The sequence below is a fragment of the Coregonus lavaretus genome (genome assembly GCF_964263955.1).
Source record: "Coregonus lavaretus genome assembly, chromosome: 2".
Lineage (NCBI taxonomy): Eukaryota > Metazoa > Chordata > Actinopteri > Salmoniformes > Salmonidae > Coregonus > Coregonus lavaretus.
In genome coordinates, this window is record NC_139989.1 from 45,520,628 (window position 1) to 45,645,793 (window position 125,166).

Below are 125,166 nucleotides of genomic sequence, written 5' to 3' on the forward strand. Positions count from 1 at the left end.
TAAAGAGGGAGATCGGTCTATTCGTGTGAACAATTGTCCTCGTTTCTTCACTCAAAGCACCAGGTAAATTACCAGCTCTTTTAGGAATCATTTTATTCTGCATGGTTACATTAGCAGCTTGAAGATTGTCGGACTGGATGGATTTAGGCTACATAGCGCAATGATGTCGCTATATTATGTTCAGGACTATTGATTACACAGATACGTTGAATTAAAATATGTTAAAGGCATATATTGCTTTATATTTATTGAAGATTTTAATTGAATGAAATTGAAATGATGACTTTAGAGATGTTGCTACACCAAAATTGACTCCCTTGACAAGTACAGCTCTCAGCATGATTTCAGATGGTTTCTGTTATTATCAAAGTGGTCGTAAATGTCAGATAACGTGCAGCTATCTGATATAGGTTGTTCATGGACTTGCTGATCTAATAAATACATGTTTTTTGTCTATGTTGACTGTAATGTGTGGCAAGGTTGCGTGCCATTCACAACACCGTTACACCAGCGCACGAGATGGCTCTAGTCGAGTCAGCGTAAGACGTGCGTTATTAAACGAGTCAACAATGTAGCCAGCCTGTCAGGCAAATAAACAAAACAAACAATTGGTTCTGTTTGGCACTTATTTTATTTTGACTAAACTTGTTCGACACGTTGAATACTCTACCTGAAGGTGAGGAATTGCTTTCCATGTTTGGCTGCAAACGTCTACTTGGATGAGGAACTTGTTCTGCTGTAAAAAGCAATGATGGTGTAGGCCTATTTTGGCGTGTACAGAAACAATGTAACAAACATCTGTGTCCTCTGTCCAATAACTGATACAATGTGGCATGAAACAATATAATTGACGGATACATAAGAAACACACTTTTGTCATACTGTTAGCTTTCAAAACGGTTAAAGTATAACCTCTGAGAAATAAAGAAATAATGAGGATGTTGGGTAACCTGTACTCTAACGTAGCAGGCGTAAAAAAGAGTCCCTGCATTTAGGTTGAAAATACTGTATCCCTGAAAACCGGAAACATCAGCTTTCTGGCAAGCCCGCAGAGAGTGGGGAACCTGCGAGAATTCTGGGCTGCTCTGGAAAGCACGTAGGCTTCCAAGCTACAATTCGTTATCCATTGCTAGTGCAGTGCAGCAGAGTAGACTCATCTCATCCATTTTTGTAAGCCTGTCATATTATGTAACTCTGCCTCCCTTCAAGCCTATAGTAAAACCTCTCTGTTTTCCTTCCCGAAAATAGGATACAGGTGAGTAAAAATTGCCCCACCTAGGTTAGCCAGCAAATTTGACCAGCTTGCTTACAGCTGCACTAGGGTCAGACAGCATTCCTATATAGATTAAGACAGGGTTTCCCAAACTCGGTTCTGGGACCTCCGTTTTGCTTTAGCACTACACAGCTGATTCAAATATCCAACTCATCATCAAGCTTTGATTATTTGAATCAACTGTGTAGTGCTATGGCAAAAAAACTAAACGTGCACACGGGGGTGGCCCAGGACCAAGTTTGGGAAACCCTGGATTAAGACTCTGCGGAGCCAGTGCGAGATACGTCTCAGGAAATACACCTTCCAAAATGGCTGCTGTGGTTCTTCTACCTAGCATGAGGACGAAAAGGACAGTTTTCTGTAAAAACTAGCAGTAGTTCAATTTTCTCGTTGTAACAGTTGGGATAATGGGACAATTCTCGGAGTACAACGCATTTCTCATCCCTGGATTGAGGTATGTTTTCTGAGCCATATTCGTGCCGGCTCCACGGTGTCTTAATCTACACATGAATGCTCTCCGACTCCAGTGCAGCTGTAAGCAATCGAGTCAGATCTGCTGGCTACACCTAGGCTTGAAAAGGGGGTAGCTTTATTGTCACAAAGGAATGCCACCTTGATAAGTGCCATGCCTGAGAGTGCTTAACATTTAATGACAAACATGTTGCTATACTGAGTCTCTGCCTGTCTCTGCCTCTTCCAGGTGGCACTCTTGCTCTGGTACCCCCAAAATGGCTCATCGAAGTGGGCAGGAGGACCCGGAGCGGTACCTGTTTGTGGACCGCGCTGTGGTCTACAACCCGGCCACGCAGGCCGACTGGACAGCCAAGAAGGTGGTGTGGATCCCTTCAGAGCGCCATGGCTTTGAGGCGGCCAGCATCAAGGAGGAGCGGGGAGAGGAGGTGGTGGTGGAACTGTCAGAGAACGGCAAGAAGGCCATGGTCAATAAGGACGACATTCAGAAGATGAACCCGCCCAAGTTCAGTAAGGTGGAAGACATGGCCGAGCTCACCTGCCTGAACGAGGCCTCAGTGCTGCACAACCTCAAGGACCGCTACTACTCTGGCCTCATCTACGTGAGTGGTTGTGTTGTTGTACACTGTTAGAAAAAAGGGTTGCAAAAGGGTTCTTCAGCTGTCCCGATAGGATAACCCTTTTTGGTTCCAGGTAGAACCCTACCTGGAACCCAAAAGTGTTCTACCTGGAACCAAAAGGGGTTCTACCTGGAACCAAAAAGGGTTCTACAAAGGGTTATTCTATGGGGCCAGCCGAAGAACCCTTTTAGGTTCTAGATAGAACCTTTTTTGTATCGTGTATCGTTATTATACATCTATTCACCTAGAAAGCAGATTTAACCATACGCACACATAGTGGACACAACAGACATCGCTCAATATTTCAATTTTTTGCTGTTTTTCAGCAACACTGGTGATGCATACTTTGAATGAGACCCAGACCACTGAATCCCATGTATTGGTCTCTTGAGAATGTTGAGACACGGTTGTTTGAGATTTTTCATTCTGTGTCCCTAACCCACTCCTTGCCAAACACCTCACCTACCCCACACACACTGACACAGGCACTGATGGAGCGGAAAAGCAAATATGTTTTATACATTACTCCTTCAAACTCCCTGTGTCTGTCTGCTCTGCACACATCAAATCATAAAGGCAGCGGATATAAAATATCCCCTGACCTGGCTCACCTACAGAACCTAACCTCTGGGGAACTCTGAGGAAACTGGGTCCGTGTCCGAATACCCATACTAGCGTACTACATACTTAAACTGCAAACTAATTTTGATGTTTGATCTAGTAGAATTCACTTGTCTTTTCCGACTCATGTGTCTGACAACAGCTGATAATCAGATACATTTACTCGCTGTACCATAATGAACGAATGGCGGGAGTCAACTCAATCACACATTAGATGACTCATTTAGAGTACTATTTTTGAAATGTTACATACTATAACACTTTCTTTTTTCACATGCTATTTACTACGCTAGTATGGGTGTTCGGATACGAACACTGTCTTGTGACTTGATTGAAGTTAGAAAACACACAAAGACTGATCATACTCTGTAACCATTTCCAGACTGTTCAGACCGACGGCAAGTTCTCTCTCTGTGTCTAGATCACCTGCCATCTTCTTTACTTTCACCTTTATAAGTGACATTTCTTCCATACAAACTGGCGGGTCAGTTTGTTTGTACGACCCCATTCCTCGTGGTTGCCCTGTTTGATCTTTGAGCTGTCTGTGGGGTTCTCTCATCTCAATGGGGGTCCCTGGGTGTTAAAGCAAACACATTTGGCCCTGTGTGTGGACTGTGGAGTCCCAGGGCAGGGTGGCAGACTGAGAGACCCCTCACTGCTGCTGCTGTGCTCTATGGCCCAGACTGGCTGCATTAGGTCTGGTTCATCTTTATGGTCGTGAGCCTTTGTCCTCTCACACATGAGCTGTCTGGAGAAAAGAGTTCCTACAATCCCAGAATTCCATTAGATGATAGTCAGTGTCAGTGATGTATATGATGTCCACGCTTTTAGGGAGTTTTTAAAGCTACCCCTTGCTGTTGGTAACCCATCAATGTTTTCCATTATGTTGTCCTTCAACTTTTCTTATCTAAGCACACATCCGAGTTTGCATTGGTTTAAATTGGGTTCTTTCACTGTGTGTTGTGTTATCTGCAGCTATGTTTCAGTGCAGATGGGTCTGGTTAATGATGTCCTATATACAGTGTATCGTCATGATCTTGACCCATTTAGTGACATGCATTCCAGGAATAGAATGTGGATTGGTTATCACCTGAAACACGGTGATGGGGATTCTGGAGGAACTGCCGTCTTTTTGATTTATCTTCTTTACCAGGCTTGATGACAAATTCCACTAAATAGTAGCTTGATGTTTCTCCATGTTTCTTGAAGGCTCTCTTTATCTGTGTGTTGCTGAATAATGGCCGTAGTGAAAATGAAACTATACTGAACAAGAATATAAATGCAACAATTTCAAAGATTTTACTGAGTTAAAGTTCATATAAGGAAATCCGTCAATTGAAATAAATAAATTAGGCCCTAATCTATGGATTTCACATGACTGGGAATACAGATATGCATCTGTTGGTCACAGATACCTTTAAAAAAAGGTAGGAGCGTGGATCAGAAAACCAGTCAGTATCGGATGTGACCACCATTTGCCTCATGCAGCGCGACACATCTCCTTCGCATAGATTTGATTAGGCTGTTGATTGTGGCCTGTGGAATGTTGTCCAACTCCTCTTCAATGGCTGTGCAAAGTTGCTGGATATTGGCGGGAACTAGAACACGCTGTCGTACACGTCGATTCAGAGCATCTCAAACATGCCCAATGGGTGACCTGTCTGGTGAGTATGCAGGCCATGGAAGAACTGGGACATTTTCAGCTTCCAGGAATTGTGTACAGATCCTTATGACATGGGGCCGTGCATTATCATGCTGAAACATGAGGTGATGGCGGCAGATGAATGGCACGATAATTGGCCTCAGGATCTTGTCACGGTATCTCTGTGCATTCAAATTGCCATCAATAAAATTCATTGTGTTCGTTGTCTGTAGCTTATGCCTGCCCATACCATAACCCCACCACCACCATGGGGCACTCTGTTCACAACGTTGACATCAGCAAACCGCTCGCCATATGCCCGGTACAGTTGAAACCGGTTTGTGCAGAAATTCTTCGGTTGTGCAAACCCACAGTTTCATCAGCTGTCTGGGTGGCTGGTCTCAGCTGATCCCGCAGGTGAAGAAGTCAGATGTGGAGGTCCTGGGCTGGTGTGGTTACACGTGGTCTCCGGTTGTGAGGCCATTTGGACGTACTGCCAAATTCTCTAAAATGACGTTGGAGGCGGCTTATGGTAGAGGAATTAAAATAAAATTATCTGGCAACAGCTCTGGTGGACATTCCTGCAGTTAGCGTGCCAATTGCATGCTCCCTCAAAACTTGAGACATCTGTGGCATTGTGTTGTGTGACAAAACTGCACATTTTAGAGTGACCTTTTATTGTTCCCATCACAATGTGCACCTGTGTAATGATCATGCTGTTTAATCAGCTTCTTGATATGCCACACCTGTCAGGTGGATGGATTATCTTGACAAATGAGAAATGCTCACTAACAGGGATGTAAACAAATGTGTGCACAGAATTTGAGAGGAACAAGGTTTTTGTGCGTATGGAACATTTCTGGGATCTTTTTATGTCAGCTCATAGAATTTGAAACCAACACTGTACATGTTGCATTTATATTTTTGTTCTGTGGACATACAGTAGATGGAAGGAAGAGTTAGGTTGTGAGTGCGTGGTCAAGGTCACGTTTGTTATCTCAGAACACGAGCAAAGGTTTTCAAACTGAAATGGTAAGGAAGTGTCTGATCTGATATTTCCAGACAGATAACCGACCATCATGTTTAGAAAACATTCCCCCCAGGAGTTGCTAAATGGTTCCTTTGGTTTTGTGATTCTGCTGTTTAATTTGACTAGTTTGGTGATTGGTATTTTCATCGTTCAAAAGTTTTTTATATCATGTTTTAATTTTCCCTCTTGTAATAAATGAAGAACATGTTTTTGTCAGTGGGAGAGTGCCCCAGCCCAAGGAGGTGACCTCCCCCCACAGTGGGGCCTAACCCATCCCTAGCTGAGCTGTATGCTGCTGCCCCAGGCTTTGTGTGTCTGAGCTGGGGTTGGTGTGCAGAGGGAGCCCCCTGGGTAATGTGGCTCTGTGCAGTGTGGTCAGTCCCTCAGTGAGGCCCCAGTACAGCACGGTGGCGTAGCCTGTGGCTCCCTGCCCATCTGACGGATACATGTGAAGTCAGTGAGTTGAGCCAGCCCTGCGCCCGCCCAGTGAGTAACAGGCTAACCGGAACGCTAGCTAGCGACGCTACAACCAGGCCTTTGTGTCAGCATATAAGCCCCAGCTGTCAGAAAGCCTCAGCATTCTTTCATGTAAAAAAGCGTCCGTCTGTCTCCTGCCCACTTCATTGCCATGTGTCAGACTGTCCTGTCTCCTTTCCCACACTCACTCTCTAACTTACGATTTCTCTATTTTCTCTGTCCTAATGCTCTGCCCAATGCCCACAGCCTTGTTCCTGCCCTTCTTTAGGTGTTTCAAATGTTTGAGTATTCAAACATTTTATAAATGTAATGCAGTCCTGGCTGTGCTTCTGTACTTGTGGAGGTCAGCTGCCTCTTGGTTGACAGGATGTAGGTGGTATCACTAATGGAAACCCCCCACTAATTAGCTCTCTTGTCATTCTTGTTTGGCAGATATGTTTCTTTATTGAGGTTAGAGAACAAGCTTTCACTCGCTATGTGCATGCATAAAAGGTACATTACCTCGCTCTCTCTCAAGAGTGGCATTGTGTTCAGGCCTCCCACATACTCATATCTTGAGTGCTTTGTTGTTGTCATGGCATTGCCATTGCTCCATGGAGAACTCTTTTCTCTTTTGCATGCAAACAACTCAGGTGTTACCGTAAACTTGGTGCACACACGCACACACACACGCGCACACACACACACACACACACACACACACACACACACACACACACACACACACACACACACACACACACACACACACACACACACACACACACACACACACACACACACACACACACACACACACACTCTCACACACACACACACACGCACACACACACACACACCATGGATAACAAACCAGCGCCAGGCTTTTCATTGATCATCATGCAGTTATCAGTGATTGTTTTTGAATTAAATTATCCAGAGAGAGTGAACAACAGTTTCTTTATTTGATAAAAAGGTCTGAGTTTGCAGCTTTGTGTTTAAGCTGGTGGTTAAGGTCATGGATTTAAAGCTATGTAACGTTAGTGCCTTGCATTTACAGTATATGCCAAAATTCCACTTAAGGCATAGCTATCTTTCTCTCAAGTTCACCAGGTATTATTCACATGATAATGCTAAAAGCCCATTGCATTATAAAATCAAGATAGTTGAACACCCTGCTATTGACTTGACACTCTTTTAGATTCATTAGCTCTGCGCAAGGAGTATTGATCATATTTCAAAGCATACTTTGAAGAGTTATTAGCTTTGTTATGAATATGCACTGTCACGGTCTTTCTCCACAGATCAATGGACTAGGCCGTCCTCACCTTGCTACAGTAGGGGTGCTATAGATTCCAAATGGCAGATGCAGGCGACTGTTATGTCTGCTGTTGCCTGTGTGTTTCTCAGCTGTTACTAAGCCACTGCATCCCTCCCCGGATCCGATTTCACAGTGGAAATATCCCCTTCCCTGGTGCATGGAGAGCAGGCTAACCTGACCCACTCCCTCCAGCAGCAGGCCTGGCCTACCACTCTGTCCACAGCTGAAGAGGCTGCAGCCTCCAACCACCCTGGGAGGGAAGGGGAGAGTGATTCAGATGTTGGTGAGAGGGAGAAAGAGAGGCCTCCTGAGTAGACTGGACTGCACAATGACCATTGTAGCTGAATTTGTGACTGCCGACAAATTATACATCCGTAAGGTATTGTAGGTCTACCCAGAGTAGTGGCAAAAACTGAAAGCGTAAACTCTCCTGCAATGTTGACAGTGTTAACTCACGATTAACACACACTCACATTTAACCTGAACGTAAGCATATTCAATATGATAGGAAAGTGTTCTTCTAACTCAATACTGTTGATTATGTTATTATACTGTTATTATCAGGAAAAACAAGATAAACATTGTTGTTTCATCCTGATCTGTTGTCTGACCATCTGTCTGGCCCTGCTGCAGTCTGGTGGGATGCTACACTAGGCCCTGAGACTATTGTTGTGGTTGCAGCCAGGTAGCTCTGCCTAGCCAGCTGCCTGGGTACTGCACGTCACAGAGGCACCGCCACACTATTAATAGCTCCTGCCTTCAGATCAAGGGAATTCATTTTTAATTAGCTACAAAATGGAGCTTCAAGTTAGAGTTACAGAGGGCTGGCTTTTCCTTTTCACCTCCCCTAAGATTTAGAAGGCGTGAGAGGAGGTTGATAGAATCATTATGCCCTGCCTCTCTACCAACAGGGATCCCTGTCAGCTCAGCTGCCTCACAGACCAGCTCTGATTAACTGAGACCACCTCTCTCTCCTTCCTTTCCCCTATCTCTGTCTTCTTACAGCCTACTCACTCTCTCTGTTTCTCTCTCTTCCTCTCCCTATGTCATTGTCAGTGTTTGGCAAGGCATTCCCCTAAAGGGCTGACTGGGCTCCTCTTACATCATGAGCATGCTCTCCAGGGCCGCTTGTCGTTGGCTGGGCTGCTGAGTCATTATCCTTCTGCCTTAATTGCTTGGCTGACTCCTGATTGTTAGACAGGGTTGCATCTTATGGCTCACAAATAGACAACCCATGGGCTTTACCCCCAAGGTTTAGAATAAGGTCTAGTATGCCATATATGTTGGTGGTGGTCTCATAAAAATAGAATGACTTATTATTATAATTCATTATATTTCTATTGTGGTCACCTCTGCCCATTGCCTTATCCAGACCCCTTGGAAGGGGTGAATGGAGCCACTGGGCCTCAGGCATGAAATTAGAGTTCTTGAAACAATTAAAAGCCTTTTAAACAGAGGCTCTGTCTGTCATGTTGGATGTGTAATACAGACTGCTGTGTTCTGTATGAACTCACTCTCTTGCAATTCAAAGGGCTTAATTGGCATGGGAAACATATGTTTACATTGCCAAAGCAAGTGAAATAGATAATAAACAATCAGAAATTATCAGTAAAAATAGTATAGCTATGTACAGTGTTGTAACAATGTGCAAATAGTTAAAGTACAAAAGGGAAAATAAATAAACATAAATGTTGGTTGTATTTACAATGGTGTTTGTTCTTCACTGGTTGCACTTTTCTTGTGGCAACAGGTCACAAATCTTGCTGCTGTGGTGGCACACTGTGGTATTTCACTTAATAGTTATGGGAGTTTATCAAAATTGGATTTGTTTTCAAATTCTTTGTGGGTCTGTGTAATCTGAGGGAAATATGTTTCTCTAATATGGTCATACATTTGGCAGCTCAGCTTCCACCTCAAATCAAATCAAATTGTATTTGTCACATGTGCCAAATACAACAGGTGTAGACCTTACAGTGAAATGCTAACTTACAAGCTAAGAAATATAAGAGTTAAGAAAATATTTACTAAATAAACTAAAGTAAAAAGAAAGTAACACAATAAAATAACAATAATGAGGCTATATACAGGGGGTACCGGTACCGAGTCAATGTGCGTGGGTACAGGTTAGTCGAGGTAATTGAGGTAATATGTACATCTAGGTAGGGGTAAAGTGACAAAAAAAATGAGGGGTCAATGCAAATAGTCCGGGTAGCCATTTTATTAACTGTTCAGCAGTCTTATGGCTTAGGGGTAGAAGCTGTTAAGGAGCCTTTTGGATCTAGACTTGGCTCTCCGGTACCGCTTGCCGTGTGGTAGCAGAGAGAACAGTCTATGACTAGGGTGTCTGGAGTCTTTGACCATTTTTAGGGCTTTCCTCTGACTCTGCCTGGTATAGCAGGAAGCTTGGCCCCAGTGATGTACTGGGCCGTACGCACTACACTCTGTAGAGAATTGCGGTCGGATGCCGAGCAGTTGCCATACCAGGCGGTGATGCAACCAGTCAGGATGCTCTTGATGGTGTAGCTGTAGATCTGAGGACCCATGCCAAATCTTTTCAGCCTCGTGTACAATAGGCATTGTCGTGCCCTCTTCATGACTGTCTTGGTGTGTTTGGACCATGATAGTTTGTTGGTGATGTGGACACCAAGGAACTTGAAGCTGCTCCACTACAGCCCCGTCGATGTGAATGGGGGCGTGCTCGGCCCTACTTTTCCTATAGTCCACGATCATCTCCTTTGTCTTGATCAAGTTGAGGAAGAGGTTGTTGTCCTGGCACCACACTGCCAGGTCTCTGACCTCCTCCCTGTAGGCTCTCTCATCGTTTCTTGTGTCCACGTTTTCAAAAACTCTGTTATATCTCTGCTCTAAATTAAGATTCAACAATGAATGCCGAAAGAATGGGGTGTCAGCTAGGACATGACACCTTGAGTTTGAAAAAATCTATTTTGGTAAGTGAAGTGAATTTACACCCTGGAACGGAGTTTCATCATGGGTCCCTGATACAGTATGTACTATACAGAAATGCATAAATATGGACATGAATGCCATTCTCTTCATGATGATGTATCCTAAATAGGTACACAATTATTCTAAACACTGGCCATTTATTTTAATGAGCCCCGCCCCCAAACAAGACCAAATTTGCTTGGTCCAGACCAGACCAAATCTGAACCAATCATAGACATCTATGTTTCCCAAGTTTGGCCATTAAAATACAGCACAGTAGAGCACAGTACAGCACAGCACAGTACAGTAGAGTTCAGTACAGAACAGTACAGTAGAGTTCAGTACAGTAGAGTTCAGTGCAGTATAGTACAGTAGAGTTCAGTGCAGTATAGTACAGTAGAGTTCAGTACAGTAGAGTTCAGTGCAGTATAGTACAGTAGAGTTCAGTGCAGTATAGTACAGTAGAGTTCAGTACAGTAGAGTTCAGTGCAGTATAGTACAGTAGAGTACAGTACATTATAGTGTACTCAACTCTACTGTGCTGTACTGTGCTGTCCAAACTGGTGAACCCAACTGTGGTTAGACTCTTTTAGCTTTCATTTGACACCCAATTTGATGTTCTCCTATGAACTTAGTATGTTGGTGCTCATGTGTCCTTTTCCATGGAAACGGCCTTGTGTTATTCTAGCACGGCAGTGGTGACTGTGTGTGTGAGGGGAGGGAGGGATCATTCCACTCTTTAGTGGGAATGTCAAGCCCCAGTCGCATGAGAATTAGCTAATGTCCCACCAAGGCCTCTGTCATTTCTCAGAACATTAGCCACAGGGCTTGATAAGAAGGCACTCACTATGGCCGTGCAGTTCAGATTGCTTAATGGGAAGACGTCGATGTAAGGAGCCGTCAGATCTTAGTCAACTGGAGAGTTAATGATAAGCTAGTCTACCATGTGTGCCATTCCCACAGCTATGTCTCTCACTTTATACATTTTCTCCTGTTGCCTTTATACAACTGCATGCTCAGTCTGCCCACTATGGTGACGGAAGGGACCAAACTGTAGCAGAATGATGACAGCTCAATTGCACTGACATTTTGCAGACCACTTCAGAGCCGCTCTAGAGTTAGAAAATGATAAAGGGTTTTCTTTTGAATTATGAATGATTGAGTTAAACCACATGGAGAGAGTTGATCACTTCTCAGACTAACAAGTGTTTATCCCCCTAGATCACAGTACAATGGAAACTCATCTTGAACAGCCTTCGGTCCCATATTCACTCTCTATGATCAAATCTGCATTCAGAACTTACTCTTATCTTGTTGATTTACTGTATTTGTGTGTTGTTTCTCTCTCCCCCATAGACTTACTCTGGGTTGTTCTGTGTGGTGATAAACCCCTACAAAAACCTGCCCATCTACTCCGAGAATATCATAGAGATGTACAGGGGGAAGAAGAGACACGAGATGCCACCACACATCTACGCCATCTCAGAGTCAGCATACCGCTGCATGCTACAAGGTAAGCCTCCTCTCTCACTCGGTTTTAGGCAGTGATTGGGAGGTATAGCTCCTTCCTCAGTGGTCTCTTTCCGTCTCTCTCTTTTGCTGTGACGCAACATGCATAAAGTGTGACTGGCCCCAGGTTTTTGAGGGGTTTTCATGTAGGTTTGTTTTGTTTAATGTAGTCTTAGACAAATAGTTTTGATAGGTTTTGATGTGTTTTGGTCTCTGCCTGGCATGTATCCTGCTGAGTTGTGGATTGCGTGGGTTTTGCTGCATAGTCCAGGAGATTAGTGTGTGAAGTGTGTGAAAGGTTCCGGGGTCAGGGAGGCATTGACATCATTAGTCATGGTTGATCTGCCTCTGCTAGCCATAGGGGTCCAACATACTACTTATTGATGTGGATCTACTAAGACAGACAGACAGATAGACAGACCATACTGTACCACTAATAGGCTACATAATGGTGAAAGCTCAACAATAGGCGGCTTGTAATTTCACAAACCACCAAGAGTACTGTCTATTATCTGTAAGTGCTGTACATTGGCTGCAAAGCATGAATGCCTCAATTTCAGAGCAATGCATGTATTTGTTTGCGTTAAGCCAAAAAACACCCAGGATCAAGACTTAGGATGCTATTAACTCAACCTGTGATCCTAGGGAAATGCACGAGTCACTGTTAATCTTCTTCCTACAGTAAGAAACCTCTATCCATCTCTGGCTCCTTGGAAAGGGACACTTTTCAATAGATAGTGTGTGTTCAGTTTCAATGAGTTCAGAGTAACATCAGCCTTCTGAACAGTACAGCCTTTCAGTGGGTCTGATTTTGCCTCCTCAGCTAAGTTAGATTTGATGGAGCCTGGAGCCTCTCTGTCATTACAGCTCCTCAGGCTGGCCTTAAACTGGATCTATCCAGAACTGTGGCTTGCTGCTCTGGCCGTTCTGGCTGTTAGTCCTCCACCCTACAGTACTGCTGTCACTATCACTGCTGCTGCTGCTGCAGGTCAGAGCCAGATGTGCTCACAGGAAGAGAAAATCTCAGGTATTTTCATCTTCAGGAAGAAGCTACGCTATTCTCTTTGTACCAGGAAGTGTGCTGGACACAGGCCCCCCTTGCAGCCACGTCCCTGTGTTAGAATCTAGACATGACTCTGCACATATGTGTCTGTAGTTGTTTTAGCCGGAGCTAGAAGCGATGAGCGGTAATCCTTCCTGCTTCTTAGTTCTAGTGAGCATTTGAGTAGTGATATTGGCCAGTGGCCACACGTATACAGTAGGTCAAGTGCTTTACTGGTTGGTCCAACTCCAACACCTCTCTTCCCCCACCTCACCCAACGTCTCATCACTCACTTCCTTTTGTGAGTCCCACCACCACTCTCATCCACACATACATTGTGGTATCTTAACCAGTGATAGCCATGAGACCCTTGTAACCAATCACCCCCTCCCTCATCATATTTTCCATGAACTAAATATAGGCTGAGTCCCTGCACAGAGCACTCACCCATTGTGGGCTTCCTGCCTTTCAGTTTCAACATGAGGGGTGTTTGAGTTGGGGCCCCATGTGAAATCTACCCCCCTGATATCCCCACTGCCCACAGTCCTGCCATATGTGGTCATTCTATGCACTCTCCAGGGGGTCTACTGTGGAATTAGGTCATCCCTTGTTTTAGCGATCCGCAGCATGCTAAGTCCTGAGTCATCGTGGTAGTGTCATGGCCGCCAGATCACTGCAGAGTGCAGACTGTCCGGTTGCCTGAAGAGGGATGCGTCACTATGGATATGAGTGTGACCAAAATAACATTCCCACACTGGCACTGGCACCTCACACAGAGGAGTTACAATGTGTCAGCTCACTTTCTGAGTAGCTGACCTTATATTGGCAGCACTGGTATCTTGCACAGTTTAATAACTATTGATCTGCTTAGTGCTTACAGTGTGTTATACAGATTCGTTCCTTTGGGAGTGGAAAGACTGCCTCTATTGATGTTTCAGAAGTCATGCCAGGCTGTTAGGGATCCCCACTGTTCTGGAATTGCTCTCTTTCTTCTCCTCTCAGGAACTGGACCAACCTACCTATCTCATTTCCACTCCTCTTTTCTTTCATTCCTGATTTGTCCGGTCTTTTTTCCCCTCTCACCAAAACGTTCTGGCTTGGAGGACGTTGAAGGAAAAATTCCCTTCATCCCGCCAGGGCTTTTCTGGGACCCTTTCACTTACGGCACTGTTAACTGAAAAATACGACCGGGCGGCTTTGTGCGGTCTCTTTCCCCCAACGTGGTTCCTTCCTTTTCCCCCGTTGTGAGGAGAACACAGGAGGACAAGTGTGTGGAATGTCCGTGTTCTGACTTCAGCCCAGAATATGTCTCTAGCATTACCATGGCAGGTTCACAGCCCATTCTACAGTCTCTCTCCTGCCTCAACCAATCACCCTCTCTCTCTCCAATCCCATTCTCGTCTCTGTCTCTGGCCCTCTGGCTTCAGTCAGGGGGATAGTCAACCGAACCGTACCGAGGCCTCACTGCACCTAAGCTGTCAGCAGGAGCAGAGCTTGAATGGTTCTAGTTGCTTATTATGGGCTGTAGCCATTTCCTCAGGTCGTTTGTTTGCGTTTGACACTCCCTCCCTCCGACACATGTTTGAGTCTCAGGAACGGCTACAGACGAGGCTTCCGCTCTCTGCTTTGACCCCCTCCTCCAGCTCCCGAGGCGAGGCATGCCATGCTGCTGACGTGTAGGTCTGGACGTGCTCCTGCACTCCAGAGCATAGGGGAGAGGGAGAGAAATGGGGCGGCCTGTATTGTGCCTCACAATGGGGGCTTTGTTTTGCCTTGAGAGGGTGCCAGGGTGCAGTATGGGGAGGCCTGGAACAACGGGGCTCTTCCCTGGGAAAAGGGGGTCTTGTGTTGGGGCAAAGAGGGGCGACTGCAGGGAAGAGGCCAGGTCTGAGTGACAGGACAGGTGTGAAGGGTCAGAGCCAGGCGGGATGGGGGTATGGAGGAAGGGGGCACCCCAGGGGAGATAGGGGTGTGTCTGTTAGGAACCCTCTCTCTGTAGTGAAAAGAACTCTCTGTGCTCCTCGGTGGATGTAATAGAGTTTCAGACAAATGTCAGTGTACACACACTCAGATAGACACATGTTGGCAGATGCTCCCCTAATGGCAGACAGCTGTGGGGTTCATGCAGTATAAAATTGTATTTCTGTTGGCGGGCTCTTGTCATAGATCTATGATCTCAGACAGCCATGCACTGGTGAGAATCTCTCCAATAGGGGGAAAGAATGCATCCTTAATAAACTAGAGCCATGAACATGTTGTCCTCAGTTTACTGGTTTTTGAAGGTTTCACTGGTGGGAGGGAGCAGAGTCTGGGGTTACAGACAGGGGTTGAATGGAGACCCCATGAAAGCCCTTGAAGATGTGGGGAGTTTGCTCAACATGCATGCATGGCTGTGAATGACAGTCCTGTTATGAAATACATTATTAGCATAGGTGCTTTATTACTGTAAATGTTAGAGGTTATCGGGCTGTTATAAGTACCCTTACAGAAAAAACACATGATTTCACATGTGGAAACATGTTCACGTAGACAAGATGGCGTATTGAATAAAAAGTGGTACAAACCACCTCAAGATAAAAACATAATATTACAAATCAGTAAGTTAGACTAAATATTAGCATTTCATATATTCGCAGTAAATAAAATTCAATCTGGATAATAACACAAAACAAATCATAAGGCTAGAGAAATATATCGACAAATATTACAACAACACGCAACACCCAAACATGGCGGAAGATAAACGAGGAGAACCAATCCCCAAGAGAAAACGCGACTCGTCGACTGATACAGATGATATATGCTTTTCACCACTGGGTCTGGTAAGTGTGGAAAGCGACCTGTTGAAGTCGATAAATGACAAATTGGGCATACTAGAATTGGTCAGTAAGGACGTAAAAGAGTTTAAAGCGAGTCTTGAAATGAGTGACGAAAAAGCAGCGATAATGGAAACAGAAACCAAAAAATTAAAAGTGACAGTAACTAAGATGGAAACGGACGTTAGGGAACTTAAAAAGGAGAACAACCTTCTGAGAGAAGCCTTACTAAACATCCAAACTAGATCGATGAGAGAAAATCTAGCACTTACGGGTATTCAGGAAAAGGAGGGAGAAATAACCGAGAATATTATGAAGGATTTCCTGCATACAGCGCTTCAAATCCCACTCGAGGCTGTCGATAAAATCCAACTCGAACGTGTACACCGTTTCGGACAAAGAGGACAGAAATATGATCGCCCAATCGTTGCCAAATTTGCATTTTTTAAGGATAAAGCTATGGTTAAAAGCCTAGGAAAAAGACTTGCTGGCACGAAAATAGGCATGAATGATCAGTTCCCGAGGGAGATTGCAGAAAGGCGCAAAGTTCTGTATCCAATCTTCAAGGAAAATAGATTAAAAGGGAAATGTGTGGCACTTGTGGTCGATAAACTATATATTGACAACCAAATGTTCAGAGACACAAAGACTACTCCATGACTATTCTAAAAGTTGTAATAGAGGAGTTGAATAATGGAACACCCAATACTAGCAATGATGGGGATTGGAATATTAAATAACATTTATAGTAAGTATAGTATTTAAAAAAGGATACAATGATATAACAAGAAAAGATAACAAGCAGGATAATACATCTTCAAATACAACTAATTAGAACATGGCTTTTTTGGCAGGCAATTGTTGTTTTGGCGGACGGTTGTTGGGGTTGGTCCTGTGTTCTCCCTGGCGTCCTTTCCCCCTTGTGGCAGGTGTGGGATGTGGGTGCGTTTGCACGCTCGGCCCATATCCTCTGCAGTCAACCATGTGGTGTGCATTTTTGAGTGAGAGGGGAAATGGTTGCATATCCTAGAGCCGACAGGTGTCTATGAGCAGGGGTAGTGAGAGAGAGCTTTCAATTTTGTGCAGATGAGGGATATACATTTTTAAATATAGTATACATCTAATCTAATTTTTTATTGTCCTATCATGATGGAAAGATCCCCAACCCTATATCCTGGACACCCACCTGAGTGACCCATACACCAAAGAGAAGTTCCCATCTCTTTTATGGACCTGCTGTGAGTATGCAGCCTAAACAGAGAAATAAATGCGGTCAGAGACCTACTTGAGCAGCACCGCCCCCTCAAGATTCTGAGCCTGCCTAGCAGGGTTGGTCCTACAAAGCCAGAGCCCCCTGATGGGAGAGCATTATATACAAGGAAATTCTCAAAGCTGCTAATGAGAACCTTGACGACCTTTTACCTAGCCGGTGGGGATTCCGGTGGGGTACCCCCACCCAGGTAGTGGCAGTGCTGGCAACACTGGCTGCAGTAACCCATGGGGAGGGGGTCACACTCGGACAATCAGAGATGGGGTTTATCATTGTGGCCCAGGTGGCACAAAATAATCAAAGGTCTGACTGCACGGAGATGCTTGGGAAAAAATGGTTACAACGGGGGACCAGAGTGTTTGTGTCTCAGGTGAAAAGGGTGGATCTGATCTCCATCACCTTGACATAGATTAACTAGATTAATCAAATCTGACATTGTTGTCAATTTCTACTCAATCTTGCATGCTTTCTCAATCAGCTGTAACTGTATGTGCACTCGTAAATCAGGTCCTTTCTTGAGTTGGGCTCTGTGATATAACAACCGTTGAGTATCTGATTTTATGGTGGATTGTGGAGGAGGGGGGTTGAGTGTGTTGGAGTATGTGAGTATGTGCGTGTGTGTTTGTCCGGCATCTGTTGTGGGGGGTATGGGATGGACCACAGTAATTATTTGCTAGGATAATAATTGCTTGTCAATAAATTAAATGTAATACAATGGCAATCCGGGTTATATGTTAAAATCCTACGTATGAACTGCCAACATTATTATGCATATTAATTGATAATGATGGAAAATAAGATATGCAAGATATTTGAATTGATATACAGTGGGGGAAAAAAGTATTTAGTCAGCCACCAATTGTGCAAGTTCTCCCACTTAAAAAGATGAGAGAGGCCTGTAATTTTCATCATAGGTACACGTCAACTATGACAGACAAATTGAGGAAAAAAAATCCAGAAAATCACATTGTAGGATTTTTAATGAATTTATTTGCAAATTATGGTGGAAAATAAGTATTTGGTCAATAACAAAAGTTTCTCAATACTTTGTTATATACCCTTTGTTGGCAATGACACAGGTGAAACGTTTTCTGTAAGTCTTCACAAGGTTTTCACACACTGTTGCTGGTATTTTGGCCCATTCCTCCATGCAGATCTCCTCTAGAGCAATGATGTTTTGGGGCTGTCGCTGGGCAACACGGACTTTCAACTCCCTCCAAAGATTTTCTATGGGGTTGAGATCTGGAGACTGGCTAGGCCACTCCAGGACCTTGAAATGCTTCTTACGAAGCCACTCCTTCGTTGCCCGGGCGGTGTGTTTGGGATCATTGTCATGCTGAAAGACCCAGCCACGTTTCATCTTCAATGCCCTTGCTGATGGAAGGAGGTTTTCATTCAAAATCTCACGATACATGGCCCCATTCATTCTTTCCTTTACACGGATCAGTCGTCCTGGTCCCTTTGCAGAAAAACAGCCCCAAAGCATGATGTTTCCACCCCCATGCTTCACAGTAGGTATGGTGTTCTTTGGATGCAACTCAGCATTCTTTGTCCTCCAAACACGACGAGTTGAGTTTTTACCAAAAAGTTATATTTTGGTTTCATCTGACCATATGACATTCTCCCAATCCTCTTCTGGATCATCCAAATGCACTCTAGCAAACTTCAGACGGGCCTGGACATGTACTGGCTTAAGCAGGGGGACACGTCTGGCACTGCAGGATTTGAGTCCCTGGCGGCGTAGTGTGTTACTGATGGTAGGCTTTGTTACTTTGGTCCCAGCTCTCTGCAGGTCATTCACTAGGTCCCCCCGTGTGGTTCTGGGATTTTTGCTCACCGTTCTTGTGATCATTTTGACCCCACGGGGTGAGATCTTGCGTGGAGCCCCAGATCGAGGGAGATTATCAGTGGTCTTGTATGTCTTCCATTTCCTAATAATTGCTCCCACAGTTGATTTCTTCAAACCAAGCTGCTTACCTATTGCAGATTCAGTCTTCCCAGCCTGGTGCAGGTCTACAATTTTGTTTCTGGTGTCCTTTGACAGCTCTTTGGTCTTGGCCATAGTGGAGTTTGGTGTGTGACTGTTTGAGGTTGTGGACAGGTGTCTTTTATACTGATAACAAGTTCAAACAGGTGCCATTAATACAGGTAACGAGTGGAGGTCAGAAGAGCCTCTTAAAGAAGAAGTTACAGGTCTGTGAGAGCCAGAAATCTTGCTTGTTTGTAGGTGACCAAATACTTATTTTCCACCATAATTTGCAAATAAATTCATTAAAAATCCAACAATGTGATTTTCTGGATTTTTTCTCTCAATTTGTCTGTCATAGTTGACGTGTACCTATGATGAAAATTACAGGCCTCTCTCATCTTTTTAAGTGGGAGAACTTGCACAATTGGTGGCTGACTAAATACTTTTTTCCCCACTGTATATTTAAATAGTTATATATAGAGGTGACAGCATTGGAAATGCTTTTGGCGGTTAATCTGCTTCTGTTTTGTGCGTGGCACTGTGTGCTGTTTTCGATGGATGGGTCCTGGCCTCTCGGGGCCCTAGGGATCCGGAGGGATGTGGGTGGGATGCCGATCACTGGGATGACGGCTCAACTTGGGATGGGAAGGGGCTTTAGCGGGGGAATTGGTGGAGAACAATTGAAGGGATACTTAGTAGCAATGCAAATATCATAGTACAGCTACAGTGGGGAAAAAAAGTATTTAGTCAGCCACCAATTGTGCAAGTTCTCCCACTTAAATAGATGAGAGAGGCCTGTAATTTTCATCATAGGTAAACGTCAACTATGACAGACAAATTGAGGAAAAAAAATCCAGAAAATCACATTGTAGGATTTTTTATGAATTTATTTGCAAATTATGGTGGAAAATAAGTATTTGGTCACCTACAAACAAGCAAGATTTCTGGCTCTCACTGACCTGTAACTTCTTCTTTAAGAGGCTCCTCTGTCCTCCACTCGTTACCTGTATTAATGGCACCTGTTTGAACTTGTTATCAGTATAAAAGACACCTGTCCACAACCTCAAACAGTCACACTCCAAACTCCACTATGGCCAAGACCAAAGAGCTGTCAAAGGACACCAGAAACAAAATTGTAGACCTGCACCAGGCTGGGAAGACTGAATCTGCAATAGGTATGCAGCTTGGTTTGAAGAAATCAACTGTGGGAGCAATTATTAGGAAATGGAAGACATACAAGACCACTGATAATCTCCCTCGATCTGGGGCTCCACGCAAGATCTCACCCCGTGGGGTCAAAATGATCACAAGAACGGTGAGCAAAAATCCCAGAACCACACGGGGGGACCTAGTGAATGACCTGCAGAGAGCTGGGACCAAAGTAACAAAGCCTACCATCAGTAACACACTACGCCGCCAGGGACTCAAATCCTGCAGTGCAAGACGTGTCCCCCTGCTTAAGCCAGTACATGTCCAGGCCCGTCTGAAGTTTGCTAGAGTGCATTTGGATGATCCAGAAGAGGATTGGGAGAATGTCATATGGTCAGATGAAACCAAAATATAACTTTTTGGTAAAAACTCAACTCGTCGTGTTTGGAGGACAAAGAATGCTGAGTTGCATCCAAAGAACACCATACCTACTGTGAAGCATGGGGGTGGAAACATCATGCTTTGGGGCTGTTTTTCTGCAAAGGGACCAGGACGACTGATCCGTGTAAAGGAAATAATTAATGGGGCCATGTATCGTGAGATTTTGAGTGAAAACCTCCTTCCATCAGCAAGGGCATTGAAGATGAAACGTGGCTGGGTCTTTCAGCATGACAATGATCCCAAACACACCGCCCGGGCAACGAAGGAGTGGCTTCGTAAGAAGCATTTCAAGGTCCTGGAGGGGCCTAGCCAGTCTCCAGATCTCAACCCCATAGAAAATCTTTGGAGGGAGTTGAAAGTCCGTGTTGCCCAGCGACAGCCCCAAAACATCACTGCTCTAGAGGAGATCTGCATGGAGGAATGGGCCAAAATACCAGCAACAGTGTGTGAAAACCTTGTGAAGACTTACAGAAAACGTGTCATTGCCAACAAAGGGTATATAACAAAGTATTGAGAAACTTTTGTTATTGACCAAATACTTATTTTCCACCATAATTTGCAAATAAATTCATAAAAAATCCTACAATGTGATTTTCTGGATTTCTTTTTCTCATTTTGTCTGTCATAGTTGACGTGTACCTATGATGAAAATTACAGGCCTCTCTCATCTTTTTAAGTGGGAGAACTTGCACAATTGGTGGTTGACTAAATACTTTTTTTCCCCACTGTATATGGACACTCAGTCATTACAGTATTTTTTATTGGTAAATTTACAAACATATATAATGATAAATAGACTTGAAACTTGTATCTCATTATGGTGTATGGTGAAATAAGTATAGCCAGTTATAATTGTAATGGCTTAGCTGATAATAACAAAAGAAGAACAATATTTACATGGCTCAAAGAGAAGGAATATAATATCTATTGTTTACAGGAAACTCATTCAACAATTCTAGATGAAGTTGCATGGTAAAAGGAATGGGGGGGCGAAATATACTTCTCCCATGGGCAAAGAAATTCAAAAGGGGTGATGATATTAATTAATAGTAATTTCGATCCGAATGTGCAAATTGTCCAAATAGATACGCAAGGTAGATGGATTATTTTTAATATGTTATTGGACAATAAACAGATATGGCTCATTAACTTTTACGGACCAAATAATGATGATCCACACTTCTTTGACAATATATATAATAAATTATCAACCCTGCAAGCAATTCAAGACAATATTATTATGGTGGGGGATTATAATACTGTTTTAAATAGCTCAATGGACCGTAAAGGAAATCACACCACAAACAATCACCCACATGCTCTTAAGGAAATTGTGAATGTCATGGATACATTAGAACTAGTAGATATATGGAGGCTTAAATATCCTGATCTAGTGACATACAGTATACATGGCGGAGACTCAATCAAGCTTGTCGTCTTGACTTCTTTCTTATCTCATTCTCGTTGGCACCAAAAATTAAAAAAGTATTGATAGGGGACAGAATGCGGTCGGACCATTATATATGCCATATAGTTGGCATATACATTACTCTTACTGAATTTCCACGTGGGCGAGGATATTGGAAATTTAATCAAAGCCTATTGGATGATAATTTATTTTTAACTAGGACAAAGGAATTTATAACTGACTTTTTCCGACATAACATAGGTACAGCAAATCCCCTTATTGTATGGGACACCTTTAAATGTGCCTTTAGAGGCCATGCAATTCAGTACTCATCTCGAAAACAAAAGCAATTTAGGTCAAAAGGAAATAGAAAGTCTAACAGAACAGATAGATGGCAATAAAAATTGTAACATAGAGGCTCAGAATAAATTAGAGGAAAAACAAAAAGAAATGGAGAAACTTATTCAAGAAAGATCAAGTGTAATATATTATTAAAATAAAGCAAACTGGATGGAATACGAGGAAAAATGCACCAAATTATTTTTAAATCTTCAACATAGAAATGCTACCAAAAATAATTTAATAAAACTGGTTACAATTGACGGAGTAACCCATGATTCACCAGATTATATTTTGAAGGAGGAAACAAGGTACTTTAAGCATATGTTTTCATTTCAGTCGCCTCCATCTCCTCTAACTGAAGCTAATTGTAGAGATGTTTTTTCTATTGATAATGTAAAATTAACAGCCAAACAGAAAGACTCATGTGAAGGTGAAATTACAGAGGAAGAACTTCTGGATGCAATTAAAGACTTTAAGTCCGGGAAAACTCCAGGGTTGGATGGCATACCAGTCGAAGTATACCAAACCTTTTTTGATATACTTAGAGGACCATTATTAGTATGTTTTAACCACTCCTATGTAAATGGTAGATTATCTGACACTCAAAAAGAAGGTCTGATCTCATTATTACTGAAACAGGATACAAGTGGAAAATATAAAGATCCAGTCCATTTAAAAAATTGGAGGCCCCTTACACATCAGTGTTGTGATGCAAAAATTCTAGCAAAATGTATAGCGCATAGAATTAAAAAGGTATTGTCGGATATTATTCATTCTAATCAGACAGGTTTTTTACATGGAAGATACATTGGAGATAATATAAGGCAAGTATTGGAAACAATACAACATTATGGAAAATCGGAGAAACCAGGCCTGCTATTCATAGCAGACTTCGAAAAGGCATTTGATAAAGTACGACTGGGGTTTATATATAAATGCCTGGAGCATTTCAATTTTGGTGAATCTCTTATAAAATGGGTCAAAATCATGTATAGTAACCCTAGGTGTAAAATAGTAAATAATGGCTATTTCTCAGAAAGTTTTAAACTGTTAAGAGGAGTGAAACAAGGTTGTCCACCATCGGCATATCTATTTATTGTGGCCATCAAGATGTTAACTATTAAAATCAGATCCAACAATAATATCAGGGGATTAGAAATCCAGGGCTTAAAAACAAAGGTGTCATTGTACGCTGATGATTCATGTTTTCTTTTAAATCCACAACTAGAATCACTCCACAGCCTCATAGAGGATCTAGATACATTTTCTAACCTCTCTGGATTACAACCAAATTATGACAAATGTACTATATTACGTATTGGATCAATAAAACATACAATTTTTACATTGTCATGTAGTTTACCAATAAAATGGTCTGATGGTGATGTGGATATACTCGGAATACATATCCCAAAGGAAATAAATGATCTCACTTCAATAAATTATAATAGAAAGTTAGCAAAAATAGAAAAGATCTTGCTACCATGGAAAGGTGGGTGCCTGTCAATTTGTGGAAAAATCACCCTGATTAACTCTTTAGTATTATCCCAGTTTACCTATTTGCTTATGGTCTTGCCTTCGCCTAGCGAACAGTTTTTAAAATTATATGAGAAAAAATATTCCATTTTATTTGGAACGGCAAGCCAGACAAAATTAAACGGGCCTATTTATATAATGAATATGAATTTGGAGGACAGAAATTATTAAATATTAAAGCATTAGACCTATCACTAAAAGCTTCAGTCATACAAAAGTTATACTTAAATCCGAACTGGTTCTCTAGCAAATTAGTAAGATTGTCTCACCCAATGTTCAAGAATGGCCTTTTTCCCTTTATTCAGATTACAACCACTCACTTTCAGTTATTTTAAAAGGAAATCATCTCCCAGTTATCACTATTTCTAAAACAAGCCATAGAAAGTTGGTTGCAATTTTAATTTAATCCTCCAGAAACGACAGAACAAATAATGCAACAAATATTGTGGTTAAACTCAAATATACTAATTGACAAAAAACCTTTTTTTTTTGACAAAATGTTTAAAATAGGTATAATCTTTGTAAATGATATCATCTTTAGGACTGGTGGAGTTATGTCACACATGCAGCTAACAAAAACATATGGAAATGTATGCTCTACCCAAAATTACAACCAAATAATTGCAGCCGTACTGCAAAAATGGAAGAGGAAAGTGGAAGGAGGAGAAAGTAAGGAACTTGTCTGTCGGCCTTGCATTAAAGAACATAATTGGTTAAGGAAAACTGTGATAAATAAAAAATTATATCAGTTTCATTTAAGGACCAAAGGATTGACAGCCGTCCCATATAGATTGCAAAATAGTTGGGAAGAGATTTTTGACATACCGATCCCATGGCATAGTGTTTATGAACTGATACGCAAAACGACACCGGATTCAAAACTTAGAATCTTTCAATTTAAATTATTATATACAATTCTTTGCTACCAATATAATGTTATTTATATGGGGGATACAATCTTCCCAGCTCTGCAGATTTTGCTGCGAAGAGACAGAATCATTAGATCTTTTGTTTTGGTACTGTCCATTTGTAGCTTGTTTTTGGACACAGGTCCAGGAATGGCTAAAGGATTGCAATATTTACCTGGAGCTAACCCTGCAGATAGCACTACTGGGTGATCTGAAAAGTTATAGTCAATCGATCAATAACATAATAATACTATTAGCAAAAATGTTTATTTTCAATTCACAATCTGTAGAAACAATGAGAATAGAAAGGTTCAGAACTTTTGTAAGACATCACAGTACAGTTGAAATATATATGGCAAATAGAAATCCTATATGGATGGTGTTAAAAGATAGATGGGAGGTGTTGAATGGAATTGAAGGATGGGACTAATAACAACTAACAACAAACAATAACAAGATAACTAATAATGTAGGCACGCTGTGTCCATAATAAGTGTATGGGTTGTAGGTTGGGAGCTTTTGTGAAGGAGCACAGTTAGAAAGATATGGCATATAGAAGCAAACCGGATGGACATCATGAAAATGATCGGAGAGGTTGAGAGTAGAAGAAGTTCAGGAGAAAGAACAAACAAAATGTAATTATTGTAAAATTGACTGTGTCCATAAAATGTAGATAGTGGGAATGGGCTGGAAGTAGAGGCCTAGGCATTGTTGTTCACTAGTTTACTCCAAGTGGGGAAAGGGTGGCGGGGTTGGAAAGTAATAAAGGGGAATATATATATATTTTTAAAGGATATGTATGTACAGTGGGGAATAAAAGTATTTAGTCAGCCACCAATAGTGCAAGTTCTCCCACTTAAAAAGATGAGAGAGGCCTGTAATTTTCATCATAGGTACACGTCAACTATGACAGACAAATTGAGAATTTTTTTCTCCAGAAAATCACATTGTAGGATTTTTAATGAATTTATTTGCAAATTATGGTGGAAAATAAGTATTTGGTCACCTACAAACAAGCAAGATTTCTGGCTCTCACAGACCTGTAACTTCTTATTTAAGAGGCTCCTCTGTCCTCCACTCGTTACCTGTATTAATGGCACCTGTTTGAACTTGTTATCAGTATAAAAGACACCTGTCCACAACCTCAAACAGTCACACTCCAAACTCCACTATGGCCAAGACCAAAGAGCTGTCAAAGGACACCAGAAACAAAATTGTAGACCTGCACCAGGCTGGGAAGACTGAATCTGCAATAGGTAAGCAGCTTGGTTTGAAGAAATCAACTGTGGGAGCAATTATTAGGAAATGGAAGACATACAAGACCACTGATAATCTCCCTCGATCTGGGGCTCCACGCAAGATCTCACCCCGTGGGGTCAAAATGATCACAAGAACGGTGAGCAAAAATCCCAGAACCACACGGGGGGACCTAGTGAATGACCTGCAGAGAGCTGGGACCAAAGTAACAAAGCCTACCATCAGTAACACACTATGCCACCAGGGACTCAAATCCTGCAGTGCCAGACGTGTCCCCCTGCTTAAGCCAGTACATGTCCAGGCCCGTCTGAAGTTTGCTAGAGTGCATTTGGATGATCCAGAAGAGGATTGGGAGAATGTCATATGGTCAGATGAAACCAAAATATAACTTTTTGGTAAAAACTCAACTCGTCGTGTTTGGAGGACAAAGAATGCTGAGTTGCATCCAAAGAACATCATACCTAGTGTGAAGCATGGGGGTGGAAACATCATGCTTTGGGGCTGTTTTTCTGCAAAGGGACCAGGACGACTGATCCGTGTAAAGGAAAGAATGAATGGGGCCATGTATCGTGAGATTTTGAGTGAAAACCTCCTTCCATCAGCAAGGGCATTGAAGATGAAACGTGGCTGGGTCTTTCAGCATGACAATGATCCCAAACACACCGCCCGGGCAACGAAGGAGTGGCTTCATAAGAAGCATTTCAAGGTCCTGGAGTGGCCTAGCCAGTCTCCAGATCTCAACCCCATAGACAATCTTTGGAGGGAGTTGAAAGTCCATGTTGCCCAGCGACAGCCCCAAAACATCACTGCTCTAGAGGAGATCTGCATGGAGGAATGGGCCAAAATACCAGCAACAGTGTGTGAAAACCTTGTGAAGACTTACAGAAAACGTTTGACCTGTGTCATTGCCAACAAAGGGTATATAACAAAGTATTGAGAAACTTTTGTTATTGACCAAATACTTATTTTCAACCATAATTTGCAAATAAATTCATTAAAAATCCTACAATGTGATTTTCAGGATTTTTTTTCCTCAATTTGTCTGTCATAGTTGACGTGTACCTATGATGAAAATGACAGGCCTCTCTCATCTTTTTAAGTGGGAGAACTTGCACAATTGTTGGCTGACTAAATACTTTTTTTCCCCACTGTATGTATGTATGTATGTATGTATGTGGGTGTGTACAGTGAGGGGGGAAAAATAATTTAATCCCCTGCTGATTTTGTATGTTTGCCCACTGACAAAGACATGATCAGTCTATAATTTTAATGGTAGGTTTATTTGAACAGTGAGAGACAGAATAACAACAAAAAAATCCAGAAAAACAAATGTTATAAATTGATTTGCCTTTTAATGAGGGAAATAAGTATTTGACTTAGTACTTGGTGGCAAAACCCTTGTTGGCAATCACAGAGGTCAGACGTTTCTTGTAGTTGGCCACCAGGTTTGCACACATCTCAGGAGGGATTTTGTCCCACTCCTCTTTGCAGATATTCTCCAAGTCATTAAGGTTTCGAGGCTGATGTTTGGCAACTCGAACCTTCAGCTCCCTCCACAGATTTTCTATGGGATTAAGGTCGGGAGACTGGCTAGGCCACTCCAGGACCTTAATGTGCTTCTTCTTGAGCCACTCCTTTGTTGCCTTGGCCGTGTGTTTTGGGTCATTGTCATGCTGGAATACCCATCCACAACCCATTTTTAATGCCCTGGCTGAGGGAAGGAGGTTCTCACCCAAGATTTGACGGTACATGGCCCCGTCCATCGTCCCTTTGATGCAGTGAAGTTGTCCTGTCCCCTTAGCAGAAAAACACCCCCAAAGCATAATGTTTCCACCTCCATGTTTGACGGTGGGGATGGTGTTCTTGGGGTCATAGGCAGCATTCCTCCTCCTCCAAACACGGCGAGTTGAGTTGATGCCAAAGAGCTCGATTTTGGTGTAATCTGACCACAACACTTTCACCCAGTTCTCCTCTGAATCATTCAGATGTTCATTGGCAAACTTCAGACGGGCCTGTATATGTGCTTTCTTGAGCAGGGGGACCTTGCGGGCGCTGCAGGATTTCAGTCCTTCACGGCGTAGTGTGTTACCAATTGTTTTCTTGGTGACTATGGTCCCAGCTGCCTTGAGATCATTGACAAGATCCTCCCGTGTAGTTCTGGGCTGATTCCTCACCGTTCTCATGATCATTGCAACTCCACGAGGTGAGATCTTGCATGGAGCCCCAGGCCGAGGGAGATTGACAGTTATTTTGTGTTTCTTCCATTTGCGAATAATCGCACCAACTGTTGTCACCTTCTCACCAAGCTGCTTGGCGATGGTCTTGTAGCCCATTCCAGCCTTGTGTAGGTCTACAATCTTGTCCATGACATCCTTGGAGAGCTCTTTGGTCTTGGCCATGGTGGAGAGTTTGGAATCTGATTGATTGATTGATTGCTTCTGTGGACAGGTGTCTTTTATACAGGCAACAAGCTGAGATTAGGAGCACTCCCTTTAAGAGTGTGCTCCTAATCTCAGCTCGTTACCTGTATAAAAGACACCTGGGAGCCAGAAATCTTTCTGATTGAGAGGGGGTCAAATACTTATTTCCCTCAATAAAATACGAATCAATTTATAACATTTTTGACATGCGTTTTTCTGGATTTTTTTGTTGTTATTCTGTCTCTCACTGTTCAAATAAACCTACCATTAAAATTATAGACTGATCATTTCTTTGTCACTGGGCAAACGTACAAAATCAGCAGGGGATCAAATACTTTTTTCCCTCACTGTATGTGTGTGTGTATGTGTGTATATGTACAGTGGGGAGAACAAGTATTTGATACACTGCCGATTTTGCAGGTTTTCCTACTTACAAAGCATGTAGAGGTCTGTAATTGTTATCATAGTTACACTTCAACTGTGAGAGACGGAATCTAAAACAAAATTCCAGAAAATCACATTGTATGATTTTTAAGTAATTAATTTGCATTTTATTGCATGACATAAGTATTTGATCACCTACCAACCAGTAAGAATTCCGGCTCTCACAGACCTGTTAGTTTTTCTATAAGAAGCCCTCCTGTTCTCCACTCATTACCTGTATTAACTGCACCTGTTTGAACTCGTTACCTGTATAAAAGACAACTGTCCACACACTCAATCAAACAGACTCCAACCTCTCCAAATGGCCAAGACCAGAGAGCTGTGTAAGGACATCTTGGATACAATTGTAGACCTGCACAAGGCTGGGATGGTCTACAGGACAATAGGCAAGCAGCTTGGTGAGAAGGCAACAACTGTTTGCGCAATTATTAGAAAATGGAAGAAGTTCAAGATGACGGTCAATCACCCTCGGTCTGGGGCTCCATGCAAGATCTCACCTCGTGGGGCATCAATGATCATGAGGAAGGTGAGGGATCAGCCCAGAAGTACACGGCAGGACCTGGTCAATGACCTGAAGAGAGCTAGGACCACAGTCTCAAAGAAAACCATTAGTAACACAGTACGCCGTCATGGATTAAAATCCTGCAGCGCATGCAAGGTCCCCCTGCTCAAGCCAGCGCATGCCCAGGCCCGTCTGAAGTTTGCCAATGACCATCTGGATGATCCAGAGGAGGAATGGGAGAAGGTAATGTGGTCTGATGAGACAAAAATATAGCTTTTTGGTCTAAACTCCACTCGCCGTGTTTGGAGGAAGAAGAAGGATGAGTACAACCCCAAGAACACCATCCCAACCATGAAGCATGGAGGTGGAAACATCATTCTTCGGGGATGCTTTTCTGCAAAGGGGACAGGACGACTGCACCGTATTGAGGGGAGGATGGATGGGGCCATGTATCGCAAGATCTTGGCCAACAACCTCCTTCCCTCAGTAAGAGCATTGAAGATGGGTCGTGGCTGGGTCTTCCAGCATGACAACGACCCGAAACACACAGCCAGGGCAACTAAGGAGTGGCTCCGTAAGAAGCATCTCAAGGTCCTGGAGTGGCCTAGCCAGTCTCCAGACCTGAACCCAATAGAAAATCTTTAGAGGGAGCTGAAAGTCCGTATTGCCCAGCGACAGCCCCGAAACCTGAAGGATCTGGAGAAGGTCTGTATGGAGGAGTGGGCTAAAATCCCTGCTGCAGTGTGTGCAAACCTGGTCAAGACCTACAGGAAACGTATGATCTCTGTAATTGCAAACAAAGGTTTCTGTACCAAATATTAAGTTCTGCTTTTCTGATGTATCAAATACTTATGTCATGCAATAAAATGCAAATTATTTACTTAAAAATCATACAATGTGATTTTCTGGATTTTTGTTTTAGATTCCGTCTCTCACAGTTGAAGTGTACCTATGAAATGTGTGTATACAGTGGGGAGAACAAGTATTTGATACACTGCCGATTTTGCAGGTTTTCCTACTTACAAAGCATGTAGAGGTCTGTAATTTTTTATCATAGGTACACTTCAACTGTGAGAGACGGAATCTAAAACAAAAATCCAGAAATTCCCATTGTATGATTTTTAAGTAATTAATTTGCATTTTATTGCATGACATAAGTATTTGATACATCAGAAAAGCAGAACTTAATATTTGGTACAGAAACCTTTGTATGCAATTACAGAGATCATACGATTCCTGTAGGTCTTGACCAGGTTTGCACACACTACAGCAGGGATTTTGGCCCACTCCTCCATACAGACCTTCTCCAGATCCTTCAGGTTTCGGGGCTGTTGCTGGGCAATACGGACTTTCAGCTCCCTCCAAAGATTTTCTATTGGGTTCAGGTCTGGAGACTGGCTAGGCCACTCCAGGACCTTGAGATGCTTCTTACGGAGTCACTCCTCAGTTGCCCTGGCTGTGTGTTTCGGGTCGTTGTCATGCTGGAAGACCCATCCACGACCCATCTTCAATGCTCTTACTGAGGGAAGGAGGTTGTTGGCCAAGATCTCGCGATACATGGCCCCATCCATCCTCCCCTCAATACGGTGCAGTCGTCCTGTCCCCTTTGCAGAAAAGCATCCCCAAAGAATGATGTTTCCACCTCCATGCTTCACGGTTGGGATGGTGTTCTTGGGGTTGTACTCATCCTTCTTCTTCCTCCAAACACGGCGAGTGGAGTTTAGACCAAAAAGCTCTATTTTTGTCTCATCAGACCACATGACCTTCCCCCATTCCTCCTCTGGATCATCCAGATGGTCATTGGCAAACTTCAGACGGGCCTGGACATGCGCTGGCTTGAGCAGGGGGACCTTGCGTGCGCTGCAGGATTTTAAGCCATGACTGCGTAGTGTGTTACTAATGGTTTTCTTTGAGACTGTGGTCCCAGCTCTCTTCAGGTCATTGACCAGGTCCTGCCGTGTAGTTCTGGGCTGATCCCTCACCTTCCTCATGATCATTGATGCCCCACGAGGTGAGATCTTGCATGGAGCCCCAGACCGAGGGTGATTGACCGTCATCTTGAACTTCTTCCATTTTCTAATAATTGCGCCAACAGTTGTTGCCTTCTCACCAAGCTGCTTGCCTATTGTCCTGTAGCCCATCCCAGCCTTGTGCAGGTCTACAATTGTATCCCTTGTGTCCTTACACAGCTCTCTGGTCTTGGCCATTGTGGAGAGGTTGGAGTCTGTTTGATTGAGTGTGTGGACAGGTGTCTTTTATACAGGTAACGAGTTCAAACAGGTGCAGTTAATACAGGTAATGATTGGAGAACAGGAGGGCTTCTTAAAGAAAAACTAACAGGTCTGTGAGAGACGGAATTCTTACTGGTTGGTAGGTGATCAAATACTTATGTCATGCAATAAAATGCAAATTCATTACTTAAAAATTATACAATGTGATTTTCTGGATTTTTATTTTAGTTTCCGTCTCTCACAGTTGAAGTGTACCTATGATAAAAATTACAGACCTCTACATGCTTTGTAAGTAGGAAAACCTGCAAAATCGGCAGTGTATCAAATACTTGTTCTCCCCACTGTATATGTATATATATATATACAGTGGGGAAAAAAAGTATTTAGTCAGCCACCAATTGTGCAAGTTCTCCCACTTAAAAAGATGAGAGAGGCCTGTAATTTTCATCATAGGTACACGTCAACTATGACAGACAAATTGAGAAAAGAAAATCCAGAAAATCACATTGTAGGATTTTTAATGAATTTATTTGCAAATTATGGTGGAAAATAAGTATTTGGTCAGCTACAAACAAGCAAGATTTCTGGCTCTCACAGACCTGTAACTTCTTCTTTGAGAGGCTCCTCTGTCCTCCACTCGTTACCTGTATTAATGGCACCTGTTTGAACTTGTTATCAGTATAAAAGACACCTGTCCACAACCTCAAACAGTCACACTCCAAACTCCACTATGGCCAAGACCAAAGAGCTGTCAAAGGACACCAGAAACAAAATTGTAGACCTGCACCAGGCTGGGAAGACTGAATCTGCAATAGGTAAGCAGCTTGGTTTGAAGAAATCAACTGTGGGAGCAATTATTAGGAAATGGAAGACATACAAGACCACTGATAATCTCCCTCGATCTGGGGCTCCACGCAAGATCTCACCCCGTGGGGTCAAAATGATAACAAGAACGGTGAGCAAAAATCCCAGAACCACACGGGGGGACCTAGTGAATGACCTGCAGAGAGCTGGGACCAAAGTAACAAAGCCTACCATCAGTAACACACTACGCCGCCAGGGACTCAAATCCTGCAGTGCTAGACGTGTCCCCCTGCTTAAGCCAGTACATGTCCAGGCCCGTCTGAAGTTTGCTAGAGTGCATCCAGAAGAGGATTGGGAGAATGTCATATGGTCAGATGAAACCAAAATAGAACTTTTTGGTAAAAACTCAACTCGTCGTGTTTGGAGGACAAAGAATGCTGAGTTGCATCCAAAGAACACCATACCTACTGTGAAGCATGGGAGTGAAAACATCATACTTTGGGGCTGTTTTTCTGCAAAGGGACCAGGACGACTGATCCGTGTAAAGGAAAGAATGAATGGGGCCATGTATCGTGAGATTTTGAGTGAAAACCTCCTTCCATCAGCAAGGGCATTGAAGATGAAACGTGGCTGGGTCTTTCAGCATGGCAATGATCCCAAACACACCGCCCGGGCAACGAAGGAGTGGCTTCGTAAGAAGCATTTCAAGGTCCTGGAGTCTCCAGATCTCAACCCCATAGAAAATCTTTGGAGGGAGTTGAAAGTCCGTGTTGCCCAGCGACAGCCCCAAAACATCACTGCTCTAGAGGAGATCTGCATGGAGGAATGGGCCAAAATACCAGCAACAGTGTGTGAAAACCTTGTGAAGACTTACAGAAAACGTTTGACCTGTGTCATTGCCAACAAAGGGTATATAACAAAGTACTGAGAAACTTTTGTTATTGACCAAATACTTATTTTCCACCATAATTTGCAAATAAATTCATTAAAAATCCTACAATGTGATTTTCTGGATTTTTTTTCTCTCATTTTGTCTGTCATAGTTGACGTGTACCTATGATGAAAATTACAGGCCTCTCTCATCTTTTTAAGTGGGAGAACTTGCACAATTGGTGGCTGACTAAATACTTTTTTTCCCCACTGTATATATATATATATACAGTGGGGGGAAAAAGTATTTAGTCAGCCACCAATTGTGCAAGTTCTCTCACTTAAAAAGATGAGAGAGGCCTGTAATTTTCATCATAGGTACACGTCAACTATGACAGACAAATTGAGAAGAAAAAAAATCCAGAAAATCACATTGTAGGATTTTTAATGAATTTATTTGCAAATTATGGTGGAAAATAAGTATTTGGTCACCTACAAACAAGCAAGATTTCTGGCTCTCACAGACCTGTAACTTCTTATTTAAGAGGCTCCTCTGTCCTCCACTCGTTACCTGTATTAATGGCACCTGTTTGAACTTGTTATCAGTATAAAAGACACCTGTCCACAACCTCAAACAGTCACACTCCAAACTCCACTATGGCCAAGACCAAAGAGCTGTCAAAGGACACCAGAAACAAAATTGTAGACCTGCACCAGGCTGGGAAGACTGAATCTGCAATAGGTAAGCAGCTTGGTTTGAAGAAATCAACTGTGGGAGCAATTATTAGGAAATGGAAGACATACAAGACCACTGATAATCTCCCTCGATCTGGGGCTCCACGCAAGATCTCACCCCGTGGGATCAAAATGATCACAAGAAGGGTGAGCAAAAATCCCAGAACCACACGGGGGGACCTAGTGAATGACCTGCAGAGAGCTGGGACCAAAGTAACAAAGCCTACCATCAGTAACACACTACGCCGCCAGGGACTCAAATCCTGCAGTGCAAGACGTGTCCCCCTGCTTAAGCCAGTACATGTCCAGGCCCGTCTGAAGTTTGCTAGAGTGCATTTGGATGATCCAGAAAAGGATTGGGAGAATGTCATATGGTCAGATGAAACCAAAATAGGGGCTGTTTTTCTGCAAAGGGACCAGGACGACTGATCCGTGTAAAGGAAAGAATGAATGGGGCCATGTATCGTGAGATTTTGAGTGAAAACCTCCTTCCATCAGCAAGGGCATTGAAGATGAAACGTGGCTGGGTCTTTCAGCATGACAATGATCCCAAACACACTGCCCGGGCAATGAAGGAGTGGCTTCGTAAGAAGCATTTCAAGGTCCTGGAGTGGCCTAGCCAGTCTCCAGATCTCAACCCCATAGAAAATCTTTGGAGGGAGTTGAAAGTCTGTGTTGCCCAGCGACAGCCCCAAAACATCACTGCTCTAGAGGAGATCTGCATGGAGGAATGGGCCAAAATACCAGCAACAGTGTGTGAAAACCTTGTGAAGACTTACAGAAAACGTTTGACCTGTGTCATTGCCAACAAAGGGTATATAACAAAGTATTGAGAAACTTTTGTTATTGACCAAATACTTATTTTCCACCATAATTTGCAAATAAATTCATTAAAAATCCTACAATGTGATTTTCTGGATTTTTTTTCCTCAATTTGTCTGTCATAGTTGACGTGTACCTATGATGAGAATTACAGGCCTCTCTCATCTTTTTAAGTGGGAGAACTTGCACAATTGGTGGCTGACTAAATACTTTTTTTCCCCACTGTATATATATATATATATACCATGGGGGATTGGAAGTGATGCTGACAATTACATTGATGGAAGTTACAATCTATCTGCAATATTAAGCTGAAAAAAAAGGAAAAAATAAAAACATGTTCACGTGATCACATGGAAGCGTGTTTTTGGAACACGTCACATGAAATTCATGTTGTTTTTCCATAAGGGTAGAGAGGGAAGCTCAACCACCTCAGGTAGAATGGCAGCTTCCCCAGCGCTGCAGGACTGTCCAATCTTTTACTGGGGCAAGTTTCTTCGTTGGCCACACAATGCCACTAATCCACCCACGATCTGGGCTCCTGTCCAGGGCATGGAGGGCAGCACTGAAGACATGGTGCTGGGTGGGTGAAGAGAGAGAGCCACCGTCATCTGTCTAGAAGTGTTTTTTCATTAGTCACACATAACTGGGATAGCTGCAGTCTGAGCCAGGGAGATGAGGTTACCTGAAGCTGCTGCCCCTCACTCACTCAGTGGAGTGAAGGGAGGGAAATGTAGGAGCGTATACATCTGTCAACTCTTTCTAGCAAACACACATTCAGTTATTCATTTACTTCACATAGCCTATGTATTTCAACTTCACAAGTGAAGTCTCCCGAGTGGCGCAGTGGTATAAGGCACTGCATCGCAGTGCTAGCTGTGCCACTAGAGATCCTGGTTCGAATCCAGGCTCTGTCGTAGCCGGCCGCGACCGGGAGACCCATGGGGCGGCGAACAATTGGCCCAGTGTCGTCCAGGGTAGGGGAGGGAATGGCTGGCAGGGATGTAGCTCAGTTGGTAGAGCATGGCGTTTGCCATGCCAGGGTTGTAGGTTTGTTTCCCACGGGGGGCCAGTATGAAAATATATATATATAATAATATATATATAATGTATGCACTCACTAACTGTAAGTCGCTCTGGATAAGAGTGTCTGCTAAAATGTAAATGGCTTTCCTCTCATCTCCTCCTCTTTCTATTTTATTTCCTGTTCACTCACACTGTCTTTATGTCTGGCTGCCTGGGATGCAGCAGAGCTTAGTGGTGTGACATGAGAGACAAGCGCAGCCAGGCTTACGCCAGGCCTAACACTCACACACACCACACCACACCACACACACTCGCAGCCCCAGCCATCACAAAGGGCAGCTGTGGACCAAACAACTCAACTAATGGCGTCCATCTACAATCGATTACATCACCAAATAGTTTGCACCATATCTCTCGGCTCTTTCTCGTTCCTTGCCTCCTATTGGCTGAGTGGCTAAACCCAATGGGGCGACACAAGGATAATTTGACCCTCTCTAGAAGCGCGCTGTCGTGGAACAAAACCATGTGTGTGTGTATAGAGGCCTGATGCGAGGACCAGTGTAGGAGCCTTATCTATGCTCAGGCATAGCAGCCAGCTGAAAACATCACTCTCACACACATTTAGTGGACCTCTGGGGAGAGGGGAAATGTGGAAAACTGCCTGGATTGTCTGGATAAGGTAGCAGCAGTGCCTGAATGTAAATATGCTCCAATAAATGAGAGCATAGGATATGTTTTGGGACTATTTGAAAGTGACATACATGGAAAGTGGGTAGATGAACACTGACAACCAGGTCACTTGGTAATGTGATACATTCTGACTTGGAGGATCTCTGTGGAGGACAGTAGTGTTTTTATTTTTTATTTTTTTATTTCACCTTTATTTAACCAGGTAAGCCAGTTGAGAACAAGTTCTCATTTACAACTGCGACCTGGCCAAGATAAAGCAAAGCAGTGCGATAAAAACAACAACACAGAGTTACATATGGGGTAAACAAAACATAAAGTCAAAAATACAACAGTAAATATATATACAGTGTGTGCGAATGTAGTAAATTATGGAGGTAAGGCAATAAATAGGCCATAGTGCAAAATAGTTACAATTTCGTATTAACACTGGAATGATAGATGTGCAAAAGATGATGTGCAAATAGAGATACTGGGGTGCAAATTAGCAAAATAAATAACAATATGGGGATGAGGTAGTTGGATGGGCTAATTTCAGAATGGCTGTGTGCAGGTGCAGTGATCGGTAAGCTGCTCTGACAACTGATGCTTAAAGTTAGTGAGGGAGATAAGAGTCTCCAGCTTCAGAGATTTTTGCAATTCGTTCCAGTCATTGGCAGCAGAGAACTGGAAGGAATGGCGGCAATAGGAGGTGTTGGCTTTGGGGATGACCAGTGAGATATACCTGCTGGAGCGCAGACTACGGGTGGGTGTTGCTATGGTGACCAGTGAGCTAAGATAAGACAGGGATTTGCCTAGCAGTGATTTATAGATGACCTGGAGCCAGTGGGTTTGGCGACGAATATGTAGTGAGGGCCAGCCAACAAGAGCGTACAGGTCACAGTGGTGGGTAGTATATGGGGCTTTGGTGACAAAACGGATGGCACTGTGATAGACTACATCCAATTTGCTGAGTAGAGTGTTGGAGGCTATTTTGTAAATGACATCGCCGAAGTCAAGGATCGGTAGGATAGTCAGTTTTACGAGGGCATGTTTGGCAGCATGAGTGAAGGAGGCTTTGTTGCGAAATAGGAAGTTGATTCTAGATCTAACTTTGGATTGGAGATTCTTAATGTGAGTCTGGAAGGAGAGTTTACAGTCTAACCAGACACCTAGGTATTGTAGTTGTCCACATACTCTAGGTCAGACCCACCAAGAGTAGTGATTCTAGTCGGGTGGGCGGGTGCAAGCAGCGTTCGGTTGAAGAGCATGCATTTAGTTTTACTAGTGTATAAGAGCAGTTGGAGGCTACGGAAGGAGTGTTGTATGGCGTTGAAGCTCGTTTGGAGGTTTGTTAACACAGTGTCCAATGAAGGGCCAGATGTATACAAAATGGTGTCGTCTGCGTAGAGGTGGATCTGAGCGTCACCAGCAGCAAGAGCGACATCATTGATATACACAGAGAATAGAGTCGGCCCGAGAATTGAACCCTGTGGCACCCCCATAGAGACTGCCCGAGGTCCAGACAACAGGCCCTCCGATTTGACACATTGAACTCTATCTGAGAAGTAGTTGGTGAACCAGGCGAGGCAGTCATTTGAGAAACCAAGGCTATTTAGTCTGCCAATAAGAATGCGGTGGTTGACAGAGTCGAAAGCCTTGGCCAGGTCGATGAAGACGGCTGCGCAGTACTGTCTTTTATCGATCGTGGTTATAATATCGTTTAGGACCTTGAGCGTGGCTGAGGTGCACCCATGACCAGCTCGGAAACCGGATTGCATAGCGGAGAAGGTACGGTGGGATTCGAAATGGTCGGTGATCTGTTTGTTAACTTGGCTTTCAAAAACGTTCGAAAGGCAGGGCAGGGCAGGATGGATATAGGTCTGTAACAGTTTGGATCTAGAGTGTCACCCCCTTTGAAGAGAGGGATGACCGCGGCAGCTTTCCAATCCAGTTTGGAACGCTGTCTGGAGAATGTAGCAGTGTCTACCCACTTAGAATGTAGATATGTACAGACAGTACTGGACTGCATGAATGCCTCATGGTACACTGTAATAGATCCCTTGGAATATCTGGAGCTGCAATTCAAGGAATGAAAATCAACAACCTGGGTGTGCAGTGTTACCCCTGATGGCAGCAGGTGTTCTATATGCAGTGACTCGACCTGCTTTCAGCATATTTGTGGAGACAAGTTTGAGTCATTCTTTAGTTCTCACAGTGATGACTGTAGGGTGGGGCTCTGTCAGACTGGGCTCTCTTTAGGCAAGAGCTTGGATGAATAACAGTTGATTAATAACAGTCTGTCTTACAGGCGACTGCATTCTAAACAACATGAAGCACATCCGTGTTTAAATCAGTGATGGCTTTCTGATGTGAGTTAGTGAATGGGTCCAAACAGGGATTAACTGTATCAGACGTAGGGATTGGGTCCAAAAGGGGACTGTCTATCAGGAGCAGGGCAGGGTGGATCCCCTATTGTGACTAGCCTAGCATTGAGAACATGAGTGTGTGTCTCCTGCTATTTTGGTGCTGCTGGATGTCTGGCAGGGCAATGGGCTTAGTGAACCAAAAGGAACATTGAGTCTCGCTGTTGTCCTGTCTGTTCTGTCTGTCCCACTGTGTTTATGTGTGTGTGTGTGTGTGTGTGTGTGTGTGTGTGCGTGTGTGTGCAACACTGCTCAGAAACATAATTTCTAACGCAGGTCCCTTGCATGGGTCTCTACTTTGTCCGACCCACCTTGAACCCCTTAACCCTCCAGTGAGTAATAATACGGCCCTACTCCCCCTTTGAAGTGAAACCATGACTTCTCACTCCACCCTCCTGTACCGTGCCTCTATACCTCCTCTCAGAGCAGCTCACAGTGAATTCAGTGAAATAGACACATTATATTCCAGAGTTTCCAATAAGCCCTAGAATGTTTTCACCAGCAGCAGGGCTACATTAGAAGCCCATGATGGGCCTCAGTTACTGCTGTAACACATTCACAGGTTTTTCTCATTTCACCCACGCGTCAGATGCATGTGGAAAATGTGCTTTGTGAGGTATGAGCAAAGGCTCCAAAAGGCTGCCTAGTGTCAATGGATTCTCTATAAAGGAATTAACAGCTACATACAGCCAGTGTAAATTAAAAGAGTGATCTTCCAGAGGGTAGTGAGTTGTGACAGTCTGTAGGTAATTGGTTAGCTGGTTGTATTATAATTTACGTTCATCCATTTGTTTGCATGTGAGTGTTGATATGAGAAACCTATGGGTGTTGAAACATACATTGAAGAGCTTTACCCTTCAGGCTCTGAGTTCTCCATCTAGAGCTATAGCTCTCAAAGTGAATAGATGGAGCATGATAGAACAGTTAAAGACAATCTGCCAGTCTTGATGTGGGTAGAAGTGTCACATTAGCTGCCTGTGTGTTTGACCATCTCTCTCCTCTCTAAACTCAGAGGAGATCCAGCCCAATGGGAACCACATGGCCACCATCACTCAGCCCTCTGTCTGCAATTTAAAGGTTCTGCGGTGTGAATAACACTCCCATGTAATGAAGAGAGCGCTGGATGAGAGAGAGGGTTAACCCAGAGCCCCTAGCTCCATAAATCACCAGTGTGTGTGTGGACTGGCTGGTCATGCTTTACACTGCCATTATTGTGTGCAGTTTGAGTGAGGGCCTGTGTATGATTCTGCCTGGATATCCTCTGATTAAAGGCAACACAAGTGGATGGTGTGTGTCTTCATAACTGTGTGTGTGTGTGTGTGTGTGTGTGTGTGTGTGACCACTGCGCCGTCTAAGGCACTGCATCGCAGTGCTAACTGTGCCACTAGAGATCCTGGTTCGAATCCAGGCTCTGTCGCCGCCGGCCGCGACCGGGAGACTCATGGGCGGCGCACAATTGGCCCAGCGTCGTCCAGGGTAGGGGAGGGAATGGCCGGCAGGGATGTAGCTCAGTTGATAGAGCATGGCGTTTGCAACGCCAGGGTTGTGGGTTCGATTCCCACGGGGGGCCAGTATAAAAAAAATATGTATTCACTAACTGTAAGTCGCTCTGGATAAGATCGTCTGCTAAATGACCAGAGGTGGGTAGAGTAGCCAAAAATTGTACTCAAGTAAAAGTACTGTTACTTCAGAATAATATGACTCAAGTAAAAGTAAAAAGTAGTCATCCAAATAATTACTTGAGTAAGAGTAAAAAAGTACTTGGTGAAAAAACTACTCAAGTACTGAGTAACTGTTGAGTAACGTCTGATTTATTTTTTAACACAAGACAACAATCAGACAGACAAAAATACAAAATAATCATCTTTAATGAATTACAAAATAGCTTAAATTAAAATAATTCAGGTAAATTCAAGTATTAAAAAATAAATAAGCACAAGTAACACAAATTTCCAAACCTTTATACTTTTTTTACCAGGTAGAACTAGAACGAGGCAGCCCATAAACTCTCATAAACTGTGTGTGTGTCTCCACAGTGACAGAACAACAGAAGGAAACACACAAACATTTCATACCAGGCATGCTGAACAGAAAACTGCACACCAGAAGGAAGCGGTCAACGTAAAATAATCAATAGGTGTTGATTAGGCCTACTCAGTACCTTTGTATTGCATGGCAAGCAACAGCCCTTTTTCTGTGTGCCTAGAAATGAATACTCTGATCTGTGATTAGGCCACACTGCACATCTCACTGAGCAGAGGAAAAGAGCAGCAGTACACATCAACTGAAAAAGCACCAGTCCATGATAGATGGCCAAATAAAACAATATTGCAGGCCTAGTATCCCAGAATACAAATTAAGCTGAATGCATGTTCTCTAAAAGGCATTAGAGGACAGTGATGTAGTTGTAGATCGGGCATTATGTTTACTTCCAGTTCCAATATCTAACAAGAAAAGTCAGCAAAAAAAAGTCACACTAACTATATTGCCACCCTGTGGTTTGTCACTGACACACTATAATCCTAAATGACAGTAACATTATACAGAGTTATATAGGTCAATGTCTACTGGTTCACATTTGAATTGATAAACAAGTATATTTACCAGCATTTAAGATGTTCTCCTCTGTGGTCCAGGATGTTCTGAATCTTGGTAGGAGTATTGCTGCTGCAATCAGCTCAGGCTCTTTCATGACGTCTCCAAAACGTTTCTGGATCCCTTGCTGCAGGGCGTGAACAAGAGGTGTACACATTTTGCAAGTTGACTCCAACTTCTTCAGCTTGTCCCGCAACTGGTAAAGTGTTGGCAGCAGGAGGCCCATATGCACAGATGATTCCCCTTGGATGATATTAAGGGCCATGGCAACAGGCTTCATCACAGCAGCATACTCGACCAAAAACCCATTTTCAGCTGGATTGAACCTATAAAATATGTAACGATAAAACAATTACTTATAGCTATTTCTGGTACAATGTCTTTATTATGCATTGTACATGTTAAATACAAAATATATATATATATACAGTGGGGAAAAAAAGTATTTAGTCAGCCACCAATTGTGCAAGTTCTCCCACTTAAAAAGAGGAGAGAGGCCTGTAATTTTCATCATAGGTACACGTCAACTATGACAGACAAATTGAGAAAAGAAAATCCAGAAAATCACATTGTAGGATTTTTTATGAATTGATTTGCAAATTATGGTGGAAAATAAGTATTTGGTCAATAACAAAAGTTTCTCAATACATTGTTATATACCCTTTGTTGGCAATGACACAGGTCAAACGTTTTCTGTAAGTCTTCACAAGGTTTTCACACACTGTTGCTGGTATTTTGGCCCATTCCTCCATGCAGATCTCCTCTAGTGCAGTGATGTTTTGGGGCTGTCGCTGGGCAACACGGACTTTCAACTCCCTCCAAAGATTTTCTATGGGGTTGAGATCTGGATACTGGCTAGGCCACTCCAGGACCTTGAAATGCTTCTTACGAAGCCACTCCTTCATTGCCTGGGCGGTGTGTTTGGGATCATTGTCATGCTGAAAGACCCAGCCACGTTTCATCTTCAATGCCCTTGCTGATGGAAGGAGGTTTTCACTCAAAATCTCACGATACATGGCCCCATTCATTCTTTCCTTTACACGGATCAGTCGTCATGGTCCCTTTGCAGAAAAACAGCCCCAAAGCATGATGTTTCCACCCCCATGCTTCACAGTAGGTATGGTGTTCTTTGAATGCAACTCAGCATTCTTTGTTCTCCAAACACGACGAGTTGAGTTTTTACCAAAAAGTTATATTTTGTTTTCATCTGACCATATGACATTCTCCCAATCCTCTTCTGGATCATCCAAATGCACTCTAGCAAACTTCAGACGGGCCTGGACATGTACTGGCTTATGCAGGGGGGACACGTCTGGCACTGCAGGATTTCAGTCCCTGGCGGCGTAGTGTTACTGATGGTAGGCTTTGTTACTTTGGTCCCAGCTCTCTGCAGGTCATTCACTAGGTCCCCCCGTGTGGTTCTGGGATTTTTGCTCACCGTTCTTGTGATCATTTTGACCCCACGGGGTGAGATCTTGCGTGGAGTCCCAGATCGAGGGAGATTATCAGTGGTCTTGTATGTCTTCCATTTCCTAATAATTGCTCCCACAGTTGATTTCTTAAAACCAAGCTGTTTACCTATTGCAGATTCAGTCTTCCCAGCCTGGTGCAGGTCTACAATTTTGTTTCTGGTGTCCTTTGACAGCTCTTTGGTCTTGGCCATAGTGGAGTTTGGAGTGTGACTGTTTGAGGTTGTGGACAGGTGTCTTTTATACTGATAACAAGTTCAAACAGGTGCCATTAATACAGGTAACGAGTGGAGGACAGAGGAGCATCTTAAAGAAGAAGTTACAGGTCTGTGAGAGCCAGAAATCTTGCTTGTTTGTAGGTGACCAAATACTTATTTTCCACCATAATTTGCAAATAAATTCATAAAAAATCCTACAATGTGATTTTCTGGAAAAAAAATTCTCAATTTGTCTGTCATAGTTGACGTGTACCTATGATGAAAATTACAGGCCTCTCTCATCTTTTTAAGTGAGAGAACTTGCACAATTGGTGGCTGACTAAATACTTTTTTTTCCCACTGTATATATATTTCATTCAAGTCATCCACAATTGTCACACCACCATGCAAAGAAAACTTAGTTACTTGAGACAAGTGGATTCACCCATTAATCAGCAAGGCTTATTTACTTTTATTATTCTTTAAAAACAAAATATACATTTTGTCAACTTACATCTTTATCTTTAATGCTGTGCAGACATTGCGAATTGCTTGTTCTCCTTGCTCTCGGTGAATGCGCACAATCCTTTCTACAGCGAGGAACAGGGAGCTCCAGCGTGTCTGATTGGGTCGGAGAAACTGCAGCTTGCATTCACGTTCCACTGTTTCATGAGCCATGGTTGACCTGCTGGTTTTATTCCAAAGAGCATGACATTTTGCAAAAGCAGACCGAGACAGCCTCTTGTAGGTTTCGTTTGCAGCACGTTCCACTGTTTCATGAGCCATGGTTGACCTGCTGGTTTTATTCCAAAGAGCATGACATTTTGCAAAAGCAGACCGAGACAGCCTCTTGTAGGTTTCGTTTGCAGCTCCTCCTGCAGCAGTGGCGTCAACTGTGGATATAAGATTGGGGAGATGGCATGCACACTTTTGGTGCCTTGGAAGTTGGTACTCAAGGCCTGTGTTGTCATCCAGAATTGCAGACATCTTGATACTCCACCTCTGACTCACTCTGATCTTCTGTTGCATCATCAAGGGTGGAGTCACTCTCCTCTTGTACATTGATGGCTTCCTCCTCTTTCTCCTCACCATATAATCGAAAGGAAGTTTGAGCCACTGTCTGTTGTCGTCCTGGTCACTTTTTCCCTGATGTGGTACTCAGAATGTATTTCCTCTAATGCAGCAGCAAGGACATCAAACGTGTGCGAGCCTTTGACAGGTCTACAAGCCAATGTGGAGTGCCTCTCCAGTGAGGTGTTGTCTATCCAGTGACAGGTGACACCTAAGTAGCTACGTTAGCAACATAGTTCACAGCACTCAGCTTTTTGATGATTATGCTCTTCTTGTGTTTTGCAGCTTCTTGTATTCTTGTGCATAACGTTTTCCTTGTCATTACTGTATGAGGTTGCAAGGTTTCTATCAAAGTATTGAAGGATGGCGTCTCAACCACAGAAAATGGTTGGTTGGCCTCACATACAAAATGTAGCATCAGCTTGTCAAGCGTTGCTTGTGTTACCCGCCCTGGGGCAGCAAAGGCTGTGATTTTTGCATTTTTCACAAGAGTATCACTGGAAGAGGAGGACTTACGCTTTCTGTGGTTCTCTAGTAAGTCTGTGTACTTTGCCAGTTTGTTGGGGTGAATCCTCTGTGGACAAAAAAAAAATCTGTGAGGCTACAGGGAGATCAAGACATTAAAAGAGACTTATTATCACATCAAATGTGGATATATATATATATATATATATATATATATATATATATATATATATATATATATATATATATATATATATATATATAGAGAGAGAAAATGTTTAAAACATATGTAACCTAAAAGTCAAACATTCGCCTATCCACAGCAAAAAAAAAACGAATTTAGGAAACTTACCGCTACATGTTTCCTCAAGTTAGATGTTGAGTTCTTGAATGCTGAAATGTCCGTTTGTTTTGGTAGACACAGAAGACACCGCATAATGTAGCTGTTCTTTCGCACTTTTACTAAGGTAAACATGCTTTCAATATGAGGCCAGGGGTGCGGGTGTTCCTCCTCGTCTGTGTCTGCATTGCCGACGGCTAATTCTGACATTTTTGTGTTGCTATGACTGTAAAGCCAACCCGTCCCGCCACTGAGATTGAGTATGGTAAAGTGACGAGACTGCACAACTACGTTTGATTGGTGAAACACAGTCACGTGGTAGAGCCTTAGCGGAAGTCTCTCTCTCTCTGTCAAAATAAAACATTAAAATAAGGCATATGCGGGGAGATAAAGACAATGACACGTAGAATACCAAAGAGATAAAAAGAAAAGTAACGACCTCATTGTAGCCTAATGTAGCGGAGTAAGAGTACAGTTTCTTCTTCACAAATCTACTCAAGTAAAAGTAAAAAGTATAGTGATTTAAAACTACTCCTAGAAGTATAATTTTTTCAAAAACTTACTCAAGTAAATGTAACGGAGTAAATGTAACTCGTTACTACCCACCTCTGTAAATGACTAAAATGTAAATGTAAAATGTAAGGCCGATGCCCTCTGTGGGGATCAACAGGCTTAGGTGTGGGAGGAAGGAAGCCTAGCTAGGTGTGAGGGATGACATCTCTCACCTCTCTCTTTCTCTCTCTCTCTCTAGTCCCACTGGTCACTTCACACACCCTCCCTCCCCTGTCATATCCACTAGATAGGGAACAGTCATCACCTTCTATCTGACCCTTATTCCGTTCCTGACAATGATCTCAATTTCCACTGTAATTGAGTAAAACCCAAAAAGTACCCTCTCTCATAGGATGGCAAGCTATTTATTTTAGCTACAGTAGTCACTGCAACACATTCCATTCCGGCCTACAATGTCACATCTAGAATGCCCTCATCTGTGTATCCGAGTTGACTGATGCCATCCTACCTTGCCCACTGCATGCCCTAGTCTGGCCCACCACGCGCTGGCTGCTCTACATGCATTACTGTCAGTGGGTTCCCATGGCCATGAAGGGTGCAGACTACAGCTCCCCTCCCCCCTCTGCCCCCTCACCTCCTCCCCTTTACCCCTACCAGCTGCTGTGAGCCAGGAAGCCTGGCCACCCTCTGTGACATCACAGCAATGTTCCTCGCCCCAGGGCCCCAGCGGTGGTGGTGAGGGGAACCATGGGCATCCGAATTTCAACAGTCATAACTGATTACTGACTACAGCCCACAAAGCACTGCTAGCAGGCAGAGCTGGTAAAATACGTAAAAAAGGCTTGGCTTGGCGAGCTCTTCATTACCACCAGGATATATGACCAGAATGCCCCTCTGACAAAGGAAGAGTCATGCTGTGTTGTGACTGCTTTAATGAATGGTGCATGTCTACCTCCCCCTCTGGCCCAGTCCTCTCAGGCAGCAGCACTCCACAGTGTTATTATGGGTTATCATAACAGCTCAGAAGCCCAGAGGTGACAGTTACACAGAGCAGGTACAGAGAGGACGGGCCAGATCTAATTGTGTGTTTACCGGTTCACCCGTCTGAGAATGCAGGCTGGCGGGTGTGTGTGTGTGGAGGGGGTATTGAGATTGGGCTAGGGTTCCCTGCGTCGCAGCATCGACAATACAGCAGTGAGAAACCCCAGACATGGGCTCCCGAGTGGCGCAGTTTGCCTAAGGCACTGCATCTCAGTGCTTGAAGCGTCACTACAGACCCCCTGGTTCGATTCCAGGCTGTATCACAACCGGCCGTGATTGGGAGTCCCATAGGGCGGTGCACAATTGGCCCAGCATCGTCCGGGTTTGGCCGGTGTAGGCCGTCATTGTAAATAATAATTTGTTCTTAACTGACTTGCCTAGTTAAATAAAGGTTTAAAAAAAAAAAATGGCAGGGACCTCTCACACACACACACTCAGGCTTTTGTTCCTCCGGCTTTAAGTACCCCTGGAATCCATCCCGACTGCTCTATATGAGGAAACAGGCCACAGCTCTTTCTGTTGCTACTGCTCTGATGACCTGCCCTAATAGATTCTCCATGCCTCTACTCTACTATGACTGATGTGTGTGTGTGTGTGTGTGTGTGTGTGTGTGTGTGTGTGTGTGTGTGTGTGTGTGTGTGTGTGTGTGTGTGTGTGTGTGTGCCACAGGGTGGTTAGGCATGGGTAGTGCTACACACTTACAGTGTTTATGGGGAACACTGGCCATCACTCAGGATTTCTGATGTGTGCAAAATGGTAACCATGGCTCTAGAATTTGCACTGCGTTTGTTGGGGTTTTATGACATTTTATTAAGCTAATTTAGAGAGCAGGAAGAAGGATGTGGAAAAAGAGCGTTATATCCAGTTGAAGTGATGGTGAGGCTGTTTTTGGGGGTCCTGTAAGGTCTGAAATCTCATTTTCATACCAGCTCTCACCCTGCCTCTCCTAGCCTGTGATCATATTTCACTAACTACAGACCCCATAAAGTCAGAATTAAACCATTATTTTCTCTGCCCCTTTGACTTGTTTGAATTGGAGAGGTGTGGTCCAGCAGGAAGAGTGCTATGGAGTAGGCTACACTCATACTGGGGCTCCACTGGACTCCTACAGTTCAAGATTAGGGAGGCTTGGACATATTTTGGGGAGTAGACAGGAATGTTGAGAGAACAGGGGGCTAGTTGAGGGAGGAGGGGGGAGGTTTAGAGGGGAAAAGGGGTGGCCCGGGGGGAAGTGGTCTGGAATGAGTGGATTAATCCGTCTGGGGAATAAATTATTAGTGGAAAACGGATCCCCAGTCTGTCTCCTGCCGCGTGGCCCATGGGGGAGACGAGGAGAGGAGAGGAGGGAGGAGAGGGTTGTTTGTCTGTGAAGGCCTAGATGCGTAATTGTGTTGTGTATGTGTGCCAACAAGGCTGCCCCCTCCCTTCCATTCCCGTAGTTGATGCATGCTGTGTGGAGGAACAGACAACAAGGCCAAGGACATGTTTGTGTCTGCCCAATCATTATCTGAACTGTTGGTAAGAGTATAGGCTACTCCCTTGGTTATAGTGAACTGTTCACTCTGAATTGATGGCAGGACACTGCCAGCTTGCAGCCTTCCCTGAGCCTTCAGAAAGTCTTTTTCAGTAGTCCTGTAATTACTTCACTCACAGCTTGATGAATGTATGGAGTGATTTGACCCTGTGGTCTTGTTAGGCCCAGGGTAATGGTGGCTTGTAACTTCATTGGGAGGAAACAAAAACTGTGCTGGAATTGCTGATGAATCGATCAAATCAAGGCCCTGTGGGTCGCAAAAGCGCTTTTATTTTCTTTCTGAAGAATCAGAGTAATACTTTGGCTCTGTGCCATGGCTGGAGAGGGAGAGAAGGACACTGTCAGAGGCCGGAGGGAATAAGAGATGAGAGAAACAGACAGGACAGAGGGAGAGAGACGAGCCAATAGAGTATGACATTGGCATTGGCATTGGCCCCGCCCAGGGTTTGTAAATCAGAGTGAAGCTGGTCATCTAGGAAACAGACAGCTGCCAGAGACAGTAGTGGGCCAGGAACAGAACGTATATGGGCAGAACAGATGGATACAGTCTCAATGGTTTGATCAATATGTGATGACTGGTCAGAATGGAGGAGCTACTTGCTCACTTCACCAGGCAATGGGTTCGGATCAGTTAGTTGATTGATATTATGTAGCCAATAGATTTCTCTGTTGTTTTATATAATAATATTTGGATAGTATCATTATTATCCCCATAATAACACAATGCATACAAAATTAATTCATTCATGGTAGGTATAAAGTATCTATCCTATGTAATAAAGCTAACTTTCCACATTCACATAATGGCCCTTTAGCCAGTGTGCTCTCTGAGAACGTGGAGATCATATGAGCCATAGAGAATCAGGGCTTTGATATGTATTACAGAATTACTTCAGTTTATTTGGGTGTCTGGCTCTGTGTTCTGCCTTTGATGAATCCTCAAGTTTCTGATTGTGAAGAGACGGGTAATTGAAGTCAAAATCCTCTTTATTTATTTATCTGGCTTTAGAAGAGAATTCAAGTTGATAAATGAGACAGATTGAAGGCCTAACCCTCTATCAGGGGAGAGATAGTAAGGCAAGTGTCAAGGAGAGAATATTAGAACAAGAGATATAGAGACCAGCATAACATGTTATATCAGTGACTGGATCGATGAATCAATGGCTGAGGTCTTCATTATCACTGACTACTGACAATCAGCTGCCAGTTTGAGAAAATGCGATTGGTCTCTGATGTGAATCATATTCTAATCATGTATTGCTGTAGCTCGGTGTTGCATGCTTAGATTCAAAGCGATCACAGCTACAAGATCTGGTGAAAATCAACATGAGGTGGCTGATAACCATCTGAGTTTCATAGAAGTTATTCTCATGAAAACACAGTGAAAAGCTCTGCCACAGAGAGGAAGAGTAATCAAACTTTGACTTGTGGAGCTCTGGAGTCTGGTGTGTAGTCCTACTCAGCAACCCATCGATCATCCCTCCTGTTTTGTTATTCTCATCAGAGGCATACAATTTGGAGAGCAATAGCTTTTGGGGTTGGCTGAGGCAGAGGAAAGGTTGTATGTAATAGAGCAATAATCAGGTATGAGTAGAAACAGACAATGTGTCTCTGGGAGGACAAAATAGTACCCTGTCTGTGACCGCACCACAGGCCAGAGAAATAGGAGCGCTGAACAATATGGTCATTTATCAGTGTCACACAGACTCTTGCCGCCAGCAGCAGTTCACACTATAGTGACATAACAAAAGGTCATGCCTATAACACCTCGTAGACATTCAGGTAGCGAGTCACTCCTCTGATGAAAGGTGACCGACATTAACTATTTACCATTCCAACCATAATTTGAGTTTAAAGATGATAATCCGTAGAGTTATATTTGTTCCTGGGACTCATTGTTCAAATCTGTCATGAGGTCACAGTCCCGGATCAGTGGGCTTAATAAAACTATGTAAGCTCTTTATCTTCTGATCAAACATGGGCTTGGGCTGGGGGGTAATGTAGCCATGACGCAGGGTCCAGCGCTGACAGCTGCCCTCTGACAGTCTGTTAGTCAGAGGGACATGGGGCTGGCTAGGTAAACACAGTGGCCTCAAAGGGCACCTATGGTGACCTTCAGTGTGGCTAAGTCACCCCCAGACCTCCACAGGCCACCTCACACTGACAACACCTCATACCATGGGCCACCAGGGTGTCTGAATGGAGCTGAGGCACAATGAGCTTTTAGGGAGTGAGGACAGAGCTATGACAGAGACACAGAATGGGAGGGGGTTGCTATAGGACCAGACTTGTAACCAACACATACACAGGAAGCTTTTGTCCCTCTGATCCCTTCGGAGAGTGCTCTGTCTGTTTAATCTATAACCATCCACTGTGGCTGTCATGTCAGTTTTCACCGTTTGCGACATGCCTTTCTCTTTTAAAAATTGCATTGGATTAATTAGCTATTCATGATGCACATGCACACAAAGAATCTGTGTGTCCTCACTTCACCCCTCTCCCACTCTCTCCCTGGCTCAAAGCGTCGTCCCCAGGGTGGGTAGATTTAGGGACGTCAGGCAGGCTGCTGGTTCAGCAGACAGAGGAGTGGATACGCTCTGCTGGAGACAGAGACCAATCACAGCGTCCTCTGTTCCCGGGGCTACACAGACATATTTTAATGTGACAAGCCAACTTTATCAGTGTAACCTACAGCAGTGGGGCTGTGAAATCAAACCCATTCAGAGATTGGGGAGCACAGCAATACTGGTTAGATATTGATGGAGGTGGGAAGAGGTGGTGGTATTAGTAGGGGGGGGTCATTCCTCCCAGTGATATTGATGTTTAGAAATCTAAGGTACGTTTGGAGGATTTCCACAGGAAATGAAACAACCTCTGTCTTTCTTCCACAGGAATGTTGAGGACTCCATCCTTACAGCGTCAGAATGTTGGCTGAATTTTAGGAGAAAAGGTTATCCAAACACAGAGGTGGCTGTGATGTTTGTCCACATTAAAAAATGTTTCCATCTGGACTCAATAGCTTCCTACCCAGAGACCCTCATGGTGTTGACTCTGTGTTACAGGGTTACAGGGTGCGGCAACCTCTACTCCCTCCGGATGATTTACCTTCTGGTGTTCATGCTCATGTGTCACTGTGTCATGTCAGCTATGTCACCTATCCTCAAATAACTTTGTGATTTAATTTCCCATATATTCAAGGGTTGGGAGAGTGCCTGCCACATCATTCTGACAGCTCCTGTTCCATTACATTATTTGGGCTGATATCCACTCAGATAAACTGGCATGCCTCCACAACACCCAGTAAAGAGCTTCATCAGAGTCAATCTATGGAGAAAAAAAGAGTTGAGTTACTGTGTGTCCAGTCCACAGAGCAAGTTCTTGTTAGAGGAGATGGTTAATAGGGCTGAATAATGAGAGGCAGAAGGAGAATCATGAGGACAGCAGCTGCAGCAGGTAGTTCTCTGGTAGAGCACTGCTCTATCTAACATCTGTCTCTATCTATGCTTCTAACCCAGGGGTCTCCGACCCTGTTCCTGGAGAGCTACCCTCCTGTAGGTTTTCACTATGCTGATTCAGCTTATCAACCAGCTAATTATTAGAATCAGGTGCGCTGGCTCTCAAGGAACAGGGTTGGAGAGCCCTGTTCTAGGCTATTTGAATGTTGATTTTTTTTAGGGGCTATATCAGCTTTAATATTGCAGATAGATTGTGGCTTCCATCAATGTAATTGTCTGCATAATTTCCAATCCCTCATATATAGATATTTTTTTAATGTGTGTGTGTGTGTGTGTGTGTGTGTGTGTGTGTGTGGTGTTGTGAGTGTGTGTGTATTTTTTTTAAATATATGTTCCTTTATTATTTTTCCCTAACCCTACCATCCCTCCCCTAATTGGAGTAAATGAATGGACAACAACACTTAGGCTTCTACTTCAAGCTTATACATACTATACATTTTACGGACACAGTATATTTTACAATAGTTATCTTTTGTTTGTTTTTAGTCCCATCCAATCCCAAACCCCTCCCATCTATCTGAAGACCATCCAGTTTTGATTTCTATTTGCCATATATTTTTAAACTGTGCTGTTTCACAAAAGTTCAGAACCTTTATACATTTTACGGACACAGTATATTTTACATTACTTATCTTGTTATTTTTAGTCCCACCCTTCAGCTCCACTCAACCCCTCCCATCTGTCTCTGAACACCATCCTGTTTTGATTTCTATTTGCCAAATATTTTTCAACCATGTTGTGGTGTTTCACAAAAACTCAGAACCTTTCTATTCTCATAGTTTCTACAGATTGTAAATTAAAGATAAACATTTTTTCTAAGAGTATTATTATATTATTGATAGATTGACTATGACTTTTTAAATCACCCAACAGTGCTATTTGCAGAGTTATCTCCAGGTAAATGTTGCAATTCTTCAGCCATTCCTGAACCTGCGACCAAAAACAAGCTACATACAGTGGGGGAAAAAAGTATTTAGTCAGCCACCAATTGTGCAAGTTCTCCCACTTAAAAAGATGAGAGAGGCCTGTAATTTTCATCATAGGTACACGTCAACTATGACAGACAAATTGAGAGAAAAAAATCCAGAAAATCACATTGTAGGATTTTTTATGAATTTATTTGCAAATTATGGTGGAAAATAAGTATTTGGTCACCTACAAACAAGCAAGATTTCTGGCTCTCACAGACCTGTAACTTCTTCTTTAAGAGGCTCCTCTGTCCTCCACTCGTTACCTGTATTAATGGCACCTGTTTGAACTTGTTATCAGTATAAAAGACACCTGTCCACAACCTCAAACAGTCACACTCCAAACTCCACTATGGCCAAGACCAAAGAGCTGTCAAAGGACACCAGAAACAAAATTGTAGACCTGCACCAGGCTGGGAAGACTGAATCTGCAATAGGTAAGCAGCTTGGTTTGAAGAAATCAACTGTGGGAGCAATTATTAGGAAATGGAAGACATACAAGACCACTGATAATCTCCCTCGATCTGGGGCTCCACGCAAGATCTCACCCCGTGGGGTCAAAATGATCACAAGAACGGTGAGCAAAAATCCCAGAACCACACGGGGGGACCTAGTGAATGACCTGCAGAGAGCTGGGACCAAAGTAACAAAGCCTACCATCAGTAACACACTACGCCGCCAGGAACTCAAATCCTGCAGTGCCAGACGTGTCCCCCTGCTTAAGCCAGTACATGTCCAGGCCCGTCTGAAGTTTGCTAGAGTGCATTTGGATGATCCAGAAGAGGATTGGGAGAATGTCATATGGTCAGATGAAACCAAAATATAACTTTTTGGTAAAAACTCAACTCGTCGTGTTTGGAGGACAAAGAATGCTGAGTTGCATCCAAAGAACACCATACCTACTGTGAAGCATGGGGGTGGAAACATAATGCTTTGGGGCTGTTTTTCTGCAAAGGGACCAGGACGACTGATCCGTGTAAAGGAAAGAATGAATGGGGCCATGTATCGTGAGATTTTGAGTGAAAACCTCCTTCCATCAGCAAGGGCATTGAAGATGAAACGTGGCTGGGTCTTTCAGCATGACAATGATCCCAAACACACCACCCGGGCAACGAAGGAGTGGCTTCGTAAGAAGCACTTCAAGGTCCTGGAGGGGCCTAGCCAGTCTCCAGATCTCAACCCCATAGAAAATCTTTGGAGGGAGTTGAAAGTCCGTGTTGCCCAGCGATAGCCCCAAAACATCATTGCTCTAGAGGAGATCTGCATGGAGGAATGGGCCAAAATACCAGCAACAGTGTGTGAAAACCTTGTGAAGACTTACAGAAAACGTTTTACCTGTGTCATTGCCAACAAAGGGTATATAACAAAGTATTGAGAAACTTTTGTTATTGACCAAATACTTATTTTCCACCATAATTTGCAAATAAATGCATTAAAAATCCTACAATGTGATTTTCTGGAGAAAAAAAATCTCCAGTTGACGTGTACCTATGATGAAAATTACAGGCCTCTCTCATCTTTTTAAGTGGGAGAACTTGCACAATTGGTGGCTGACTAAATACTTTTTTTCCCCACTGTATGGACAGTACCAAAACAAATGATCTAATGGTTCTGTCTCTTCGCAGCAAAATCTGCAGAGCTGGGATTGTTGTATCCCCCATATATATAACATTCTATTAGTTGCAAGAATTTTGGATAATAATTTAAATAGAAAAACTCTTAAGTTTTGAATCCAGTGTTGTTTTGTGTCTCAGTTCATAAACCATGTGCCATGGAATCGGTACATCGAAAATCTCTTCCCAACTATTTTGCAATCTATATGGGACAGCTGTCAAAAAATGTTTGGTCCTTAAATTAAACTGGTATACTTTTTATTCATCACAATTTTCTTTAACCAATTTTGGTATTTATTGCAGGGCCGACAGACAAGTTCCTTACTTTCTCCCCCTTCCACTTACCTCTTCCATTTTTGCGGTAATGCTGCAATTAGTTGGTTGTAATTTTGAGTAGAGCAGACATTTCCATATCTTTTTGTTAGCTGCATGTGTGACATAACTCCACCAGTCCTATTTATGATGTAATTTACAAAGATTATACTGTTTTTATTTTGTTTTCACCAAAAATATAGTTTTTTTTATCAATTAGTATATTTGAGTTTAACCATAATATTTGTTCTGTCTTTTCTGGTGGATTAAACTGAAATTGCAACCAACTTCCTATGGCTTGTTTTAAAAATAGCGATATTTTGGAGATTTCATTTTCAAATAACCGAAAGTGAAAGGTTGTAATCTGAATAAAGGGAAAAAGGCCATTCTTGAACAATCTGTTAGAGAACCAGTTTGGATTTAAGTATAACTTTTGTATGACTGAAGCCTTTAGTGAGAGGTCTAATGCTTTAATATTTAATCATTTCTGCCCTCTGAATTCATATTCATTATATAAATAGGCCCATTTAATTTTGTCTAGCTTGCCGTTCCAAATAAAATGGAATATTGATTTCATTTAGTAGCCCCCAATCGTAGCTAGCAAGGAATCTTATCATACCACCATTGGCAGAATAAAAAGTCATGGAAACATTATTATGCACTAGTTTCAGAGCACCTGTATACACTCAGTGATATCCAGCTACATCTGAGACTTAGGCCCAGTACTCTTTAACCTCATCCCTTGCTTGTGTTTACTGGATTAAACACTTGCCTTGCAGTGTGGAGGAAGACAGCTTGCCAAATTGGTAGCTTTCATCTGGGTTTCCCTGTGTCGCATTGAATATCTTGTTTTTCAATATATGGATGAAATTAGGGCATGATCTGATAATATCAAACACCTCCTCAACCACAGAGCCAGGGTATCAAACAGAGCAGTCCTCTGTGGATCCTAGTATTTGTAGTCTACATGGCTGTCCTCAGAGTTTAGGACTAGGCATGTCCAATTTGCTATGGATCTAAATCTATTTTGAAATGAAAGACGTGTTTAGATCTGACCCTGACACAGCATGACTGTCTCTCATACAGCCAGAGTCTTTATGAATGGGCTGTAAGGTTGATCTGATCACACTCCTCAGTGTGAAGAGATGGAGGGATTATCCAGCCCTGTGGTGAGGAGTCCTAGTGTCTGCTGGGGCAGAGCAGCACCCCACTGTCACTGCAGGCCAGAGGACTCCTGTTGACATAAACACTGCATGGAGGGTGTTCCTTCTTTCTTGTCTGGATGTCATGAAATAGCCTATGTGTGTGTGCACATTATCTGTAGTGGAATAGGCTGATTCAGACTCTGTCTTTTTGTTTTCTTCCCACAGATCGTGAAGACCAATCAATCCTTTGCACGTGAGTATCCCACTACTCTATTGGGATAATTTCTCTTGACAGAACATCCTTTTCACTCATATTTCACTGAAACATTTCACATTATTGAAATCTGCTTGCTTTTCAAATGGGGGTAATGACATTGACTTAATTTAACATATTAAACAAAATTGTTATAAGTGTATATTTCAGTGTTCCATATCAGAGCTGTATTATCAGCCCAATCCTTTATCTAACCATGCTAATGTACCTGATGATGTTCTCAGAGGCCTCTGCTCTGCTCCTTCAGTATTCTAGCTGTCCTGCTCCTGAAACATTACCTCATTAAACTGCCCAGTAAGGCAAACCGATCGCCTCAGCCTGCCAAGTCCTGCTCTGACACCATCTCTCAAGCAGGACTGAGAAGGTAGAGGTTGTTATTTTAAGGTGGGCCGAGTCCAGAGGAAACTCAGCAGCTTTATGAGCTGGAAAATGAACCTGTCTGGCACTGAGGCTGATGTGGCTGCACCTTTTAAGTAGGGTCTCAGTGATGTGCCCCCTCTCGTCAAGTTCACTTTTGGAGATTTCCTCCATGCAGAGCTGTACCCCAGTCACTCCTTTCTAGGGCTGTCCCCGACCCAAAAAAAGTTTTAGTCGACTGAAAGTCGTCTGTTCTTTCGACCAATCAATTGCTCAATTTTTGCTAACATTTCGAAAAAACCTGTTTTTGCTTTGTCATTATGGGGTGTTGTGTGTATATTGATGAGGGGAAAAAACAATTTAATCAATTTTAGAATAAGGCTGTAACATAACAAAATGTGGAAAAAGTGAAGGGGTCTGAGTACTTTCCGAATGCACTGTATATGCCTACATTTGCGCGCAGGCCAGGTAGCCTATAGGCCTATGCGTCCTTACTCAACATTGACAGGAGCGCTCCAAACAAAAGACAATGACTAAATTGACAGAACTCGTAAATTGAATTAAATAAACCAAAACTTGTTTCTCACAAATAAAATAAAATAAAATTGTATTTGTCACATGCGCCGAATACCGTGAAACGCTTACTTACAAGCCCTTAATCAACAATGGAGTTTTAAGAAAATAGAGTTAAGAAAATATTTAGTAAATAAACAAAAGTAAAAAAAAGTAGCACAATAAAATAACAATAATGAGGCTATATACAGGGGGTACCGGTACCGAATCAATGTGCGGGGGTACAGGTTAGTCGAGGTAATTTGTACATGTAGGTAAAGTGACTATGCATAGATAATAAACAGAGTGTGTGGGGGGGGGTCAATGCAAATAGTCCGGGTGGCCATTTGATTAATTGTTCAGCAGTCTTGGGGGTAGAAGCTGTTAAGGAGCCTTTTGGACCTAGACTTGGCGCTCCGGTACCGCTTGCCGTGCGGTAGCAGAGAGAACAGTCTATGACTTGGGTGACTGGAGTCTTTGACAATTTTTTGGGCCTTCCTCTGACACCGCCTAGTATATAGGTCCTGGATGGCAGGAAGTTTGGCCCCAGTGATGTACTTGGCCGTATACACTACCCTCTGTAGCGTCTTACGGTCGGATGCCGAGCAGTTGCCATACCAGGCGGTGTTGCAACCGGTCAGGATGCTCTCGATGGTGCAGCTGTATAACTTTTTGAGGATCTGGAGACCCATGCCAAATCTTTTCAGTGGGGGAAAAGGCATTGTCGTGCCCTCTTCACAACTTTTTGGGTGTGTTTGGACCATGATAGTTTGTTGGACACCAAGGAACTTGAAACTCTCGACCCGCTCCACTACAGCCCCATCGATGTGAATTGGGGCGTGCTCGGCCCTCCTTTTCCTGTAGTCCACAATCATCTCCTTTGTCTTGCTCACGTTCAGGTCCCTGACCTCCTCCCTATAGGCTGTCTCATCGTTGTCGGTGATCAGGCCTACCACTGTTGTGTCGTCAGCAAACGTAATGATGGTGTTGGAGTCGTGCTTGGCCTCGCAGTCGTGGATGAAGAGGGAGTACAGGAGGGGACTAAGCACGCACCCCTGAGGGGCCCCCGTGTTGAGCGTGGCAGATGTGTTGTTGCCTACCCTTACCACCTGGGGGCGGCCCGTCAGGAAGTCCAGGATCCAGTTGCAGAGGGAGGTGTTCAGTCCCAGGGTCCTTAGCTTAGTAATGAGCTTTGTGGGTACTATGGTGTTGAACGATGAACTGTAGTCAGTGAACAGCATTCTCACATACAGTGAGGGAAAAAAGTATTTGATCCCCTACTGATTTTGTACGTTTGCCCACTGACAAAGACATGATCGGTCTATAATTTTAATGGTAGGTTTATTTTAACAGTGAGAGACAGAATAACAACAAAGAATCCAGAAAAAAGCATGTCAAAAATTGTATCAATTGATTTGCATTTTAATGAGGGAAATAAGTATTTGACACCTCTGCAAAACATGACTTAGTAATTGGTGGCAAAACCCTTGTTGGCAATCACAGAGGTCAGACATTTCTTGTAGTTGGCCACCAGGTTTGCACACATCTCAGGAGGGATTTTGTTCCACTCCTCTTTGCAGATCTTCTCCAAGTCATTAAGGTTTCGAGGCTGACGTTTGGCAACTCGAACCTTCAGCTCCCTCCACAGATTTTCTATGGGATTAAGGTCTGGAGACTGGCTAGGCCACTCCAGGACCTTAATGTGTTTCTTCTTGAGCCACTCCTTTGTTGCCTTGGCCGTGTGTTTTGGGTCATTGTCATGCTGGAATACCCATCCACGACCCATTTTCAATGCCCTGGCTGAGGGAAGGAGGTTCTCACCCAAGATTTGACGGTACATGGCCCCGTCCATCGTCCCTTTGATGCGGTGAAGTTGTCCTGTCCCCTTAGCAGAAAAACACCCCCAAAGCATAATGTTTCCACCTCCATGTTTGACGGTGGAGATGGTGTTCTTGGGGTCATAGGCAGCATTCTTCTCCTCCAAAAACGGCGAGTTGAGTTGATGCCAAAGAGCTCGATTTGGTCTCATCTGACCACAACACTTTCACCCAGTTCTCCTCTGAATCATTCAGATGTTCATTGGCAAACTTCAGACGGCCCTGCATATGTGCTTTCTTGAGCAGGGGGACCTTGCGGGCGCTGCATGATTTCAGTCCTTCACGGCGTAGTGTGTTACCAATTGTTTTCTTGGTGACTATGGTCCCAGCTGCTTTGAGATCATTGACAAGATCCTCCCGTGTAGTTCTGGGCTGATTCCTCACCGTTCTCATGATCATTGCAACTCCACGAGGTGAGATCTTGCATGGAGCCCCAGGCCGAGGGAGATTGACAGTTATTTTGTGTTTCTTCCATTTGCGAATAATCGCACCAACTGTTGTCACCTTCTCACCAAGCTGTTGGCGATGGTCTTGTAGCCCATTCCAGCCTTGTGTAGGTCTACAATCTTGTCCCTGACATCCTTGGAGAGCTCTTTGGTCTTGGCCATAGTGGAGAGTTTGGAATCTGATTGATTGATTGCTTCTGTGGACAGGTGTCTTTTATACAGGTAACAAACTGAGATTAGGAGCACTCCCTTTAAGAGTGTGCTCCTAATCTCAGCTCGTTACCTGTATAAAAGACACCTGGGAGCCAGAAATCTTTCTGATTGAGAGGGGGTCAAATACTTATTTCCCTCATTAAAATGCAAATCAATTTATAACATTTTTGACATGCGTTTTTTCTGGATTTTTTTGTTGTTATTCTGTCTCTCACTGTTCAAATAAACCTACCATTAAAATTATAGACTGATCATTTGTTTGTCAGTGGGCAAACGTACAAAATCAACAGGGGATCAAATACATTTTTCCCTCACTGTAGGTGTTCCTTTTGTCCATGTGGGAAAGGGCAGTGTGGAGTGTGATTGAGATTGCGTCATCTGTGGATCTGTTGGGGCAGTATGTGAATTGGAATGGGTCTAAGGTTTCCAGGATGATGGTGTTGATGTGATCCATGACCAGCCTTTCAAAGCACTTCATGGCTACTGAGGTGAGTGCTACGGGGCGGTAGTCATTTGGCAGGTTACCTTCGCTTTCTTGGCACAGGGACTATGGTGGTCTGCTTGAAACATGTAGGTATTACAGACTCGGTCAGGGAGAGGTTGAAAATGTCAGTGAAGACACTTGCCAGTTGGTCCGCGCATGTTCTGAGTACACGTCGTGGTAATCTGTCTGGCTCGCGGCCTTTTGAATGTTGACTTGTTTAAAGGTCTTGCTCACGTCGGCTATGGAGAGCGTGATCACACAGTCGTCCGGAACAACTGGTGCTCTCATGCATGCTTCAGGGCTGCTTGCCTCGAAGCAAGCATAAAAGGCATTTAACCCGTCTGGTAGGCTCGCGTCACCGGGCAGCTTGTGGCTGGGTTTCCTTTTGTAGTCCATATTGGTTTGCAAGCTCTGCCACATCTGACGAGCGTCAGAGCCGGTGTAGTAGGATTCAATCTTAGTCCTGTATTGACGCTTTGCCTGTTTGATGGTTCGTCTGAGGGCATAGGGGATTTCTTATAAGCTTCCGGATTAGTGACCTGCTCCTTGAAAGCGGCAGCTCTAGCCTTTAGCTCGGTGCGGATGTTGCCTGTAATCCATGGCTTCTGGTTGGGATATGTACGTACGGTTACTGTGGGGACAACGTCGTTGATGCACTTATTGATGAAGCCGGTAACACTCTGCAAACAATGTGTCCACTCCAACAATGAGAACAGGAAGACTGGAATAATAATATTGAATGCATTAAAATAAATGACCATAACCAAAGTAACAAACATTGTAGATTAGAAATTATAGGAATTAACGATTCCTGGTTATATATATAATGGGGAATTGATATACACTAACAATCAAACATAAACAATTCACACAATGAAGTTATGAAACAATGAATGTACACAAATTGGCAGGAGAGAGCGCATTCTGAAGAGAGAAGTCCCAGGGCTGGCAGGCCATACTGCTGGTTTTCAATGATGGACTAGATCTAAAAAGCTTTATGATGTAGTTATGGAACTAAGTTGGCCTTTGAGGAACTTTGTGCAGAGTAGAGGGAGTTATGAGTGTGTTTTGGTACACAGCCGCCCTGAGTCTCCATCTCCAAAATGAACTGCCACTCAGACACTAGGTTTCCATTTAGTGGCCATTGCATATGCAGCACTGGATGTGAGAGTATTCAAATAATTACACCCCCTGTTGGCCAGGATGCTACCTGCCGAGTGCTTGTGGGCTATATGCCAATGATCTCATTTAGACCGACCCATTATCACAGCAATAAACACACCAATCTTACACCATCTTATAAAGTTTTCATGTCCGACCAGAAACCTACTCTGTTGTACTATCTGAGAGAGAATCCAGTCTCCCTGTCATTGAAAACCAGTGAGAACTGGTTTACATGCCAGTCCACATGATGAGTAAGTAATTTGGTTTACAGAACAGGGAGTGGTGCACTGGGTCACAGACCTGTGGAATCTCTCACCTTAAGAGTGTGACACATTGATGCAAGAGTCACAGGCCTCACACACTGATGACCTGGCTACCTTGTGCTTGAACAAGAAGATTGACTAATACAGAAAGCCAGTCTGCTTGGAATTAAGAAAAGTATGTCCCATGTCCAAATCTGATGTTGTCATTTCGACCTAAAACATCACACTGTTCTCACAATTGTAATGTGACATCAAAATAATCTGAAATGGCATTTGATGAACATATATTACACTATACCTCCACACCACCCATATACAAAGTGTAGAGGGGGAGACTCGCATTGAGTTGCACTCTGGCCATTTATCCATTAAGCCAGCATTCTGTGTGGAGAGCTAATAGCTGGCTATGGTAAAGCCACGGGTATGTGGCTGTGTGCTGGGTCTGGAGGGGAGTGAGAGTTGGGTCCTGGCGGAGCTGCGGACGCCCCTGTCATTAGAGCCGGGCCAAAAGCAGAGCCTAGAAACCCTGGAGACCTGCCCACCCAACCGCAGGACCCTGGAGTTAAAAACAGACAGAGCAGAGCAGGGAAAACAAACAACAGTATCAGACTCTCTCTAGTCTAGTCTATAGTATGTCCCAGGGCTGAGCAGAGCCATCCCATCTGACGTGATGAACCTATGGGCTGGGCTTTTTGACTGTCTTTGGTTGAGATTATATGTGGAAGTCTTCCAGGAAGCTTGGCTCTGTCTGGCAACCAAAGGCACATTTATAACAGTAGACAAAGGGTTATGCAAGTATTTGCTGGAAGTGTTCAGCAGTGCTGAAATGTTGATTATTTTATGAGGCCTGCTTGGGAGTAGATTAGACCTGTTTCTTTGCTCGCCCTCATCCCTCCACTCCCCCCTCCTCTCTCTCTCACCATCCTCTCTTCTTCCTCTGTTTAATCTTATGTGTATTGGTCCTGTCTGTCTCCTCCTCACACACAGAGGCGAGTCGGGCGCCGGCAAGACAGAAAACACCAAAAAGGTCATCCAGTACCTGGCCCATGTCGCCTCGTCACACAAAGGACGGAAAGACCACAACATTCCTGTGAGTGTTTCCATTCCCTCCTTCCCTGCTCCCTTACCCAACTCCTGTTAAACCCTCCAATGTGTCCATGCTGGACCCAAAGGCAGAGGCTTTATCACAGTGTGTACTCAACTGACTTCTAAACAAATGTGTTCTAGTTTAATGACCCCTGATGCTAATGGCTAACGTAGCTCCTCTAATAGAGTCTAATCAGTTTGTTGTTTAGTACCACCTTAACCTGAACGATCTCAGCTCTAGCTCCGTGGTGCTCAGTGCCATTCTGTCAGAGCCAAATGTTAGCAGGATAATGTTAGCCACCAGTAGGTTCACTGCTAATGGCTTGTGTTTGACATAAGCGCCTCCTCAGGTCTAACCCTTCCCTTTGTTTATTACCTGAAACAAACAGCCCGAATCTCCTAAAGCGTTGAACAAGCTCCAGGCAAGTGTTTCCCCACTTTCTAAAACAGTTGTGCTCAGTTTGGATGTTTTTGCATGCCCTTCCGAAATCAAACTGTACTGTCTTCTCCCATGAACTTATCTCTGCTGGCTACAGTATATGTGGTATTTGTTTGTGCTGGCAAAACGTATAAGTCTGTTATCAAACCGACAGACTCGTATTACATTGTGTTTTATCAGTTGTTTTAGGTTTATTTTAAGGAAATACCCATCAGTGTCAACATACAGTAAGCCTTAAAAAGCACAAGTGAAACAAATATTTGTCATTTGTAACACAGTGACTGTTTATTTTCTGTGACCTTAGAACAATAACTAACCCCATGTGCATGTGTTGTTTGTGGTTAGGTTCCAGTCATATTTATCTTTGTCGTTCCCATTTTGAATGTACATGGGAATGAGATGATTTGATGTGAACTGTGAAATCACATCAGACTTTGGCTCTCCAAACCCTCTGCCACGACAACCCTCTAATATCTCAACCATTATCCTTTATTGTCCCTAATCAATAAGCACATGGTGGGTCAGTGATGTGGGAATGCTTTGACCTTCCTATCTCCATCTTGATCCTCACTTGGACATCTTGGGGAATGAAATGAAGCTACTATTGTCTCTCTGCTGCATAACATGAGCGCGCTTCAGTAACATTGGAGGCTCACCTGGGACTAATACACTGCACTGCATGTTTCTGCTTGATTCATGATCCACTGTTCCCCCACATAGACTTCTAACATTACAGCAACTCAATACTCCGCTGTGGATACGTCTGAGTGTAAATTCGATATTTACTGGCCCTCATTGTTCCCCCACTCAGTTTGCCCAGGAGCTATTTTTCTTTCCCTTTTTTTTCTCTGTAAAGCTTTGCTAAAACAGATGCTGCTAAGATTAAACATCTATAGTCTATAGATACACACTCACCCAGGTTGTATATGTGTTGATGTGTGGCGTTATCCTGGCTATAACTCTGTACCTGGGTCCCTGTGCCAGAATACACCAGTCCACTACAGCCCACTGCCCTCTCACACCACGCTGCCTCTGTGTCCAATTAGGGTCCCTGTGAGCACAGGCCAGAGGAATGTGGCGCGAGGGGATGAAGGGAGGGCGGGGGGAGAGGGGAGGCTGGGGGCCAAGTAGCAGCTCTGATAGAGGAGAGAGTAGGCTGGGGGCCAGGTAGCAGCTCTGATAGAGGAGAGGGGAGGCTGGGGGCCAAGTAGCAGCTCTGATAGAGGAGAGGGGAGGCTGGGTGCCAAGTAGTAGCTCTGATAGAGGAGAGGGGAGGCTGGGGTCCAAGTAGCAGCTCTGATAGAGGAGAGGGTAGGCTGGGGGCCAAGTAGCAGCTCTGATAGAGGAGAGGGGAGGCTGGGGGCCAAGTAGCAGCTCTGATAGAGGAGAGGGGAGGCTGGGGGCCAAGTAGCAGCTCTGATAGAGGAGAGGGGAGGCTGGGTGCCAAGTAGCAGCTCTGATAGAGGAGAGGGGAGGCTGGGGGCCAAGTAGCAGCTCTGATAGAGGAGAGGGGAGGCTGGGTGCCAAGTAGCAGATCTGATAGAGGAGAGGGGAGGCTGGGTGCCAAGTAGTAGATCTGATAGAGGAGAGGGGAGGCTGGGGGCCAAGTAGCAGCTCTGATAGAGGAGAGGGTAGGCTGGGGGCCAAGTAGCAGTACTGATAGAGGAGAGGGGAGGCTGGGGGCCAAGTAGCAGATCTGATAGAGGAGTGGGCCCCAGACACCCGCTAGCCAGGAGCTTGGGGCTTTTTCAGTGGGGCAGAGCAGTGGAAGTATTGCATTGATCTGATACAATGTGTGTGCATTAGGGAGGTAGGGAGGTAGTGTGCAGTGTAGTAGGTAAAGGAGGAGAGAGGGAGTGAACATGTACACAGGACCCTTCCCTAGCCTCCATCCATCAGGAGAGAGAGGTTTGACTGGAGCAGCTCTCAGATTCTGATCCAGACAGTGGGAGGAGGAACTCATACCTCCATGTTATGTGATCTGTACAATTTAGATCTGATTTCCACTCTGAGTTGTGCTCCTGAAAGGAAAATAGTCCTCACGTTGTGTTCTACCCCGCCAGGCACCCCCGACTCCAGCTTCATTCCACTGGAAATGAGTTATGTGTTGAGTCATTGGGGCTAATTAAACACAAGCTACCCCAGTGATGCTCCCTTCTCTTACATTGACATGTTTAACTATTCAGACAACATTTTGTCAAGAATGTGTCTTGTCTGGAACCAGGGGTTTAGTGTATGTATTCTCTGTAGTGCTTTTCTCAAAAACTCTAGAAACCTGAGTTATATGATGTGCTTCAGGGTTGCCTAGGACACTGCTACACAGCAGAGGCTGCAGTAATGTTTAAGTGGGCCAGACCCCAGTCCTCCTGGCAGCAGCCCTACCTCTCTCTGCACCACTCTCTCACTCACCCGTATGTAGGCTGAGCCTGTCCCACATATCTGTGGTGGGGCTGGGCAGCGCTACCTAACAACCTCTAAAATCACAGAAAACTCTGTCCCACTGGGTCAACAAAAACCAGGCCCCAGTGTCCCATCCCCGAAGAGAAACCAGGGCGGTACAGGCAGGCTGGTTGCAGTGCTATTTATGTTGTGCCCACACAGGCAGCGCCCTGGTTAGAGCGGGTAAAGTGGGCGAGGTGCGGGATGGTGGAATGTCCCCACCGCTCAAGGATCTGGGAAGTAGCCACCGCCCCTGTCACAGCAGTGCCTCCCGGGAAGTGGAGGGTGCATCTGGGCATCATCACAACCACAGGAATGTGTGGGGCAAGGTTTGCTCTCATCACCCCAAAATGGCTCACTTTAGTTACTGCAGGCAGTGCTGCTTCTTACCCTCTATCCTCTCTGTTTGTGGGGAGGAAGTAGACTAGTGGCCTCTCAAACCCTGTGAGACAGTTGGCTGTGCCCTGTGGTTGGCTATGCCCTGTGGTTGGCTATGCCCTGTGGTTGGCTATGCCCTGTGGTTGGCTATGCCCTGTGGTTGGCTGTGCCTTGTGGTTGGCTATGCCCTGTGGTTGGCTATGCCCTGTGGTTGGCTTTGCCCTGTGGTTGGCTATGCCCTGTGGTTGGCTATGCCCTGTGGTTGGCTATGCCCTCCAACCTGTGATGTACATGACCAGCAGCAGCCTATAAACCTCTGTCTGCATGATTCATATAGTTGGCTTGTATTCGCTCTGCTCAATAGCTCGAATTGATCAGTTGGTGTATGTTTGGACATAGTCTGAGAATAATATTTAGTCCCAGATGTTAATATGAGCATAACACTACCACCACATCTGATTTAAGAGCATTATTATCAGGCCCTTTGAGGAGGATTCTAGTGCTTAATCATTTTGTGTTCAGCCAAACAAAAACAAAAATTCTCCCCAAAGACTGGTATTGATATTGAGGAATGTATTATTAAAGAGAGCCTCAGTCCAGATTGCACTGAATATTCTGTTTTGCTGATGAGCTGAACCATATGGTTTACATTTAGTGTTTCTCAACATTTTATGAAATAATTGGGTACAATGTCCTCTTACTGACATCATCTTACTTTTAATGGGTTATTCATTCGGTAAAAATATAGCAGATGCCTACTGCATAACAGAGGTTCCATTCTCACGCTCTTTTTACTTCCCATGTCCACCCTATGGTGAAAGCAATGGCACTTGTCCATACTAACTTTCATTAGTGGTTAGTGGCTGGTTTAGGTGGTGGTGGTGGTATTAACTGGCTCTGCATCACTCAGTTTCTCCCTCACTTTACAGGGTGAGCTGGAACGGCAGCTTCTGCAAGCCAACCCCATCCTGGAATCCTTCGGCAATGCCAAGACGGTGAAAAACGACAACTCGTCACGTTTCGTACGTTTAAACAGCTAGGATTAAAATAGTATTGAATGTGATAACTATACTGTATGTTTTATGTACACATTTGTAAACTGTCTATACACAGACCATCTGTGTAAATAGGCATTGTAGGACCTCCCTCTCCAGAATACAGTGATATGGTGTGTGAAGGAGAACACTATATCTGCTAAAGAGCACGACATGGCTTGAATAGAAATGGGCCATGTGCTTTCCATCTTCCATAATCCTGGCAGGCACACACACACACACACCAAGTCTCACCCCAACTTCTGACCAGACCTGACATTATACCTCACTGATGTCTGCAGAAGTGATACTGTTGACTCAGTGGGGACTGTGTTTTGGGCTCACAGAGGCCTACAGTATCACACAATGTTTATAACTGCTACCTTACACATGTTGTATCCCTCCCTACAGGGCAAGTTCATCAGAGTCAACTTTGACGTGACTGGATACATCGTTGGGGCCAACATCGAGACCTGTATCCTCAGAGATGGGAGACTGGGAAGTGAAGGGGGAGGGGATGCAGGAGTCTGCAGATGTACATATATAGTCGTGGTTTGGCTCAAGGGGCTCCGGGATTTGTGCCGCACTGCGAGATTGCACTTCAATGCTCACCAGATAGTGGATAGACTTAGGTTCTTAGAGTTAGATATATTCATACTCAGCCTTTGTTTATTCATGTTTAGGTTGACTTTGGAGAATACTGGCTTTCATTTTCTAAGATAGAATTATATCTGGTTGTTATGCATGTGAGAAAAGTTAAATTTGTGTCCCTCAAGAATAGCGTATTGTGCAAGATTTGGCGTTGCAGCAAGTATGATTTATAAAGCAGTGTAATGTGTACTTTACAGGCATTCCTCTTCCCGAGATGGTGGTAGTCAAGGTTTCTGTTAACACTGACTAAACAGCAACCCACTCAGTGGGCATTTCACTCTCCTGTAAAACTAAGGTCCAGTGACGTGCACAGTTGAGCTCTTGTCTGAAGCCCAAAATGGTCACTCTTTAGACAAAACACCCTGTACTCAGACACAAGGGATCAGAAACACATGACTTTACCATTTTAGGGCCAGCGAATTATGCCCAGTATATCTAGATTGGGACCATATTTAACATATTAAAGTCTATTGAGATTGGCATTAACAGAAATAAATACTTATTATTTTACAGTAGATCATACAAGTATAGCACGAAGCAGCAATTCATACCAATCCGTTGTTTGTTTGAGAAGATTCTGCTAGGCATGGCACAATAACCAGTAAGCCATTTACTAGCACAGGAATGATGGCATTGCTCCATTGGCCCTTGACTCCCTGACTACCAGACCTGCTGGAGAAGTCCAGGGCCGTTCGCCAGGCCAAAGACGAGAGGACCTTCCATGTCTTCTACCAGCTGCTGGCAGGAGCCGGGGAGCACCTCAAAAGTCACTATCTTATAAACCATTCCAATTATAATGATTGTCAGTAGTGTCTTCTGCAAGAAGAATCAAAACTATGTCTATTATTTTACGTTTTTCCGTTTTTTCTGTGCCAGAAATGGCTCGTTCAATATTTTATATACCATTCCATATTGATTGTTTTTCATTATTTCTCCTCATGTTATAAACCTTGGCTGTTCTGTTATAGTACTGGTTTATTGATGAGTCTCCCCGTACCCCTCTCCTCTCAGCTGACCTGCTCCTGGAGGGCTTCAACAACTACCGCTTCCTGTCCAACGGCAACATTACCATCCCTGGCCAGCAGGACAAGGACAACTTCCAGGAGACCATGGAGGCCATGCACATCATGAGCTTCTCCCATGAGGAGATCGTATGTGAGTACATACACGCTAGGCCATACATGTAGTATCAATGTCTTTCCTTGCCTCTTGTCTGATTCACTCTCCCTTGTGGCTGCAGGCATGCTGAAGGTGGTGTCTGCAGTACTACAGTTTGGTAACGTTGTCTTCAAGAAGGAGAGGAACACAGACCAGGCCTCCATGCCTGAGAACACAGGTAATCATATACCCTCAGAGGCCATACACAATCCAACCAACACTCCAACACTTTGAAATCAGACAGCCTAAGTTTGACAATTTCTCACCACACAGCTAAAAAGACATTGTCCCAGTTTACATTTGTACATTTTTAGTCATTTAGCAGACGCTCTTATCCAGAGTGCATACATTTTTTTTGGTTTGTTTACAGTGAGCTTACTCTCTGGGTTGCAAGTCTTCAACATTGATCATCCTCCCACAATATGCTGCTAAGCCTCAAAAACAGTCCACTCACTTGGTCCACATAACTTACTGCAGAGCTTCACAGAAATTCTGCTGAAATCAGTATTGGGCCTTAGTGTGAGTCAGCTGGAATCACAACACTAGCAGAGTAGAGTCATCCTTCACCGTTGTGGCTGAGACAAGGATAGCAAAGTGTCAGCAGCTCCAGATGTCTGTCCTTAGTACAGTATGAAGTCTGGCAGCTCAGAGACACTTCACTGAACAGAGGTCAGATTCTTCAGAACTCCTGCAGTGACAGTGTATGGGCTGGAGCTCTTTGTCCTGTTTATGTTAATATAAAGACATGCAGGCACACTGTAGAGGTCCATATCAGGTATGTTATACCCTGGGGCTCATGCTGCCTGTCTGTATTTTACTTCCATATGTGCACACATATACCTCCGAGATTACAGGGCTAGCAGAAGTTGATGGCTAGTAGGAATAAATGTGTAGTTTATCATTTCTTTCTGGCACGTTGCTCTGCATTAATGGTCAGTCTATAATGGTAAGCCATGCAGTTTGGTTGTCATTAGGAAAATGGATGTGTCTCTGCTTTAATAGAGATTTACATCAGACTGTGGCCATATCCTTGGGTAGCTGGGGTGAAATGAAGCGCTAGTGCTTTACTCAGGTCTTTCATTACATATTCCTCTGACATTTGCCCAACTGTTTTAAATTGAGACTGAAGGCTCTGATTGTGCCCATCTCCAGGTCGCAACACTAACAGGTCACTAGTAACCCGATGTCCTGTCTCTCCTCCCAGCGGCTCAGAAGCTGTGCCACCTGCTGGGGCTGAATGTGATGGAGTTTACCAGGGCCATTCTGTCCCCCCGCATCAAAGTGGGCCGAGACTACGTCCAGAAGGCCCAGACCAAAGAACAGGTAGAAGCTGCTCTCCAGTTCTCATCAGTTGTACACTCCTAACTGTTTCTGCATTCACTAACACCAATCTATGCAGGTCCATGAAGTTGGCCTAAGCAGAAACAGACTGGCACCCAGCCTGACTGTCGTCTATCTCTCTCGGGTTCTCTCCTCAGGCTGACTTTGCAGTGGAAGCCCTGGCCAAGGCCACATATGAACGTCTGTTCCGCTGGCTCGTCCACCGCATCAACAAGTCCCTGGACAGGACCAAGAGACAGGGAGCCTCCTTCATCGGCATCCTGGACATCGCTGGCTTTGAGATCTTTGAGGTAAACCTTTTTTCAAGATCCTTAATCTCTTGTTGCAGACATATAATCATGTCCAAGAGGGACTGTCTTATCTTATTGCTCTGTAATACTCATCTCTCACATCTCTTTCTCTCCCCATATCCCCCCTCTAGCTGAACTCGTTTGAGCAGATGTGTATCAACTACACCAACGAGAAACTGCAGCAGCTGTTCAACCACACCATGTTCGTCCTCGAGCAAGAGGAGTACCAGAGGGAGGGCATCGAGTGGAGCTTCATCGACTTTGGCCTGGACCTGCAGCCCTGCATCGACCTCATTGAGAGACCGGTCAGTTTTTCATCTTAACACATATAGGTGTATTTTGCTCAAGATGATGTCTGAGGAACTTCATCAAATTCTTCTTCTTTCTCTCTTTTCTGTCTGCAGACCAACCCTCCAGGAGTTCTGGCCCTGTTGGATGAGGAGTGCTGGTTCCCCAAGGCCACTGATAAGACATTTGTAGACAAGGTGCTCCAGGAGCAGGGCACCCACCCCAAGTTCCAGAAGCCCCGGCAGCTGAAGGACAAAGCCGATTTCTGCATCATTCACTACGCTGGCAGGGTACGTACACACAGAGCCTGGGTCTCAATACACTGAAATGACTTCCTCTCCTCAGGTCGTCCTCTCATATAGAATCATTGATTGGTGAAAACAAGGTAGTTCCGCCATATGAGCTCCCTGTTTCTGGTGAGGGCCTCATTTATTCGAAGAAACTGATTTGCCTTTGACCTTTCGGTTGCTTTGCCTGGTTAGGGGTTGGAGTGTTGGAAAGATGAAGCAGTGTTTTTGAAATGAGAATTATTGTTCAGCTCCATAATGTCTTGAGGAACATGTTTTCCACGTTTTCTTTCTGAACGACGCTGTAACCAGTCAGTGTTTAAGTTCTGCCTTTGAGGCAGCAGACATGCCTCTGCTAAAGCTCTAGTTAACAGGTAATTGCACAAAAGCCCAGTTGAGCTCCCAATCTCCACATCTGGTTCACATTGGTGTGAGACCGATTTTACACCGTTACGTAATCAAGGATTTTTAAACTTTCACCTCAGTGTGGTCTCCCATCTGGAGAGGGCCTGTGTACATTCCAGGCCAGACTCTCCACATGAAATAAAGTTGATATCATCTGCATCCATTTTCTTATTAGATTTGCCTCACAAAGTTCAGATTTACATTTTGTTCTGGTCTCAGCACCAGTAGTCCTCACACATATTAAGAATTAATAAATAGGTTTTGTTTACAGCTCATAACCTCATTTTCTCTTGACCAGGTAGCTATTTAATTTGATCAGACATGAAAGTCAGTGAGACAAGATAAAAGGAAGCTATTTAACACTATGTACCGGTACATATAGCCTGTTTAGCTTAAGTCTTTCTGTCTCTCCTCAGGTGGACTACAAGGCTGACGAGTGGCTGATGAAGAACATGGATCCTCTGAACGACAACGTGGCCACACTGCTCAACCAGTCCACTGACAAGTTTGTGGCTGAGCTCTGGAAGGACGGTGAGTCCCCCATACTCTCTTCCCGTTTGGACCATGTAGTAGTCACTTTGTTTGAGTCTTGGTTGTTCAGTGACAGTATTGAAGAATCCTCTTAAAACATGGAACTGAGGACAGTGGCTATGGTGGGAGTATTTGTATGTGCTCTCATCCATTAGACTTCTTGTCTGGTTCATATTCAACTGCTTGCTTCTCTGTGATGACTATCGCCAGCCAAAACATTGTGTGTTTGTGAGGTAACCTGAAATATCAGCTCGTAAATCTCCTCCCTCCTTTAATTTTCCCATTTGGCTCATCTACTTGTTTTAAAAAGGGATTGAGTTTCATTATGAGTCATTTGACATCTACAATGTATACAGACACAACTAATGGAAAGGAAATTACTGAATTGCTTTGTTTATGTGCATGGAATATTCCACTACACCAGTAACAGCAATATGTCTCTGTCCTTTACAATGTACACAACTAATCATTGTTTGTGTGAATGTGTATGCGATAATATAATAATATTTATGTTTACGAATAAATCTGTCCCTGCATGGATGTTTATGTGAGGCTGAGTTGTCCCTCACACCCTCCTCTCTCTCTGTTTCTGGGCTGTAGACATTCAGACCTTTCAGAGAGCCTCTTTCTATGACAAAGCCTCTGGTCTCCTTGAGCCTCCAGGTGAATGCACACGTTGATGCTGCTGCACTGTAGGGTTCTTCCTGCTCGCTCACGGCTGCACTCTGCACCCTTAGATGCACCCACCGCCTCTAAGCTTTGCATGAAGCGTAATGCACTGTTGCTAACCAAGATAGTACCTTTCGGCGATGTTGGTTTGTCTGGTGCCATTCTGTCTCAGTCAAATCTCAGCTCAGATTGTTTATTTGAGATACCTGAACAAGGAACCACCATGATTGTTATAATTTCATTGGAAGAGCCACCGTAGGTAGGACCATGCTTTATCTATGGAAGAATACTAGCATGGAGACATCTGCGGCCAAGCCGGTGTGAAGTAAATGTATGAGAAAAAGCCTGGACATTGTTAGGGCCATGGCTGTTTAATGACTTCAACACTCACCTGTAGTCCCCTGTAGCTCAGTTGGTAGAGCATGGCGCTTGCAACGCCAGGGTTGTGGGTTCGTTTCCCACGGGGGGGCAGTATGAAAATGTATGCACTCACTAACTGTAAGTCGCTCTGGATAAGAGCGTCTGCTAAATGACTAAAATGTAAAAAAAATGTAAAGTGACGTTAGTATGGCATGGAGCTGACAGGAGAGTGATAGATAGAGACTGACTTCCTCCACCACCTCTTTCTCAGGATATTTTAGCTACAGATCACACTGACTTTGCTGGAATTCATAATCCCTTTGGCATGGGCTAAGCCTGCTTTTTGAGGGTAAATTTTCTAGCAACCTGCATGCCAGATCACTGATCTGATTTCCATAATCTTATTTTATTTAAAAAGATAGATAAACAAACGTGAAATGAAGCTTCGCTAAAACATCACCCTGTAGATATCGGAGAAGTTGATGTGGAATCACAATGATTGAAGGAGAAAATATTAATTAGTCAGCTTCACTTAACCTTCGCCCACACTCCTTAAACTTCTGTCACCTTTGGTTATTGAAGTAAATCAGAGCAGTCACTAAGAGAGTTAAGGGGAGAATATGATTCAAAGAGTAGTAATGATTCAGCACTGTTCCAATCAGTTGTCAGTCTTGACCATTAACCTATGGTTAGAAGCCTGGTTCTGGTTCTCCAAACTGATCATGGCCCTTTTCATCCGATGACTTTACCCTTCGCACCATCTATGAAGAATGTGTATGCCTATGTCCAGATCCTTTTATATTAAGGCTAATGAAGCTTACCATGCCAATGAAGCTTACCATGCCAATGAAGCTTACCATGCCAATGAAGCTTACCATGCCACATTTAAGGACAGCTGACTGCACTGTCAAACCATGGTTTCCTAATAAGCCTCTAAAATCACATCACAGAGGCATGATGTGTCCCTGCCAAGGGAAATACTGACTAACCCCAACAGAGGATTTCTGAAAGATATTTCAGTACAGTAGATAGATGCAGTACTATAGCTCTGATTTATAGTCCAATGAAGCACTGTCTGTATGTGTTCACCCTCGTTCACCAAACAGGTCCATTTCAGCTCAGCTGTGCACCTCATGGCAGGAGAGATGGCAATTACATGTGTTCATAATTGAAATAATTAGAATTGGTTGATGAAAGAGATCACTTTTGGGTTTTGTTGTGCTCTTTGTGACATATCCTTCTCTCTGAATACGGAAAGTCATTTATCCCCCAATGTGTTTGCTCTAGAGTATGATAATTCACCCTGATCCTTTGGTAGCAGTATTTCTCCTTTTATGTTCTTGTTAAATCAAATGTTTTAGATTGTGTCATTTAAGAATATTGAGACACCCAGTTGGTGTTCCATTTCCATCTAGTTCTTGTTTAGAAAATGATATTGCTTCTTAACTATATTAGGAACACTCTGAGGAATGCCTTTTTAGCCTGGAGGTTGTTTTGTCTGTCCTAAATGGAGACAGCCAACTGGTTTCTAAAGGAAGGTGAGTTGCCACACACCACATTGAATAGTAACGTCTCTTCCCTTCAGTTCCCCTTGATCTCTGCAAAGAAAATTGACTCGGATATTGATGCTATCTGAATATGCAAAGATGATGGTGTTGTTGATCTTTTTTCTCTGTATTCCTTGGCAAGAACAACCACTGAATGGAGAAAGTTTTAGCTAGTCTAATTGCGTTAAGTTAAAACCAATTGACTGCAGTTTATGTAACGCTGGTGTTGGAAAGGTCAAATAAAATGGCTGTGCTGTTCTTGGAAAAACAGCAGAATGATGAACATGTTTCGAGTTAAGTTGGATTAGGTTTTGCAATAGCTTGGTTCAGTCTGGTTTCCTTTCTCTGCTTTTAATGAACATGTAGTGATGCTAGGGCCAACCGCCCATCCCACCCACTCTGGCTGTCAGTCATGTTGTTTACATGTTGTTACGCTTAGAAGCCCTCATCTGTCCTGGCCATGCCTCTAGTCCTTTGCTGCTTGATTATACAGTATATATGTTTAGTTCACGCACCAGTCACCCCTCTACCAGCATCTACCCATCTAACCCTGCCCTTCTCTCCTCTCCCTCTTTCTTCTGTCAGTGGACCGTATCGTGGGTCTGGACCAGGTAGCAGGGATGAACGAGACGGCCTTCGGTGCAGCCTATAAGACCAAGAAGGGCATGTTCCGTACGGTGGGCCAGCTCTACAAGGAGTCTCTCACCAAGCTCATGGCCACGCTGAGGAACACCAACCCCAACTTTGTCCGCTGCATCATCCCCAACCACGAGAAGAGGGTGAGCACTGAGCAGCACACTATCTTCCACCTTTCACTGACCATCAGTCCTTCCCCCCTCTGCCCACTGTAGCCCAGACTACAGCCCCCACACCACCCACCAGAACCACTGCAGCCCAGACTACAGCCCCCACACCACCCATCAGAATCCCTGTAGACACACACTCCTACCAGGCCTCAGTGGGCCCTCTGCCTCCATAAACAAAAGCTCAGATGGAAGGCTGGAAATCAAACAATAGCAGAGTGGAGAGTTATGGGCTATGTGGGCCTTTTAGTGATGGCTAATGTATTCCAGGGGATTTAGACTAGACAGGCTTGTTTCTGCAGCACAACCACAAATGACTGTCATAAAGGGATGGAGAAGAGGATATAGACACTGGTTGTTTTGCCGTGAATGTATTCTAGTAGTTAGTCTCTATGCAATCCCAATTGTAGAATGGCATTTTGCATAATATTACACAAATAGATTTGAAGTAACATTGTTTCCCTATAAAAACATTTTCTGGATGAAATTCTCAAAGCTGTATGAACAGTAACAGCATTTAGTTGCTATTAGTTCAGAATAATCTTCTTTGCATGAAGATTGGTACTGTACTGTACCTCTCCCTAACCTCTCACTTCAATGCCCCTCCCTCCCTCCCTATAGGCTGGTAAGTTAGACCCCCACCTGGTTCTGGACCAGCTGAGGTGTAATGGTGTTCTGGAGGGGATCCGTATCTGCAGACAGGGCTTCCCCAACCGTATCATCTTCCAGGAATTCAGACAGAGGTACTGTACTCACTGTACACACACCTCATACAGACTATTTATGTATTTCAACCCAATTGTTAAGTTCCTATATTTACTTTTGAGAGATAGATTACAGAGGGCAAAGTGTAATTGGTTTCCCATTGCCCTGGGTGTTGTGTTTTGACTATCTCATGGAGCTCTTCTATTTCTGAAGAGTGAGGCTTCTGCAAGATCTGAGGCCTCTCACGTCTCCACACCCTGGTGCTAGTCAACATGGAGGTGTGGTGTAATGACCCAGTGCCTTTACACACTCCTGTTCGCTCTATTGCCAGGTATGAGATCCTCACCCCCAACGCCATCCCCAAGGGCTTCATGGATGGCAAGCAGGCCTGTGAGAGAATGGTGAGGATTTGTGTGTCACTATTTTACTGTGTTTACGCATTGAAAACTCAGGAGAGGCTCTTAGTCCTTTTACAAGCTACAGTACAGTAAGAATGTTACATTTTATTTCTACTTCATAAACACCCATGACATGATTCTTCCTTAGTATTTATACGGCATCACTTAAATTACACTGTTTATTATATGATTTGGCCTCCCTTCCCTGAATTTAAATGAATGACCCATTTTCACTCCAGATCCGAGCCTTGGAGTTGGATCCTAACCTGTTCAGGATTGGTCAGAGTAAGATCTTCTTCAGGGCTGGAGTCTTGGCCCACCTGGAGGAGGAGAGAGACCTGAAGATCACTGACATCATCATCTACTTCCAGTCTGTCTGCCGGGGATACCTGGCCCGCAAGTGAGTTCTCTAGATGCAATGGCCTTACCTTTCCTAATTTCCTTTCTTTCATGACCACTACAACACAGAAAGATGCCACAGATATATGTTGTCTTTGACCATCTTGGTCAGTATGTCTGACCATGTGTCTCCCCTCTCTCTCCTGACAGGGCGTTTGCTAAGAAGCAGCAGCAACTGAATTGTCTGAAGGTGCTTCAGAGGAACTGTTCTGCCTACCTGAAGCTGAAGCATTGGCAGTGGTGGAGACTCTTTACTAAGGTAGGCATGTCTCCATTACATTACACTATATCTACTGTATATGGCTAATCAGTCTTTGTAACACCAGCATTGCATTGATAAGGCTCCTGATCATCTGCTTTTGAACATAACCACCTTTGTGAGTCTGCAGTGGCTGACCCCAGGTCTGTGTTCTGTCCTGCCCCCAGGTGAAGCCCCTGCTGCAGGTGACCAGGCAGGAGGAGGAGATGCAGGCCAAGGACGATGAGCTGGTCAAGGTGAAGGAGAAGCAGACCAAGGTGGAAGGAGAACTGGTGGAGATGGAGAGAAAGCACTCACAGGTCAGTATCCAGTCCACACCAACTACAGTAAGTACACTCTTAGAAAAAAGGTGCTATCTAGAACCTAAAAGGGCTATTCATCTGTTCACATAGGATAACCCTTTGAAGAACCCTTTTTGGTTCCAGGTAGAACTCTTTTGAGTTTCATGTAGAACCCTTTTCACAGAAGGTTCTACCTGGAACCCAAAATAGTTCTACCTGGAACCAAAAAGGGTTCTACCTGAAACCAAAAATGGTTATCCTATGGGGAAAGCCAAAGAGCCCTTTTGGAACATGTTTTTCTAAGAGAGTAGACCCTAAGGATCATCCCTTTATGAACTTAAATTCTGCATTGTACCATTAATTCCATTATTCCCATGTTTGCATTGTGTAGCTGACTGAGGAGAAGAACATCCTAGCGGAGCAGCTGCAGGCTGAGACAGAGCTGTTTGCCGAGGCGGAGGAGATGAGAGCCCGTCTGGCCGCTAAGAAGCAGGAGCTGGAGGAGATCCTTCATGACCTGGAGGCCAGAGTGGAGGAGGAGGAGGAGAGGAACCAGGGACTGCAAAGTGAAAAGAAAAAGATGCAGTCTCACATCCAGGTACTGATGAGACATGGAGACTGCAGAGTGGAAGCTTTAGAAGATTGAACATGGAAGTGGTTGCACGTGTTTTATGACAGAAAATAGATTTTCAGTGGACCCAAAACATTTCTACCTGTTACCTTCTTGATAGATGCTGTGATTTTGTCTTCCAGGACCTGGAGGAGCAGTTGGATGAGGAGGAGGCTGCCAGGCAGAAGCTGCAGCTGGAGAAGGTGACAGCCGAGGCCAAGATGAAGAAGTTTGAGGAGGACATCTTGCTCCTGGAGGACCAGAACTCCAAGTTCCTAAAGGTGGGTGGAGATGAAAGGCAGTCCAGGGTTGAGCAATATTGGACCTTACTAACATTATGTTGCTGGACTTCAATATTATTTAAAAACAACCTGACTTTCCCCCTTCAGGAGAAGAAGCTCCTGGATGACCGTGTGAATGAGATGATGTCCCAGCTGACTGAGGAGGAGGAGAAGGCCAAGAACCTGGGCAAGACAAAGAACAAGCAGGAGGTGATGATGGTGGACCTGGAAGGTAGGTGTCCTCTTACCTACAAGGTCTCACTAGTTAAAGGTAGTGAGTTCAGACACTTTAACTCCATCCGTCTCCTTCCCTTCTCCCTTCAGGGCGTTTAAAGAAGGAGGAGAAGACTCGCCAGGAGCTGGAGAAGGCCAAGAGGAAGCTGGATGGAGAGACCACAGACCTGCAGGACCAGATAGCTGAGCTGCAGGCCCAGATAGAGGAGCTCAAGGTGCAGCTGGCCAAGAAGGAGGAAGAGCTGCAGGCTATACAGGCCAGGTGAGAGACAGACAGACAGACAGACAGGGCCCAAAGCTGGATGGAAGCCACCTGGAGATGTAGTTCAGCTGTCTTTTGCCATTGGAAGGTGTTTGACTGAGAGGAAGTCTGATTCTCTGACTGACTTAGACTGAGGTAATTATCACATAGCTGTGTAGCGTTGTCATCAAATTCTATTTTAATTGTCTCAACAACTGTCTTTTATATACCATATTTAACAGTCTACTGTTGGCCAGACTTGCACCGGTAATCTGGCTATTAAAACCCTATGAGCATTTACCATTTTTATGCCCTCTCGTCATGATATGGTGCTGACCAGACCACCCAGCAGCTATTTATTCAGGAGATCTCACTGGGATGGAATGTGTAAATGGTGGCCCCACATCTAGTCTGTGTTGATCACTGGCCATTAAAAACACACAGCTCTATCAGGACCAACTGACATACTCAATGGTAGTGACAGAAACCAGGTATCTGTGTTTATATCAGGATATATGCTCTTATACTGCCACCCAGTGGAAAAGACATGCATAGCAACTTGGTTCAACTGTCCATGCATAGGCCTATGACTAATTGGGGTCCTTTGTACATGTACTACAATGTTTTATTTTGCATCCTAATAAAGAATTTAAATGTGTGTGTGTGTGTGTGTCAGGGGAGACGATGAGGGGACCCAGAAGAACAATGCCCTGAAGCAGGTACGGGAACTACAGGCCCAGCTGGCAGAGCTGCAGGAGGACCTGGAATCAGAAAAGGTCTCCAGGAACAAGGCTGAGAAACTCAAGAGAGACCTGAGTGAGGAGCTGGAGGCCTTAAAGACGGAGCTGGAGGACACCCTGGACACCACCGCAGCCCAGCAGGAGCTCCGGACCAAGCGTGAGCAGGAGGTGACGGAGCTGAAGAAGGCCATCGACGAGGAGACCAAGAACCACGAGGCCCAGATCCAGGAGATGAGACAGAGACACTCCACGGCCCTGGAGGAGCTATCTGAGCAGCTGGAGCAGGCCAAGAGGGTGGGTGGCTTCACAACAACAGCATGGTCATGTTTAGTTGACAAACACAAGAAAATGTTTCACGTGGATGAGGTAGTTGAGGTAGTACGTCCTCTGTTTTAAATGTTTTTCTCCTGTTTTGAGTCATCTGAGCATGATTCATATTGTAATATATCTTGGTCTGTGTCCAGTTCAAGGTCAACCTGGAGAAGAACAAGCAGAGCACAGAGAGTGCCAACAAGGAGCTGGTCAGTGAGGTAAAGGGGCTGCAGCAGGCCAAGACGGAGTCAGAACACAAGAGGAAGAAGCTGGAGGCCCAGCTCCAGGAGTTCATGGCCCGGGTCACAGAGGGAGAGAAGAGCAAGGGAGAGCTGGCCGACCGCTCCCACAAACTACAGGTGACAGGGGGCCATTTGTAGCACACACAAATATATATATATATACACACACACACACACACACACACACTTTAACCTCTGCTGGTCTCTCAACTGTGCTGTTTGCTGTGTGTGCAGACAGAGCTGGATAGCGTGTCTGCTCTGCTGGAGGATGCAGAGAGGAAGGGAATCAAGCTGGTTAAAGACACCACTGTCCTGGAGAGCGCTTTGCAGGACACACAGGTGAGCTAGACTGGACAACCTCTCATTGGAGAGGAACACATCATGTGTCTCTTAAAGGCCCATAGCAGTCAAAATTAAGTTTTTCCTGTGTTTTATATAATATTGTACAACAGCTGATGAAACTAACATTGAACAAATTTGATCAGTGTTATTTCCTAGTTGCTGGTTGAAAATACAATCTATGCAAGACCTTCTAATCAGCAGGTTTGCATGGGTGGGAGTTTCAGCTTTCCATGGTGACATCGCCATGCGGTAAACTGGTTAATAGACCAATAACAAAGAGAGTTCCAAACCTCTCTGCCAATAACAGCTAGTTTTAAGTTTTCCCCTCCCCTCAAACCACTCCCATACAGTCCTAGCAAAATCGTTGCTTTAGAAAAAGTTTTTTGCTAAAAAGCTATTGTTGCCCATTTTAATGGAAATCTATTACAGTAAAGTACTTAATTGTTACCAAGAAATTATTTGATGTTGATATAAAAATGGCTGCATTAGGCCTTTAAGTTAAGAGGAGGTGGCATTCTGTTTCCATGTCCATGTCACACCTTTGTGATATGGTGTGTGTGTGTGTGTGTCTGTGTGTGTCTGTGTGTGTGTGTGTAGGAGCTTCTCCAGGAAGAGACGCGTCAGAAGCTGAACATGAGCAGTCGTATCTGCCAGCTGGAGGAGGAGAAGAGCACCCTGCAGGAGCAGCAGGAGGAGGACGAGGAGGCGCGCAGGAACCTGGAGAAACAGCTGTGCACACTGCAGGCCCAGGTCAGCACCTTACAGCTTAACTGTACCTATTCAAATAATATTACACATTAACTGCAACACAGATGATATCACCATAACAAGCTACCACTTACTGTAGCCATCCTTCAGTGAGCATCATATCATTATAAACATTATGTATGTGTAGCTGGTTGAGACCAAGAAGAAGCTGGAGGATGACGTAGGGATGGTGGAGGGTCTGGAGGAGGTAAAGAGGAAGCTGCAGAAGGACATGGAGCTGGCCACCCTGAGGCTGGAGGAGAAGGGCATCGCCTTTGAGAAGATGGAGAAGACCAAAACCCGCCTGCAGCAGGAGCTGGACGACCTCATGGTGGATCTGGACCACCAGAGAACCATCGTCTCCAACTTGGAGAAGAAACAGAAGAAATTTGACCAGGTTTGACTGACCACTCTAAGCCATCCATAATGGTAGCTAAGTTGGCTTGGTCTTAGTAGCAAAGCATGTAATGGTATTGTGTAGATAGATGGTGGACCTTTTCCTTCTGTAAGTCAGTGTTTGTCCTGTGTTGTAGCTGCTGGCTGAGGAGAAGAACATCTCTGCACGCTACGCTGAGGAGAGGGACAAGGCTGAGGCGGAGGCCAGGGAGAAGGAGACCAAGTCCCTGTCTCTGGCCCGGGCACTGGATGAGGCTCTGGAGGCCAAGGAGGAGTTTGAGAGACTCAACAAGCAGCTGAGGAGTGAGATGGAGGACCTGATGAGCTCCAAGGATGACGTGGGCAAGAACGTGAGTGTTGCACTGAATACCTGTGTTTTGTTCAGCTGAGGGCAGAAATGTTTGCATCTGTTGTTTTAAAATGGACTGCTCTGCATCATACATTAAAAAAGTAGGTTAAACCTAAACTTTAAAAGGCCAGTTCATTCCAAATAGCATCACCTCAAAGTATCTTCTCTACCCCTGTCCAGGTCCATGAGTTGGAGAAGTCCAAGAGGACTCTGGAGCAGCAGCTGGAGGAGATGAAGACTCAGCTGGAGGAGCTGGAGGACGAGCTGCAGGCCACAGAGGACGCCAAGCTGCGTCTGGAGGTCAACATGCAGGCCATGAAGGCCCAGTATGAGAGAGACCTGCAGGGGCGAGACGACCAGAACGATGAGAAGAAGAGGGCACTTGTCAAACAGGTGCATAGAGGACGCATCACTTCCATACCAACAAGAATTGTGTGGTGCCCCCCCCAAAAAAAAATAAGTGCCAGGAAGAATATGTTGTCATACCCTCAGTGAATGTCCACCACCCCCTTCCCCTCCTCTGACCGGGTCTGTCCTGGTCTCCTCAGGTGCGTGAGATGGAGGCAGAGCTGGAGGATGAGAGGAAGCAGAGAGCCCTGGCCGTGGCTGCTAAGAAGAAGCTGGAGATGGACCTGAAGGACATGGTGGGACAGATAGAGGGCGCCAACAAGGCCCGTGACGAGGCCATCAAGCAGCTACGCAAACTGCAGGTGAGAAACTCACACTGTCTGTGGAACAGACAAGACAAGACAAATAAATAAATAATAATAATAATAAATCAATAATGGGATTCGATCTATCTCCACTTTCTCCCTCAGGCCCAGATGAAAGACTACCAGAGGGAGTTGGAGGACGCCCGGGCCTCTCGGGACGAGATATTCTCCCAATCTAAGGAGAACGAGAAGAAGCTGAAGAGCCTGGAGGCCGAGGTTCTCCAGCTGCATGAGGTACAGTGGGCTGTAGGATTGCTCCTGTCATAACTATGTGTCTTGGTCTGCTGTTTCCTGTATTCTAGACTGGCTCGTCTTACTGTGAGAAATGGTGACCTGTGTTTGACCTCTGTGACCTCTGCCCTGTAGGACCTGGCGGCGTCAGAGAGGGCGCGGCGCCACGCAGAGCAGGAACGGGATGAGCTAGCGGACGAGATCTCCAACAGCACCTCGGGCAAGTCTGCCTTGATGGATGAGAAAAGGAGGCTGGAGGCTCGCATTGCTCAGCTGGAGGAGGAACTAGAGGAGGAACAGGGCAACATGGAGCTGCTCAATGACCGCTTCCGCAAGACCACCATGCAGGTATGAGCCAGGAGGAAACCTTTTCAGGTTGCAAACTTGATCATTGTAATCATATTACCCTTGTTCTTCTGACTGTTAGGGAACAATCCATTATTCAGCCCCTACCAGAAAAAGCACTCTTATCTCTCTCTCACTTTCCCCTTCTCTCCTTCATTCACCCCTGTTTTCCTCTCTCCACCTCTCTCTTCCCCCTCCCCTCCCCCAGGTGGACACCCTGACCCTGGAGCTTGTGTCGGAGCGCAGCGTGGCTCAGAAGAGTGAGAATGCGCGGCAGCAGCTGGAGAGGCAGAACAAGGAGCTGCGGGCCAAGCTGGGCGAGCTGGAGGGCTCCGTGAAGAGCCGGTTCAAGGCCTCCATTACCGCCCTGGAGGCCAAGATACTGCAGCTGGAGGAGCAGCTGGAGCAGGAGGCCAAGTGAGAAATACAGCAACTCTCTTATAACAACTCCAAACCTTATTAGACAGGGTGAAATAGTAGACCAAGACTCAGGAGGAGTTAATGAGGGGTTTAGAAAAAGCTTAGCCCGTTGGAAGAGAGGTTCTTGAATATAATCAAAATGTTCATGTGATCAATGTAATGAGTCAAAAGCAATTTGGAGCTCCTTGCAATCTTAAGAGATGTACTTGAAGATCTATGACTGACAGCCTTTGTTACAGTGAGGTTCCTGTGGTGATATGACCTATATGTCATATGACCTCATTCCTCTTTCCTCCTCTCAGGGAGCGAGCAGCGGCCAATAAGCTTGTGAGACGGACAGAGAAGAAGCTGAAGGAGGTGTGCATGCAGGTGGAGGACGAGCGTCGCCATGCCGACCAGTACAAGGAACAGGTGAGGAGCTCGTTACGGATGTTTGGACGTCCCAGATCTTAAAGCTACAATATGTAACTTTTTGGGAAACCTGACCAAATTCACATAGAAATGTGAGTTATAGATTTTACATTTACATTTTAGTCATTTAGCAGACGCTTTTATCCAGAGCGACTTACAGTTAGTGAGTGCATACATTTTCATACTGGCCCCCCGTGGGAAATGAACCCACAACCCTGGCGTTGCAAGCGCCATGCTCTACCAACTGAGCTACAGGAGACTATAGATCTTTAATTCTCATTGAAAACAAGTCTAAAAAGCGATAGATCTGTTCTATGTGCGCTATTTCTATGCTTCCCGTTCTTAAGTTTAGTTTTTGCGTCTTTTACTTTCGGTTTTGTACATCAGCTGAAAATACATATATTTTTGGTTAGGGATTCGCTACACAATGACTGCTTGTTTTGACACATAAACAGAAATTAGGCGAATTCTGCATAGTGCATTTTTTTGATTTACATAGCTAAAGAAGGAATTATATCCAATTCAGTAAAACTTACAAAGGTGGAACAGGATTGGATAGGTGTGAAGATTTAGGATTGGAGTCTTTCCTACAGTAGGTTATTTCCAGTAACCATTGGACCACAGGACTGCTGAGTATTGTAAGTATTAGTATTGACTGTTCATCACTGTTGATGTCTGATGTGACTCCTGGCTGAGTCAGATGGAGAAGGCCAACTCTCGGATGAAGCAGCTGAAGAGGCAGCTTGAGGAGGTTGAGGAGGAGGCCACACGGGCCAACGCCTACCGCAGGAAGCTGCAGAGGGAGGTGGACGATGCCACCGAGGCCAGCGAGGGCCTCAGCCGCGAGGTCAACACACTCAAGAGCCGCCTCAGGTATTTAGAGCCCCACACACACACACATACTGACACAGTACACACACACATACACACAAACTGCCCACAGTGGGTCCTAGTTAGTATGGAGGTTAACTCTAAGATGATATTTGTGTATATTGGCCACATTGATGGCCCTTGTTACTAATACCTCTCCACCTCTCCTGGCCTCCCCTGTCCCCTGCAGGCGTGGAGGCCCCATCAGTTTCTCCTCCAGCCGCTCGGGCAGGCGTCAGCTGCAGGTGGAGGGAGCATCGCTTGACCTCCTATCCGACGACGAGGTGGAAAACAAGCCCACCGACGCCAATGCCAACGAGACGCCAGCAGCTCCCCAACCAGAGTAGAAGCTCTCCCTCCAGCCCACATGCAGCATGGCCTCCGCCCCCACCACCCTTACCCCTGTCCTCCTAACCCCAGACACCAGCAGTGGACCCCACTACTCTGCCTTACCCCTCAATGGCAAGCTGCAGGGCCAAGCAAATCCATAATCTCCTCTATATGAATATACTGCACATCAAGCCTTGGATTTGTTTTTAAGACCAATTGCAGATAAAAGTGCATTTAAATTGCATAGGAGTCTGAGTGTGCATAGGCACTCGAAAACAAATAACAGGACTTTACCATCATTATGTTAAGCTAGTTCCCTGGAACACCCATTAGAATCAAACAGCCCTCTAGCTAGAATTTAACCATTGTCATTTCAGTTGGCTTACTGGCAAACAGCTGGACGACTGCACACAAGTCGGTATAAACGTGTCTTTGATGATTGTACAGGATTGGACCAGGATATGTCAAACAAAGCACAGCATAAGCGAGGGAATTATTTTAAAATAGTAACCTAAATGACGATCCCACTTAATTTTTTCATCAAAACCATGTCATAGAGATACTGCAATCTACTTAGTTTAGTATAAAAATAACTGTATGTGAATAAGGGTTTTTTCAGGCAGACATTCTTTGATTATTTGGTAGCAGGTTTGTAGTGAATGAGATTGTACCACGCCATGTTGCCTCAGCACTTCCCCTATATATATGACCAGCAAAAGACCCTGTTAGCTTTACCATTATAACAGTGTCCAATAACCCACCATTTTATATTTGACATATCAATCTACTTTAAGTGGTGTACGATAGTGTGTGGAATTAGGTTTGTCAGACTTGGGAGCAATGGCCCTTTTTTTAGGAAGACAGCCCAAATGTGTACAATATTGCTCTGTATAATTCTGCCTATTCAGGTATGTTTTCTGTACCATGTACAAAATGCTTAACTCAAAATGCATAAGGTTTCTTTGTCACCTCGTGTCACCTTAATATCAATCAATGCATTACAAATGGCTAAATAATATGAGCATGATTTACAGAAGGGTAATTAATGTTTTATTGAGGTTTATTGATTGTTAGAGCATTGGTTTTAATTCAGTGGTTCAGGGTTGAGCAATAGATCAATTTGAATGTGCACACTTTTGTTGATGCCTTGATTGTTAAATGTTAAACATAAATTACCATTATGTAAATGCTAATTACATATTTGAGGCCTTTATTATTCATTTTAAGCAATAACAAATTGGGGGGAAAAGGTTTCTCTAATGTTTCGTTTGAAAGTGCCTTAGACACTTCTCAATAAAGCAACTTGGATGGACATGGGGAAAGAACATGTAGTGTTTGAACCAGTTTCATAGCTTTAGTGTCATATCATACCATAAGCACTGCTCCCATCGTGTTGGTGTGAACCAGTGTTAAAACAGAATGATATATGGAGCCTTCTGTCTGCCTGGCATAAAGTAGGATTTCATTGGGTTCAAAGCTTAAACATCCTGAAGGTTGTTATTATTAGTGGACTGGCTGTTGACAACCAGGTATTCATCATCTCCTTTTATTTCTTGTGTTTCTATACTTTTTGTTGTTGTTGTAAAAGACCAATAAACATATCCATTATAGAAAATGTATTTTATTTTAATTTTTTCCTGTACAACACGTTGATGTCCTCTTAGTCTTTCCCACAGTAATTGTGGGTCAAGACTGTCTTCCAAACTGATATGTGATGTATGGTCTATGTTACATTGCCATTCATTGTCCCATTACTTTATTGTATTTGCTGTTCCATTAAAACCCTGAGGGAGTGCGTAGACGATAGACTGTGCACAGACACACAATATGATTGTAATATTATTAACTGTTTTTTTAAACAATATTTTTTCATTCCACTTTTTAGATAGGGATTGCCTCTTATACAGTGCATTCGGAAAGTATTCAGACCCCTTGACTTTCCACATTTTGTTACGTTACAGCCTTATTCTAAAATTGATTAAATAAATAGAATTCCTCATCAATCTACACACAATATCTCATAATGATGAAGTGAAAACAGGTTTTTAGAAATTCTAGCAAATTTATACAAAATAAAAAACAGAAATACCTTATTTACATAAGTATTCAGACCCTTTGCTATGAAACTCGAAAGGTGCATCCTGTTTCCATTGATCATCCTTGAGATGTTTCTACAACTTGATTGGAGTGCACCTGTGGTAAATTCAATTGATTGTACATGATTTGGAAAGGCACACACCTGTCTATATAAGGTCCCGCAGTTGACAGTGCATGTCAGAGCATAAACCAAGCTATGAGGTCAAAGGAATTGTCCTCCATCATTCTTAAATGGAAGAAGTTTGGAACCACCAAGACTTCCTAGAGCTGGCCGCCCGGCTAAACTGAGCAATCGGAGGAGAAGGTCCTTGGTCAGGGAGGTGACCAAGAATCCGATGGTCACTCTGACAGAGCTCCAGAGTTCCTCTGTGGAGATGGGAGAACCTTCCAGAAGGACAACCATCTCTGCAGCACTCCACCAATCAGGTCTTTATGGTAGAGTGGCCAGACGCAAGCCACTTCTCAGTAAAAGGCACATGACAGCCCGCTTGGAGTTTGCCAAAAGGCACCTAAAGACTCTCAGACCATGAGAAACAAGATTCTCTGGTCTGATGAAACCAAGATTGAACTCTTTGGCCTGAATGCCAAGCGTCACGTCTGGAGGAAACCTGGCAACATTTCTACGGTGAAGCATAAAATTTCTAAAAACCAGTTTTTGCTTTGTCATTATGGGGTATTGTGTGTAGATTGATGAGAATAAAAAAAAAAACTATTTAATCAATTTTAGAATAAGGCTGCAACGTAACAAAATGTGGAAAAAGTCAAGAGGTCTGAATACTTTCCGAAAGCACTGTAGGTACATTTATTAGCTACCATGTACAGTAAAGGAAAATAAATCGTACTAGGTCGGTGAGATGTTTTATATTTATACAATTGTAAACATACAGTAGATAGCCTAGAGTAGGTACATGCTTTGTGGTGTAGGCTGTTTCTTCTGGTGGTCTAGAGCATCCTGATATCCTGGTGGTCTAGGGCAGCTTGATGGTGGTCTAGGGCAGCTTGATGGTGGTCTAGGGCAGCTTGATGGTGGTTTAGGGCAGCCTGATGTCCTGGTGGTCTAGGGCAGCCTGATGCCCTGGTGGTTTAGAGCAGAATGATTCCCTGGTGGTCTAGGGTAGCTTGATGGTGTTCTAGGGCAGCTTGATGGTGGTCTAGGGCAGCCTGATGCCCTGCTGGTCTAGGGCAGCTTTATTCCCTGTGGTCTAGGGCAGCCTGGTGGTCTAGGGCAGCCTAATTCGATTCTGACTGTCATCTGATGTTTCCTGGTGTTGTGGTAGGTATTACTCCAGGTGGTCCCTGAGCTCTGTGCCTCTCCCTGAGTTTTACGATGGGTTCTCCTGGTGCTGCTCCTGGTCCTGAGGGGCCTGGTCTCCTTCACCTGCTTCACTACAATGAGTAGTGACAGGGAGATCTTACATACAATGTCTGGACAATGTGTAGAGGGATTACAGGTTAAAGGGATAACTTAACACGTGGTCAATTAATCAGCTTTCTAACTTTGGTAAACACCTACAGTGGGGGAAAAAAAGTATTTAGTCAGCCACCAATTGTGCAAGTTCTCCCACTTAAAAAGATGAGAGAGGCCTGTAATTTTCATCATAGGTACACGTCAACTATGACAGACAAAATGAGGGAAAAAAATCCAGAAAATCACATTGTAGGATTTTTTATGAATTTATTTGCAAATTATGGTGGAAAATAAGTATTTGGTCAATAACAAAAGTTTCTCAATACTTTGTTATATACCCTTTGTTGGCAATGACACAGGTCAAACGTTTTCTGTAAGTCTTCACAAGGTTTTCACACACTGTTGCTGGTATTTTGGCCCATTCCTCCATGCAGATCTCCTCTAGAGCAGTGATGTTTTGGGGCTGTCGCTGGGCAACACGGACTTTCAACTCCCTCCAAAGATTTTCTATGGGGTTGAGATCTGGAGACTGGCTAGGCCACTCCAGGACCTTGAAATGCTTCTTACGAAGCCACTCCTTCGTTGCCCTGGCGGTGTGTTTGGGATCATTGTCATGCTGAAAGACCCAGCCACGTTTCATCTTCAATGCCCTTGCTGATGGAAGGAGGTTTTCACTCAAAATCTCACGATACATGGCCCCATTCATTCTTTCCTTACACGGATCAGTCGTCCTGGTCCCTTTGCAGAAAAACAGCCCCAAAGCATGATGTTTCCACCCCCATGCTTCACAGTAGGTATGGTGTTCTTTGGATGCAACTCAGCATTCTTTGTCCTCCAAACACGACGAGTTGAGTTTTTACCAAAAAGTTATATTTTGGTTTCATCTGACCATATGACATTCTCCCAATCCTCTTCTGGATCATCCAAATGCACTCTAGCAAACTTCAGACGGGCCTGGACATGTACTGGCTTAAGCAGGGGGACACGTCTGGCACTGCAGGATTTGATTCCCTGGCGGCGTAGTGTGTTACTGATGGTAGGCTTTGTTACTTTGGTCCCAACTCTCTGCAGGTCATTCACTAGGTCCCCCCGTGTGGTTCTGGGATGTTTGCTCACCGTTCTTGTGATCATTTTGACCCCATGGGGTGAGATCTTGCGTGGAGCCCCAGATCGAGGGAGATTATCAGTGGTCTTGTATGTCTTCCATTTCCTAATAATTGCTCCCACAGTTGATTTCTTAAAACCAAGCTGCTTACCTATTGCAGATGCAGTCTTCCCAGCCTGGTGCAGGTCTACAATTTTGTTTCTGGTGTCCTTTGACAGCTCTTTGGTCTTGGCCATAGTGGAGTTTGGAGTGTGACTGTTTGAGGTTGTGGACAGGTGTCTTTTATACTGATAACAAGTTCAAACAGGTGCCATTAATACAGGTAACGAGTGGAGGACAGAGGAGCCTCTTAAAGAAGAAGTTACAGGTCTGTGAGAGCCAGAAATCTTGCTTGTTTGTAGGTGACCAAATACTTATTTTCCACCATAATTTGCAAATAAATTCATAAAAAATCCTACAATGTGATTTTCTGGATTTTTTTTTCTCAATTTGTCTGTCATAGTTGACGTGTACCTATGATGAAAATTTACAGGAACTTGCACAATTTGTGGCTGACTAAATACATTTTTTCCCCACTGTATTTTTATTATTTTATTCTACTCATTGTCAACATTGACTCCACTTGTGGCGTTCTTCTCAAATGTGTGGGCTAGAGCCTTACCTGCAGACGTAGAACAGGATGTAGGCAGTCTGTGCCCTCGCCCTCAGCACAGTGGCCTCATCTGTCCTCAAGACACGTGAGTCATCCAGGCAGAGCCACCCACTCCCACGGCTGTCCAAAACATCACTGATGTAGTGGCCTGGGGAACAAGGGAGACAGAATAGAGTGTACATTAAGATTTCATAATTGTGTCCGTGCATGCGTACGTGCATTTTACCTGTATACATGTTGTCTCCCAGATGTGAGATCACACTTGACAATTTGTAGATATTGTCTGTCTGGTGTCTCTATAAGGAAACACATTTAATAATAGGATTCTTATTTTGTCTACAGGATAGGGGTGCCTTATATAACTGCCTTATCTTGATCCGCCCACTATCTCAACTGGATCTAATTATCTGTTATTTATTTTCCTCTCTCTCTCTCTCTCTCTCTCTCTCTCTCTCTCTCTCTCTCTCTCTCTCTCTCTCTCTCTCTCTCTCTCTCTCTCTCTCTCTCTCTCTCTCTCTCTCTCTCTCTCTCTCTCCTCACCACAGCGGCTGTCTGCTGCCCTTTCTCACTGTCAGCTGGTTTCTCTAGCTGGTCAGAGGAGTTTGAAGCTGGTATATCAAATATAGTGTAAATACAAACCAAAAATTGAAGTGGAAACCTTCTATCTACAAATGTACTCATAACTTCAGCTTCCGACTTGCTTTTCTTAACAGTCCTGTTTCATGAGTGGGTGTTCTGTGTGATTTCAGTAACACAATGTCCTACCTGGTCTATCAAGGGTGCCTTCTGCGGAGTTTGCAGGTATGTTGTCCACGTTGTTGTTTCCCAGTGAGCTTGCCCTGTGTAAATCGATGGCATTGAAAATCAATATCTAGTGTGTGTTGGCTACTCAATGTACAATGTCCCCAAACAGAGTGTAAACCAACCTGGCTCCATGCTGGACAGAGGCTGTCTCTCCACATAGGGCTGGGAGGGTCAGATCTGCAGGGATGGACATGGGATCATCCACCTTCTCTGGCTCCCAGTCGCCTGCAGTAAACCGCTTCATATGAAGCATTAGGACCCTGCTCAGAGACAGACAGGCAGACAGACAGACATTCACACAGACAGACAGACATTCACACAGACAGACAGACAGACAAAGACAGACAGGCAGGCAGGCAGGCAGGCAGGCATTCACACAGACAGACGGACAGGCAGGCATTCACACAGACAGACGGACAGGCATTCACACAGACAAAGGAATCAGTCTTGTACTCAAATCAATAACCCAGTTTGTTGAGTTAGATCAGGACAGTCAATTGTAATCTGAGAGTAGATGATGGGGGTAGATGATTGGGGGTGGATGATGGGGGTAGATGATTGGGGGTGGATGATGGGGGGACTCACCGGGGCAGCGTGAGGAAGTGCCTAGTCACAGATGCAATGCTGCCTGAGCAGTCCCTGCATGCACACTCTAAAGCAGATGGCTAGGTGACATAGCACAGCAATACAACTATGAACATTATGACATTAATGATAGTGTTCCTTGACATACTCACTAACTCTTGGTTTAAGCTAAGTGCTGACCTTAAAGTAGAGGTCCAGGCTCAGTGACAGGTGATTGTAATCCTCCTGACCATAGACTATAACTCCACAGCTTCAGAGGTAGGGATAGAAATGCTTCTCAAACACAAACCTGTGATCCCTTTACACACTAACTAGCTTAATGCTTTACCTCTGTATCCTTCATGTTTTGCTGACATTAAACCTCCTCACAAATGTGATGAAGACATCAATGTACACCGTATACAAATAACAGCTGTTACCTGGTGCAGGTACGGGTAGTCTTCAGCTTGAATTCTAACTGCTTCACGGGGCAGGTGTATGGCCTTTAATGCCATACCCTCCTCCTTCAGCTGAAAGAGGAGGAGCACCACAAATTCATGGGCACCCTAAGAGAAGAAAATACATAAACAACTACAACTGAAATAGAGCTAAGAAAAAAGATTGTCACTTGTCACAGGTTTATTGGAAAGTGAGTGTTTAGCCTACAGTACCTTACCTGTTCATCGTCGTCCTCGTTGCCAACGAAGATACAGCTCTTGACTGTTTGAAGGATTTTCTTATTTTCCTTTATCTTAGCCTTAACTGTGCCTCCAGAAAGCCTTGCCTGATGTAAATCGGCAAAGCAGCTGTGGAGGGAGACAAAGAGCATTCATTCAGGTTTCACTCTCTCTCACTTTGGCCACAGGTTAGCTCTGTGCTTCTACTTTAGCCTCTGATCAAATATGATTAAACTGATTCCTGATTGTGACAGGAAATCACCTCTGATGTTAATCAGTGGCTGATTTGAGTGTGGTTTTATCTTAAAAATCATATGAGGCACTAGGAATGTACGAAAGACAGTATACATACATACATACAGAATACTGAACAAAACTATAAATGCAACATGTTTCATGAGCTGAAATAAAATATCCCAGAAACTTTCCATACGCACAAAAGCTGATTTCTCTCAAATGTTGTGCACAAATTTGTTTACAACCCTGTTAGTGAGCATTTCTCCTTTGCCAAGATAATCCATCCACCTGACAGGTGGCATATCAAGAAGCTGATTAAACAGCATGGTCATTACACAGGTGCACCTTGTGCTGGGGACAATAAAAGGCCACTCAAAAATGTTGTCACACAACACAATACAACAGATGTCTCAAGTTTTGAGGAAGTGTGCAATTGGCATGCTGACTGCAGGAATGTCCACCAACGTCGTTTTAGAGAATTTGGCAGTACATCCAACCAGTCTCACAACCGCAGACCATGTGTAACCACGCCAGCCCAGGACCTCCACATCCGTCTTCTTCACCTACGGGATCGTCTGAGGGGGTGCTGAGGAGTATTTCTGTTTGTAATAAAGCCGTTTTGTGGGGATAAACTCATTCTGATTGGCTGGGCCTGGCTCCCCAGTGGGTGGGCCTATGCCCTCCCAGGCCCACCCATGGCTGCGCCCTTGCGCAGTCGTGAAATCCATAGATTAGGGCCTAATTTATTTATTTCAATTGACTGATTTCCTTATATGAACTGTAACTCAGTAAAATCTTTGAAATTGTTGCATGTTGCGTTTATATTTTTGTTCAGTATACATACATACATACATACATACATACATACATACTGTACATACTGTACATACTGTACATACATACATACCACAGGAGGTTGGTGGCACCTTAATTGGGGAGGAAGAGCTCGTGGTAATGGTTGGAGCGGAATGAGTGGAATGCTATCAAATACATCAAACATATGGTTTCTATGTGTTTGATGCCATTCCATTTGCTCCGTTCCAGACATTATTATGAGCCGTCCTCCCCTCAGCAACCTCCACTGATACATACATTGAGGCGGGACTTGTGTACTGGTGGGTGGGTCAGTGTGTACAGGTGGGACAGGAGAGTGAGAGCGAGGCTATATACCTGAGCAGTTTAGAGGAGGGGGAGGAACTCCAGATGTCCTGCTGTCTCAGGATGTCTCTGCAAAATGCTGGCAGCCCCAGCAGGCACTGCAGAGCAGAGTTCATGAAGCAGGTGTTGCCAATATTAGGCAACCTGTGGGAAAGAAGCCATCAGTTACACACTAATATCTGAACTGTGGACCAAAGGTAAACTAATTAATGGATTTGTAAGGCATGAAAGCAAGATAACTTTGAGTACCACACTGAATTATTTTAAACAAAAATCATAGTTCAGAGATAAGAGTAGGTGTGTGTGTGTTTTACCCAAGGAGCTTGGTGTTGTCTTTGACCTCGCCTGTGCAGCTCTGCTCCCCCAGCTGGGTGCTACTCTTGCTGAACAGGTTGCGGAGGCGGGCCATGGCGTCCCGAGACCTGACCAATGGCCTGGAGGAAGAGAGACAGGTTAGAGGCCTCAGTAGAAGTAGCTCAACCAATCTGTCTGTTTGAACACCGTTTTTAATGTACAGGCATACAGATATTCCTTACCATGTCATGGTGTGAGTGACGACTCTTATGTAGTCGAGTGAGATGAAGGTGGCTATTGTCTACAGTACTTACCTCTCCAGGGAGACAGAGGAAGCCCTCAGGTCAATGGAGGCCTCTGCAGAGAGAGACAGAGAGACAGACAGCGGTAAGAGAGTAGCTTTGTCAAAGATGAATGGAGAAAAATAGCGGCAACAAATGGCACCCGTTTACAGACCTGCGATGGCAGTAATTCGGGGCACCACTCTCTTTGCCTGTGGAACAACTGCCCCCACCTCTTTGACCTCAGAGCTCATGAGATCTCTGTAAAGACACACAGACATATGCATTAGGTTAGCTATATTATATTGGCTTTTTCAATTCAAGTCAATGGTGTTGGCATGAAATTTGATATCAGGCTGCAGTACCTGGCGGTCTCACTGTCTTTGTTGGTCTCTCCATGGTGGTCCAGGGGGTTTGGAGAGGAGGACCGGGGGGCAGGGGAGGAGATGTGGGTTGGGGAGGAAGGGCAGGTAGGACCGGGGGGAGTGGCAGAGGAGGATGACTGGGTTGAGACAGTCAGGGAAACACAGGAGGCACTAAAAGGGGAGGAGGTCTGTGATCCTCTGAAGAAGAAGAAGAAGAAGAAGAAGAAGAAGAAGAAGAAGAAGAAGAAGAAGAAGAAGAAGAAGAAGAAGAAGAAGAAGAAGAAGACATGTGGAGAGAGGAGCGGGAGGAGAGGCTGAAGAACTTGGAGAGAGTGGAAGGGGATCTGGCAGGGGATCCAGGGGGTGAGGGGGATGGAGTGCCGATTGGTGTTCGGCCAGACAAAGGGTCGAGGGGCGTCAGAGATGTTGTAGACGGTTTCAAACAGAAAGAAGAGACAAAGGAAGAATCAAGTTGGTGGTTATTCTTTACGTTCTTCTTCTCCCGGTTTTTCCAAACTGACACAGTTACCATGCTGGCATCCAATGGCGTCAGTTTGGGTGGGATTGGGAATGGACAGCGGCTCCCAATCCCGAGGCGAACTCTGCACTTCTTTTTCTGTTTGGAGAAACATTATATAGCTAATATTGTACATAAAAATTATAAAAAAGATATTTCTTGCTTCACAACAGAGCTTGTTATATTTGAACTAGCAGCAAAGGTCACACCCAAACCACATGATCTGACCATAAAATCATATTGAATTCTATATCATAGGCCAACAAATAGAAAAAATACATGTTTATCAAAATAAAACCATTGTAACCATACAGTTATACCCTCAGCAATAGACAATGAAAAAACTAGGAATAGCTACAAAGAATAGAATATACTCTAAATTGTAACAGAATGAGATAAATTATAGCCCAGACTAGACATATACCTTTTTTCAGCAACACAAACATCCCATTTCAGTGTATCTGTAGACAATGCCTTATTTTGCAGAACATCAAAATATGTTGCCCATTTAGCATTGTGATGTCATAAGACAAATTATGATGACCCATTTTTGGTGCCATTTGGCTTGACTATGCGTTACCAGCGTAAATAGCCAACAAATCACACACACCAAAATGTTGTAAAATGATTTGACCGTGTATACAGAGTTATTCCTATTTCATAAAATATACAAAATAACTAGGTTCTTGCCAATAAACCTGTTTTTTATTGAGAAAATATTGGGTTATCTTTCTCCCACGCTCCCTGGGCCATTGACGCGTGATTGTATGAGCTATGGTAGAGGCTAGGAAATTCGAAGTACTGTCTATCAGAATCTGAAAAACGTTTATTGGCCAAGTGGCCTACATTCACACATACACAGAATTTGACTCGGTGAATCAGTGCTGCCAGCAATAGCCAGATGTACAGACACATTTACATTTACATTTACAGAATTTACACAAAGTCTATACAATAATATTATAGCCTATACAATATACAGTAAACATACGACATAAACCATAAACATATTTATTAGCTTCTACTTAAGATACTTTAGAGTAACATTTTATTATGGAAAATAAAATGCCTATTTCACTTCAGTTGACGCTGATCTGATACAGATCGAACGTGTAGCCTTGCAATGGTTGTTAGGAGGCCTTTAACACAGATGGATCTATTAATCTTTGACCGTACCTCATTAAAAATGTGCCACTCTGCCTAGTGAGTAAATTGGTTTTAGATTTGCTGTTCTGTAAACCCAGTTTGTCGCCACCGGTAACAACTGTCAACAGATCATGACATAAATGTAAAGCATAATGTGTTCTCTTAGAGTAGATTGTAGATCTTACTACCACCTCGATTAACGGGCACCCCAGGTGTATGACTACACTGACGCATTCATATGATTGACCAGTTAGTGGTTGTAGCTATCAGAGCGTTCGAGGCTGCAAGCTGGGCAGCAAACCCTTTCGCTGCACCTACTTCTGTGTCATCAAAGATGGCGATTTGCTGAGTGCTCATGGACACATCTCATGGTCATGGATACATATTCTCTTGCTTGAACGTGTGGTTATATTTGGGGTTTAATGTCATTTCTGTTTTTCTTTTGAATATTTTAAAACACAGCTGTAATTGAAGCGCAAGGGGAAAACAGCGTCAGCTACCGCAACAATGCAAATCACGCTAAAAACACTGCAACAGCAGACCATTCAAATTGACATAGACCCTGATCAAACGGTAAGTGCTAATTTGTTCATAATAATGCCAGCTGTGTGCGTTTTATCTAGCCCGGTTAGCTAACTATCTTTTTTTGTTATTTGCACGACAGACCCCAGATTGGTCCCAGAGTGTTATCAATTCGGATAATACAACTAACATAGGCTAACGCTAGCTAGCTGTTATTGACAGCCCTAGCATTAGCTAACTAGCTAGTTATTAGTCTTAGCTTTCCAGCATGACATAGCTAAAGCAAGCTAACTTGCAAGCTAATGTGTGTGTGTCAATTTGCTAATCCAATGTTTAGTCTCATTATTAGCTAGCTAGGTAAGTTATTCTCCGCTAAAACATCAGCTAGCTACATGACTAGTTAACGTTAGTTATCCCAAATGTTAATGTCAGCTTTAGCTAACTATCTAGCATTACCTAGCTCGTTAGCTAACCAGCTATATAGCTATCTAGCTACGTTAGCTATTTTAGTTCATGAGGATGCAAGTCCAGTTGGATGATTAACTAGCAAGATTCTAGCAGACATTTACTAGCTAGGTCATTGTGACATTAGCTAGTTAGCTAGTTACATCATGTAAGGTAAACCTCAGTGGAAAAAGTTGGAAAATTCAAAAACTCAATGTTAGCCAGCAACTTTTGGAAGGGTTGTATTGTGTTTTACAATTAAAGCAAGGCTGAACAGCTAACTAGTTCCCACTCAAGTGTTTTGCCAACCCTGGTGAAAAGAAAAACCCCTTCTTTATGGTTTCAACAGGTGAAGGCACTGAAGGAGAAGATAGAAGCAGAGAGGGGAAAGGATAACTTCCCAGTGTCTGGACAAAAGCTCATATATGCTGGCAAAATCCTGCAAGATGACACACCTATTAAAGACTACAAAATTGACGAGAAGAATTTCGTTGTAGTTATGGTATCGAAGGTAAATTTCATTAATCCATTTCACTTGGACTCTAATAAGATGCACTCAAATTCTTTGGGGTTACATGATTGTCTGCATAGATGACATGGTGTCCAAACAGTAATAGCCTGTTTATATCTCTTCTGGATCTAGGCAAAGTCTGCCACAGCCACTTCAACACCTTCCTCAGAGGCACCCAAGGCCCCTGTCCAGGACTCTGGGTCCTCGTCGTCTGCGGGCCCGGCCCCTGCAGCCATCCCCATCCCCCCAGAGGAGACTACACCTACAGTCACAGAGCTCCCGGCTCCAGCTAGGTAGGCACAGAAGACCGCCGTAGAACTGATATTAACCTGTGATTTGGTAGACAGTCTGCCAAATTGGTCCTCTGTAGCTCAGCTGGTAGAGCACGGCGCTTGTAACGCCAAGGTAGTGGATTCGATCCCCGGGACCACCCATACACAAACATTTATGCACGCACGACTGTAAGTCGCTTTGGATAAAAGCGTCTGCTAAATGGCATATTATTTATATTTATTTTAAATTGGAGAGAGTAATAAAGTAAGCTTGAGGCCTGTTCAGGAGGGTAGAGCGTTACAGAACTCTAACATAGACACATTTTGTGTAGGACAAATATGATCTGAACATCATGCAACATTCATTACATTTCTATCTGCAACATTTCTTAGTTTTTTCATCTTACGGAATACACCCCCTGTAGTCCTCTGTAGCTCAGTTGGTAGAGCATGGTGTTTGCAACGCCAGGATAGTGGGTTCAATTCTCGGGACTACCCATACGTAAAATGTATGCACCCATGACTAAGTCGCATTGGATAAAAGCGTCTGCTAAATGGCATATTATTTGCGGCTACAAAATACTCCCTTTATAAAAACCACTGAATGTTTTGAATGAGTTTACTGGATGTTTGACCCTGTCGTTCTGTTTGCAGCTCAGACCCCAGTGTGGAGGTCCAGGGGGGAGATGCCTCCTCTGCCTTGGGTGAGTGATATACTTCGGCCTGGCTATGTGAATAATGTGTCAGTGTGGAATGTATCTGCTGTGTTGCTAGATTGATGATAGCATGTAGTATGGGCATGGGGATTTGTAAGATGTCTTCTAGCAGCTATGTCTTTATGGGTGTAAATATACTCCATTGTAACTTGGGTAGATAGTTAACAACTTGTTTCTTTTGGTCAGTGACCGGAGCGGAGTATGAGACCATGCTGACAGAGATCATGTCTATGGGTTATGAGAGGGAGCGCGTGGTAGCTGCTCTCCGGGCCAGCTTCAACAACCCACATCGGGCCGTGGAGTACCTCCTCACTGTGAGGACCGTCAACACACCACACCACTACTTAGGATACACGATACTGTGCAACCAGGCACCATGACTCAGCAAAATGACACTGACCATTAGCCCCCAAAAATACCATGAATGCACAATTACACTGTACAGCATGGCACCATATTTGATGAAACTGCAACATGGCAGCATGTACAATGACTCAGCAAAATTACACCAGCACTGTGCGACATCAGCTTTCAGCATACAGTTTAACACTGGTGTACTAAATTTTTACCAAAAACACTATTACAGCACAGTGACGCTATAAAATAGTTTTCTATGTACCCTCCGCTTAGAACCAGCCTGTCCGTTAGTGCTGTGTGGGTGAGTATGTGCTGCTGTGTGTTTCCAGAGCATTCCTAGCAGTCCGGTCCAAGAGACTAATCCCCCAGCACAGCTTCCTGCATCTGCCCGCCCAGTCACAGAGACCCCTACTGTAGCTGAGGGTGAGTCCATCTGCCTATATCTCTGCTATAGTATTACATGTACTGTACAGTGCATTTGTAAAAAAAAAAAAAAAAAAAAATAGTAAGATCCCTTGACTTTTTCCGCATTTTGTTACGTTACAGCCTTATTCTAAAATTGATAAAAATTGTTCCCCCCCCCCCCCCCCCAATCAATCAATCAACACACAATACCCCATAATGACAAAGCAAAAACAGGGTTTTAATAATAAAATAACTAAATAAACAATATCACATTTACATAAGTATTCTGACCCTTTACTCAGTACTTTGTTGAAGCACCTTTGGCAGACATGATGCTTGGCATTCAGGCCATAGAGTTTAATCTTGGTTTCATCAGACCAGAGAATCTTGTTTCTCATGGTCTGAGAGTTCTTTAGGTGCCTTTTGGCAAACTACAAGCGGGCTGTCATGTGCCTTTTACTGAGGTGTGGCTTCCGTCTGGCCACTCTACCATTCATGCCTGATTGGTGGAGTGCTGCAGAGATGGTTGTCCTTCTGGAAGGTTCTCCCATCTCCACAGAGGAACTCTGGAGCTCTGTCAGTGACCATCGGGTTCTTGGTCACCTCCCTGACCAAGGCCCTTCTCCCTCGATTGCTCAGTTTGACCGGGCGGCCAGCTCTAGGAAGAGTCTTGGTGGTTCCAAACTTCTTCCATTTAAGAATGATGGAGGCCACTGTGTTCTTGGGGACCTTCAATGCTGCAGAAATGTTTTGGTACCCTTCCTCAGATCTGTGCCTCGACACAATCCTGTCTCGGAGCTCTACGGACAATTCCTTCGACCTCATGGTTTGGTTTTTGCTCTGCCATGCACTGTCAACTGTGGGACCTTATATAGACAGGTGTGTGCCTTTCCAAATCATATCCAATCAATTGAATTTACCACAGGTGGACTCCAATCAAGTTGTAGAAACATCCCAAGGATGATCAATGGAAACAGGATGCACCTGAGCTCAATTTCGAGTCTCATTGCAAAGGATCTGAATACTTATGTACAAAAAATATATATATTTCTGTTTTTAATTTTTTATACATTTGGACAAAAAAATCTAAACCTGTTTTCGCTCTGTCATTATGGGGTATTGTGTGTAGATTGATGAGGAATAACATTTTATTGAATCCATTTTGAAATAAGGCTGTAACATGACAAAATGTGGAAAAAGTCAAGGAGTCTGAATACTTTCCGAATGCACTGTATATCAATGAGATTGTTTGAAAGATGGGAATGGTTTCTGTGCATTTCCCCTAGTAAGTGTTGTATCTATATCTACTGTATGTATCAACGTGTTCTCTTCTGTAAATATTCTGTGTGTTGCAGGAGAGAACCCTCTGGAGTTCCTGCGTTCCCAGCCTCAGTTCCAGAGCATGAGGCAGGTGATCCAGCAGAACCCCTCGCTGCTGCCAGCTCTGCTCCAACAGCTGGGCCGGGAGAACCCACAGCTCCTACAGGTAACACACATACACCATGCACTACACACACTGATGGCACCACCACTCATACTTGCTTGGGTAACACACTCCCTATAGTCACACCTCCCAGGTTTTGTGATTTCACAATGTATGTTCTGCCTGTTGCTGATCCCTATTGATAAAACTCAACAACAGCAAATCAGCCAGTACCAGGAGCTGTTCATCCAGATGCTGAATGAGCCGGCGGGAGAGGTAGGAGACGTGCCTGAGGTGGGGGACCTGGGTGCTGCAGTGGAGGAGGGAGTCAACTACATCCAGGTCACTCCTCAGGAGAAGGAAGCCATCGAGAGGGTGAGGGGAGCTAAAGATCTCTCAATGCACTGTTTAGGGCAAAAGATGGCTTCAACTGACAAGAAGACTAACTGAGAAATGCATACGTTGTGACCTTTTCTAGTGAGAAATTGTAATGTTATGATTTTTTCTCTCCTGTCTCAGTTAAAAGCGTTGGGTTTCCCTGAGGCGCTGGTGATCCAGGCCTACTTTGCCTGTGAAAAGAATGAGAACCTAGCGGCCAACTTCCTCCTGAACCAGGGCTTTGAGGATGAATGAGAGGCGCTGGCCTGCCCTCCTCTCCAGCCCAGCACAAGGACTGCACCCCACTGTAGAGCAATGATCTTCGGGTCATTTCAGAGGGGGGAGGGAGGGAGAAGGGGGCAGGTTATGTGGTGGGGGTGGGGTCTTACAAGCTACACAAAGTATATGTTGATCTAAGGGTGAAAGAGGAGAAGTAATGAAAACCACTTGAATTCCAATGGAATGTGTGGGATTTGTTTAGGGCAGATATATATTGAGATTTTAGAAGAGCTTTGGGAACGGGAGGGAGGGGGCTAAAGGGTTTGCGGAGTGTGTGCGTGTGTATATGTCTGTGTGTGTATACAGGTGGATGCCATTCAATTAAGGTGCAAAGTCATTTCTACAATGTTGGTGTATTGAGGGGAAAGGGAAACTAAACTGACGGTCATGAAGAGTCCGATTGTGGTCTGTTCACTTGATTGCACCAGTCCCTCACATTTTCTATGCCATTCAAAAACCAACCACATAGCAAAACACATTTCTCATCCCATGATATTGTCAGACTGGCAAGTACATTTTGCCAGTGGCTAGGCCAAGTTATTTATGGGGTACCCTCACTTCACCTCAAAGCTAGCGCTTTAGTTTTCACTCAGATATCCATGATCTCTCTGGGTGTAGAAATGCTCAACATCCCGAGTAAATTGAGAGGTCTAGAACAACCAAAATGACAAATGGATGTGTATGCTCACATAACCGTACAGGTACATTACTGTGTGGATATGTGTCCGATAACTAGCTGAGCAACGCTGACCTTACCTTTTACATAGAATCCTCTGAAGGGGGAGAGAGAGATGGCAGGGACCAGTCCTGGGATGCTGGAGTTACTCTCACTGACCTCTTTCCCAAGGCTGAGGAGCAGACACACCATCACCTTTCTCATAGGATCTGATTAATATTACACACGAAGGGCAGCTCAAATACAACAGGACCAGCTGATCTTGAGACACTAAGGTCTGGATTCAATCCATATCGCGTAAAAATGTAAGGGTAATGTCCGGTTGAGCCGACATGCAGCATTTACCATGAATGCGGTCTCTGCGACCACGGGAACATTGCCTTTAAATTGTCAATAGCGCTATAAAGTGGATATTCAGCGCTACGGATTGAATAGAGCCAAAATGTCTAGTAGGAACAAGGGTCCACATGAAGTTTGTCCATATAAAGTCTTTATTAAACCAGGACCCAGTCATGGCCAATCATTGTCATTTACATTTTAGTCATTTAGCAGACACTCTTATCCAGAGCGACTTACAGTTAGAGTGCATGCATTTTCATTCTGGCCCCCCGTGGGAATCGAACCCACAACCCTGGCGTTGCAAGCGCCATGCTCTACCAACTGAGCTACACGGGAATATGTATCATCCACAGCCTGAATGAGCCTTTTCAGACTATTCAACAGTCTTTAGTGATGAGGTGAATCTGAAGTTTAAACCTAGCTTTAACCACCTGTTTACAACTGAGACAGAAAACATGAGGCTGGGTTGATACATGCCTTATTACACTAAGGATTCTCAGTGTTTTGAGATGTTGCTATTGTGGGTTTTCTGAGGGAACGGAGGGTACCAATAAATAAGTAGTTTTATGAATACTCACTTATCAAGGTATGTTATCTCTTTAACTTACATGGCAGGAGTTTAATGGTCTATGAAGAGACAATAGAGCTTTTATGAGGTTATATTGAACAGATGCATTCAAATGTATTGTGTACCTTGCACAGAATTTCCTGTTTTCTCTTTTCAAAACTGGTTGAATGGATATTTTTACCCTTCAGGCACCTGCAACTTACCACAAGTAGGATCAATTACACTTGCCGAGAATCACTTGCTTCAAACCAAATTCATTTTTGGCTTTGAAGTGAAAAATCTAAATTTAAGTTTTGATTTATTTATTGGACCTGTGAAGTTGTAAATCAAACAAATACAGGTGAACAAAGTGTTTTCAATGTAAACTTATTTTAAAGGAATTGTGCAAGGGGGCCAATATATTTGACTGCATCTGTATTTGTGAACATGGCTTTCATTGACACTGGCATTTTACAGCATCAACATGATCAGCTTCAACGCTCAGCTTCATTAAACATCAGCAATATATCATGGCTACTTATTTTTTCTTGCAAGCTAAACACACTCCCGTATGCAGGAGGTCTGGGCAATGAATGAGGCCAACTGAAATTAAACTCAACTCGATATTATGGAATACGAAGTATTACAGGAAATGTAATTTATACACACTCCGGTTCAAGTCCAGGCATTTCAGTAGTATGTAGGAATGAGTAGCGTTACACCTATGGACTTGACCCTCCATTATCAGTATTGGTAAGTAGATTTTCTGATAAGCATCTTTAACACTATAAACAGTGAAACTATTTTTGCCTCTTACCCAACACTATAACATGATGCAACTCTAGGGTTCTCATCCCCAGCACAGGCAAACCACCTACCCAATCAAACAAACAGCAATCTGAAAATAAGCAGACAGAAACAGGTGAGTTACAGTCAAGAACATCCTTTTATTCAAGTGTTGCTCTTTTCAAACTTTTTATTATTATGGAAAAGAAACTGTAATTAACACATGCATTTCACCATGGGCTCTGGGAGGCGTATTCCTGAGGGAGGGAAGCTGCACTGAGGGGCGCAGTGGGAGCTAGTGGGTGGGGGGGCAAGGCCAGCTGGGGGTTCACTCTACACAACACTAAACACGGCCCAATGCCCTACACACTTTAAAAACAAACAAACCCGAAGGAAAATAAAAAGACGGATGGCCAGGGCCAGGGAGAGACAGAGCTCTCTGGTGCTGCAGGGCAAGATAGGTAGGGACCAACATTCTGCCCAAGCAAAGCACACACTGTGCAACCTGTTTGTCACTATGGCTTCTCGACTGTGGCGCTTTACTTGTCAAGGCTAATACTGCTGCTGGCTTCAATCACTTAAAATAACAACGTGCATGTTCTTGTAGGAAACAAGTAGTCCTTCTATCAAGCCTGCTCTTGATTTTGCAGGTGGAATTTCAAGGTGCTTTAACTGTCTACGCCATGTCGCATACAGTGTATAGAACAATATGACTTTAGTCTGTAATTTTTCTCACTGTTCATTTGGGGTTATAGTAAATGGGTGTAATGTGGCTGGGTTCTCTTGATTGTGAATCTGAGCCTGCCAGTCTACCTGGGCTGGAGCCATTCCGTTATAAGGTGCTTAGAGTCATTTCAGGTACTTTTTTCACTTGTTTTAATAGCTGGTCTCATACAACCACTAGAAAGGTGCATCATTAAAAGGTCTCAATGCAGCATCGGTGCATAAGATACGAAAATCCAAATTCAGTAAAAAAAATAAATAGATAAAAAGAATAACAAACGAACCTGCCTATTCTACCCCAGTTGCCATGCAGCTCCCTTGCCCATTCAGAGGGAAATTCCTATGTGTATTTTATCCCCACGGTGTGATATGTCATCAAATGCATCCCAGTGAAAAACTAGGCTCCCTCACAGACCCTCACCTCGCAACACCCCAAGAGCCCACTGGTGTAACTTGTTCACTTACATTAGCTGTTCAATGGAGAAGCTGAAGAGATCGGCATGGTATACAATGTGAAGCGTACAGACAAGAATAACATGTGAGCTAACTGCATTCTGCTCAGACAAAGTTTTGCTTTTTTTTTACCCCTCCATTCAGAGAAAAGGGGTTTGGGGAGGGATAAGGAGACTACAGACTACTCCAGTGTCCAAGAGAGACAGAAGACAAGATACAGGAAGAGAAGCAAGACAGATTTTTTTAGTTTTTTGCTTTTCTTAATTATTCAACAATAAAAAGAACTAAATCACACCAATTTCCTTTAGTACTATATATACTGCTTTGAAAAGCTTGAAGAAGGAGAGGATATAGAAGAAATATGAAGGAGGGGACTTTTTTGAGACGGGCACTCAGGATTACAAGATGGAGTCTGTGAACAAAAGGCACTTTTTAGGGACAACCTTTAAGATGCTCTGATTCTAACACTACATCACCAAACAAATATTTAGAATAATTTACACTGCGGATTGGGAGTGGGTATGGAAGGGGGAAGGGTTCACTTCTTTGATTGAAACCTACTCTCATCCTTTCTGTGCTCAAAATACACCTTATACTCCCTCACCTCTTGTTTGGGTTTGAGATAGGAGTCTACTAATCAACTAAACCTACCAAAATGTATTTCACATTACACCTCCCATCTCTCCAAACGCTATTAATCACTTTGTGGTTGAGCTAACGCTTAGAAAAATGGATTCCATTTCTGATGCATCTCCCAAAATGGGGAAGATCTTGTCTGTGTCCCAAACTTGATTCCTTCGGTTGGTCAGTTTTAAACATGTCCACAGCTTAGAAAATTGGATTCAAGTTGGAATTCATCTGCTAAATAGGTCAGTTCTCTGGTGATACAGACATGGCCCAGATGTCCATTACGTCAGGCCTTTCCTCTAGTTCATCATCCCATTGTCAGGATAACCATCTAATCAAACTCTAAAGAACTGTTCTCTTCCTGCTATGGGATAAAGGTTGAAGAAAAATGCCTTTTGTCACAACCTTTTCATATAATGAACCCCTCCCCCCTTGGTAAATACAAAACGAGAAATAGAATAGAAGTTTCCTAAAATGTGCTTTATGATAACACTTAATTTTGTTTATTACTATTTATGTATAATAGAGTTTTTGAATGTACTTTATTTTGTAAAAAGCACCAGTTTCATTTAGTGATATATATTTTTGTTTTGCTAAATTGTTCCTTCAGCCCTCCCAGATTTAGAAAACAAATCATTACAAATACAGTTTTTAAAGGAATAAGGAAGAAAAATAAAAACGAATTCTCAATTTACAAAGACTGGGATTTTTTTTTGTCTGCCCTGGTGTTTAGAGTCCCGAGCATGTGGACTTAAAACAAAAAAATAGAGGGTTTAGCCTTTATTTTCTCTTGACACCCTCAAACAATCTCTAACAGACAAACACAATGTATCTACCCAAGGCATTGCACATGGCTCAATCAACATACATACATTTTTTCAACAACAATACTTCCCAACCAAACAAGAAAGAATAACCAAAATCGAATCCGTTATTTTCCTTGACTACAATGTTACTTTATTGTTTGCTATATAAATCATGTATCTATAGTATTTGCCATGGACACTTTTTGCTATTAGATGTAGGTGTGGGTGTAGGGACGGGTACTTTTGCACTTATCAGCTGTTTAAGATGCATCAATTGACTGCCATGCTTCAAAAAATAACTAGACTGCCACAGAGCTTATTTTGCAAATAAAAAATGTATATATCTATAAATATATATGTGTGTATATATATATAAAGATGATTGCAATTATTCAGTGAGCTGTCACTGTTTTTCTCCTCAGACATAGCATTTCCCACCATTCACTATAGCTTATATGCGAGAAAAAGAACCTGAATTCATGTTTAACAAATTGCATAATGGGAATACAGAGGCACTTCCATAGATTAGAAAATAAATCACCATAGCCATCATAATTCTTATTCAGCAGTGCTAGTTCTCTATCAAGCTGATGAGATAGTTGCCGTCTGGCAACATTGTTTCCCTGCAGTGAAGTACATGGCCAGGCAGTCCAGTTATTTTGTGAGGTTGGTGATTTGAGCTGATGTTCCTTAATAAAAAATCACTTTCAAACTGAATCTTTGTAATGGTAGGAATTCAAATAAAAAGTGAATGATTAAAAACAAAAGGTTTCCTCAGAGATTGTTAAGACTTCCCTTTACAGTCAATCTGGCCTGGGCTGGGTGGTTGTGACTGCTACTTATACTGTAGGTTTGCATGTGATTGTGTGTGAGTTTGTCAAGTGGCGCTGTTCTAAGTGTGTTCATTTAATTTGTCCCTCTTGATTTGAAAAGGTTAAACTTTTGGCTGGTAAGGTATCTTTAGGGCAGTTTGATCTATAAGGGCAGATTGAACAGAATGAACAGGCTGGATAGGATGGGGAGCTGAGATCGTGTCAGGGAAAAGAGGCGACCATAACACCCTGCCAGACCATCTCAATATGGCCTCTGACCTCAACCCAGTCTCTCCTTCCCAAACATGGGAACAAATATGTCACATCATCATTTTGCTCCGCAGCGTGGCTCTCTGCTCTTGGAACAGGGGCAGTCTGGGAGTGTAAACAAAAAGGGTAAACTTCAGGGAGATGGGAGGGAGGTGGACTCTGGGCCCTCAGCAACCTAATGTCACTGTTTCACTACATGGTACTGAACACTGACTGGATCACCCTTCCTGGCAATACCACTCGAAGTCTCGCTCCCACCCGCTGTATTTCTCAATAAGGTGCTGTCATTCAAACACAACATTTTAAAAAGCGGACAAATTCAGAGGGACAAGTCCAATAAGAGAAGAAACAAAAAATATAACAATTCTGTGCAAAAGGGAATATTACTACTGTAACTATGTAGTTCTGGGTGTTAATGCATAGGCCTGTGTTTTTAACAAAGTATGTGGATGTGTGTTGGGTTCTGTGTCTACTACAAGGGGCTAAAAGAGTGTTCTGGAAACGTGTGCATAGCATGTGTTATAGACGTAATAACACCACTTGGGCCCGGTGTGTGTTTGTGTGTGTGTGTATATGTGTGTTGCAAATGGCATTCATCATTCAAATGAAAGTGGGTATACTTAGCACTTGATTATTGTGGCGGTTGTAGTTTTGCAAGAGTGAACTGGACGATTGCATTTAGCTTTCCTTGGGTTTGGGTTCTTCTGCTGGGATGCTGGTTAGAGTGGAGGCCTTGGTGTTGCTGAACTGTGGGCTGAGACTTCTCATATCATGGTTTTTCCTCTTTCACTAATAACAATACAATCATAGGTACGCCTGTTTTCCCCCCATGCCATGTAGGTGTAATAGTGGACATGAGATTAGTGTTAATTCAGCTTGTAGTGCAACCTTTAGGATATGTTTTGGCATGGTTTCTGTTTTGTTAGTAGTAGGGCTGATTAGGTCAATGGTTATAAGACTGGGAAAGACTGGTCAATTGACAGTGTGTTGAGTGACAGGGAGACATCACAGTAGCATGGACTGCTACATATTTCACTGGAACCTAATGGGTTTGTTTGTGGGTTATTTGACAGTGGGGAGCGTACCTCATTTAATTTATGGCGTGTCTTGTGCCTTCAAGAGAGTGATTTGATGTCCCTTCAATTTCAATCCCCACTCCTACATCTGTTTTTTCTGTGTGAAAAGGTGACTGTTGAACAGTTGATTTTCCCAGCCATTGCACAATGTGTCCTTGTTCCGAAGTAGAAGGTGACCTTTTTTCTCTTCAGGTTCCTCTTTTTGTGTTGCCGTGTTTTGCTGGTTCGGTGGTTTTGAGAGATGACTTCTTGTCCTCTGCCTCTGCCTCTCCCAAATCCTATGATCCTCCCGTCTTAAAAATGGGGGGTTCCCTCTGTTTAGGTAATTGGTTCCAGAGTTCCTCTACTAGTATCATGCTAAGATTTCCTGGGTTGCTTTACTTTTTATGTGAGACATAGGATCGGAGGGCAATTTCCTGTGGGTTATTTTTCTGTTTTCCATGTTTCAATTCCCGATTGTAAAGAAAGAATTCTAGTCGCTGGTTTGCAGACAGGTCATGTCAGAGGAACCAAGACTGTTAAATAGAAAAAAAGAGGACGTTGTTAAGTTCAGTATAAAATGTGTACCATTGAAAATAAGTCAACACCAAGTTCCACAATTGACCACTAGAGGCCCCCACACATTCCATACGCTAACATTTACATTTTAGTCATTTAGCAGACGCTCTTATCCAGAGCGACTTACAGTTAGTGAGTGCATACATTTTCATACTGACAATACTGCTAACAATTCAACAATTCAGGTCAACAGTTGTCAGCCCCTTTTCGTATTGAGGAAACATGAGGAAATACTCCCAGCTATATTGACTGACTGTCCATGGCTGTACTGTACAGTACTATAGGGCTATGGGAGTATCGTTTGGCTCTGCTGCTAATGGCTGTTGTTATTCCTGACTGGACTCAAGAGTCCACAGGCAGCAGGGGGAGAGATGGCTGGCACTCCCTGTATTCAGATTGGGTTTCTCCCGCTCAGTGTGAAAAGAGAGCAGAAGTGGGTCGCCGGCCGGGATCTGGCACCAGTCAACACAGGCCAACATTCTGGAAGTCGAGCATTGGAAACTCTGGGCCTCCGGGGAGGTGCCGTTTTTTTTTTTTACTCTAACAGGTCGCCTGAATACCCCCCACTCCTGCCTCTTGCCCTCCCTCCTCCCCCCTCTTGCCGCAGGCTCTGTCCCAGAAGCCTATGGGCTTCGTAACTCTTCCCCTGTCAGTTACACTATCTCTCTCTCTCTCGCTCTCTCTCTCTCGCTGTCTGTCTATCTCCCTTTAACACTCTCTCTGGAATCCTTGGCAGTAGTGACCACCCTCTTTTCTTACCCACCCCTTCCTCCCCCCAGCATCCCCTCTCAAGTTCAAGTGGCTATGACATCATGTCTGGTTGCTGCGGGGAACCAGACAGTCGGGACGTGACTTCTATGAGGAGAGCTGTGCTGAAACTCTCCCTCTCTTTCACTATTTTTCTCCCTCTCGCTCGTTCTCCTGTTTCCTCTCTCCTCTGGCCGTAGAATCCCCTTGCTACCACCAGAGGGCACTTGGAGACCACATATCTCTGCTCTGGGAGGGAGAGATCTATACAGGCCCTGCAGTCACAGCAAACAGACTTTGCACATTATTAATGTTTTGATAGAGCATTATGCTAACAATGTCATTACTGAGCTACATATGCAACCAATTAAAGCTCCCTATACAATTTAATTTCTCCAGTGCAAACTAAAACCATACTGTAAATACAATATACTCAATAGCACTGAGCAATGGAGGGCTACACAGGAAGTGTGTGTGTGTGTGCGTGTGTGTGTATCTGAATAGTTCTGAGTTTGTTCAGAAAGAGAGGGTAAAGAAGGGCCAGAATAGCGTAGAGTTGGCACGGTGGTGTAAGGTGAGCCTCATGAGCGGGGTGGGTTAGTCAAACAGGGCATGTTACGAAGCTGGAGAGAGAGGGAAGACAAAAGTGAGAGTGAAGAAGAGGGGCGGTAGGAGGGAGATAGAGAGTGAGCTGAGGGAGAGCATAGAGGGAGTGAAGCGACGGAGTGTAGGGAGGGAGGGTGAGAGCAGCAGCAGAGGGCTTCAGATGGTTTCCATGTGGTGGGGAGGAGTGTGGAGCACTCGGGCGGGTGTGGTTGGACACTAATGAGAAAAGTGCAGTCGGTAATGGAGGAGGCATATGAGCGAGAGGCATTGCGGTGGAGAGAGGGAGAGAGAGCCCGCTGCCTGAGGGGTAGGCTCCAGATGGGCCAAATAAACAGTGAGAGGGCAGTTTAACACACACGGTAAACCATACACACAAAAACACACATTCACAACAAATCATGGGATGAGGAGAGGGGAGAGGAAATACACCAGTAAGATTTAGGGAGTAGTTAGGCAGTTTGGGAATAAGAAATATTTTGGCGTGAATCCATTCATCTAAGTAAGTTTCCTGAGTTGGGCCGATAATCTCAATGAAAACAGACAGGTTTCCTACACACACAAAATACACACGCACGCACACCACATGAAAACACGCACGAAAGCACATACTCACACACTGTGGAAAGCAGCAGAAAGCGCTAATGTGCTAATGTAGTAGTTTGGTAGTGTTGGTACTAGTGTTGATGAGAGTGACCTGCTTTACAAGTAAGGCCTCGATTCAATCCATAGCGCTGAAGAGCTGTGCAACAGCGCAATAGAAATGTAAAGGCAATTTTCCCACGTTAGCGGAGACTGCAGTCATGGTAAACGCTGCATACGTCGATTCAATCGGAATTACCTTTCACTTTCAATCGCGAACTTCACTTCAGCGATACAGATTGAATCGAGCCCTAAAGCTGTGTGCTAGGGGCTCGGGCTCACCTGTGTCTGCTGCGGGATGTTCAAAAAGTTGTTGTCCCGTGATCCGATGCTGACAAACCTGTTGGGAGCTGTGGCCCCTGACGTGGAGTAAGCTGCAGACAAAGACACAGAAAGAAGGGATGGTCAAACCATTTCAGCACAAACCACAGCCTGTGTTCAATAAAAAAATTTAACAGAGCATTGTACTTAAGTTTCATAACAATTTCAGAAAATACTGCAATGAAAATACTGCTTTAAGCTCTCAACCTGACATCACACATATAATTGTTACTGTAAGTCCCCCTAAGCATCATAGAGTAGGGCTACTGAACTGAGCTGGACCTCTCCAAACCATAACTCTGTTCCCATTGGGGTTAAAGGTTGAAGCAAATTTAGGGCAGTTTGAGGTCAATATGGACTCCAACACAAAGGTATTTATTACAAACCCTTCTAACGTGAGGAATCTGATAGTGGAAAGTTACTGTAGTGTGTGTGTAGTGTGTGTAAGTCTGTATTATTTAGCAGCATGGAGTAGAACCCTTTCCACAAAGGGGTCTACATGGAACCCAAAAGAGTTCTACCTGGAACCAAAAAGGGTTCTCCTATGGGGATAGCCGCAGAACCCTTTTGGAACCTTTTTATCTAAGAGTGTATATGTCCTCATGTTTGAGAATCAGTAACATAGATAAAATACATAAAAGACTTTGAGACATTGATTGGGGGGGTTGAAAAAAGTAATAAAACAAAACAAAAAATTGGAAATATAAAAGACAGAAGAATAAAAAATAAAAAAAGTGCTCCGTCCAGTGCCCCTCCTGTCATAGGTGAGAAACATTCCCTTTTGGCAGACACGCCCCATAGCAAGACACACCCTTCTACTGGACACACCCCTTCAGTCTAAAACTGCACATACATAAGCAGAACTCCATATCTGACCTTCAAAGCAACAACACCACCAACTCAGTAAAAAAAAATTCAACTAAGAAATCGAATATAACTCCAAATATTATTTTAATGTTTGGATATTTTTATGTTTGGATATTTAACTGGAGCATGATGTTTTGGAGTCCACATAAACTGCCCTAAATATGTGCCATTAGTAAAAAATATGTGATTTAGAGAGAGAGCAATTGACAAAAAGGAAATGGATCCAACTCTATTTCTATTTTAGACTACTTCCGATCTCCTCTGACATCTCGGGGGCTGGCCACATGAGTTAAATAAAACATATAAATGAAGGAAAACCAGGATGGCACTCTGCTGCGTCAACATCTGTGAGCACAGAGGCACAGGGGTATGGAAAAAGGGGTAGTGTCATTCAAGGCAGGGCTCAGGATGGGCCTAATATAGAGCCCTGGAGGACACCACAGAAGGGTCATCAGAGGAGAATGGTGACAGGCTTCTGTCATAACTCTAGGGTCTGTATGATCCCAGACTGTGAAGGTGAGAGGTGAACTGGCTGTTGGGGGAGGGGGTATTTACAATGGGAGTGGGCAGAGGATGGATGGCCAAGGCCCTAAGATACAGAGAAGGAGGGGCAGCTCCAGTAAAAAAAAATGTTTGGGGTGGTTTTGGTTTTGGTTCTGACTTGGTCTGTGGGGTCACTTACACGGAGATGTGGGCGAGGTCAGTCCGCCGTCGGGAGGCGTGCTGCTGGATTTAGAGTCGGACATGGGGAGGGGCACTGGGCGGGCCACTGGGGGAGGTGGAGGCAGCAAGAAGGAGCCCGGCATTTTGCTCTGGCCGCTCCCGTTTGGCTGCGGACAACACAAACAGGGTCAGGAGGGCGACATGTGACAACCCACACACGGCATGACAGGACGCAGCTCCAGAGACCAGGTCAAAAAAATATCCATGATGGGTGGTGGGAGAGGTGGGGGTGTTGGAAACAACAGCCAAACGAATGATGTATGTGCATTGCGTCATTTATGGAGGTGTAAAAAATTATAATCACCACAAGGGTTGATAGGGGATTTGGAGCAGAGGGGAGTTCTGGGGTGGTCCGTGGTGAAGGGGTGAGTGGGGGGGGGGGGGGGTGAGAGCACAATTGGTGGTGGGGTTTGTCCATAACATGGCAACAAATCAAAACATGGGAAAAATACTCTACTAAAAAAACACGACACCAACAACACGCAAAATAATAATTACAATAAAAAGGGAAGACAGAACATGTATGCTCGATTGAAATGTGCTGTGATTGTAGGCTTTCGTGCTGATGATTACATAATCTGAGGGGGTGGGCGGAGCAAAAGAAAAAAAGGAACCTTAGGGTCTGGAAGAGCACAGGACAAAAAACAAGGGAAAAAGATTAAGTACAGAAAACCCTGGACCAACAGGAAATTGTCAATAGTAGTATTTTGCTTTCTCTCCTCACTGGTGCAACAGTTTGGCAATTGGCTGAAGTTACTTTCGTAAACTTAGATTGACTTTTTTTTCTTCACAAAGTCAACCCTGTTTCCTTACCTTGCATACTACATAACCTAAAGGTTTTCATGTTTTTCACTGTTACAGTTTTACTCCTCTATCATCATACTGTATCTATACTTCATTACAATGTGTGATTAACAGCAAATGGTGCCAGCAAGTGATGAAACACAAACAGACCTGTGCTCTCTATCTCAGTACTGTAATCAGTGTAGTGTTTACACAGAGAAACACAGTACATGTCTATAGAGTATTAATAATCACCACTTCATTTAGTCATGCTTGTGTCATTTGTATGGCCACACATTAGATGTTCGTGAATTCTATTCTTACTGCCTTCATTGGTATTTTGTTGTGCCCATGTGGGATTACATTAGTGTACAAGTGGTTGGTATCACTCAGCCACTGAACTCTCCTCTTACATCAAACCTTACCTGGCCTCCAGACTGTCCCGAGCCATCAGCGCAGACAAACTGCACAAATTCCTTCAGGGGGTCCTGTCCAGGATGGTGGTGGTAGCGGATGGTGGGGTGGGTGAAGTACGGGCTGGACTGCTGGATGATGGAGGGGGAGGGGAAGTGCAGGGCAGAGGCTGAGGCACGGGGGCTCCCTGAGAAGAGACATACGTTAGTTAGATAGATGAAAGGAGGGAGAGTGAGTGAAAGAGAAATAGAGATAAACAGCGAGACATGCAGTTCAGCAGTGAGCACTTACAAGGGCTTTTAGTGTAACAGTCAACAGTGGCCACATCTTAAGACCCAGGGACAGGTACATTGAGTGACATCAGTCCAAATAAGAGTTTCATTTCATCAAATCATGATAGATTGAGGGTGAAAATGTATTACAAGAAAGAATGAGGCTTTACAGGAAATGCTTATTTCACTGTATGAACAGTATGGGCATTGGCCATAATATTTTATAATCACTCCACTAAATCTGTACTGTTTTCATGAGGCAACTCTACACAATCTACACACCCATAAACAAGCACACAAACGCAATGGTCTACATTACAAAAGCAGTCCCCAAACCACACAAAAAAGAAAAACCACAAAGAGATCATTGAGCACTGTCTTAAATTAGAACGTCTTAATGCCTGTGTGTCTGTGTGCTGTTTTGTGGGTGTGATTCACAGGCGCCACAGCAATTTGGCATTCAAATAGGCAAGCTGCTTTCCAACGATCCTCTATGACAAAAGTAATCTTTATGTTCACACTGTACGTGTGAGTTTATGTGCATGTGTTAGTGGTCTACACTTGCATGATATCTATTTGGTTGTGTGCAGGTGTGGGGGTTTAAATGTCCGGGTGTTGCTGTGTCTGTAAGGGAATACAAAAGCTCTCTTTTGTGCCTGCATGAGAGGGTGAGAAAGTATCTCGCTTTAAGTCACCCAGCTGAGCTGAATATGGAGACTGAGGTGTGAGCGAACGTTTGAATCGGACACAAAGCCCTCTCTGTCAGATGTATATCCATTACTAAATCTCCTTGATTTGTATTAGCGGGGCGCACCATCTCCCTCTTTCTTCTGTTGTGCCAGTCTACCCCCTTTAGTGTTGCCCCACCCGGCAGGGCCTCCAGCTGCCCGCGTGAGGCTGCCAACTCCAGTGTGTTACTCCAGACAGGGCCCTGTGCCCCCCAGCCAAGCAGTACCTCGCTCCCTGCCAGGCTCCATGCTACCCCGGTGGAGCCGTCTCCCTGCTCCTTTAGTCCCCCTTAATCCCATTAGAGACTGGGCTAGGGCCAATATCTCGGGGGGGGGGGGGGGGGGGGGGGAGAGGGGGGGGGGACCCCCTATACCCCAAACCCCCCCACCCCCATACCCCCTGGATCTACCACACAAAACAACAACAACAACAACAACAACAATGCAGTAAACACTTTCACACAGGCATGGGAATGACATACATAACTAGTTTGTTGAAGAGACAAAATACAGTGCTCCATTCAGTTGAGTATTGTCAAGGGAGCGTTGCCTAACTGCTCCAGAGGCAGAGTACACTCTTCGGAAAAAAAGGTGCTATCTAGAACCTAAAAGGGTTCTTCGGCTGTACCCATAGGATAAACCTTTGAAGAACCCTTTTGGGTTCCATGTAGGACCCTTTCCACAGAGGGTTCTACGTGGAGCCAAAAAGGGTTCTCTCTGGAACCAAAAAGGGTTCTCCTATGGATACAGCTGAAGAACCCTTTTGGAACCCTTTTTTCTAAGAGTGTAGGAGGCAATCTCAGTATCTCTGAGGTAGATGTCATTCCACGGTGGTCAACCTCACTGCTTCTGATCAATTTAGGAACTTTTAGCTTTGAGTTGGGAGTTCAGATGAGTTGAGATGCTCATCACATATGGTGAACTGTTCACAGAAACCCTTCACAATGACTTGCTTCAGAACTGCTGGTTCATAGTGATGATACGATTGAGAATGCAAATGTCCCAGTTACAGCCCTGTGGCAACTGTTGATATCTGATTTTATCATGAGATCCTTGTCGATGCCCCCAGGAGGTTGAAATAACCACTGGCTCACACAATGACTCTGTTCCACTGCCAGACACAATAACAGTAAGCTCTTCACACACTCCCCGGGTTCTCAGTCAGAGAGAGAGAGAGAGAGAAGAAAGAGAGGAGAAGAGAGAGATTGATGACTATAATAATTGATGGTGAATGGCATAAGTATAAAGCATTTTAAGGGAAAATGGCAAGACATTGTCAGCTGTGAGCCAGGAGAAATATTCAACAGTACAAGAACAAATGTCTGTTCTAAAAATACAGTACTCATGAGAATGTAGGGCTGTACACCAAGTTTCAGGCTCTGTATAATAACGTTCTGAAGCCAATTAACCATGTGCCCTTCAAGAACTAACTACATGTGCCGGATTAAAGACCATAGTCATGGGTCGGGGCAGTGTGGCTCGGGGAGGTGGTGATCAGGGAAGGTGGTGATCAGAGAAATGGAGGTATAGAATGGAGGCTCTTCACTCAGTCACCCAAGCACCCAACCACAGACTGACAGAGACTGATCTCTTTACAGGGAATAGGAAGTAACAACTGTATGTTATACTCTAGCTTATATTCTGTGCCTCAGGCTTCTTTCAAAAACATGGCTCTACTACCGTTGTCCCTCACAGGGTGGGACAGCAGAGCCTTCCCCTACGGACACCACTCACTGCCACCCCTCCACTGGGTCTGGGTCAGGGGATGGGGGATGGGAGATGGGGGATGGGCAGGGGGGTTGGGGAGGCTGTCAGGGGGGTCTCACCTGGTCTCACTCCCGCCAGCATTGGCAGCGGGTGGTGGGTGAACGCCATGCGAGGCGACCTCGTCTGCTGCGACAGGGCGCTGAAATCGAATTTCCCCGGCTTCTTAAGAGAACCAGGCGAGGAGAGTCCTGGCAAAAATGGGATCAACAAAATGGCAGAACAGAGACGTGGGTTTAATGAACAGGCTGGTGGCTATTTGCTCTATCAAATAAACTTAACTGTAGACTTAAATTTAGACTTAAGATTTATACTTAGACTTATTTTTAGAATCTTTGATGGATTTTATAATTGTGATCTACTGAAATCAATGGATCGATTGATTACACTGATGGATCAACCTCTCTCTCTCCATATCTCTGTTTGTGTACGGTCTCTGTGCTGTAGCATGTCTATCAGACCCAGGGTAGAGTAAAGTGGGGGTCCAGGGGGTGGGAGTTGTTTTGAAGCAGCGCAGGGTGGAGTGGGGGGTTCAGAGGAAGGTGATGGGGGTGAGGAGGGGGTCCGGGGGGCTTGGGGCACAGTGTCAGAGGGGAGGGAGAGCTGGGAAATGCAATGGCATTATAATTGCTGCCACCATTGGAGTATATGAGCGACAGACATTATTCTGATCACTGGCATTCTACTGTGCCTTGCTATGGGAACTGGTCCTCTGCGTGGAGTCCATGAGCACGCTTCCAATTCCCAACCTCGCCATTGGTAGTGCTGGTCTCAGGGTATAGGAGGACAATGAGAATCAAATAAAAAACCACAACATCCCACCACCAATCCCACACCAGCAGTGATCTCAGCACCCAGCATCCCTATAGACAGCAGGACCTCCAGCTGTATGACAACACTGTGAATACATCCTCCCTCCCACACACCCTACAGACTGCACTTGTTAACATGCCTGTTTACAAGGAGTGTTATTTTGGACTGCTTCACAATTAGGCCAGAATGTGTGTAGCTATATTCAGATATACTGTAGCTGCAGCCTGCCAACAGATATATCAATATGTCCTTTAATTTACTGGCCTACTGCTTGTAAGTCATTCTGTCAGTTGTATGTAACTCTGGGCTGGTGGGAGGGAGGCTCGGCTGCATTGTGTTAATGCATCTCCCTCAGATATGGTAGATACAGAACACACACACACACACACACACACAAGCTGTTCAGTCAGGGTGGCAAGCAGACGGCCCAACGCCAATGAAGGATGGATGGAAAAGGGGAGAGAGAGTGAGAGAAAGTAAGGGAGTGGAAGAGTGACGGCATAGCCTGCACATATATTTAACAACATATCAATGTGTCCTCCTACTTCTATAAATGTCAGTTGAGGCTTCAGGACTCTATGAACTATTCCCCAGTTTGGTAAAAACAGGCACACTAAGTATAGGCCAGGCTTACCAACTGGCCCAGAAACATGGCCAAATGTGTAAGAGCTACAGAGTAAAGAGACTGTTTTATGATCAAGGCCTCATGAGGCAGGGTTTCAGGGAAATTATTTTGATGTATGGTAATCGGAACAAGCTATTTAGAATTTTAGGGTTTGTGACCATTGCCAAGTGGTGTGTTTGACCTCAGGGAGCCACAATATCTAAAGAATGAAATTAAGTCTTGGAGAGAATAATTATAAAAATACAAAATAAAAATACTTTTGCACTCAAACACACACATGCATGCATGTCCTGAGTCACAAACATATACTGCAGTTTGTGACATTATGTGCATACACACACACACATACACGCACACACACAATTCTATTTAACAAATTCACAAACAGAAAAACAACCCTGACTAGCAAGAAGTCCCATAAAAGACTAAACGACACATATTCACTCAAATAAAACAAACACATCAAATAAAAAGGGGATCATTTCAGTACGGCCCTGGGAGATGCTGAAATAGCTTTTACAAGCTGAGCATATAAACTCTAACGGGGCAGCCGTTCAGAAATACGTTTTTGAAGTGTTACTTGGGAAACATTTGATCACAACAATTACCCATAATGCTTCTGACTGCAACATTGCAGCTGGGCCTGCATGGGCATTGCTAAGTATAGAAATGGGTAGGCGGGCACGTATGTCCTGCTAGGCAGGAATGTGTGACACCAAGTGGGAGTGGGGAGTGTGATGATCCATTTGGTGGCATGGTATTAATGATGATAAAAACACAGCATGGCACTCTGGCACGCTCCATTAACACTTTTTACTTGAAGAGGATTGGAACATTAAAATAGAAATGTGTCTCACCCAGTGAACCCCTACTGGCTATATGAGACAAATGTTCAGGGTGGACATGCTGAATATAACCAACAAGGCTAAAGGGGGATTGGGCACTCTGTGATAGGTTTTGTGTGTGTGTGTGTCTGTGTGTGTGTGTGTGTGTCTGTGCGTGTGTGTGTGTGTGTCTGTGTGTCTGTATGTTTGCTTGCGCTCTTTGTATGCGTGAGCGAGTGCGGTCGATTGTTCTGCGTTATTTCTCTGTCCAACTCCTGCCACATGGCTTGGGCAGACTGGCAGCCAATCAACTGCTCCCATGACCCTCCAGTCTCGCCACACTAACAAGCTGGCTGCCACACAAACCCCTAACTGTCAGAGGACCGTGCCCCCACCCCCCACCCTCCCCACAACCAGGAAGAAGAACACAGACATACAGACATATATACATAGCGCTCATTCTCATCAACACACATACACATCATCAAAAATACAATGTTCCCTACCACACATTTCTCCTTCAGCAAGCTATCTCAGACCAATACGTTGACTATAGTACAGTGATGGGCTGAGCATGCAATAAAGCGAGAGAGGAGAGGGAAACAACCAATGAAAATGCATAGAGGCGTATCAATGTCCCCTCAGCAGGCACCGGAGACAGCAGAGCAGGAGACAGCAAAAGTAATGATGAATTACATGATCACCTCATATGCCTCAGAGCCTTCCATTCAGGTAGTGAATCACCTTTGGAGGGGAGCTGAGGCCCTCTCCCCCCCCTCCTCCTCCCCCTACACCACCAACACCACCACCATCACCAGAACAGATGTCTGCTGTAACCCAGTAGCTCAAATTGCTGTAGACACATGGAGGCACCATCTGGACCGGAACGCTGCTACTCTCCAGATTGGGAGTGTGTGTGTGTGTGCATGTGTGTGTGTTTGCACACGTTTGTGTGTGTATGTGGAATATTTTAGAGACAGACAGTGCCTTGTGCCTTGACGGCACACCTGAGTGCATTTAGTCTTGTTTGTTTGTGTTGTATTCCTCTTCCTGTCCTGTCTGTTGGAGGCGGTGTCCTCTGTTGAGTGAGGCTATGACAGGTGGGAGGGCACAGAACAGCACCGCCTCAATAACTGACTGGGTGAATAATCTCACAGCAACTCAACAGGCGACAGGGCCTCATTCTCTAATCTCTACCCACTCTCACAGGGCTCTACCGCTACAACAAATTGGAGCACTGATGCATGTGTTGCTGACTAAATTACTGCAATTCAAAATTATTTTGCAATATCAATTAACTGAAATTAGAATTTTGAATGAGCGAATGCAAAAAGAGTGCAAAAAAAACCATTGAAATCAATTAAACAAATTAACAATAGGTTACAGTTTCCAGGCAGCCTGAATCTGAAAAGATAAAAGCCTAATCAAGCCCTCCACCTTGAGCAAATGGACACAGTGTTTGAGAGGTAGTAATAGACTTGGTGAAGCTACTGGGTTACCAAAAGGCTTTGGTGATTCCACAAACCACAACAGATATCTGGGAGACCCAACAGCAGGGATGGAGAGAGGGATGGAGAGAGGGATGGAGAGAGGGATGGAGAGAGGGATGGAGAGAACACTCTCGCTAGGAAGTGTGGAAAAATAGACAAGCAGAGAGACAGAGAGAGGCATACAGTACAAGTTGAGGGTGGCATGAGTTAAGGTACAGTATAGATTATAATACGTATATACAAGTGCAATGTTTTCTAACCATGGTAAGGAAACTGCACGCCATCGTTTTCATGCTTTATCTTCCTCTCTTGCACACTGGCCAAATGGTGCTGCACTGGAAGTCCAAACAGGAGAGAAGGGCACAGTTAACAATGGAGGAGGGGCAATTAGCAGGGTGGAACATTAACCACAATCCACTCAGTTGAATACATGAGAGCTAATTACAGTATGACTGACATGTAATGAAATAACAACAGTGGCACAATTATGACTATTATGTTGTTATAATGTGTTTGTAAATTAACGGCGTCCATATAGAGGCCACATCAAATCAGACACATTTTACAAATACATTCACTGCTCTCCCTCCACTTTTCCCATAGGCCACCAATAGAATAGGAGGCTTTTGTGATGGCTGGGGGTGGAAAGGGATGCATAAATTAATGTAATCAATAGGGAACATGACATCAATTCATGAACATGATCTATTATAGAATTGAATTGATAATTTAAAGACGATATTAACTATTCTATAGGGAACATTATTCAGGTTGAATATGAGGTTAGAGATACAGGTACATGGGAGGAAGTGGTGATGCTGTGCTGTAATGCTGAACACACAACACATAGGCATTGGAGGGTAAAACCATAAGGGGACAATGAGGTTTTGAGAGTCTATGGGAGTCTGTGTAGAGTCACAACTTTGAGAGGATTTGTGATTTCAAGAAAAGCTAACTTTAGAAGACATTTCTGGGGGGATATTTTCTTGAAAAATGGTTGACCAAAATACGCCGAAAGCTATCCACATTATATCTTTAATACAAAGCTTTTCATAGAGGCTTAAATCAAGTCTGTCAGCAGGCTCTGTGACTCACATACAGTGCATTCGGAAAGTATTCAGACCCCTTTATTTTTTCCACATTTTGTTACGTTACAGCCTTATTCTAAAATGGATTAAATAACAATTTTCCTCATCAATCTACACACAATACCCCATAATGACAAAGCGAAAACAGATTTTTTTGAAATTTTAACAAATGTATTCAAAATAAAAAACGGAACTATTCAGACCTTTGCTATGAGACTCGCAATTGAGCTCAGGTGCATCCTGTTTCCATTGATCAGCCTTGAGATGTTTCTACAACTTGATTGGAGTCCACCTGTGGTAAATTAAATTGATTGGACATGATTTGAAAAGGCACACACCTGTCTATAGGCCTCTGTCAGGGAGGTGACCAAGAACCTGATGGTCACTCTGACAGAGCTCCAGAGTTCCTCTGTGGAGATTGGAGAACCTTCCAGAAGGACAATCATCTCTGCAGCACTCCACCAATCAGGCCTTTATGGTAGAGTGGCCAGACGGAAGCCACTCCTCAGTAAAATGCACATGACAGCCCGCTTGGAGTTTGCCAAAAGGCACCTAAAGGACTCTCAGACCATGAGAAACAAGATTCTCTGGTCTGATGAAACCAAGATTGCTCTTTGGCCTGAATGCCACGCGTCACGTCAGGAGGAAACCAGGAACCGCTCATCACCTGGTGAATACCGTCCCTACGGTGAAGCATGGTAGTGGCAGCATCATGCTGTGGGGATGTTTTTCAGCGGCAGGGACTGGGAGTGTAGTCAGGATCGAGGAAAAGATAAACGGAGCAAAGTACAGAGAGATCCTTGATGAAAACCTGCTCCAGAGCGCTCAGGACCTCAAACTGGGGCGAAGGTTCACCTTCCAACAGGACAACGACCCTAAGCACACAGCCAAGACAACACAGGAGTGGCTTCGGGACAAGTCTCTGAATGTCCTTGAGTGGCCCAGCCAGAGCCCGGACTTGAACCCAATCAAACATCTCTGGAGAGACCTGAAAATAGCTGTGCAGCGACGCTCCCCATCCAACCTGACAGAGCTTGAGAGGATTTGCAGAGAAGAATGGGAGAAACTCCCCAAATACAGGTGTGTCAAGCTTGTAGCGTCATACCCAAGAAGACACAAGGCTGTTATCGCTGCCAAAGGTGCTTCAACAAAGTACTGAGTAAAGGGTCTGAATATTTATGTAAACGTGATATTTCTATTTTTGTATATTTATAAATGTATTTTTTTTCTTCTAAAAACCTGTTTTTGCTTTGTCATTATGGGGTATTGTGTGTAGTTTGATGAGCAATTATTATTTTTTTACTCCATTTTAGAATAAGGCTGTAATGTAACAAAATGTGGAAAAAGTCAAGGGGTCTGAATACTTTCCGAATGCACAGTATCACATCACACACAGATCACCCAGTCAAATAACCTCTAACAACAGAACGTGACGTCCACTGGAGGCCTTTTGCTTCTTGCTAGGCCATCATTGTAAATAACAATTTGTTCTTAATTGACTTTCCTGGTTAAATAAAGGTTAAATCAAATTAATAAATACAAGGAGCCTGAATCAAATACTTTTTTCACTGAGCACAGAGCCGAGCAGCAGGCACACGCACTAGCATACTACTACCACAGAGCGCACTGAAAGTATTTAGAAAATTTGTAAACACATGCCTACTGAATAATCAGTTATTGTAATCCCTACTCTCCCCTTTAGACTGCAGCATGAGTTTCAGTCTTGGCATGCAGATTCTCCTCTAGGGTCTGGTCAGGTAAGGGAGGTGACAGTGCAGGAGCTACAGAGCAGGTGGATGGAGGAGGAGGAGAGGGAGGGAAGGAGAGGAGTGAGGGTAGAGGGAGGAAAAACAGGTCCGACAGACAGTAGGGGGATACAGTACCAGAAAGCACAGCAGGGGGTGTGAGATGGGGGGGGGGGGGGGGGGGGGTATCTAACCTGCATCCACATCGTTGGGCCAGCCACTGGACTGGGAGCTGCTGCCGGCGCAGGGGAGCGGCCCGAGTAGAAGACATCGTCCACCGGGCTCTCCATCTCACTGTCGTCAATGGACTTGCGCTTGTTGGAGCTGGAGAGAGGGGAGAGAAAGGGACTTAATGTGTGTGGAGGCAGGAATATTGTTTACTTGGGAGAGAAAGTACAGGAGCTGAGAGACAGATAAGTACGGCTAGCGGCTTTACTCAACATGCTTTATCTGAACATGGCCATGTTTGATACAGTCACTCAGATTAGATAGTGTACCTAGACTAGGGGTAGGCAACCCTGGTCCTGGAGTGCCGCAGGCACTTTATGTTTTGATTTAACCAACGTGGAAGACCAGGTGTGTTGAATTTAGTCAATCATTGAACTGATCAATTAGCTCAGTTGGTCAGGTGTGGTGCCTAGTTGGAACAAAATCATGCAGTACCTGTGGCACTCCAGAACAGGGTTACCTACCCTGGCCTAGACTAAAGTATTGTAGAGAGTAAGTGTGTGTACAGTGAGTGAGAGTGTTCCTTGGATTCAAGTCCATACGAGACCTGTAAAAACATGGGTCCTTAAATAGCACAATGTTTCATAAGTGGATCCAAATAAAGAATTGTATGTGTGTCTGGCTGGCCGTCTGGCTGAGTGTGAATGTGTCTATATTAAAGTAGTGTCAGGGGAAATATAGTGGAGTGAATATAACTACCTCCGTGGGAGACTTGCATAAAGCTCCATTTCAGTCCTGCAGCGTGAGAGAGAGAGAAACAGTGAGAGATAGAGATATAAGAAGAGAGATAGAAGAGAGAGAGATAGAAGGAGAGAGAGAGATAGGAGAGAGATAGTGAGTGAGGAAAGAGAAAAAATACAGAAAAAACACAACAGTTTGACGGATAGATGGAAAAAATAACAGATTAAGAAAGTTTCACAGAGGAGAGAGAGGGCAAGGAGAAGAAGAAAGGTCCCATCACCCAATCAGAGTGAGGAAAGCATTCACAAAGGTTAGACAGCATAGACTGAAGCGTACAGAAGCTAGTATTAATAGGCTACAAACAATCTGGTAATGTGTGTGTATGTGTACCTGGTGGAGGGGGTGGAGGTGATGGAGCGACGTCCCAGGGCCACCTGGTTGATGTTGTAGTAGCCAGGACTCTCGAGGTCGGCCAGGGAGAAGTTGGGGCCGGACGCTGTGGCCACTGGAGCTGAGGGACACACACAGATACACACAACTCTTACACAACTCACGGAAACTAAGGTTCTTTAAACAGAGA

At 44.1% G+C, this 125,166-nt stretch overlaps 2 protein-coding genes and 1 pseudogene across 8 annotated transcripts in view; 2 read left to right on the plus strand and 1 right to left on the minus strand.

Annotated features, from left to right (window-relative positions):
• Positions 1 to 2,001: 2,001 nt before the first annotated feature.
• On the plus strand, positions 2,002 to 86,554 carry LOC311101419 (myosin-10-like; the record flags this gene model as incomplete). Of its 6 annotated transcripts, none has more annotated exons than XM_084142559.1 (39): positions 2,002 to 2,346; positions 11,737 to 11,893; positions 55,977 to 56,004; positions 62,369 to 62,471; positions 62,857 to 62,889; positions 66,653 to 66,745; positions 67,169 to 67,232; positions 68,076 to 68,174; positions 68,420 to 68,563; positions 68,649 to 68,744; positions 69,771 to 69,889; positions 70,045 to 70,197; positions 70,329 to 70,502; positions 70,602 to 70,775; positions 71,594 to 71,708; positions 74,870 to 75,063; positions 75,709 to 75,830; positions 76,124 to 76,193; positions 76,430 to 76,590; positions 76,740 to 76,848; positions 77,016 to 77,147; positions 77,521 to 77,727; positions 77,883 to 78,020; positions 78,129 to 78,252; positions 78,345 to 78,516; positions 79,172 to 79,529; positions 79,700 to 79,906; positions 80,024 to 80,128; positions 80,729 to 80,881; positions 81,027 to 81,275; positions 81,412 to 81,624; positions 81,804 to 82,016; positions 82,172 to 82,333; positions 82,442 to 82,570; positions 82,703 to 82,915; positions 83,121 to 83,329; positions 83,635 to 83,743; positions 84,444 to 84,616; positions 84,804 to 86,554. In XM_084142559.1, 39 exons carry the CDS (start codon positions 2,002 to 2,004, stop codon positions 84,958 to 84,960), a joined length of 5,976 nt encoding a protein of 1,991 aa, XP_083998685.1. In that variant the 3' UTR covers positions 84,961 to 86,554. The 6 variants fall into 6 exon arrangements, with proteins under 6 accessions (XP_083998685.1, XP_083998684.1, XP_083998682.1 ...); XM_084142558.1 differs by having other exon boundaries at positions 62,857 to 62,873; positions 66,634 to 66,745; XM_084142556.1 differs by lacking the exon at positions 62,857 to 62,889 and having other exon boundaries at positions 62,369 to 62,477; positions 66,596 to 66,745.
• Positions 86,555 to 96,516: 9,962 nt separating this feature from the next.
• Positions 96,517 to 101,952, plus strand: LOC311101493 (UV excision repair protein RAD23 homolog A-like). The gene is made up of 9 exons (XM_084142644.1): positions 96,517 to 96,821; positions 97,564 to 97,725; positions 97,858 to 98,018; positions 98,652 to 98,701; positions 98,900 to 99,027; positions 99,400 to 99,493; positions 100,831 to 100,961; positions 101,118 to 101,273; positions 101,418 to 101,952. The coding sequence occupies exons 1-9, from the start codon at positions 96,756 to 96,758 to the stop codon at positions 101,529 to 101,531; spliced, it is 1,062 nt and encodes a 353-aa protein (XP_083998770.1). The 5' UTR covers positions 96,517 to 96,755; the 3' UTR covers positions 101,532 to 101,952.
• Positions 101,953 to 104,044: 2,092 nt separating this feature from the next.
• Positions 104,045 to 125,166, minus strand: part of LOC311139233 (nuclear factor 1 X-type-like) — an 88,573-nt pseudogene continuing 67,451 nt past the window's right edge. Inside the window, exons 5-13 of the transcript XR_014615224.1 lie at positions 124,977 to 125,097; positions 124,605 to 124,640; positions 123,872 to 124,001; positions 121,105 to 121,179; positions 117,155 to 117,283; positions 114,340 to 114,515; positions 113,091 to 113,238; positions 111,503 to 111,594; positions 104,045 to 109,185 (exon numbers count right to left, since the gene is read on the minus strand). The product of XR_014615224.1 is annotated as a nuclear factor 1 X-type-like (transcript). The remainder of the gene's footprint in view (positions 109,186 to 111,502; positions 111,595 to 113,090; positions 113,239 to 114,339; positions 114,516 to 117,154; positions 117,284 to 121,104; positions 121,180 to 123,871; positions 124,002 to 124,604; positions 124,641 to 124,976; positions 125,098 to 125,166) is intronic.

Excerpts from the sequence above, each read along its gene's own strand:
- LOC311101493 (XM_084142644.1), top strand. The coding sequence starts at position 96,756 with ATGCAAATCACGCTAAAAACACTGCAACAGCAGACCATTCAAATTGAC. Across the intron at positions 96,822-97,563 it reads ACATAGACCCTGATCAAACG|GTGAAGGCACTGAAGGAGAA; the intron begins GTAAGTGCTAAT and ends TGGTTTCAACAG. Across the intron at positions 101,274-101,417 it reads AGAAGGAAGCCATCGAGAGG|TTAAAAGCGTTGGGTTTCCC; the intron begins GTGAGGGGAGCT and ends CTCCTGTCTCAG.